Source organism: Triticum urartu, chromosome 2A, assembly GCF_056163025.1.
Source record: "Triticum urartu cultivar PI428250 chromosome 2A, HENAU_Tu73, whole genome shotgun sequence".
NCBI classification, from domain to species: Eukaryota; Viridiplantae; Streptophyta; class Magnoliopsida; order Poales; family Poaceae; genus Triticum; species Triticum urartu.
Window position 1 is genome coordinate 729,920,681 of NC_141874.1, and position 142,581 is coordinate 730,063,261.

General features: G+C 44.2%; 9 protein-coding genes, 3 long non-coding RNA genes and 1 pseudogene across 17 annotated transcripts; 7 read left to right on the forward strand and 6 right to left on the reverse strand.

The window, feature by feature from the left end:
• Nucleotides 1–20,910: 20,910 nt before the first annotated feature.
• On the reverse strand, nt 20,911–21,956 carry LOC125534380 (E3 ubiquitin-protein ligase RSL1-like). The gene is made up of 2 exons (XM_048697631.1): nt 21,073–21,956; nt 20,911–20,983 (listed from the first exon to the last, which is right to left on the reverse strand). The coding sequence occupies exons 1-2, from the start codon at nt 21,954–21,956 to the stop codon at nt 20,911–20,913; spliced, it is 957 nt and encodes a 318-aa protein (XP_048553588.1).
• A 9,685-nt stretch (nt 21,957–31,641) lies between these two features.
• Nucleotides 31,642–34,090, reverse strand: LOC125541711 (uncharacterized). The gene is made up of 3 exons (XM_048705055.2): nt 34,058–34,090; nt 32,226–33,961; nt 31,642–32,155 (listed from the first exon to the last, which is right to left on the reverse strand). The coding sequence occupies exons 2-3, from the start codon at nt 32,252–32,254 to the stop codon at nt 31,642–31,644; spliced, it is 543 nt and encodes a 180-aa protein (XP_048561012.2). The 5' UTR covers nt 32,255–33,961; nt 34,058–34,090.
• Nucleotides 34,091–37,026: 2,936 nt separating this feature from the next.
• LOC125538237 (uncharacterized) lies at nt 37,027–41,147 on the reverse strand (annotated as a pseudogene).
• Nucleotides 41,148–41,246: 99 nt separating this feature from the next.
• BFN1 (bifunctional nuclease i) lies at nt 41,247–43,427 on the reverse strand. Its single transcript, XM_087545213.1, has 8 exons — nt 43,242–43,427; nt 42,974–43,154; nt 42,773–42,880; nt 42,620–42,675; nt 42,438–42,521; nt 42,215–42,310; nt 41,953–42,088; nt 41,247–41,862 (listed from the first exon to the last, which is right to left on the reverse strand). Exons 1-8 carry the CDS (start codon nt 43,356–43,358, stop codon nt 41,699–41,701), a joined length of 942 nt encoding a protein of 313 aa, XP_087401339.1. The 5' UTR covers nt 43,359–43,427; the 3' UTR covers nt 41,247–41,698.
• Nucleotides 43,428–43,551: 124 nt separating this feature from the next.
• Nucleotides 43,552–47,118, forward strand: LOC125540153 (uncharacterized). Of its 2 annotated transcripts, none has more exons than XM_087545212.1 (12): nt 43,552–44,079; nt 44,171–44,281; nt 44,376–44,438; nt 44,533–44,646; nt 44,791–44,940; nt 45,057–45,134; nt 45,204–45,425; nt 45,507–45,593; nt 46,019–46,138; nt 46,323–46,415; nt 46,549–46,707; nt 46,801–47,118. In XM_087545212.1, exons 1-11 carry the CDS (start codon nt 43,855–43,857, stop codon nt 46,606–46,608), a joined length of 1,323 nt encoding a protein of 440 aa, XP_087401338.1. In that variant the 5' UTR covers nt 43,552–43,854; the 3' UTR covers nt 46,609–46,707; nt 46,801–47,118. The 2 variants fall into 2 exon arrangements, with proteins under 2 accessions (XP_087401338.1, XP_048559699.1); XM_048703742.2 differs by having other exon boundaries at nt 46,549–46,599.
• A 138-nt stretch (nt 47,119–47,256) lies between these two features.
• On the forward strand, nt 47,257–52,748 carry LOC125540152 (putative disease resistance protein RGA1). Of its 2 annotated transcripts, none has more exons than XM_087545208.1 (7): nt 47,257–48,066; nt 48,170–51,535; nt 51,663–51,737; nt 51,808–51,894; nt 52,248–52,364; nt 52,442–52,578; nt 52,671–52,748. In XM_087545208.1, the coding sequence occupies exons 1-3, from the start codon at nt 47,785–47,787 to the stop codon at nt 51,678–51,680; spliced, it is 3,666 nt and encodes a 1,221-aa protein (XP_087401334.1). In that variant the 5' UTR covers nt 47,257–47,784; the 3' UTR covers nt 51,681–51,737; nt 51,808–51,894; nt 52,248–52,364; nt 52,442–52,578; nt 52,671–52,748. The 2 variants fall into 2 exon arrangements, with proteins under 2 accessions (XP_087401334.1, XP_087401333.1); XM_087545207.1 differs by having other exon boundaries at nt 52,448–52,578.
• A 544-nt stretch (nt 52,749–53,292) lies between these two features.
• Nucleotides 53,293–54,120, forward strand: LOC125540156 (uncharacterized). Its single transcript, XR_007297223.2, has 3 exons — nt 53,293–53,386; nt 53,524–53,675; nt 53,776–54,120. It is a non-coding gene; the product is annotated as an uncharacterized LOC125540156 (long non-coding RNA).
• A 398-nt stretch (nt 54,121–54,518) lies between these two features.
• Nucleotides 54,519–55,688, forward strand: LOC147987289 (uncharacterized). The gene is made up of 3 exons (XR_015617618.1): nt 54,519–54,781; nt 54,876–55,144; nt 55,224–55,688. It is a non-coding gene; the product is annotated as an uncharacterized LOC147987289 (long non-coding RNA).
• Nucleotides 55,689–57,541: 1,853 nt separating this feature from the next.
• Nucleotides 57,542–62,878, forward strand: LOC125530105 (putative disease resistance protein RGA4). 4 transcript variants are annotated; one of them, XR_015617616.1, is made up of 8 exons: nt 57,542–57,927; nt 58,031–61,516; nt 61,652–61,699; nt 61,820–61,903; nt 62,051–62,122; nt 62,478–62,546; nt 62,625–62,765; nt 62,858–62,878. XR_015617616.1 is itself a non-coding variant. In XM_048694496.2 (4 exons), the coding sequence occupies exons 1-3, from the start codon at nt 57,646–57,648 to the stop codon at nt 61,655–61,657; spliced, it is 3,774 nt and encodes a 1,257-aa protein (XP_048550453.1). In that variant the 5' UTR covers nt 57,542–57,645; the 3' UTR covers nt 61,658–61,699; nt 61,820–61,978. The 4 variants fall into 4 exon arrangements, 2 of the variants coding, with proteins under 2 accessions (XP_048550453.1, XP_048550457.1); XR_015617615.1 differs by having other exon boundaries at nt 62,631–62,765; XM_048694496.2 differs by lacking the exons at nt 62,051–62,122; nt 62,478–62,546; nt 62,625–62,765; nt 62,858–62,878 and having other exon boundaries at nt 61,820–61,978.
• Nucleotides 62,879–64,358: 1,480 nt separating this feature from the next.
• Nucleotides 64,359–65,470, forward strand: LOC125541613 (uncharacterized). Its single transcript, XR_015617617.1, has 4 exons — nt 64,359–64,432; nt 64,583–64,660; nt 64,833–64,910; nt 64,983–65,470. It is a non-coding gene; the product is annotated as an uncharacterized LOC125541613 (long non-coding RNA).
• Nucleotides 65,471–71,209: 5,739 nt separating this feature from the next.
• Nucleotides 71,210–77,537, reverse strand: LOC147987290 (uncharacterized). Its single transcript, XM_087545209.1, has 6 exons — nt 72,459–77,537; nt 72,194–72,367; nt 71,992–72,101; nt 71,841–71,907; nt 71,632–71,737; nt 71,210–71,534 (listed from the first exon to the last, which is right to left on the reverse strand). Exons 1-3 carry the CDS (start codon nt 74,444–74,446, stop codon nt 72,008–72,010), a joined length of 2,256 nt encoding a protein of 751 aa, XP_087401335.1. The 5' UTR covers nt 74,447–77,537; the 3' UTR covers nt 71,210–71,534; nt 71,632–71,737; nt 71,841–71,907; nt 71,992–72,007.
• A 1,956-nt stretch (nt 77,538–79,493) lies between these two features.
• On the forward strand, nt 79,494–82,508 carry LOC147987291 (uncharacterized). The gene is made up of 2 exons (XM_087545210.1): nt 79,494–79,790; nt 80,644–82,508. Exons 1-2 carry the CDS (start codon nt 79,494–79,496, stop codon nt 82,270–82,272), a joined length of 1,926 nt encoding a protein of 641 aa, XP_087401336.1. The 3' UTR covers nt 82,273–82,508.
• A 444-nt stretch (nt 82,509–82,952) lies between these two features.
• On the reverse strand, nt 82,953–85,557 carry GAUT10 (galacturonosyltransferase 10). Its single transcript, XM_087545211.1, has 2 exons — nt 85,045–85,557; nt 82,953–84,795 (listed from the first exon to the last, which is right to left on the reverse strand). Exons 1-2 carry the CDS (start codon nt 85,309–85,311, stop codon nt 83,347–83,349), a joined length of 1,716 nt encoding a protein of 571 aa, XP_087401337.1. The 5' UTR covers nt 85,312–85,557; the 3' UTR covers nt 82,953–83,346.
• Between the last annotated feature and the right edge of the window lie 57,024 nt (nt 85,558–142,581).

The window sequence follows — 142,581 nt, forward strand, 5'->3', positions numbered from 1 at the left end:
TATGATATTATTATTGCTGGGGACATGCATATCCCCGTTGAGGTAACCTAGTGTTATTCGAAAATTCTCCGGTTTCATGTTATTCGAAAAGAGTTTGTTAACAAGACTTGATCAACCTTGTTAGTGGATTCCTTTTGATGAGCATGAGATGGATGAATTTAGAAAACACAACTCTCTGTACCCTCTTTTTACTTTCTGTTATTTATATTAAATAAAGCAAAAATAGTATTTTCTGTCTGTTTTCTGAATTATCCATGCAATAAAAAATACCCCGAAAATAAAAATTCTCCAAATGCCCTGAAATTTAAATATGATTTTTTCTAGAATATTTGAGAATATCTGGCACTAAGAACACACCAGCGGGAGCAAGCACCTGGCCACAAGGGTCCAGGGCGCGCCCCCTGCCTCGTGGGCCCATGGTGGCTCCCCTCCACTTATTCCAGCCACCACACACTCCTTCTTCCTCCCAAAAATATCACTAGCCAGCTCAAACCCGAGTTCTTGCTCAAAGGTCCATTCACAAAACTGCTTTGGGGGATTGTTCTTTGGTATGTGACTCCTCCAATGGTCCAATTAGTTATTGTTCTGGTGCTTTATTCATTGCAAATTTTTGCTGCTTAGATGACCCTGTTCTTGAGCTTGCATGTCAAATTTATATGGTCAAAAGTAGTTTTATTGCATGATGTTGCGTCTAGGCACTTGTAGGAGTAGTTGCTATCAATATTGTTGAGTTTGGTTCACTTTTATTTTGAAGTTACTAAAAATTTCAGAAATTTTCGGAAAATGACGAAGAGATTTTTTAGGGGCTCGTCGAGCCGAAGCTCGAAGGACAAGCAAAGTGTGGAGGATAAGAGGCCCAAATATAATCTCCCTCGCACCGCGGAAGTTCGGCCGTGTGAATGGCCTTGTGATGATTTCTTGAGAGCAGCCGGGATTTATGATGATTTTTTATGAGTTGGCTGAGAATGCAGGCCTCACCGACTTCCTCCACGACCAACGCGAACAGTATCTCTTACTCACTAATATTTTTGTGCAAAATTTTCATTTCCATGCTAGGAGGTCACCACGTTCGGTGGATTTCTATTTATATGATGAGTATAAGGAGATGTCCCTTTTTGATTTCTGTCGGGTCTGTAAGATACCCTTTACAGGCAGCATAGAAGAACCACATCGTAGTGATGTGGAAGAGTTTATTGATATGATTGCTGTAGGGGAAACTAGGAAGGTTTACGATGCAAGATTTACTAGCATACATTTTCCGTTCTACGTTACTTTGCAATATTTGCTAGTCGATGCTTGATTGGTCGCGGAAACTGTGGCAACCTTAGTGCCCCTGATATTGTTATTTTGTGCCATGCCTTGTTCCATGATGACACATTTAGTATGGGCTCTATTGTTGCAAAGCGGTTAAATCTTAACCGTACTAAGGGCCCCATCTTGGGAGGTATCTTCGCCTCGCGCCTTGCTGTACATTCTAACATACGTATTAGACATTATGAGAAAGAAGAAAAGTTTCTGCCTCCTATTTTTCTCGACTATAAGAGTCTGGTAGCACATGATTTTATCATTAAGAATAAGGAAAAGATGCTTAAATACAAGCTGATTTTTGATTAAAAAATGATGACCCACAAGTATAGGGAATCTATTGTAGTCCTTTCGATAAGTAAGAGTGTCAAACCCAATGAGGAGCAGATGGGAATGATAAGCGGTTTTCAGCAAGGTATTCTCCGCAAGCACTGAAATTATAGGTAATAGATAGTTTTGTGATAAGATAATTTGTAACGAGCAACAAGTAACAAAAGTAAATAAAGTGCAGCAAGATGGCCCAATCCTTTTTGTAGCAAAGGACAAGCCTGGACAAAACTCTTATATAGAAGAAAGCGCTCCCGAGGACACATGGGAATTATCGTCAAGCTAGGTTTCATCACATTCATATGATTCGCGTTCGGTACTTTGATAATTTGGTATGTGGGTGGACCGGTGCTTGGGTGATGTCCTTACTTGGACAAGCATCCCACTTATGATTAACCTCTATTGCAAGCATCCGCAACTACAACAAAAGTATTAAGGTAAACCTAACCATAGCATGAAACATGTGGATCCAAATCAGCCCCTTACGAAGCAACATATAAAATAGGGTTTAAGCTTCTGTCACTCTAGCAACCCATCATCTACTTATTACTTCCCAATGCCTTCCTCTAGGCCCAAATAATGGTGAAGTGTCATGTAGTCGACGTTCACATAACACCACTAGAGGAGAGACAACATAATCTCATCAAACTATCAAACGAATACCAAATTCACATGACTACTAATAGCAAGACTTCTCCCATGTCCTCAGGAACAAGCGTAACTACTCACAAAGCATATTCATGTTCGTAATCAGAGGGGTATTAATATGCATATAGGATCTGAACATATGATCTTCCACCAAATAAACCAACTAGCATCAACTACAAGGAGTAATTAATACTACTAGCAACCCACATGTACCAGTCTCAGACTTGGAGACAAGAATTGGATACAAGAGATGAACTAGGGTTTGAGAGGAGATGGTGCTGGTGAAGATGTTGATGGAGATTGGCCCCTCCCGATGAGAGGAGCGCTGGTGATGACGATGGTGATGATTTCCCCCTCCAGGAGGGAAGTTTCCCCGGCAGAACAGCTCCGCCAGAGCCCTAGATTGGTTCCGCCTCGTGGCGGCGGAGTCTCGTCCCGAAAGCTTGCTTATGATTTTTTCCTCAACGAAGGACTCCATATAGTAGAAGATGGGCATCGGAGGGCCACCAGGGGGCCCACGAGGCAGGGGGCGCGCCCAGGGGGGTAGGGCGCGCCCCCACCCTCTGGAACTTCTTGCGCTCAGTATTTTTTATATATTCTGAAAATGACTTCCGTGAAGTTTCAGGACTTTTGGAGCTATGCAGAATAGGTCTCTAATATTTGCTCCTTTTCCAGTCCAGAATCCCAGCTGCCGGCATTCTCCCTCTTTATGTAAATCTTATAAAATAAGAGAGAATAGGCATAAGTATTGTGACACAATGTGTAATAACATCCCATAATGCGATAAATATCGATATAAAAGCATGATGAAAAATGGACATATCAACTCCCCCAAGCTTAGACCTCGCCTGTCCTCAAGCGAAAGCCGAAATCGAAAAATATGTCCACATGTTTAGAGATAGAGGTGTCGATAAAAATAAAATATGGACATGAGGGCATCATGATCATTCTTAGAACAACAAGTTATATAGTTCTTGTCATATGATCTCTTATGCTAGAGTAACAATTCAATCGCAATTTCAAGTATGAATCATAAACTTCATTGAAAGCTGACAAACTATAATCTCATTCATTGGAGCAATTGCAATTTATCATAACATAGGAAAGAGTCAATATAAGAGCTTTTCAGCAAGTCCACATACTCACTATCATATAGTCTTTCACAATTGCTAACACTCACGCAATACTTATGGGTATGGAGTTTTAATCGGACACAGAGAAAGATAGGGGTTTATAGTTTTGCCTCCCAACGTTTTACCTCAAGGGTAATGTCAACAATAATGGTTCATGAAAACTCACATCCAATTAGCCATATATACCGGGATCTTTCCAACATGTTGTGCTTGCCAAAGGATAAAATGTAAAAAGGAAGGGTGAAGATCACCATGACTCTTATGCAAGGTAGGAGATAAAAGTAAAAGATAGGCCCTTCGCAGAGGGAAGCAGAGGTTGTCATGCGCTTTTATGGTTGGATGCACAAAATCTTAATGCGAAAGAACGTCACTTTATATTGCCACTTGTGATATGGACCTTTATTATGCAGTCTGTCGCTTTTATTTCTTCCGTATCACACGATCGTATAAAGCTTATTTTATCCCACACTAATAAGTCATACATATTTAGAGGGCAATTTTTATTGCTTGCACCTATGACAACTTACTTGAGGGATCTTACTCAATCCATATGTAGGTATGGTGGACTCTCATGGCAAAACTGGTTTAAGGGTGTTTGGAAGCACAAGTAGTATCTCTACTTGGTGCAAGGAATTTGGCTAGCATGAGGGGGAAAGGAAAGCTCAATCATGTTGGATGATCCATGAAAATATAATTTATCTCAGATGTAAGAAAACATAACCCATTACATTGTCTTCCTTGTCCAACGTCAACTCTTTAGCATGTCATATTTTAATGAGTGCTCACAATCATAAAAGATGTCCAAGATAGTGTATTTATATGTGAAGACCTCTCTTTCTTTATTACTTCCTATTAATTGCAACGATGACCAAAACTATGTTTGTCAACTCTCAACAAATTTTATTAATCATACTCTTTCTATGTGAGCTCATCACTCTCCATAAGATCCATATGATCTCTTTGTTTCTTTTTATTTCTTTCTCTTTTCTTTTATTCACTCAAGATTATGGCAAAATAATCAAGCCCTTGACTCAACACTAATCTTTATTATGTATAGCTCACGGACTTGATTACATAGAAGGATCATAAAGCAAAACTCACAACTAGATCATACTAAAACTTTATGCTACTAGATCAAGATATTACCAAAAGGATCAAACTAAGAAAAACGGTAAAGATAAGAGTGTGATGGTGATACGATACCAGGGCACTCCCCCAAGCTTGGCAGTTGCCAAGGGGAGTGCCCATACGCATGTGATTATGTCTCCTTTGTTGGTGAAGAAGATGGTGGTGATGATGGTTAATCACACATCGAGCATAGGAGGTCCTTTAACTTGCGGATAATGCCCTTGAGTGCGATGATATGCTCCTTCAGCAAAATATTTTCACGTGTGAGATACTTATTTTGTATATGAGCTAACTCAATCATCTTGAAGGCTTCGATCTCAGTTGGGGTAAGAAGATTATTATCAAGTTGAAGGATGTCTTCTGTTGCCGGAACTTGGTCCTCCGCGGCCTTCTTGATCCCTTCATCCTTGTTGATCTCCATGGGTTCTTCTCTCTTCAGCTCTATCTTCATTAGCCAAGCATCATTGCCCTCATTGTTGGAGGAAGAGGGAGACGGCATGATGCTTGGCTTTGACAACCCTGGCAGAAAACAGCTCGAAACAAGAACATGAGATTTTTGCGTGATACGGGAGTCAAAACCTTCGGGAGATTATATAATGAATTTTTACCGACCAAAAGACGTAACGTGCAAGAAAACGGAGTCCGGAGAGCGCACGAGGTGCCCACGAGGCAGGGCGCGCGCCCAGGGGGTAGGGCGCCCCTCCACCCTCGTGGAGCCCTCGTGTCCTTCCCGGACTGCTACTTATTTTTGTATTTTTCTAAATATTCCAAAACGGAGAAAAATTGCCATTAGAACTGTTTTGGAGTCGGTTTACTTACCGTACCACGTACCTATCCCTTTTCGGAGTCTGAAACATTCCGGAATGTGTCCCTTATGTATTCCTCCAGGGTTACGGTTTCAATAACATTGGTTTCAACATTTATAGGATTACCTGAGATATAATGTTTGATTCTTTGACCGTTCACCACCTTCGGGTTTGTGCCTTCAAAGTTGTTTATTTTTATTGCACCGGGACGATAGACCTCCTCGATAACGTAAGGACCTTCCCATTTAGAGAGAAGTTTTCCTGCAAAAAATCTTAAACGAGAGTTGTATAGCAATACATAATCACCTACATTAAACTCACGCTTTTGTATTCTTTTGTCATGCCATCTTTTAACTTTTTCTTTAAACAATTTGGCATTCTCATAGGCTTGGGTTCTCCATTCATCAAGTGAGCTAATGTCAAATAACCTCTTCTCACCGACAAGTTTGAAATCATAATTGAGCTCTTTAATAGCCCAATAAGCCTTATGTTCTAGTTCGAGAGGTAAGTGACATGCTTTTCCATAAACCATTTTATACGGAGACATACCCATAAGATTTTTATATGCAGTTCTATAGGCCCATAATGCATCATCAAGTTTCTTGGACAAATTCTTTCTAGATCTATTAACAGTCTTTTGCAAAATTAATTTGAGTTCTCTATTACTCAATTCTACTTGACCACTAGACTGTGGGTGATAAGGAGATGCAATTCTATGATTAACATCATACTTAGCAAGCATTTTACGGAAAGAACCATGAATAAAATGTGAACCACCATCAGTCATTAGATATCTAGGGACCCCAAACCTTGGAAAAATAACTTATTTAAGCATCTTAATAGAGGTGTTATGATCAGCACTACTAGTTGGAATAGCTTCTACCCACTTAGTAACGTAATCAACAACAACTAAAATATGTGTATATCCATTAGAGGCGGGAAAATGTCCCATATAATCAAAGCCCCAAACATCAAATGGTTCAATAACAAGTGAATAATTCATAGGCATTTCTTGACGTCTACTAATATTACCAATTCTTTGACATTCATCACAAGATAAGACAAACTTACGGGCATCCTTGAAGAGAGTAGGCCAACTGGATTGCAATACCACATGTGCATTTCTATCTCCACCGTGGTGTCCTCCATAAGCTTCGGAGTGACACTTGCGTAGGATCTATTCCTGTTCATGCTCAGGTACACAATGTCTAATAACACCATCTACTCCTTCTTTATAAAGATGTGGGTCATCCCAAAAGTAATGTCTTAAATCATAGAAAAACTTTTTCTTTTGCTGGTATGTGAAGCTAGGTGGTATAAATTTAGCAACAATGTAATTAGCATAATCAGCATACCATGGAGCAGTATGAGAAGCATTTATGACATTTATTTGTTCATCAGGAAAGCTATCATCAATAGGTAGTGGGTCATCAAGAACATTTTCTAACCTAGACAAGTTCTTTGCAACGGGGTTCTCAGCTCCCTTTCTATCAATAATATGCAAATCAAATTCTTGTAGCAAGAGAACCCATCTAATAAGTCTAGGTTTAGCATCTTTCTTTTCCATAAGATATTTAATAGTAGCATGATCAGTATGAATAGTTACTTTAGAATCAACAATATAAGGTCTGAACTTATCACAAGCAAATACACCTGCTAAGAATTCTTTTTCGGTTGTAGCATAATTTCTCTGGGCATTGTCTAGAGTTTTACTAGCATATTGAATAAAATTTAATTTCTTATCAACTCTTTGCCCTAGAACAACACCTACAGCATAATCACTAGCATCACACATAATTTCAAAAAGGTAAATTCCAATCAGGTGGCTGAACAATAGGTGCAGACATTAATGCTTTCTTAAGTATTTCAAAGGCTTCTACACAATCATCATCAAATACGAATGATATATCCTTTTGTAATAAATTAGTCAGAGGCCGAGAAATTTTTGAGAAGTCCTTAATGAACCTCCTATAAAATCCGGCATGACCAAGGAAGCTTCTTATACCTTTGATGTCCTTGGCACACGGCATCTTTTCAATAGCATCAACTTTAGCTTTATCAACTTCAATGCCTCTTTCAGAAATTTTGTGCCCCAAGACAATACCTTCATTAACCATAAAGTGGCATTTCTCCCAATTCAAGACAAGGTTAGTTTCTTCACATCTCTGCAAAACTCGATCAAGGTTGCTTAAGCAATCATCAAAAGAGGATCCATAAACGGAGAAATCATCCATGAATACCTCACATATCTTTTCACAAAAATCAGAAAATATAGCCATCATGCATCTTTGAAAGGTAGCAGGTGCATTACATAAACCAAAAGGAATATGTCTATAAGCAAAAGTACCGAAAGGGCAAGTAAAAGTGGTCTTAGATTGATCATCAGCTGACACGGGTATTTGGGAGAAACCAGAATAACCATCTAGAAAGCAAAAATGTGTATGTTTGGATAATATTTCTAGCATTTGATCAATAAAAGGTAAGGGGTAATGATCTTTTTTAGTAGCCTTATTTAATTTGCGGAAATCAATTACCATCCTATAACCTATGATAATTCTTTGAGGAATCAATTCACCTTTATCATTAGGAACGATAGTAATACCTCCCTTCTTAGGAACACAATGGACAGGACTTACCCACTGACTATCAGCAACGGGATAAATTATACCTGCCTCAAGGAGCTTTAGTATTTCTTTTCTTACCATTCTTTCATCTTAGGATTCAGTCGTCGTTGGTGATCAATAACTGGTTTGGCACCTTTTTCCAAATTTATTTTGTGTTGACATAGAGTGGGACTAATGCCCTTAAGATCATCAAGAGTATATCCAATAGCAGCACGGTGCTTCTTCAGAGTTTTCAATATTTTTTCTTCCTCCTTCTCTGAAAGGTCAGCACTAATAATAACAGGATATATCTTCTTTTTCATCAAGATAAGCATATTTAAGAGTATCAGGCAATGGTTTAAGCTCAAACACGGGATCACCCTTGGGTGGAGGAGGATCCCCTAAGATTTCAACAGGCAAGTTGTGTTTCAGAAGAGGTCCCTGTTTAAAGAACACTTCATCTATTTCCCTTCTTTCATTCATATACATATCATTTTCATGGTCTAGCAAATATTGTTCTAAAGGATCACTAGGAGGTACGGCAATAGAAGCAAGGCCAATAATTTCATCTTTACTAGGCAATTCTTCTTCACGGTGTTGTCTACGAAATTTAGAAAAGTTGAACTCATGAGACATATCACCTAAACCAATAGTAATAACATCCTTTTTGCAGTCTATCCTATTAACAGTGTTCAAGAAGGGTCTACCAAATATAATGGGATAAAAGCTATCTTGTGGGGAACCAAGAACAAGAAAATCAGCAGGATATTTAGTTTTCCCACACAAGACTTCAACATCTCTAACAATTCCCATTGGTGAAATAGTATCTCTATTGGCAAGTTTAATGGTGACATCAATTTATTCTAACTCAGCAGGTGCAATATCATGCATAATTTCTTTGTATAGGTCAATAGGTATTGCACTAGCACTAGCACCCATATCACACAAGCCATGATAACAATGATCTCCTATTTTAACATAAATAACACACATGCCTACCACATGTCTATGTTTATCTTTAGCACAAGGTTTAGCAATTCTAGCAGTTTCATCATAGAAATAAATAACATGCCCATCAATATTATCAGCCAAGAGATCCTTAACAATAGCAATATTAGGTTCAACTTTAACTTGCTCAGGAGGTGTATAGGTTCTAATATTGCTTTTACGAACCACAGTTGAAGCTTTAGCATGATCTTTTATCCTAACAGGAAAAGGTGGTTTCTCAACATAAGCAGTAGGAATAATAGGATCATTATAAGTGACAGTCTTTTCTTCAACTTTAATAGGTGCAACTACTTTTACTTCGAGGGGGGGATGATATTTAAACCACTTCTCCTTAGGGAGGTCAACATGAGTAGCAAAAGATTCATAGAAAGAAGCTACTATCTCAGATTCAAGTCCATATTTAGTGCTAAATTTACGGAAAACATCAATATCCATAAAAGATTTAACAGAATCAAACTTCAGTGTCATACCTGACTTCTTACCTTCGTCGAGATCCCAATCTTCAGAGTTGCGTTTAATTCTTTCCAATAAATCCCATTTGAATTCAATAGTCTTCATCATAAAAGAGCCAGCACAATAAGTATCGAGCATGGTGCGATTGCTATCAGAAAGCCGAGCATAAATTTTTGGATAATAATTTCTCTTGAGAGCTCATGATTGGGGCATGAATATAACATTGATTTAAGCCTCCCCCAAGCTTGAGTGATGCTTTCTCCTTCGCGGGGCCAAAAATTATATATATAATTACGATCACAATGAACAAGATGCATAGGATAAAACTTCTGATGAAATTCCAATTTCAATCGTTTGTAGTTTCATGATCCCATATCATCACATAGCCTATACCATGTCAATGTGTCTCCCTCCAAAGATAAAGGGAAGACTTTCTTCTTGATAACATCATCGGGCATACCTGCAAGCTTAAATAATCCACAAACTTCATCCACATATATTAGGTGCTCGTCAGGATGTAATGTTCCATCTCCTGCATAAGGATGGCAATGGGTCGGGTTTGGATCGGGTTGAACAATATCAAATCCATATCCATATCCATGAAGACAGTCTTCTCCCACCCATGAAAAAATCCATGGGTGAAAAATTGTGTCCATGTCCAAATACGATGGATATTCATATCCACTGGATATCCATTGGGTCCTCTCGAGACATGTAAATAAAACTTAACACAATATTAACATAAACTCTTCCATTCTTCACCTCGTGGCAGGCTAGGCTTCACTTATGGTAAATCAACATCCAGTAACAACCTAAGATCATTTAGTATTTTTCTAACAGATGAGAATGACGAGTCATTTAAGAAGGAGATAAAAATAAGGGAGGGGTGTTGGAGTATGTTGCAGAGGGGATTGACTGTCAACTTATAAAATTTACAATGGGGATTGTGTGATTTCTTATGCATGGTTTAGATAAAAAAAGTGTAAAATTGTCGTGGGACATGTGAACGTGGGGCAGGGATGGAAGATTTTTTCCCATTAAGTCATACTATCGGGTCGGGTTTGGGTATATCCATGGGTACAAGATTATATCCATGCCCTACCCACGAACAATCAGGTCGGGTTTGGGCGCCGCCCATGGACACAAAAGCATATCCAAACCCTATCCATTCGGGTCGGATATCCATGGATATCCATGTCCATGGATAAAATTGCCATCCTTACTCCTGCAAAAGGATTAGCTAGTAGTTTTTCTATCATACCCGAAGGAATTTCAAAGAACACATTTTTAGTAGGTTCAGTAGGTTGAGGAGCAACTCTTTGCTCTACTAGTCGGGGTGAAGATACCCCGAACAAGCCCCTCAGAGGATTACTTTCCATAGTAACAAGTGACAGTAAATTTCAGCACACTATATAAATTTTTCCTTACCAAAGGCGCTTCACTCCCAGGCAACGGCACCAGAAAAGAGTCTTGATGACCCACAAGTATAGGGGATCTATCATAGTCCTTTCGATAAGTAAGAGTGTCAAACCCAACGAGGAGCAGAAGGAAATGATAAGCGGTTTTCAGCAAGGTATTCTCTGCAAGCACTGAAATTATAGGTAATAGATAGTTTTGTGATAAGATAATTTGTAACGAGCAACAAGTAACAAAAGTAAATAAAGTGCAGCAAGATGGCCCAAACCTTTTTGTAGCAAAGGACAAGCCTGGAAAAACTCTTATACAGAAGAAAGCGCTCCTGAGGACACATGGGAATTATCGTCAAGCTAGGTTTCATCACGTTCATATGATTCGCGTTCGGTACTTTGATAATTTGGTATGTGGGTGGACCGGTGCTTGGGTGTTGTACTTACTTGGACAAGCATCCCACTTATGATTAACCTCTATTGCAAGCATCCGCAACTACAACAAAAGTATTAAGGTAAACCTTACCATAGCATGAAACATGTGGATCCAAATCAGCCCCTTACGAAGCAACATATAAACTAGGGTTTAAGATTCTGTCACTCTAGCAACACATCATCTACTTATTACTTCCCAATGCCTTCCTCTAGGACCAAATAATGGTGAAGTGTCATGTAGTCAACGTTCACATAACACCACTAGAGGAGAGACAACATACATCTCATCAAAATATCGAACGGATACCAAATTCACATGACTACTAATAGCAAGACTTCTCCCATGTCCTCAGGAACAAGCGTAACTACTCACAAAGCATATTCATGTTCATAATCAGAGGGGTATTAATATGCATATAGGATCTGAACATATGATCTTCCACCAAATAAACCAACTAGCATCAACTACAAGGAGTAATTAACACTACTAGCAACCCACAGGTACCAATCCCAGACTTGGAGACAAGAACTGGATACAAGAGATGAGCTAGGGTTTGAGAGGAGATGGTGCTGGTGAAGATGTTGATGGAGATTGGCCCCCTCCCGATGAGAGGAGCGTTGGTGATGATGATGGTGATGATTTCCCCCTCCGGGAGGGAAGTTTCCCCGAAAGAACAGCTCCGCCAGAGCCCTAGATTGGTTCCGCCTCATGGCGGCGGAGTCTCGTCCCGAAAGTTTGCTTATGATTTTTTCCTCAACGAAGGACTCCATATAGTAGAAGATGGGAATCGGAGGGCCACCAGGGGGCCCACGAGGCAGGGGGCGCGCCCCCACCCTCGTGGCTAGGGTGCGGCCCCCCTCTGGAACTTCTTGCGCTCAGTATTTTTTATATATTCTGAAAATGACTTCCGTGAAGTTTCAGGACTTTTGGAGATGTGCAGAATAGGTCTCTAATATTTGCTCCTTTTCCAGCCCAGAATCCCAGCTGCCGGCATTCTCCCTCTTTATGTAAATCTTGTAAAATAAGAGAGAATAGGCATAAGTATTGTGACACAATGTGTAATAACAGCCCATAATGCGATAAATATCGATATAAAAGTATGATGCAAAATGGACGTATCAAAAATCACCCTGAGACTATCACTTTGCCTGCTCCTTCCTTGTTTGACTTATTTGCAGGCAAGTACCTTGTTCCGCCAGAGGCCATTCACGCCTACCGAAACCCCACATCAACTAAAGAGCCAGAGCCAGAACCACAATTTGATCCTTCACGACAGTCTGTTTACCAGTGGGATCCGGAGGAGATTGCCAACCAGTGGAAACCCGAGGCACCTTCTCCGTACGACCCCAGTTACAACTTCGGATATCCACCAGGTCATCCATGGGCATAAACCAACTTAGGCCAAAAGCCTAAGCTTGGGGGAGTACGTATTTCTCACCAACATTACATTTATGTTCACACACTCATACTACTTGTCGGTGCTCATACTTTTTCATTGTAATATCCCTGCTAGTTTATTTCCCTATTTATGCTTTCTTCTTGTGTGTTTGAAGAACCTTAAGAAAAAACAAAAAAATAGTTGTAGCTTTTAGTTAGTTTACTTTCCATGCCTATAGTAGTAATTAAAAGAAAACCCAAAAAGATTTCTCGTTCTTCTTTTGCTTGTTGGGAGTTTTCCCGTGTAAATAGTTTTGTTTCTTTTCTTTCCTTTGGAGGTCAAGAGGAGAAGACCATAATGAAAATGTTGAGTGGCTCTCATATGCATTATTGTTGATCTAACAAAGAGCCCATATTACCTTGGCTTCTCTCTTGAATTGACTGCTTGCAGATTCTAGCTTAGTCCAATGCACGTTCACTATTATTATTATTTTCCACACTATTCAGTCGTGCAAGTGAAAGGCAATAATGATGATTATATGATGAACTTATTGAGATGAGAAAAGCTGGTATGAACTCGACCTCTCTTGTTTTTGTAAATATGATTAGTCCATCCTTCCTGATCCAGCCTATTATGAAAGAAACATGTTTGCAATGACAATTGGAGATTATAGTTGCTTATGCCATGCTTAATTAGCTAGGAGCCTATAATGGTTTACCTTGCGTGCCAACATGCTATTAAAATGGTTGTGATGTGGTATGATAGGGTGGTATCCTCTTTTGAATGATTCGAATGGCTTGACTTGGCACATGTTCACGCATGTAGTTGAAACAAAATCAACATGGCCTCTATGGTATTTATGTTCATGGTGCATTAAATCCTAATCATGCTTGCATTCGGTGTTGATTAATTTTAATGCATGTTCATGACTGTTGTCGCTCTCTAGCTGGTCGCTTCCCAGTCTTTTTCTAGCCTTCACTTGTACTAAGCGGGAATACTGCTTGTGCATCCAGCTCCATAAACCCCCAAGTTGTTCCATATGAGTCCACCATACCTACCTATATACGGTATCTACCTGCCGTTCCAAGTAAATTTGTATGTGCCAAAATCTAAACCTTCAAATAAACATTCTGTTTTGTATGCTCGAATAGCTCATGTATCAACTAGGGCTGTCTGTATCTTCCATGCTAGGCGGGTTATTCTCAAGAGGAGTGGACTCCGCTCCTCACTCACGAGAAAATGGCTGGTCACCGGTATGCCCAGTCCCATGCTTTATGCAAATCAAATCAAAAGAACTGCAAACAAAACTCCCCCAGGACTCTTGTTAGTTGGAGGCACTCGTTGTTTCGAGCAAGCCATGGATTGATGCTTGTTGGTGGAGAGGGGGGGTATAAAATTTACCATTCTATTTGGGAACCGCCTATAATGTGTGTAGCATGGAAGATATCGAGATCTCTCGGTTGTTATGTTGACAATGAAAGTATACCGCTCAAAATTTATTCATATCTATTTCAAAACCGAGTTTTGGCACCTCTACAAATCCCTGCTTCCCTCTGCGAAGGGCCTATCTATTTACTTTTATGTTGAGTCATCATCATCTTCTTAAAAAGCACCAGTTGGAGAGCACCACTGTCATTTGCATTCATTACTGTTAGTTTACATTGAGTATGACTTGACTGGATCTCTTTTACCATGAATTACAATGTCTAGTTAGTCCTTGATCTTCAAAGGTGCTCTGCATTTATGTTTTGCGGACTCAGAAAGGGCTAGCGAGATACCATCTTGTTATATCATATTACGATTGTTTTGAGAAAGTGTTTTCATCCGAGATTTGTTATTATTGCTCGCTAGCTGATTATGCCATTGATATGAGTAAACATGAGACCTAAATGTTATTGTGAATATGGTTAGTTCATAATCTTTGCTGAAAACTTGAATGCAGGCTTTACATATTTACAACAACAAGAGCAAACAGAGTTTGTAAAAGTTTTTCTTTATCACTTTCAGTTTATCAACTGAATTGCTTGAGGACAAGCAAAGGTTTAAGCTTGGGGGAGTTGATACGTCTCCAACGTATCTACTTTTCCAAACACTTTTGTCCTTGTTTTGGACTCTAACTTGCATGATTTGAATGGAACTAACCCGGACTGACGCTGTTTTCAGCAGAATTGCCATCGTGTTATTCTTGTGCAGAAATAAAAGTTCTCGGAATGACCTGAAAATCAATGGAGATTATTTTTGGAATATATTAAAAATACTAGAAGAAGAATCCATGCCAGGGGGCCAACACCCTGTCCACGAGGGTGGGGGCACGCCTACCCCCTGGGCGCGCCCCCCTGCCTCGTGGGCCACCTGACGCTCCACCGACCTCAACTCCAACTCCATATATTCGTGTTCGGGGAGAAAAAAATTAGAGAGAAGGATTCATCGCGTTTTACGATACGGAGCCGCCACCAAGCCCTAAACTCTCTCGGGAGGGCTGATCTGGAGTCCGTTCGGGGCTCCGGAGAGGGGAATCCGTCGCCATCATCATCATCAACCTTCCTCAATCACCAATTTCATGATGCTCACCGCCGTGCGTGAGTAATTCCATCGTAGGCTTGCTGGACGGTGATGGGCTGGATGAGATTTATCATGTAATCGAGTTAGTTTTGTTAGGGTTTGATCCCTAGTATCCACTATGTTCTGAGATTGATGTTTCTATGACTTTGATATGCTTAATGCTTGTCACTAGGGCCCGAGTGCCATGATTTCAGATCTGAACCTATTGTGTTTTCATCAATATATGAGAGTTCTTGATCCTATCTTGCAAGTCTATAGTCACCTACTATGTGTTATGATCCGTTAACCCCGAAGTGACAATAATCGGGGTACTTACCGGTGATGACCATAGTTTGAGGAGTTCATGTATTCACTATGTGTTAATGCTTTGGTCCGGTACTCTATTAAAAGGAGGCCTGAATATCCCTTAGTTTCCAATAGGACCCCGCTTCCACGGGAGGGTAGGACAAAAGATGTCATGCAAGTTCTTTTCCATAAGCACGTATGACTATATTTGGAATACATGCCTACATTACATTGATGAATTGGAGCTAGTTCCGTGTCACCCTATGTTATAATTGTTGCATGAATGATCGCATCCGACATAGTTCTCCATCACCGATCCAATGCCTATGAGCTTTCCACATATTGTTCTTCGCTCATTTACTTTTCCGTTGCTATTGTTACAATCACTATAAAACCCAAAAATATTACTTTTTGCCACCGTTACCACTACTATCATATTACTTTGCTACTAAACACTTTGCTGCAGATATTAAGTTATCCAGGTGTGGTTGAATTGACAACTCAGCTGCAAATACTTGATAATATTCTTTGGCTCCCCATGTGTCGAATCAATAAATTTGGGTTGAATACTCTACCCTCGAAAACTGTTACGATCCCCTATACTTGTGGGTTATCAATCGGTATTACGAGTTTATGTGTTTTGATGTACTGAAGGTAGTTCAGAGTCCCGGATTTGATCACGGACATAATGAGGAGTCTTGAAATGGTCGAGACGTAAAGATCGATATATTGGAAGCCTATGATTGGACATCGGAATGGTTGCAGGTGAAATCGGGAGTATATTGGAGCACCGGGAGGTTACCGGAACCGCCCAGGAGGTATATGGGCCTTATTGGGCCTTAGTGGAGGAGAGGGAAAAGAAGCAAAGGAGCCCCCCCCCCCAAGCCCAATCCGAATTGGGAGGGGGGCGGCCCCCCTTTCCTTCCTTCTCCCTCCTCCTTTCCTTCTCTCCTAGAACCAACAAAGGGAAGGAGGGGAATCCTACTCTGGGTGGGAGTAGGACTCCCTTGGGGAGCGCCTAGAGAGGCCGCCCCCCTCCCCCTCCTCCACTCCTTTATATATGGGTGAGGGGGCACCCCATAGACACACAAGTTGATCATTGATCTTTAGCCGTGTGCGGTGCCCCCCCCCCACCATAATCCACCTCGGTAATATCGTAGCGGTGCTTAGGCGAATCCCTGTTCCGGTAGCAACATCATCATCGTCATCACGCCGTCATGCTGACGAAGCTCTCCCTCGAAGCTCTACTGGATCATGAGTTCGCGGTACGTCAACGAGACAAACTTGTGCAGATCGCGGAGGTGCCGTACCTTCGGTGCTAGATCGGTCGATCGTGAAGACGTACAACTACATCAACCGCGTTGTCATAACGCTTCCGCTTACGGTCTACGAGGGTACATAGACAATACTCTCCCCTCTCATTGCTATGCATCACCATGATCTTGCGTGTGCGTAGGATTTTTTTTTTTTGAAATTACTGCGTTCCCCAAAATTGGGATACTTCCACGAAAGTGCTACAGACCCTGTGTGTCTTGTAGGCCTTCACTTTCCTTCAGTGTCACTGTTGTTATAGTGAAAGCTTTGTCCTAGTATATCCGTATGTTTATTCGTTCTTTCATCAAAAGTTTAACTTCAATTATCACTACTCCGGTTTTTTTGTGATCTTCTTGCCCCTATTATCTGTCGGTGCACTTTTTCTTTGTTAATTCCGCCTTGCTGATTGGAGCTGGTTCGAATTTTCAAAAGAAAAATTGAATCTCCACTTCACCCCTCTGGTCAATATACTCTCGGTTCTAACAATTGGTATAAGAGCAAGATCTTCTTGTCTCTGTTTATCAAAGGTCTAACTGCCTTATATTTTTTAGTATGTCACTTGCAGGTAGATCCATGCACTCTAAAAGTTTTCCCATCTTTGATAGAAGTGACTATCTCTATTGGAAGGGACGAATGACTATTCTTCTAAAAGCTATCAGTGAGGAGTTATGGAAAATCGTGGAAAAAGGCTATACCATTTTGCATCCGGGGTCTCCAACTCTTGAAGATGAAGTAAACATTCGACTGGATGCATAAGCAAAGGATGTCATATGTAACTGCATCTCCAAAAATGTCTTTGTTCGATTAGAAGGCTTGAAACAATCGAGCAAATCTAGGATGCGATCAAGAATGTTCATGAAGAATTTCTTGCACAAACTAACACACACAATGACATGCTTCGAGCGATGTTCACACACTTCAGAAGTCTCATAAGGAAGAGTGTCATGGAGCTCATTGGTCGTCTAAGCAATCTAGTCGAAAGGCTACATTAGAGAGGAGTTGAGGACATCACTGATCAAGATGTAGCTAAAAAATTGCTAAACTCGCTCGATGATTCCTTCGATCCAATTGTTGCCAAGATCAAAGAAATACCTGACTGAAATGGTTTGAGCTTTTAAAAAACTGGGCAAATGGTTTTTACTCTGACTGAATCTTGAACAATTCCAAGATCAAATAAAATATCAACTACTATTTGCACACTCTGACTGAAATATCTATAGTTGGAGAACTATATATATGTGTCTTTCCCTATGTTTAATCATCTTTGATGCTGCCCTTACAAGCAAGTACTGCTATAATCTATTACGTAAAAGAATTGATCAAATAGTAAATAAATTTTATTATTGAATACAAATTTCACACAATTATAGGAATATGTTAACTATGATTCTAATTTTCTCAACCATTAAAATAATTATGAATACAAATAGAAAAAAATAAGAGGCACAACATAGAAAAGTGTATATCTAATGCATTACTACAAAATATCATGAGATATATCCATTTTTATAATTAAATTTAATTAAGAATAAAAATCCTAAAATGGAATAAAACTATGGTTTTCTAAAAAAGAGATAAACAAGTAAATATTTCGCTCACTTTAACTCCTCACAAAGGTTTCACTTGTATAAACGGAGTTAAAAGAGAAAATTAGTTATGCCCATATGAGAATGTAAAAAACTGAATTTACTAGCCTGATCTAATATGGCATGTCATATTTTATTCATGACCATATGTATAGAAAAAATAAATATGAAAAATTATTTGTAATGTAGATGAAAAGGTTAATTACATGTTCTAACACTATAAATTGAAAAATAATAACTATGCAAGAAAATATGTAATTACACGATTTAACACAATAAATTAAAAGTATGCTTCCAATTTTATGATGTTGTGTATACAACGGCTCAACTATCTAAAAAACATGTTGTGGAGAACAAAGACCATTTGAATATACATGGTAACTTCCCCTAAAAATAAGTACATGATCAATTCTATAAAATATAAAAATCTGATGATTTGAAAAGCTAATATAATTTTGTGTTTTACTACATAGAAAACACGTAGCATGTGAGATCACCTAATAAATGATCATAGTACCATTGAAACAAGTTAAAAATAAGAAATAATATATTATAAGAAAATTTGAAGAAAAAAAAGTTTTATACCCATGGTGTCACGAACAACCATAGAAGTGAGTGCATTGTTTTTTGAGAGGTGGCCGCACACTTCCATACCATAGTTTTTTAGAGCCGAAGAAGATCAATTAATCACTACAAGTCAACAACAACCGATGATGATTAATTGATCATTACAAGTCAACAATCTTTAACATGTCAAGAGATGTACAATTGATCAATTAATCATCCAACCCATTGTAAACAATGACTGCATCAACTTTATCAATTTATGCTACAATAAGTTCATATTCGCATAATTGAGCAGAGTGAATACGAGCATGATCATATCACATGATGAAGCGCTAGTGTTTGTGTCACAGATTAAAAATTAAGTTTGGGATTTTTGTCTTGTTTTCACCTCCTGCCTTTTTTCTTTAGATCTTCCTGAGACTTAAGAAGATGGATGATAAGATCGATTGTGTCATCTTTACTTTTCGCTCCTATGAATATTCTCATTTCCCCTAGATACCCTTAACCTCATCAACCTTGATTTTAACATTCCAATAATATTAAACCATGACTTCCATTTTAGAAAGTAACCTTCAGTTCCTTCACTTCAAATATTCTACAAAGTTTCTGAGAGATTCTTTCTTGCATATTAACTTTGTAAGCAAAAAATATTGCTATGTAGAATGCAATATTTTCCATTTAGAAACAACTTCTTTCCCTGCCCATTTGAGATATTTAATCCTTATAAATATCTAGGAACCTAATAAATTTGTATATGGAGATGCTTTATACCGCAATTATGTAAACCCTCTATCCATTTGAATGGTGAATCATGTCGATCCAATTATCCCACCATATTTGAGCTCTATATGTTTTTGAAGCTCAACTTATATTCTTGGACTCCAACGGAGGCCTAGGAATGTACAATATCTAACATGAGCATTCGCCATATCTGGATTCATTTCCTATATCTATTATGTGATAGTCCATCACATAATTTTTGTAAGATCTATATGTCTAGAGATCCTCATATACATATGGAAAGTCGTATGCTTTGGAAGAAACTTGTACGATTTGGGAAGGGGGTATTGAAACACAAGAAGAATATACTTCAACCGACATGCCCATAGACACAACTATGTATAACATAGAAATCACACATGAAAGGGGTGGGCAGTTAATTTAAGCAGTATGTGATGAGGAGTTTGGTATGAGCCGAGTTATCTTCTTGACTGGCTACCTATCCAACTGGTTATGGAATCAAATGGTGGGGATCACGCATAGTTAGGCATCCTTTTTTCACGAATCAAAGTATCTATTGCAGATGAGCCTCATAGAGTACAAGTTTGATTTCTGTCATTTAGAATGTATTACAACCGCTCATGTCCTGGCTAGTCATGGTGTTAGGGTGGTTCCTGGTAGCCAGGGTGTTTGGCTCTCTGATTCCCCCCTAATGTAAATAATGTTGTGGCACGCGATTTAGCCAAGTCCACTAGTTAAAGGAATGCACGGTGTTCAATGTAGAAAAACATATTAACCTTTGTGGAGTCAACCCATGGGGACGATGAAGGGAAAGCTTCCATGGGTAGAAAAATCCCACAACCTTTTGGGGTTATCCTGGATTGGAAGAAAAACTAGGAAAAAGAGAAAATATATTGACGGTGTGAAACATAAATAGTGTGGAAGTAGGTCTGTTGGTTGAGTGCCTCGATACAAATGCCCAAGCAGAAACATGATTTTTAGTCCGAAATCGGGTAAAAGAGAGAGTTGGTGTCAAATCCAGCTTCCTACATCTCATCAGCAATCCAAGAACACTAAAGATTATTGTTCAAAACGATAATTTTGCGTAACTAGATTTCACACGAAAACAATTTCAAGTCCCTAGAAATCAGAAATGTGTCCGCATTCCAAACAAATTCAACCTCCCAAGATGCAAACTCTGCAGGTGCACGGGCCGCCCATCCATCATCCTCTTACATCTCACTCTCACGATGTGCTGCAGCTAGCATGCGTCACGCCCCACTGGCCACCACACCCATAGCAGAACTGGAAGGTGCACCTGCACATGAAACAACCATAAGAAGCCTTAGCAACAGAGGAAACACAAGCATGCAACAGACATGAAGAGTAATGCTAGCAGCAGTGTACCTGCAGGTGATGTGCAGGCAGCCGTCGGTTTTCTCCACGAAGAACTCGCACTTGGGGCACCGCTTCCACTTCTTCCCCTTGGCCATCTCCAGCAGCAGCATGTCCTCCTTGCCCCTGTCGCCCCTGCCGAGCTTCCGGTAGGCAGCGCAGTCGGCACTGGCGTGCCACGGCACGGCGCACCGGGCGCAGAACAGCCGCCTGCACACCTGGCACTCGGACTGCGTGACTTCCTCACCGTCGTCGTCGTCCGCCACCATCATCGCCGAGCAGTCCTTGAAGGGGCAGTAGGTCCTCTTGGCGCCGAGCATCATGGACTCGCACAGCGCGGCGCCCCAGCGCTCGAACACCTCCCGCGGGAGCATGCCCTGGCAGAGAGCCGGGTCGAGCACGCCGGTGCAGCGCTCCTCCGGGCACTTGACGTCGGCGATTCTGTCCTGGATCTTGGCGCCGATGTAGCCCGCGAGGCAGGCGCTGCAGAAGGCGTGCGCGCAGCCGCGGCTCGCGCGGTGCGCGTCCGACTCCGGCACGGCGTCCATGCAGATCTTGCAGAACACGAGCGTCGCCGTCGCCGAGGCGCTGGGCTGCGCAGAGCACGAAGATGAAGAGGCGACGGCGGAGGAGGAGCACTCACCGTATATGATAACTGCGCTGCTGCTGGCGGTGGCAGTGCTGCGACGTGCCGGGAACGACGAGCGCGCCGACGTGGCGGCAGCAGCGATTGCGGAGGACATGATCACCTCCTGGAGCTGGAGCTCGGCGGCATACTTCTCGTCGGATATCGGGAACAGCTCATCGTCCTCGGCGGCGTCGGCGTCGTTCTGGGCGTGGGTGAGGGCTGAGAAGTAGAAGTCGTCGACGAGGCCGGTGAGGTCCGCTTCGGCCATTTCTCGGTGCGAGGCGAAGGTGAGGAGGTCGACGGCCTCTTCGGGTTGTCGCAGTGTTTAAGTAGCCACTACAGCAGCTCGATGGTTAATGTCGAAGCCAATGGGTCGTCTTGGTGGTGATTGGTATCCGGTGATGGTGGCAAGAATTTCGAAGGGCTCTCGCTGGTTGATTGATTGATTTGTGGCTCATGATATTCCCCACGCGCCTTCAACAATCCAATGCTTTCCTCCATTTATGGAATGGAGTACTACTTTTCCATATTGAACTATGGTCCTGTGAGATAAAATGTTGAGCAAACAGATAAAATCTATGCAAACTACTACCTCCTTTCTGGTTTACAGGCTTATCTCAAAAATTTGTTTTTCCATTTTACAATTCTCATTTCTGTTGCTTCACATCACACGCTCAGATATTGAGGTGCATTAAATCACTGCAAATTAAAAGAAAACTCATCAATAATGCATGTAAAAGTTTTTGGTTATTTATTGGTCAAGCATGCATGCATTGCAACTAATGCATTAGTAAACACAATTGTTTCAGGAAAACCAACATACTAATTGAGTACTTTTGCAAACTATCCAAGTTATTACATCACTCATCACCTATCTTGGTTGGTGAGTTTTTTGAGCCGAGCCCTATAAACCGGAAATAAGGGAGTACATCATGTGGGCAATCAAGGAAACGTCTCATGTGCTTGCTCCTCCCCAGGGGACACGGCGAGCGTGAATGAGACCGTGCCCCAGGCATTGGTGTTTGGAAAGCTTTTCAAGGCCATAAAAGCTCAGATTCGGCATGTAGAACTCAGGCGAGAACTGCACAATCCCAACCCCATCGTCCTACATCAAAAATTCCCCAATTTGAGTTCAAAGCCTAATGCGAAATCTACAAATCAGAGATGATAACTTACCTCATTGGCTACCGAAGAGCTCGCGGATGACATGCGTGAAGTGCACATCCACGCACCTAATGTGCGGCCTCACTCACCGAGCTCCCAGAATGATGCAGTTCGCCGCCGATGAATCGCCTCACTCACGTACGGGCACCACCACGAGGGAGAAGAAACAGAGTGAGCAAGTGGATACCGTTTTGATGCAGGCCCACATGTAAGAACCAAGGGCAACAATGTCGAAAAGACACCCAGTTACTGATCAAAGACCATTGACCTGACGAAAACGGGCCTAAAGGGGATTTCTGTAAGGGCCATAGACAGGAGAGGGGCATTTTTTACAACAACAACAAAGCCTTTAGTCCCAAACAAGTTGGGGTAGGCTAGAGGTGAAACCCATAAGATCTCGCAACCAACTCATGGCTCTGGCACATGGATAGCAAGCTTCCACGCACCCCTGTCCATAGCTAGCTCTTTGGTGATACTCCAATCCTTCAGGTCTCTCTTAACGGACTCCTCCCATGTCAAATTCGGTCTACCCCGCCCTCTCTTGACATTCTCTGCACGCTTTAGCCGTCCACTATGCACCGGAGCTTCTGGAGGCCTGCGTTGAATATGCCCAAACCATCTCAGACGATGTTGGACAAGCTTCTCTTCAATTGGTGCTACCCCAACTCTTCAGACAGGAGAGGGGCATTTTTTAGCATACCCAAATTTTAGGGGCAAATGACAGGTGGTGGTTCAAGTTAGAGGGAGAAATGAAATTGTCCCTATATGCAATTAACTCCCACCAACTCACTCTCAGTTGGATACTGACCACGCATCGCGCGGCTCGTCGTCATCGTCAAGTTCAGTTGCGCATTGTCCTCGTCTTCTAGGTTAGTGCACCAGACACCGCCACCCAACGACATCATAGAAACGGTGAACCTAATGGATTTTCCCCGCCCAATAAAAAGTCTATAATAACCCCCCACCGAATAATGCGAGGGGGGGGGGCATTCGCCCCCAACCTTGGGTTAGATTTTTTTTGGCGAGCTTATATTGGAAATTTCTAGCAAACTCCGCCATTGCACACAATATTTACTTCATACTCAAATGCTTAGCGAACCCATTAGCAAAATTTACTGGCTCCGCCCCTGCCGCCATCGTGACAGATCAACCTGGTGCCGGCGATAGTGACCGTGGTGGAAGCCCTCGAGCACATCGAGCATGTTAGCCATGGTACGTAAGACAATGCATCTTTTTTTTCCTTTTTTTCCTCTTGTCGTTTTTGACCCTGTTTATCACGTCGTCAAAGGAGAGAAGTAGTATTGGACGTCCCCGAAGGTGCCATTTAATAATTAATTTAAGAACCTATGTACTATTTGTGTATCGAAGCTTAAGAGGGTGCTTGGATACGTTTTAGTCTCATGACTAAAAGTAGTGTGACTAAAACTTGTTAGCCTCACCCATGCTTGGATCCAATACTAAAGAGACTAAAATCAAGTTAATGAGAGTATTTATTATCCTCCAAACCCTCCAATTCAGAACTTGCCTGTGTTAAAAGATAGGAGTTAAATGAGGAGAGAGAGGACTAATCCATATTTTAGTAAGAGTACCTCTGACTAAAATATTTTAGTCTCAAGACTAGTTTTAGTCCCTCTTTAGTCAGAGGTGCTTGAAACTTTAGCCTCTTAAAGAGACTATTTTTAGTCCCTTGGATTCAAGCACCCTCTTAGTCCTTTGTGTGGTTGTTGCAAGATTGGTGGCTGTAATAAATTACTGAATTTTCTCTATCTCTACTACTATAGTAGTCGAGTTTTGAAAGAGGGATTTACCACCTTCTACAGTGTTCCCGCCAAAGCAAGCGAGAGCAACCATTGATTTTCAGAATCCAATAGACCAAGCAGCATTGAAACCAGAGGAAGGCAGCCGTTGATTTGATTATATCTGACGGCTCACATTGTTATTTGATTCTGGATGCTTGTCAGAGGAACCGTACTCAGGTAAGCCAGACAGTTATGAGAATCTAGATGCTTCTTGGATAAACGGCTGAGCATGCATCCGGCGCTCACCCTGCCATTGTTTGCCTATTCCCAGTTGACCACGGATGTAACAACTCCGTGATCCTCATCCCCAAGCATTTGTCCTCTCACCCATGGCTCCACATGCTGATCACATATGTTCCCGCTTTCCGGCGTACACAACAGCTGCGGGGTGACGGCCGAACTCGCAGTAGCTTGTGCGCAGAGAGGAGCCGAGGAGGTCTTCTTGGGCCAGTCTGTCACTTGATTGAGGCATCCTCATGCTCTACAGATGCTGATTTTTGCTAATCAGCAACCACGTTCCACACTCTAACCACAACAACACATCAATTTATAAAAGGGCAGTGATTTATTTTGAGGAGATAGAAAATCTCTGAATTTCTGCGAAACGGCTTTCTACTTCTTCTTTTTTTGCGGGATAATGTGGGTTTTATTCCTCAGAAACAGAATTACAGTCTGCTAGTACATCATGAGTAACTATGTCTGGCACACGGCGCAACCAACAAGCGGTGCTACCACCAGATCTTCCAATACTAGCTAAACTATGAGCAACTCTATTTTGATGACGCTCAATTTTCAACGGAATAAACCCACACGAGTCCAGAGTTTTCTTGATCTCCAACATGAGATGACCATATGTAGAACGGTCCAACGAGTCATCAGTCAATGCAACAACAAGGGCCGCGTTATCGGATTGGATCACAATTGACAATTCTAACCGCTGTATACTCATTGACAATCCTTCAAGAATAGCGCTAATCTCTGCTTCAAGGGCATCTTTGCAGTTGAACAGGTACCGATAAGCCGAGAAGATAACCTCCCCCTTGGAATCCCTAAGCACCATGCTGGACCCAGCTAGTCCTGTCTCCTTCACAAATGATCCATCCGTAGATAGTGCTACCCATCCCAGGGGAGGTTTTGGCCAGGGTGCACGTTTAGCACTAATAGGAGCCGGGATGGCCACCTGTTCATCGACGGTCATTTTTCCTTTAATGATATCCTCAATGCTGTGCTTCTGGGCCTGATTGAAAGAAGATAAATAGCTGCATAAAAAGTCTTTTGTGATGTCAAGCGGTGGAGTGGCTTTATGGTGCAACTGGTCATTCCGTACAGACCATATACGCCAAAGCAACATGATAATCATTGCACATATCTTCTCTGTCCTATCCGCAAGCAGTGACATTAACCATTCCGGCCCCATGTAGATTAACTCATCATTAGTCGGGAGTGGCCAAACCTGCCTCATTGTATTCCATATGGCGACAGAGCTTGGACATGTTATTAATGCATGAAATGAGTCATCCTTTGAATCTCCGCACAGCCGACAAACTTCAGATTCGCTAATGTGACGCTTTACTTTGCATGCTGCAGTAGCTAACACGCCAACCGAGACCTTCCATGCAAATGTTCTCATTTTATGTGGTACTTGGGCCTTCCACACCCAGTTCCAACATGCGCGATCCCCCTCAGGTCTTGAGCTGCTAGCACCTGGGTTGTGACGTCGTATGTGCTCCTGCATCGCCCAATGGTAGGCCGATTTGACTGAGAATTGCCCAAACTTGCCCGGAAACCATGCAAGAAAATCATCATCCTGGCTCGGTGATGTTCGAATGCTCTGGATCACTTGCACGTCTACCGGCCAAAAATGTTCATTTAGAAGATCAATATTCCAATTACCTCTATGATCAAGAAACTCAGAAACTCTGTTCAGTCGACATCTTCTTTTTGGGGTAATTGGTTTTAGCACATGCCCTCTTGGGATCCATGGATCTCGCCAAGTTCTGATACTATTGCCGTTACCCACTCTCCATATCATGCCTTTTTTCACCAGCTCTAGCCCATGTTCTATACCTGTCCAGACAGCAGAAGCATTGCCAGTAAACACAGTGTCCACCAAGCTGCCAGAAGGGTAATATTTGGCACACAACAGTCTCGTGACTAAACTTTCGGGGTGTTCAATTAATCTCCATGCCTGCTTGGTTAGGAGAGCTTGGTTAAAAGCTCTCATGTCCCTGAATCCCATTCCACCCATAGCTTTGGGTAGTATCATTTTATCCCAAGCAAGCCATGCCATTTTCCTCTTCCCATTCTCCACACCCCACCAGTATTGCCTTATCATGCGGGTCAAGTCATCACAAACTGACATGGGCAATTTAAAAACACTCATAACATATGTAGGTATTGCTTGTGCAACCGCCTTAATAAGAACTTCTTTACTTGCCATGGACATATACCTCTCGCTCCAATCCACTAGCCTCTTGCTCAACTTGGCTTGAAGTGGTTCTAATTTACCTTTGTTCATTCTCCCCTCTGGGACCGGAAGACCCAGGTATTTTGGTTCAAATACTTCCTGAGCAACTCCCAGTATATTTTTAACTTCATTTGAGGTCGTCACTGGGCAATTGTCTGCAAACAAGATGGAACACTTCGCCGGGTTAATGAGTTGTCCCGTAGCCTCCGCATATGTGTTCAACACCCCCTTGACAATTGTTGCTTGTTCAGAACTCGCATGAAAGAAGAGCAATGTATCATCCGCAAACAGAAGATGAGAAATTTCCGGAGCTCTTCTACAAATTTTTAATGCTTCTAGGCCATCATCTCGTATTGCTTTATGTAACAAGGCGGACAAAGCATCAGCCACAAAAAGAAATAAGAAAGGTGATAAAGGATCACCTTGTCGAAGTCCCCTTGTCGGTGTAAACTGGGCCAACAACTTCCCATTGAACTTGACTGAATACTTCACTGATTTAACACATTCCATGATCCGGCTCACCCATGTACCTGAGAAGCCCCACTTCAGAAGTGCCTTCTCCAAGAAATCCCAATCGACGCGATCGTAAGCCTTCGAAAGATCCAACTTGTACGCACAATAACTCTGACTTTGAAGAGCATATTGGATATGATGTATACACTCAAAGGCAATAATTGTATTATCAGTGATAAGTCTCCCTGGTATGAATGCACTTTGGTTCTCCGAAATAAGATCCGAGAGGAGAGGCCGCGGTCGGTTTACCAAACATTTGGAAACAATCTTATATATGACATTACATAGACTAATAGGTCTAAAATCCTTCAGGTCAGCTGGTGAATTTACCTTAGGGATAAGAACTATAGCCGTGTCATTGACTCCTGCTGGCATCTTTCCGGTTGCAAAAAATTCCAATACGGCTGCTGTAATCTCCTCCTTCAATATGTTCCAGTTCCGCTGAAAAAACCTCGCTGGGAAACCATCTGGTCCCGGCGCCTTAATGGGGCCAATTTGGAATAGCGCATCCGCCACTTCCTTCTCCGTGAATGGCGCATCAAGTAACTCATTCATATGGGGTGTAACCTTTGTATCGATACACCCTAAAAGAGCCTCATATGTCAAGGTAGGATCCTTAGTGTACAACTCCTGAAAATAAGAGCTAGCCATCAGCTCCATGTCATTAGGAACAGAACTCCATGTACCATCACTTTTGCGCAGTTGCCTGATAAGATTCTTCCTAGCACGCCACACTGCCTTTCTATGGAAATACTGTGTGTTCTTGTCCCCCTCCTTTAACCAAGTGATACGTGACCGTTGAAGCCACAACATCTTCTCACGGTACAAAAGTTCATCCAAAACAAACATCTTTTCTTTAATCACCACTCTCTCTTCATTATTTAATTGCAAATCCTCTAGTTCTGTACGCAAGCGTTCAATCTGTTTAGAGACATGACCAAAATGTTCTCGACTCCATTCCTTCAGTTCTGTCATAACTGTTTTGAGATTTGCAGCAACATCTCCTAAGTTGCTAGCTTTCTTTTTAGACCAAGCATTAGCTATTACACCGGGGAGAGCAGAATGCCTCTCCCACATAATTTCGTATCTTGCACCACTTCTCCATCGTGAGTACGGTTCCTGCGATTCCATCTGGATCAACAACGGTGCATGGTCTGAAACTGGCGACACAAGATGTCGCACCCGAGCGGCTGGGAACAAATCTCTCCATGCCTCATCCGAGCACCCTCGGTCTAATCGTACTTGGACGTTCCTATTACCAAACTGATTGTTATTGTATGTAAAAGGGACTCCCACAAATCCCATATCCATCAACTCGCAGACTTCCAAGCAATCCCGAAAAGCCTCCATCTGAGCCAGACTACGCTGTGTGCTTGATAGATGTTCATGTTGCCACATACATTCATTGAAGTCTCCGCATACGAGCCACGGATCATTTGAGACCCCTCGCAACCTAGTAAGGTGATTCCACATGTTTCTTCTGTTCTCGACCCTAGGTTCTCCATAAACAAATGTAACCCGCCATTGTTTATCTATCCCCGGATCAAATACCTGTACATCTATGAATCTAGCACAAGCCTCCAGAACTGTCACCTGCAGCGTCTCATCCCAAAACAGACCAAGTCCACCTCCTTTCCCAACTGAATCAACACCTCGGAAGCCACGGAGCCCAAGTCTCCATCGCAGTTTCTCTACTTTTACCGCAGCCTGTCTCGTCTCACAGAGAAAGACGAATCGGGGTGAATTAGCCCTAACCAGGGCTAGTAAGTCACGAACTGTCCGGCGGTTTCCCACGCCCCGACAGTTCCAAACAAGATAGTTCATTGCTCCCAGCAGTATTTGCACATACCAAATCTGATAACCAAAGCCAACCACTCCCGTGAGGCCACACACCAGCACAAGGCTATGGCAATCCCAGGATCAGAACAATACTAGACAGCTTGATGGAACAAGCCGACTAGGAAACAAGACGACACCTTGGTCATGAAGCAACGTTCACGCAGGAGTCGGAGAAAAAAAACAGCCGAACTGACGAACAGACCGGCTGGAGATGATGACGATCCACCTGCCGCACAGCGGAGGGGTCGGACTGGGCAGCGGCGACGCTGCCGCCGAAGTGGCGGCCGGCGGCGGCCGCAAGACCTAGATCGCCTTTTCTATCGCCAGACCTTCACGAAAATAACGCTTCAGATACGTCTTGAACCGAGATACGTCTACTGCCAGCGTGGCAAGCAGAACTCCTGGATGGGTCCACAACGGCTTTCTACTTCAGCGGTAGGGTTGGCCTAAAGCCAGCCCATAGAATATATACAGGCTATGTTGATACAGTTTCTTATTCACGCACTCTATCTGTTTGTGTTTTTGTCAAACCAGCATCTGTCATGGTTCAAACATAGAGTGTTAGACTACATAAGTTATTGAATCTTGGTGATCACGAATTTACATACAAAAGACCTGGGGTCCTAGACAGTGATCGCTTCTTTTTTTTTAGTTTTTTTTTTTGCAGGATAGTTGCTATTTTATTTGACTATGCTGATTTCATATGGTGTCACATCCTCATGGCAAATGACTGTTTAATGGCGTCGTATCTAATGCATCCGGGATGCTTCGTGAATCCCTGTATCCGCCGACTCCTCGACCGGCCGATTGCCATCCCACGCACGCGATCAAAATCTCCAGGGATTTGCAAAGAAACGTCCGCAGCAACTCTTAGTTAAGCCTGCCATTTTGCTAATAACCCCTCAGCCGGAATACCTCTGCTAATCCCCGCTCGTCTCCCTCCCAATCCCTAATCACGGCTCAATCCCTCCATGGCGGCACATACATCGGACCCATGAATCCTTGGACGGCAGCAGCGCATGCCCACCTCTGCGTTTGTCCGCCTCAAACGGCTCCATGGCCTGGTGATCCCAACAATGATGGCCGCCCTTGGCTTGCCTCCACGTTTGTTCGCCTCAAATTGCTGAACGCCCTCGGTGATCCGTTCGGCGGCCGTGGCGGGATCCACCACGTTTGGCGTACCACCGCGCTCGTCCACCTTCTTGCTGGTCCGCCGCCGGCCGCAACCTGCACGCCATCTACCGCACTGCACCTGCATCCAGTCGGTTGCTGCTCCACCTGACGACCTCCGCCTGCTGCACGACTCGTGTGGGAAGCGAGCACAGCTCGTTGGATAGCAAACAAGGACCACGTTCTAAATTTTATTGTTCCTGTTTAATGTTTCCAGTACATGCGGATTGTAGCTTGTGAGTTTATCCATTGCAGACTGCTTGTGAGTTCAAAGACAAGAGAATGTACCTTGGTGTGAATGCACAATTCAGAAATAAACAAATTTCGTATTGCCCTGATGATTTTGTGGTGTTCTGTGATATGTGATGCAACACAGTTAAACGACGGCATAGTATAACTAGGTGCTTATCATTCCTTGTGATTCTGCATTCTTATTTGTCCTTTACGTATGCACAAACAAGAAGATGTTGCTTCTGCTGCAACCTTCCCAAGCACTGTCAAAATTCTGAACACCTACCATTGTTTAATTTCTTTTGTTGAATGCTATTGTGGAGGTGGACGTGGGTTTGCCAACTGAGTTGTTCCCTGCCTGATTCATATGCTACTGTTAAGCTTTCAAACTTGAAACATACTGTTGCTGGTAAAGACATCTGGTAATAATTGACGACTCAATGAACTCGATGCCTATACTGTTATACAACTGAATAAAGGGATGTACGCTCACAGTCTCGCAAAGTTTCTTGTACATTTATATTCTCCTGGGTGATAGCTGCTGATTGTTTGCATAAAAGAATAGAGCATGCTTCAGGTAAATGTGAACATGATGTAAGCTGGTGCTCTTGCAGATTGCTACACTCCATTCAATACACATCAAGCCAGAGTAAATAAAAGGAAGACAGTTTGACAAAACACATAATTCCATCGATTACAATAATCCAGTGCATGGAGAAATAAACAGTAATAAGTCATATAAATTCATGTTTTGTAATAGACTAAGGCCATCATAGAATGCCATTTGGCTTCATCTGTTGCACAATCTCGGTTCCTTTGCCTTGAACTTTTTTGCTAGGGCAATTGCGACTATCATGAAATACTATTTGTTTGCACGTCTTGCACATACGTGCGACCTTTACCTTGGCTTTCTTCTTCTTCTTTTTTTGTTTGTCCTCATTTGTTTCCTTTCCACTCTTTATTCGTTTGCATCTTCCCACCGTACGAACATCAGTCGGTGGGTGTATGTCAATTTCAGTAGGAATATCACAACCAATGAAAGCCTCATATTCCTGTTGTCTAGTGTGCTTCACACCTGATGTAGGAACCATTTTGTCTAGAGGAGCTTCAATATTCAATACACTTGATGTTAAAAAGTCCATGCCTTCATCCGACTGTTTCGCCTTCTGAATTAGATCCTCCAACTTGTTGCGCACAATCGCAATCTTCTTCCTAGTAGCCGAATTCAAGGAGTCAGTTGCCTTCTCTTCTAGTAAATGCCCATGCTCATCATACACATTTTCCCTGTCAATTAAAAAAATGATGTCAGTCATTTGATTTCCAATTAGAATATCAATTGTATACATTTTTATACCTTTTGCACCGTTTCTCCCATCTTTTCATAATGTAGTAGGATGGAAGTTCATTTTGATTTTTCAACCCTCAACACCTGGATGATATGTCGGCACGGGACTCCAATTTTCTCAAATAACTTGCATGAACAATTAGCTATCATGGTTGTGGTGTCGCACCGAACTTCCCTAATCCTATGGGATCGACCTCTCAAGCTCACAATTTTTATTGCTTCATCTTGTGCAATGCCTTGGATGCAACAATGATCTCTTGCTGCAATAATCTCTTTCTGAAATATCTCAAACACCTCATATGTAAACACTTCTCTGCCTTGTTTTTCTATTTCCCATGGTGTCAGTAGTTGTGGGGTCGTATGAATGCTTGAGTTGTCGGCAATCAACTCCTCTTCTCGCTGGCATTCTAATGCCGTGTCAAATCTAAGCCAAAACTCAACAAGAGCAAGCTTATGATGAATAAAACGGTTAAAAAAGGAATTTGCACTTTCAGACCTTGATTTTGTTCGGAGAATGCCTGCCAATGGTATATCCATAAAGTAAGCTGGTATCCATGACTCACGAATGCTAAACCTTTTAGTCAACCACTCATTCTCCTCCAAGCCAAAGTCCTTAATGACTGAATTCCACTGCAACTCAAACTCAGCTGGAGTTTCGGAACCCCATACACACGAATTCATCCTATCCCAAAAATCAGAGTCTTCTCTAATTAATGGTCCAATCTTCTCCGGAAGTTTCTCCATTATGTGCCACATACATAACCTATGCACAGTGGTCGGAAAAACTTTGTCAATCGCATTCTTCATGCTAACAGCTTCATCGGTTATAATGAGTCTAGGTGCTACCCCCTCCCATTGCTGTAAGGAAGGTCTCAAATAACCAAACATATGACTGAGTCTGCTCATTTATCAAGAATGCCGCGCCAAAACACACACTTTGTAAGTGATGATTGACCCCCGTAAATGGTGCAAAGATCATGTTGTATTGATTAGTAGTGTAAGTAGAATCAAAGGATACCACACCATCACCACCGAAGTGATTGTAGTTTTTCCTACTCATGGCATCTGTCCAAAACACATACATCAACTTCCCCTCACGGCTGACAACAAAATCTTAGAAAAAAGCTGGATTGACTTCTTGCTTTCTAGCTAGCTGAGCGACAAACATTTGAGCATCTGCGTCCCTGATTTTTAGCCTGAGGTCACGGTAGTATTTTCGTAGGTCCCTCTTTGAGCATCCAACATTAGGAATCCCACCTTCGCTGACTTGAAGGAGCCTATATGCCTGACATGTGCCTATGCTTGCTTTGTGGCATGTGTACAATGTATTTTTTTGCCCTCTCGCTAACTCTGCGATTTGATATGATCAAATGGCATTTATCAGGCGATACAAGGCCATGAGTGTGGCGCTCAATCCATGAGTGTATCTTGTAGGTGTTATCGCCACATAACTTGACGAAGATATGTGCATCACAACCACATCGTGTGGTTGTATTCTTACGGAATTTCTTTGCTGGATCTTTAATCTCCTTGCTCTTCTCAGACCTGAATCCTTCCCTATTGCACATGAAATGTTTTCTCTGAACCACATTATTGTCCAACTTTTTCTGTTGTCCGACACGAACTCCAAAACCCACATGATGTGCATATGACTTGTAGAACTCCTCCATGGCATCAAGGCCTTCAAATTCCATCCCTACTTTAGGCTTCAACTTCTCGTCACATCTCGGCGTGAAAGAGGAGCACTAAAAAGTAAATAATGAATGACAATAATCATCATCATCATGCATAACTCTCAAAACTGAATAGGGACATGGCAAACAAAAATTTAATAAACTCACAAATAGAGGAATGCTTTCTTTCTTTTTCGGCGTAGAAAATTCTCCCTCCTTCACTTGAGTTTCCAAGCTTTTACCTAATTCTGTAGCTGCACATGCATCAACATGATTAGTCTCCAGATAACAAGTAGTACGTACAACATACACAAATAGTCTGGGTCATACATAAAATGGCTAGGCTTTACCAATGTTACCTGAAGCTCCATGCACAGTACTGACATCTGATTTGCATTCTGCAGTACTAATATTTTCTACAGCCATAGCAGTTTCTACACCGAGATGGGCCTCCAACTGGCTAGACGCAGAGGCATACACAGGATCAGCACTTGAACTATGGATCACTGCTGATGCATATCGGACATCCATAACAGCAGGAGCCGCCACGATCACTTCCGGAGATTTTTCCATCATGCTGATGGGGCGTTCAGAATCAGAGATGCATCCCATCATGGTCGTCGTGGAGATCGTCAGGGCAGATGAATGCCGTCCTGGCGATTGTCCGTCCGGATGCATGCCGTCCCGGCCGTGGCTGTCGTCGGGATGCATGTTGCGGCCGTGATTAGGGATTGGGAGGGAGACGAGCGGGGATTAGGAGAGGTATTTCGGCTGAGGGGTTATTAGCAAAATAGCAGGCTTAACTAAGAGTTGCTGCGGGCGTTTCTTTGCAAATCCCTGGAGATTTTGATTGCGTGCGTGGGATGGCAATCGGCCGGTCGAGGAGTTGGCGGATACAGGGATTCACGAAGCATCCCTGATGCATTAGATACGACGCCCTGTTTAATTGCAATAATGAAATGCTACTTATAGAGAAAATTGACGATTGGCTATAAATAGAATTAACTTCTGCTTGGCATACGTTTTTTTTTCTTATCTTTGTACGTACTCCCTCCGTTCCAAAATAATTTGTCATGATTTTTGTTCAAATTTGATAAGCTCTGAATATTAACACAAGTGAAAATGTCATTGCGTACACGATTATCACACCATGAGAAGTGAGTAGTTCAAGATTGCCTTTAACAGTCGAAAAGTACAAGCCCCTCTAACCAGGCTAACAAAATTCATTTTCTCTATAAAAAGGGAGTAAGTGAGTAAGTACAAAGCGGTCTAATGTTTGTCAAACCACACTTTCTGCATTACATACGTGCATGGCACGTGCCTTTCATCTAAAATACAGTACTGACTAATTGACCATACGTTGCAACACCAATCGTGTCCGACAGATACCTTACGCCCACCATATTCTAGTTTTTGGTAGAATTCGACTTGATTTGAGTATGGGTAGGGAAGGCAACGAATGTGTTGATTTTCTTGAGGTTTTGGTAAAATTTTGATTTGATTTGGGTATGAGCAGGTGGAGCAATGAATGTTTATTTAGTTGAGATTTTAATCAAATTTGATTTGATTTGATTTGATTGAGTTAATGAATGACACGAACATACAAACACCAAATCTAGCATCACGGTCGCACACTCAACTTAAATGGTAAAGAAAAAACTACATAAACATCTAAAGAGGTAATAGCACCAGGAGTCCTGGAACTTGTCCTGGATGTGATGATCTAGTTCAAAATTTGAGAAAGCAAACTATTGCATCCTACAACTTGCACCCAATGTGCAAATTTGGTCCTAGCCAATCAGACAACGACAAGTGGAGCCAAGTCAACACAGCCCACTCCATCCGGTCAGCGCCGCACTTTTTGCAATTACCCCTAGCCTTAGCGCAAATTTTCTGCATCAGCTGCAGTAAAAGCACAAACTTTTTGCTCGCAAGACACGTGCTCCCTCGATATATTTTACTTCGCATATATGATTTGTTTGAAGTCAAACTTCTAAAGTTTGACCAACTTTATAAAAAAAATCAATATTCACAATACAAAAATAATATCAATAGATGTGTCATGAATTTAATTTTCATATTGCATAACTTTAGTATTATAGATGTTGAAATTTGTCATATAAATATGGAAGTTTGACTCTAGACAAATCTTATATGAGTAGTGAAAAGGACCGGAGGGAGTACGTGCACATATTTTTTCTCATGAAACGCACACATATATTCTTCTCATGAAAAATAAAATATATATTTAATGTATAATTTTTTATTCATTAGCGCTTAAAATAAATGGTGTTTTCCTTTTTGCAAAATCTTTACTATGCAACTCTGTTTGTACTTATTTTATTACACGCAAGTCCTAATAAAAAAGTTATATCACTAAACAAGTATTTTTAATAACACGGGTTGTTTTACCTGAACCATTGTTTGTGCACTTTATAATGTCTGTCTTGGTGATGGTTGTGTGCATGGTCCGTTGCACAAGCTTGGGGGGAGGGGGGGAGGGGGTGTTGTACCCTCTTTTTGGGAAAAATATAGCGTCCATTTTGGTAATAGTTTTAACATGGTCCCACTTACCTCATGTTTTCACATGAGAGGTAACAGTATATAACAGATCTGGGCCGTTGATTTAATTAAGTAGCGGGTCTGAGTAACTTTTACCTTCTACCTCTCATGTGAAAAGAGAAGGTAAAAGGGACCATGCTAAATTTAGCCTTTGTCCAATGAGCACTCAGTACGTAAAATATGGGGAACCAATTAAAAACGAACTATTACATTTTTTAGCTTCTTAACAAATTGTTAAAGCACCGATTAAAATCAGGCCATTTTGCTTCTCCAACGCTTCAAAATAATGATGTTTTTCTTTTGTAAAGTCTTTGATATAATTTTGATTGTTACTTCTTTGAATATATATACGTGAATTATTAAAATTTTCAACCATGAAATATTTTTAAACATTGGTGAATATATATGCGTGAATTATTAAAATTTTCAACCATAATATACCACTCCTAGTGTTATGTGCATCAGATGTTAATAATTGATTGTGCACCTTGTAACATCTATTTTGGTCAAACAAGCATTGTATAGGCACCCGCAAAAACAAGCATTGTATAGGCACGACGTAGGTGATTCATCGATCAACCCTGGCTTCCTGAGTGAAGAAAGCTTCTCCCCGAGCTCAGCGAGAGCTGGCCTTGCGAATCGTCGAGGTTGTCTACGGGGAACTGATGATCGGAGGCGACGTCTTTCATGGCGAAGCCGCCCTCGGGCGTGTAGAAGACGAACTGAGACACCGGGGCCAAGGACAGCAGCGACGGGAACGGCAAGCCGTGGTGAGGCACCACATGAGGTGAAGAGCGATGGCCGCCCAGCTGCTCGTGGGCATTGTTGGCGGATGCGGATTTTTTGAGCGCCTGCACCCCGGCCGCGTTATCCTTGCCGTTGAGTTATGGCGCTGTACCTCGAGATACCTGTCACAGATTCCAGTTTTAGTGTATCCGTTAACATGGCAGGTAGCACCTGTACCTCGAGATACCTGTCACAGATTCCAGTTCCAGTTTTAGTGTATCCGTTAACATGGCGGAATCTTGTCTTACAGCGCCCCAGCATACAGACGCGCACCCGTGACTACCAATGGATGGAAATAACACAAATCTTTCCATGCATCTCTCTCATTCTCATGAGTTGGGCGCTCGTCCGCCATGAATAAAAGATGGAGCTAATGCAAGTGAAGAAAGAGAGGGAAGGCCGAGCTAGCCAGCTCTAGTTGGAGCGCATGAATACTCTCTCTCTCTCTCTCTCTCTCTCTCACTCCCAACCTTCGCTCAATAGATGGAGAGAACACAAATCTTTGCATGCATCTCTCATTCTCATGAGTTGGGCGCTCGTCCGCCATGAATACAAGATGGAGCTCATGCAAACTGAGGGAAGAGAGAGAAGACAGAGCTAGCCAGCTCTGGTTGGAGCTCATGGATACTCTCTCTCTCTCTCTCTACTTCTGCATGCATGCATGATGCATCTCTCTCTCACTCTCATTTTCACTCTTTCAGTTCCTAACATGGGCAACCGAAAATTGGACAGGCCGTCTAGGCTCTTCTTCATTTTTATAAAACAGAAGCAATGGAAATAGCAGGAGGCAAGAAGTGCACGCAGTGACTCTCCATGTGTTCCAAGAAAATTGTCTGACCCGGTTGTCTTCTTGTACTGCATGCGGTGTGAACAGTTGTGGGTTGAACAGTACCATATACTCCAAACCTAGACTGATCACATGCATAGGCATGTACAACCCAAAAAGGTTAGGACCAAAACGTGCCCGTGACTTTGTTTTGCCCCTGTGAATGACGCGGATCCCTGAGGAAACAAACGGCTGAGATAACCGGACCGGGGTGCAGATGCTCTAATATATATTTTCGTATTGTTGGCGCTATTGCTCCAAGCCTCATGAGGGCATCTCCAGCCGCACCTCAGAAAGGCTTCCCCGGACCGGGGTGCAGATGCTCTAATATATATTTTCGCATTGTTGGCGCCATTGCTCCAAGCCTCATGAGGGCATCTCCAGCCGCACCTCCAGAAAGGCTTCCCCGAACGTTTTTTTTTTGCCCAGTCGCGTCCCAGGAGCCCGATTTTCGCCGGCTTGGGCCGAAAACAGCGCCGGCGGACCCAGGCCAAACCCGGCGTGCTGGGGGGCGCCCGGGGGCGCCGGGGCGAACTGTTTCGACGCGAAACAGCCGCGGGGCCCGTCGCGTCAGCGACTCTACCCTCTTTTCGGCCCTTCGTCGTCCTCATCGCTTCGTTTCTCGCGGCGAATCAATGCCAAAGCTGCCGCGCTGCCGCGCCGGTCAGCCTGCGCCATTGATGCATCACGGGCGGCGCAGTGAAGACCGGATGACGCGCGTCCCTCGCCCGCCACGCGTACTCACGGCGGCTCGCGCACGGGCGGCGCCTCGGCCTATATAAGACGCGCCCCAGAGCACTCGGCGACTCGTACTCTCTCGCCGTCGTCGTTCCTCCCTCGCCTCTCTCTCGCCGTCGTCGTTCCTCCCTCTCCTCTCTCTCGCCGTCTCCAGCACCCATGGCCGAGCGCTTCCCAGGCGATGGCGCGGCGGCGAACGGCTTCGACCGCCGCCATCTTCACGAGAACGAGGCTCGCCTCCTTTTCGAGGCCGAGTACCCGGTCCCGCCGGATATGCAGGTACCCGGGGCGTGGAGGATCAGCGTCGGCGGCGTGCCGGTGCCCCCGATACCCACCGGCGCGACGCGGCATGCGGAGATCGCACGCATCCGCTCGTCCCTGCCGCGTGCGGCGAGGGAGGGGCCACGGTACGTCCCCGACAGCCCGCTCTGGGAGCCCTACTTCCGCCGCCGTCACGCCGAGCAGCTCGAGGCCACCAACGGCGTCGAGCCCTCCGGCAGGCTCAACGCCGTCGGCCGGTGTCGGTGGTGGGGCGTGCCCGGGCGCACGTTGGAGGCCGTCCTCGAGTACATCGAGGGCAGCAACACGCCGCGCCTCGAGTACCCCTCTCCCCCGTCCTTCACACGCCGCCGGGGAAGCTCCTGGACCCCGAGGCGCATGGAGACCGGGGGGTCCTCCTCCTCGTCCGGCGGCTCCCCCAGCCTCCACCTCCGCCCCGTCAAGCCGGAGCCCCAGGACGCGCCTGTTAGCGCGCGCACCCGCAGCTCCAACGTCCGCATCGGCGACAACGCCTCCCCCACCGGCCGCTTCGTCCTCGTCGAGTCCAAGCCGGAGCCCGGCCTCCCCGTGGAGTACGAGAAGATAGCCCGGCGTGGCTTCTCCGACGAGGACGCCCTGCGGTGGGCGCGGGACGACTACCTCCACGACGAGATGGTCCGGCAGCGCCGGGTCCTGGAGGAGATCGCCGCCCGCAAGCGTGGGCGCGAGAACGAGCACGGCGTCGTGGTCCTCAGCGACGACGACGACGACGCCCCTGGACCGTCCAACCTGCCGCGCCAACCGGGGGAGGGATGCAGCAGGGACGGCGGAGGCGTCGGCGGGGGCGACGACGACGACGACGACGACGGTGGTGACTACACGCGGTTCTACCGCCTCCTCGACATGTAGAACCGCGTGGGCGAGCGGCGAGGCGGGCGGCGAGGGAGACGGCGGGGGTAGCCCGCGGTAGTTTTTCCCTTTTTTTATAAAGTATGTTTAAATTTGAACGAACTCACTGATGTTTGCGTTAAATTTGAGTCGTGTTTGCGCCGTATTTGACTTTTTAAAAATCCTGTGGGAGGGCGCGACTAGGGGGCATCACACCTCCAGTGCGTGGTTTAGCGCCGGTGCGCCTTCAGGGGACGATTTTTTGCCCCTCATGAAAGGCCAACGGCTGAAGATGCCCTGAGGGGCGTAATGGTGGTGGTACGACCTGGCTTGAGCCGCAGCCAGCGTCGGCATGGCGGCTCCAGCATCGTTGACCAAGCCGAGCGAGTTGCTCAGGCTCATGAACCCCTTGAGATCGCCGCCCCCGTCGTGGGCGTGCGCCGCCTTGTCGCTGTCGACGACCATCATGGACGCCGCGGCTGCGGTGGCAGTGGCGTGCGAGAACGGCGGTGCCATGGCCATGGACGTCATGGAGGAGGTAGGCTGCAGGTGATGGTGGTGGTGGTGGGCGGAGAACAGGAGATCGTCGTCGTGCGGCGGGAATTGGAGTGGCGGAAGCTTGTCGATCTCGTGCTGAGCGGCGTTGAGGAGCCAGTCGACGACCTTGCTGGGCTGGCTGAGGCCGGGCGGTCCTGGAGGTCGTAGAGCTGGATGGCCGTGGGCACGGAGAGGCGCACCCGGCGGTCGCGCAGCCCCTTGACGGTCCTCACCTTGCTGTGCCGGTCCTTGCCCCCGAACACGCGGGACACGCGCACGATCCGCGACTCCGTGGACGACGACCAGTGCCGCGAGGCCGCCGCCGCCGCCTGCAGGGCCTTGTTGCCGGCCGCCGCCGGTTCGAACTTCCGGCGGTCGTCCCCATGGTCGCCGGCACTGGTCGCGTCTAAAACTCACTCCATCCTAAAACTCAGGTGGTGTAATGCGGGTTTATTTGTGCTAAGGCCAGGGAGGTAATTGCAAGAAGTGCGGCGCTGACCGGATGGAGTGGGGGCAATGGGCTGTGCTGACTTGGCTCTAGTTGTCGTTGTCTGATTGGCTAGGACCAAATTTGCACATTGAATGCAAGTTGTAAGATGCAATAATTTGCTTTCTCAAGTTTTGGACTAGCTCATCACATTCAGGACAAGTTTCAGAACTCATGATGCTGTTACCTCACATTTAAATGTATAGACAAAACTGCAAGGAGTCATGCCACGACAAATGGTACTGATGTGTACAGAGTGTGGACACGATCCTGCCTTGCCGTGACAAATGTGTCAACGTTGATTCATTCAGGCAACTAAAATAACAGCAAACATGAAAACAAAAGGACAACAGAATTTGGGGTACATCCAAATAAATGTCTACATCTTTCATCTTTGGACATGACATGTACTCCCTCCGTTTCTAAATATTTGTCTTTCTAGACATTTTAAATGACTACTACATACGGATGTATGTAGACATATTTTAGAGTGTAGATTCACTCATTTTGCTCCGTATGTGGTCACTTGTTGAAATGCCTAGAAAGACAAGTATTTAGGAACAGAGGGAATACACGCTAGCTGTTGGCGTCGCAAACAATTATTCAGTGGTCATTTGTATCATTTCCATGCAAGTTAGCAGCAGTCTCCTACAGTAGTAGGCATCATCGTGTCCCATGTCTTCAGGTCAGCATGGATGCAATACAGCGACTGTCACTTGACGCTGAGCTAGAGCTCATCGTCATGAGCCGCGACCAAGTTCACCGGCGCAGCGACGTCGCGGCTGTGGGCCTTGTGGTCTCCCAAGGCCCGGTTGAGGAACATGGCCAGCCTCACTCCGCCCTGCGCGATCCGCCGCGTCACGATCGGGAGCCTCGACCCGAAGTAGTCCTCTGCAGTTCACGAAGCATCACGGTCAGGACTAATGGCATGGCAATGGCTTGATGAACAGGAAGCTAGGCGGAGCCCGGCCGGTGGCTTACCGGACAGTGTGTCTCCGTCGTGGACGCCGTCGTAACCCCACTTGCACGCCAGGCCTATGCTCTCCGTGGCGTACTTGGTTGGGCAGGACATGAGGTCCGCGCAATCTTTCCACGACGACTCGTCGGACCACGAGCCCTGGAGGAAGAAGACAGACATTATGACATTATATATCTAGCTAGTCTGTAAGTTTCAGACATGTTCCTGGCCTTGGAGAGCACATTTGTGATTGAGACTGCCGGTTGATTTTGATTTTCAGCTTACCTTGGTGATGTTGTGCTGGAGGTCCTTGCGGAACGCGGCCATGTCCTTGCCGTAGCGCTCGGCGAGCACCGTGAGTATTATCTCCCTGTCCCATACCTGAAGAGAGAAAGAGATCACAGATGCAATTTTCATGCAGATGAAGAGTTAAGCTCTGTTTTTGTGACATGCCATTGTGTGTAGTGTGTTACAGGTAAGGATCATGAGTGGGAGCTGGTTTATTTACATGATGGAGGTTGGATTTGTGCTTGAACCAGCGTAGGTTCACCGAGTTGCCCCCCATGTCGCTCGTGAACCCCACATGCATGGGCTGCACATACATACCATGGACAAAATTAAAAAAATCATGTCAGAGACTGGTCTGTGCAGTAATCACAGGATTACTAGATATCAGAAGGAAGAAAATACCTGGTGAATATCTCCCATGAAGTGTGACAGGAATAGCAGGGCTTCCGTCAGGTTATCTGCATTTGCAACAGATGCAGTCAAGAACTCTGAACAGTGATTACTCATTCAGAAACGCTGGGTACAAGATATCAACACCCTCGCGTAGACGCTTACACTTGCGGTCGGCGCTGCCCTGCTTGTAGTGCATGAGCTGGGACGTGAAGTTGGCGACGGCGCCGGCGACGCACATGTCCTTGGCGCCGCTGGGGTCATGGCAGTCCCCTGCCGATCGGACACGACGATCATCTCAATTCAACAGATCCAAACAGAGTTTATCTACGCTGCTGCTCGCTCGGTGTTAGGAAAGAAACGTACTGGCGTAGTCGAAGGTGCAGGCCTTGTCGGGGGTGTCGATGAAGTGCAGCGGGCTGGTCCACCGGTACTTGTACCAGTGCCTCACCTGGTCCGGCCACACGCACATCGCCGACAGGTCGCCGCCCGCCTCCTCCGGCAGAAGGTTCTTCACCGCCTGCGCCGCCGCAGGCTCCAGCAGATCCTGCCACGCAACAGAATCAATCACCCATTTACAGTTTCAGTGACGCCAATGCAGGATGCCAAAAACAGAATGCCAAGTTGTTTTTACCTGTGCGATCTGGCATGTGAGCATGTGACCCTCCGTGCTCCACGCCCGCGCCGCCGGCGCCGACGCGAGGACCAGCCCGAGCACCGCCGCTACCATGAACGCTCCTGAGGACGCCATTGACAATGTTCGTCTCGCTGCTCAGGGCACCTGGACTTGATGCCGGCCTGATGGATGGGAGGTTCAGAGGACGGGATGGCGATTTATATGCAGGGGAGCTGGATGGGGAAGGCGGCGAGGTTTCTTTGAGTGCACGCATGGCATTGGTGGTTCCTTGCTCGTGACCATGCTTCGCTTAGCTACATTAATCTAGTGGTTGTGGTTCAGTGGAAGCTCCCTTTTGCTTCCTGTTATCGTGGAAACTGACGAGGTTGCTGGTTTTGCATACGTTTCCGATGCTTGAAGCATCACCTTTTTTTTTTTGAGGGAAGCTTGAAGCATCACCCTAAATGCCAGAACTGAGCCGGGCCTATGTGGAATGCGTTTGGGCCGGGCCTAGGTGGAATGCGTTGGGCCGGGCCTGGGAGACGAGAACTGCAGTGGTGAAGCGGCCGACGACCGTGGATAAACTTTCAGTTTGACATCCGAAGCGGGTGGGTTGCTGTCACCGGCGGCGATGTCGACGGCTGCAGCCACCGCCACCCTGACCTCCTCCCCCTTCGCGCGGCGGCCTCGCGCCCCGCGGGGCGGCAGGCGGACGGTGCGGCCGTGCGCGTTCCACCCGGAGGTGGCCCGCGCGGTGGAGTCGCTGCAGGCAGAGTTCCGGGAGGTGGACCGCGCCCTCGCCCTCAACTCCTCCCGCGTCTCCGCCGCATTCCGCGCCGCCCGCGTCGCTCCCCACGTAACCCGAGACCTCCGCCCCGCTCTTTCTGTACCCCCGCTGCCTCCTGCTCCTGCTCCCTGACGCGCGTGCGCCTGTGTGTGAACTGCAGCACTTTGGTGGTTCGACGGGGTACGGCCACGACGACGCCGGCGGCCGGGAGGCGCTCGACTCCGTCTTCGCCCACGTCGTCGGCGCCGAGGCCGCCATCGTGCGCCCCCAGGTTCCCCCGCTACTCCACATTCCATTGCGGCGCTTGACTGAGCTGAGCTCCTAGTGACGAACTGAACTCTTCTTCTTGCTCTTTGGTTTGCCAGTTCTTCTCCGGCACGCATGCCATCGCCTGCGCTCTGTTCGCGCTGCTGCGTCCCGGACACGAGGTAATCAATATGGACACGACTGAACCGAAATGCCAAATTTTGGCGTTGTTTCTGCTGGACTGTGAGAACTCATGACAGACAACTCCTACTGCAGCTCTTGGCGGTCGCCGGGCCTCCATATGACACCCTGGAGGAGGTCATTGGGATCAGAGGTTCGGCCAATGTAGGATCGCTTAAGGACTTTGGAGTTACATACCGAGAAGTTCCGGTGAGCCAATTATTCCCCTCCAGATATCTGTTACTCTGTGTTACATTCAAGTTACATTGTGCTACTCTGTGTTACTTTGCCTCTGCTGTTCTGGTGTGTTACATTGTGCTTTTGGATGGCTTGCTAATGTGGATTCAGTTGTAGCTCGCAGCAGATGGTGGCCTTGACTGGGATGCTCTTGCGTGTGCCGTCGGACCAGAGACCGGGTGCGCGCTCATACAGAGGTCCTGCGGTTACTCGTGGCGCAAGAGCCTGGGCGTAGCTGATATCCGTAGAGCCATTGATTTGATCAAGGCAAGATTATATCATGTGTATTTTGAGGGGAGCAGAGTATTCTCTATCTATACTTAACTCATGTATGTACTGTGTAGTACGTACTGAAATTCTTCATGTTTTGGGTTTCCCTTCAGATGCAAAATCCAAACTGCAAGGTCATGGTTGACAACTGCTACGGTGAATTTGTTGAGACATCAGAGCCTCCAATGGTGGTATGTTCACGATGCTCATCATCATATGAGTAACAGAGCAGTCTTACCTAATTGCGCATTTCATATCAGGGAGCAGATCTGATTGCCGGTAGCTTGATAAAGAACCCCGGTGGTACCATCGCGCCTTGTGGTGGCTACGTTGCTGGGAAGAAAGATTTGGTTGCCGCAGCTGCAGCTCGCCTATCCGCACCGGGCCTTGGGGTGGAGTTTGGGTCCGCACCTGGACATGTTATGCGAGCAATGTTTCAGGGCTTGTTTCTTGCTCCGCAGATGGTTGGAGAGGCAGTAAAAGTAGGTTGCTTCCTAGTTCTTGAATTTTCTAGGAGATTATGCATATACTAATTGCAAGTAACAGTCTTATACTATCCACAGGGTGGTTTGCTAATTGCAGAAGTCATGTCAGCCAAGGGCTATAGAGTTCAACCACTTCCAAGGGCGCCACGCCATGATATTGTGCAGGTTGCTTTTAAGTTTAACTTTGATTAGTCTGAAAAGGCTTTAACATTAATTCACTAGCACATGAGTGTCCACACAAGCAAATATGACAGTATCCATGCATGATACAACATTACAACTTATTTTTGGATAAATCAGCATAGCTACTGTGATGTGTCACAAATTCAGAAAGCTGATGTAGTGAAAACAAATTGCAGAAAAATAAACATCAATTGAGTAGAGTAAGATAACTGATGAATGATGGTACTCTTCCAATGTTTAAATTTTGCGGAGAACACATGGCTGGAGAATCCCTCAAATTAAAAGTTTGATCTTTACAGATGGTCAAGCAATCTCTTTAAATCATTAGACTCTGTGCCTGTCAGTGTTACCATGTCACGGCATTTTTAAGACCAAGGAAACAACAATATTTTTTGTTATACTCGCAGGCAGTAGAGCTTGGCAACAGGGAGAGACTCATAGCATTCTGTGAAGTTGTCCAACAAACCTGCCCAGTAGGATCATTTATTAAGCCAACCGCTGGGGAAACTCCTGGTTATGCTTCAGAGGTGTGTTTGTATACCCTCCTCTATAAATATGTGCTTATTGTTTAAGCTATTTTTTGAACAATATATTTGACGGCAGTTTATTCCATGTATTTACTATTTTTCTCTAACTGATGCTATGTTATTGCTATCTGCGTAGTTTCCTTTTTGTACTTTGATACAACAGTGATTAGTTCACTTGAATCAGGTCATTTTTGCTGATGGGACATTCATGGATGGAAGCACAAGCGAGCTATCATGTGACGGGCCCTTAAGAGATCCATACGCTGTCTTCTGTCAGGTAAGCTGAGAATTGGCATCCTCATTACTTGTGCTAATGCACGACAGACTCTGGGTGGGGAGCCTGGGGCATCAAATACGCCTTCTCGTCCCTTGCACTGATGGTTCTTCTCCCTTGAAACGTATCGATGCAGGGAGGAACGCATTGGACACAATGGGCTCTTGTCCTGGGTGAAGTTCTCAAGGTCATATAGCTGTTGTTACCATAACTATATCCCATTTCTGGAATGGAGGTCACGTAGCCATTTGTTATGTTACCAAAAGACTTCCATTTATAGAAGTATAATTGACTAGTGAGTACTTAATCATTGGGTAATCTTTTCTCATTGATGCTGCTAGATCTGACACGGTGCTGACTAACAAAAGGAATTCTTTACTTAATGCAGGAACCATCATGGCCACAAAATTCTTTTGGTTGAACCTATCGGCGATTTAAGGCAACAGGTTTCAAGGCTGTGAATAATTCAGCAGGCTGCATTGTGCATCAATAGATTGCCAGAGTAAGTTGAAGCCGGAGCATCATTGATTTTGGATAGCTTATGTGATCAACTCGGCAGTTGATTAGGATTCCACACCCTAAACTGTAGTGGGTTAGTTAGAAATGCTTTGAAAGTGGTGTGTGCCATGTACTACCATTTGTATGGGTTTGCCCATTCATTCAACAAGAGATAGATGACCGTCACAGCACTTCATTTTGGAGGTTTCATTTGCGTACAGTGGATCTGCATTGCTGAATTGTTAGGGCGATTCTTTTTTATGCTTTTATATTTCAAATTTTGTTGCTTGATAGTTCAGATCTTGATAGTGCAGAGCGTGAACATGGTGCCGTGTTTATATGGCAACTAGGCCTGAACATCTGCTCTATGAACAAATTTGTGATGTATCACCCTGTCATAGTGGATTGTTGCTCCTTCCCCATCATGCTCATAGTGGTAACCTCTTGCCCCGGACACCTTCACGTGGTGTTCTTGCACACAGTCACGATGGTGTAAATTTCCTGACGTGGGTGCCATTTTTACATTTTACAAGCACGTACTGTCTGACTTTTGACTATCGGGTGCCCTTAATTACCTGACCCACACTAATGTCCCGACCACCGCACGTCCCGTTTGCTCAAGTTATGCTACTACAGTAATTTGCTGCCGTATGAGGGTGCGTATCTCTACATTTCTTGCCATAACTTAAGCATTTTCTTGCCATAACTTAAGCATGGAGTCACATAATTTACTCCGCGCTTCATTGGATGCTTCCTCTTGGATCTTTTACTGTTTTTATATTGTATGTGTATTGGAGCTTTCCAAGGTTTGCAGACATAAAACGACCCACCAAGTCTTCTACTGACCGAAAGCCGGAGCACCCTGCTGAGCTCCATGGAGATGAAGATGGCCGTCAGCGCGGCCAACTGGCTCGTCGGCAAGGTGCTCAGCAAGCTGTCCGACGGGCTGGTGTCCACCTACATGGCCAGCTCCGAGCTCGGCAGCAATTTCCTGAACGCCAAGAACCAGCTGATGTACACACAGGGGCTGCTGTCCGCATCCGTGGGCAGGGACGTGGGCGACGATCCTGGCCTGCGCGGACTTCTGGGGACGCTGAGCAAGAAGGCCGACGAAGCCGAGGACGTGCTTGATGAGCTCCACTACTTCATGATCCAGGTGAGTTGCTATGTAGAGATCGAGGTGCTGAAACAGTAATATAATCTGTGATGTAGAGATCTAGGCGCCGTTGTCTAAAATGCTTCATGATTCACCCACCCAGGACGAGATCGATGGCACCAAGGAGGCTGCTGCGGAGGTGGGCGGCGGCATCAAGGGCCATTCGGTCCATGGACGCCATGTTGCTCGCTACACCCTCGGCAACTACCTTCCGTGCTTTTCATCTCCGCGCACTCTAGGTGACGAGCCTCCTGCATTTTCTGATGCTGCTGCCACCAGTGAGCTACATAGTGAACATATTAAGTTGCCATTTAACAGAGTAGCCATGTCCAAGAAAATCAAGTCTGTCATAGAGGAGATGAACTCCATATGCCTGCTTGTCTCTGACCTGCTCAAAGTCAAAACTGCAAACCACAGTAGCATTGCATTAAGCACACATGTCACCATTGAAAGGCCTCCAACTGGTTCCATAGTTCCACAAGATAGAAAACTGTATGGAAGGAATGACATTTTTGAGCAAACTGTAAATGCACTCACCGGTGGCACCTACCATGATAAAACCCTCTATGTTCTGCCTTCCGTTGGCCCTGGGGGCATCGGAAAGACGACCTTCACACAGCACCTGTATAATGATGAAAGAATCAAGGGGCACTTCCCTGTCAGGGTCTGGGTATGTGTTTCAACTAATTTTGATGTGATTAGGCTCACCAGGGAGATACTTGGCTGCATACCTGGAACTAACACAAGCACAATTGAACCAACAAACTTAGACCAACTTCAGACAGCCATTGCAGAGAGACTGGACTCCAGAAGGTTCTTAATTGTGTTGGATGATATGTGGACTTGCAAGAGTGTACGCGATTGGGAAAACCTATTGGCCCCATTCACAACAGTGGGAACCAAGGGCAGCATGATTCTTGTTACAACTCGATTGCCATCTGTAGCACAAATGGTCAAAACAACTGATCCAATAGAGTTGCATGGTTTAGAGCCTGATGACTTCTTTGCACTGTTTGAATCATGTATATTTGGTCATAACAAACCCAGGCTTTATGATGATGACTTGGTCAATGTTGCAAGAGATATTGCAAAGAAGCTAAAGGGTTCGCCACTGGCAGCAAATACAGTTGGTCGACTGTTGGAGAAAAACATCTCTTGGGAATATTGGATGGGAATTCTTGAAAAGAATGAATGGCAAAGTGCAAAAAATGATGATGATATTTTGCCATCCCTAGAAATCAGCTATAATTACCTTCATTTCCATCTGCAGAAATGCTTTTTCTATTGTGCCCTCTTCCCAGAAGATTACAAGTTTTATGATTTAGAAAAAATCACTAATTTCTGGATTGCAATGGGCATTGTAGATTCAAGTTGCCGAAATGATAAGAATTACTTAGACGAACTAGTGGACAATGGTTTTCTCATAAAAAATTGTGATAGGAATGGTGAATACTATGTGATGCATGATTTATTGCATGAACTGTCTCGGAATGTTTCGTCACAAGAGTGTGTGAACATAAGTAGTTTAAGTTTCAGAGTCAACAACATACCACAATCTATTCGGCACTTATCAATCACCGTAGAAGATAAATATGATCAAAGTTTTGGTCGAGAAATATGTAAACTGAGGAGTGTAATAGACATTGGAAATTTGCGTACTTTGATGGTTTTTGGACCACATGATGCAGAAACAGGTGATATTCTGAGAGATGCATTTGAAGGAATAAAGAGTCTTCGAGTTCTATTTATACCTAGTCTCCCAGGCAGTTTGCCAAAAAGCTTTTCAAATCTTATCCACCTCCAATACCTTACAATCATGCCACCTAGTGATGCGCTCCTTTGCCTGTATCCACCTAGGACATTACCAAGATTTTACCACTTGAAATTCTTGGACCTCGATGGTTGGCTTGGTTGGGAATGTAATGTAATTTTGCCTAAAAACATTAGCTGCCTCATGAGTTTGCGCCATATTTATTCTTCCAAAGAATTCCATTCCGGTATTCCTGAGGTCGGAAAGATGAAATGGTTGCAGGAGCTAAGAGAATTTGATGTTAAGAAAAAAAGTGTTGGATTTGAATTGAGCCAGCTGGGGGAACTGACAGAGCTTGGGCAGCTTGGTATATGCAATCTTGAAACCGTGGCATCCAAAAAAGAAGCTAATGATGCTAAACTGAAGGATAAAAGAAATCTGAAAGAATTGGAATTAGTTTGGGGTCGAGGGGAACAGACTATAGATGGTGATGTTCTTGAGGGTCTTCAACCACCCCCTAATCTTAGCAAGCTTAGCATTATAAATTATGGTTTTGCTGCTGGTCCTTGCTGGTTGTGCAGTGACATTAGCATAAAAAGGTTGGAGTCCCTACATCTGGAGGGTATATCTTGGGACACTCTTCCATCTTTTGAGCAGTTACCACATCTCACCAACCTCAAACTGAAGAATATTGCTGGGATGCATGTGTTTGGGCCTGGATTTTGTGGTCTTACAGAAAGAAGTTTTATGCACTTAAAGAGAATAGAGATCTGGAATATGCGAGAGCTTGAGGAATGGGTCGAGGGACCCAATGGCCCTTTGTTTTCAAGGCTTGAAAGCATCGTATGCCTCCATTGCCCCCTTATATCCTCGTTTTTCTTCTTGGAGTGTTGTACCAACCTTTGTCGACTCCGTATTGTTGATTGCCCAAAGTTGTCTCAATTACCCCCTCTGCCTCGTAGTTCTACACTAACAGACTGTTCTGTGAACAAAGAGTTTTCCAGAGGTTTGACGTATGATGGAAAGTATTTGTCTGCTAAAGACTATGAGGGCCCGTTGGCCTTCCAAAATATGGATAGAGTAGAGGCTATATATATTCGTGGGTCACCACACGTTTCATTGTCAGTGTCGTACCTCCAAAAGATGAAGTCCCTGAGAAGACTAGTTGCCACAGTTTGCGGCAGCATGTTCTCTGCAGAATGGTTCAATCCAGTCGTCCTTGAGGAATTGGCAGTCCATGACAAATCTTTGGACGAAGAAAATATCTCTGTAGCAGCAGGTCTGATCCCAGAGGTGGCAATGAGCAACTCACTGCATCCAGGTTCATTCCAACTGGAAGAAATGGTGGCGGAGAGCATCTCAGCGGTGCTTATTGCTCCCATTTGCAGACGCCTTGCCGCTATCCTTCACAAATTAGAGTTCTGTGATGATCAGGTGACTGAAACTTTCACGGAAGAGCAAGAGCAAGCACTTAATCTTCTCACCTCCCTCCAAAGTCTAGATTTTACAAGCTGCAAACTGCGGTCTCTCCCTCGGCTATATGGCCTTTCTTCTCTCACGGAACTTTCGATCTTCAAATGTGATGGAATCCAGTCACTGCCGTCCAAGGAGGACCTCCCCGCTTCACTGCTGTTACTAGACGTAAGTGGCTGCAGTCGTGAGATAAAAGAGCAAGCCCAGAAACTTAAAGAAGCAAACCCTTGTTTATTTGTTCGTCAGGTACGTAACACTCATTTTTTGAATCTAGCAAATTGTTGGAAAGGCAGTAAAAATAGTCTGCTTATCAGTTCTTGGCTCTCCTAAGAAATTATGCATCCAATTGCAAGTGACAGTCTTATACTGTCAGGTCGGTTACTTGTACTAAAATGCACAACAAAGCAGGTGGAGAAACTAAAAGAATCAAACCCTGGTTTATCTTGAGGTAAGTAACACTCACTTTTTGACACCTAGCTGTTTTCTGAAATCTCATGATTTACTCGTGTCAACTGCAGAAGTAGGCAATGGAAGAAGTAGGCTATCCAAGGCGTTGTACAATAAACTGCATGAGGGTCACACATGTATTTAGTCGGTATCTACAGGTGACGGCATGCAAAATCAACTTCTGCCCCTCAATTCATCCTCTCATTCAGAGTATATGAAAGCCACATGATTGCTTGATTTAATTTGCATTGCACACATTTAGTACATTCCCATGTTTCTGCGTTTGCACATGTAACTATTACACGGCTTTGTTTCTTTTTCGTAGTCACAACTGTTAATTTCATTTGATTGTTAGCTTTTGTTCTCCCTAATATTAGACAGCACCTATTTTTGAAATGGCACATGCCAGTTTGCATGTAGCAGCTGCATGATTTCACCTTTTAAATCTCGTCAAGTAAAAAGTTTGCTGTCAGGAATACTAAGACTACATTTTCGGCCATCTTATTTTCAGAACTACTAGAAGACGGCAACCAGGTCGAATACGGGGCAGCAGGTGCGACTTACTCTGTTTTGTGCAAGTTGTTCCTCATCTTGGATAACTGTCTGAGATCCAGAGCTAGCCAAGCCGGTGAGTCGATTTTCCCCCCTCCAGTCACCCACTACTCTTGAGTTACATGGTGCTTTAGGTTGCTGATGTGGATTCAGTTGTAGCTCGCAGCAGATGATGGCCTTGACTGGGATTCAGTTGTGCTGTCAGACCGGAGATTGGATGCATGCTCGTACAGAGGTCGTACAGTTACCTGGGCATAGCTGACACTCGTAGAGCCATCGATTTGATCAAGGTAAGATTATATTCTGAATTTTGGGGCAAGTATATAGCATACCTAGTTAGTGCACGTTGCTGACATTTTTCATGGTTTGGATCTCCTTTTAGATGCAAAGTCTAAACTGCAAGGCCATGGTGGACAACTGCTATGGTGAAATTGTTTAGGCATCAGCACGTCCAATGGTGGTATGTTGTTCATGATGGTCATCATCATTCATTCATAGACAGAGAGGTTTTACCTAATCTGGCATTTGCATGGCAGGGAGAGGATCTGATTGCCGGTTGCTTGATAAAGAACCGTGGCGGTTATGTTGCCAGGAAGGAAGATTTGGTTGCTGCAGCCTGCGGCTCGCCTATCTGCACCTGACCATGTTAGGCTCGCAGTGTTTCAAGGCTTGATTCTTGCTCCGCAAATGGTTGGAGAGGCAGTAAAAGTAGGTTGCTTATCAGTTCTTGCCGTTTCTAGTAAAGGTCATGTCAGCTAAGGCCTATAGAGTTCAACCGCTTCCGCGGGTTCTACGCCATGAAATTGTGCAGGTTGGCTTAAGTTTAACATTAAAAAAATGACTTAGAAGTTCAACCGCTTCCGAGGGTTCCACACCATGATAATATGCAGGTTACCTTAACTTTTAACATTTCGTGCAAAATATTATTTTTGCTATGTTTTATTATCTTCATATTTTCCCTTTTTTGTTTTGATGAGATTGATTAGTTCATTCACTTGAATTAGGTCAATTTCGCTGACGGGACATTCATGGATGGAAGCACAAGCGCGATATCATGTGATGGGCCCTTAAGAGATCAAAATGCTGCTCCTCTGTCAGGTCAGTTACTTGTACTAAAATGCACAACAGTCTCTGATCGGCACCAGGTTTAAGGTTGAGACTTGAGAGCTTGGGCCATCAAGTATGCCTTCTCCAATGCACTGACAGCTCTTCTCCTTGAAATGTATCGATGCAAGGAGGAACACACAGGAGACAGTGGGCCCTTGTCCTGGGTGAAGTTCCGAATGTCATATAGCCGTTTGTTACCAGAAGACTTCCCATTTCTCGAATGGGTAGGCTCTTCCTTAACTATCTATTAGTGTGTGTGTTGATTGATGGGAATCATCAGGTAATCTTCATAATTTGCTTGTTACTGATGCTCTGATGCTGTCAGATCTGACACGGTGCTAGCTAGTTAACTGACTGACATAAGGATTTCCTTGATGCAGGGACCATCATGCTCACAAAATGTTTTGGTTGAATCGATGAGTGATCTAAAATCAGCAGAGATAATTTAAAGTTTGTGAGGAGTTCAGCAGGCTTGTACTGATTGATTAGCAGGGTAACTTCAAGCCAGAGCATCGTCCATATATACTGGATAGCTTCTGCCACCGAATTGCTAGTGCATTAGCCATTAGGATACCGGTTTGAACTGAATGGATTAGTTAGAAATGCTTTCAAACCGATGTACCTGTTGTATGAGTTTGCCAATTCAAGAAGAGATAGATGACTGTCACAGCACAGCACTTTACTTTGGGGGATTCTTTTGTGTACAATGAATCCATGTTGCTAAAGTGTTAGTGTGATTTTTTTATGTTATGTTTCAATTTTGTCACTTAATGGCCCAAATCAGTTTGTAGAGTCTGCTCATAAACATTCACAGAAAAAGAATTGTACTTTTTATGAAGATTATTGTATCCTGGTTTAATAACATTCATGAAGCCAGTCTTCTTGTAACGAGTCAGTTTCTGGTCATGAACTACTTGATTTTCCTGGTCAAAGATAATTACCTCTGTCTATTCTTGTCACTATGATTAGTTTCGCCGCCCGCCTCCTCCGGCACAAGCTTCTTCACCGGCTGCTCCTGCAACGACAACAGAATCATAGCCCAGTTACAGTTCAGTGGTGCGAATGCACAGGATGCCAAAGGTGTTACGATAAACTGAATGCCAAGTTGTTTGTTTCACCTGTGCGATCTAACCGAGGAAGGATAAAACTTTGAGTTTGACATCCGAAGCTGTCGACGGCTGCAGCCACCACCACCCTGACCTCCTCCCCCTTCGCGCGGCGGCCTCGCGTCAGGCGGACTGTGCGGCCGCGCGCGTGCGCGTTCCACGCGGAGGTGGCCCGCGCGGCGAGTCGCTGCAGGCGGTGTTCCGGGAGGTGGACTAAGCCCTCGCCCTCAACTCCTCCCGCGTCTCCGCCGCCTCCCGCGCCGCCCGCGTCGCACCCCACGTAACCCCTCGTACTTCCACTCCGCATACTACCCCCTTTGCCTTCTGCTCCTGCTCGCTGACGCATGGCGCGGTTACCTGTATGTGAACTGCAGCACTTCGGTGGATCGACGGGGTACGGCCACGACGACGCCGGCGGCCGGGAGGCGCTCGAGTCCGTCTTCGCCCACGTCGTCGGCGCCGAGGCCGCGGAGGTTTGTCCCCATTCCCCCACCCCGCTCGGTTGCTGAACTGAACTCTGAACTCAGCTCTTATATTCTACTCTTTGTTTCTGCTGGACCGAGAGAGCTGATGACAGACAACCGGTACTCTGCTACTCTGTACAAGGAAGCCGATTCCTTGGAGTCCAGTCATCTGCTACTCTGTACTTTTTTGCCTCTGCTACTCTGGTGTGTTACATTGCCCCTGGATAGGTTGCTGATGTAAATTCAGTTGTACTGTAGCTTGCAGCAGATGGTGGCCTCGACTGGGATGCGCTTGCACATGCCGTCAGACCGGAGACAGGGTGCGCGCTCATACAGAGGTCCTGTGGGTACTCGTGGAGCAAGAGCCTCGGCATAGACGATATCCGTAGAGCCTTCGATTTGATCAAGGCAAGATTAAATGTACACCATGTATCTGGGGTGGGGAGGCAGAGTATTCCACATCTATACTTAACCCATGTGTGTAGTATGTGCTGACATTGTTCATAATTTGGGTCTCACTTCGGATGCAAAATCCTAACTGCGAATATTTCGTATTAATTCGCTAGGAACACGACAGTCTGAAAACGCTTTAGCATTAAATCGATTTTTGGCTAAATCAGCATAGCTACTGCACTGTGTCACATATTCTGAAAGCTAATGCAGGGAAACAGATTTCAGAAAATAAACATTATTAATAGAGTAGAATAAGAGACTGATGAAATGGTGCCGCTCTTCCAATGTATTAATTTTGTGGAGAACGCGTGGCTGCAGAAACCATCTAATTCAAAGTTTGATCTTGACAGAAGGTCAAGCGGTCTCTTTAAATCATTTGACTCTGTGCCTGTCAGTATTATTACCGTGTCACGAAATTTTTAAGACAAAGGAAATAACAATATTGTTTGTTTTATTTACTCGCAGGCGGTAGAGCTTGGCAACAGGGAGAGGCTCATTGCATTTTGTGAAGTTGTTCAACAAACCTGCCCAGTAGGATCATTTATTAAGCCAACCGCTGGGGAAACTCCGGGTTATGCTTCAGAGGTGTGTTTGTATACCCTCTATAAATATGTGCTTACTGTTTAAGCTATTTTTTGAATAATATATTTGAGGGTAGTTTATTCCATGTATTTACTATTTTGCTCTAACTGGTGCTATGTTATCGCTATCTGCATAGTGTTTCTTTTTTGCTTTGATACAAGAACGATTAGTTCACCTGAATCAGGTCATTTTTGCTGACGGGACATTCAGTGGCAGTGGCGGAGCTTGGAAGAAAAAGCTAGGCGGGCCAAGCTAAGGAAGAGCCGAATTTTTGTAGGCATTAGTCACTAGTTGGTCCCTTTTGTTCTGTTTCAATTTTCACCCTGTATGTTAGCAAACAAGTTACTACTAAGAGACTCATCTTCTACCTTATTATGCATTGTTTCAATGATCTTCCTACACTAAAATGCACTTATTAAAAAATATTACGCGTCAGGCACAAAGGAAAATATCTCTTTATCGTGCAATTCTACATATGAATTAATAATAAAATGCATTAATGCTGCTCAATTCATAACAAAAGCACGCTGCTCTAGAAATAATTAGAAACTACTCCCTCCGTTCCAAATTACTCGTCGTGCACGACAAGTAATTTGGAATGGAGGAAGTACCTAGCAGCAGCGTCATCAGGAGGTGAACATAGAGTTGAGTTCTACTCGGCGTCTGGTACTCGACAGCAGACCGGCGAACCTAGTTGGTTGGTAGCATGGTGTACTGCAGTGGTCTGAGGAGGCAAGGGTCGGAGGCATCTGGGCGGCACAGCGGCAGCATCCGGACGGCCGAGGTCAGAACTGGCCGGTGTGGAGACCGGAGCCTGGAAAGAAGGGCCAAAGGGAGGATGCCGCCATGATGAGGTCGCGAGAAGGCGAGCGGAGCCGTGGAGCAGGCAGCAGGAAGCGCATATTTAGCGGCGAGGAGGCTGTGCGATCTGTGCCGCCGGGAAAGGGCCAAAGGTAGAACTTGGGAGCCTAGAAGGGGATGGGCGCTGGCTCTCCACGCGAGATTTGAGCTGCGCGAGTTGCAGGTGCGGCATAGCCGACCGGCAGCTGCTGCTCCTACTATGTGCGCTCATGCCAAACCTCGACCCTCGAGACTTCTTGGATCGATCATAACTAGGCTGAGTGGGCTAGGAAGCAAAGCATAGGTATAAAAAATAATCACAAGATTCGTGGGCGGCCCCAACGAAGCTCCGCCCCTGCCCACGAGGAACCATAGCTAGCTAGGACCCTATGAGCATGAGGGTGTGTACTATTTCTACATTTCTGTTCACAAAATCGCCTCCTACTCCTAATTTGCTACCGTATGAGGGTGTGTACTATTTCTACATTTCTTGCCATAACTTAATCACAGAGCATGTGTGTGTACGCAATGAAGCAAGAGTGGTTGGATTCAGAGCGAAGCGCGTTGGCTCACATAATTTACTCGCTTCATTGGATGCTTCCTCCTGGAGCAGGTGCACCAGTATGTCTTTAACCGTTTTATATTGTATGTATTGGAGCTTTCCAAGGTCGAGATATTGGATCCTGCAGACATAAAACGACCCACCTAGGCCAAGTCTTCTTTGCAAACACTACCACCACCACCAGCTCCCACTAACCCAAAGAGATTAATTTCAGTCAACGGAGGACCCCGCTGAGCGACTGCCATGGAGATGAAGATGGCCGTCGGCGCGGCCAACTGGCTCGTCGGTAAGGTGCTCACCAAGCTGTTCGACCCGCTGGTGTCCACCTACATGGCCAGCTCTGAGCTCGGCAGCAACTTCCTGACCGCCAAGAACCAGCTGCAGTACACACAGGGGCTGCTGTCCGCATCCGTGGGCAGGGACGTGGGCGACGATCCTGGCCTGCGCGGACTGCTGGGGACGCTGAGCAAAAAGGCCGACGAGGCTGAAGACGTGCTCGATGAGCTCCACTACTTCATGATCCAGGTGAGTTGCTATGTAGAGATCGAGGTGCCAGAACAATAATAGAATCCGTGATGTAGAGATCTAGACACCGTTGTCTAAAATACTTGGTGATGCATCCATCCAGGACGAGGTCGATGGCACCAAGGAGGCTGCTGCGGAGGTGGGCGGCGGCATCCAGGGCCATTCGGTCCATGGACGCCATGTTGCTCGCTACACCCTCGGCAACTGCCTTCCGTGCTTTTCATCTCCGCGCACTCTAGCTGATGGTCCTCCTCCTGCAGTTGCTGCTGCGGAGGTGGGCGGCAGCAGCCATGTTTCTCGCTACACCCTCGGTAACTGCCTCCCGTGCTTCTCATCACCGCGCACTCAAGGTGATGATCCTCCTCCAGCAGTTGTTGTTGCTGCTGCTACCAGTAGTGAAGACATGCCTGGTGCTAGTAATGATGATGGCGATGTTGATATTAAGTTTCCATTCAACAGAGTAGCCATGTCCAAGAAAATCAAGTCCGTAATAGAGGAGATGAACTCCATATGCATACTTGTCTCTGACCTGCTCAAAACTGCAAACCACAACAGCACTCCATTAAGCACACATGTCACCATTGAAAGGCCTCCCACTGGTTCAATAGTTCCACAACACAGAAAACTGTATGGAAGGAATGACATTTTTGAGCAAACTGTAAATGCACTCACCAGTGGCACACACCGTGATAAAATCCTCTCTGTCCTGCCTTTCGTTGGCCCTGGGGGCATCGGAAAGACCACCTTCACACAGCACCTGTATAATGATGAAAAGATCAAGGGGCACTTCCCTGTCAGGGTCTGGGTATGTGTCTCAACTAATTTTGATGTGATTAGGCTCACACGCGAGATACTTGGCTGCATATCTGGAATTAATGCCAGCACATATGAAACAACAAACTTAGACCAACTTCAAAGAGCCATTGCAGAGAAACTGGACTCCAAAAGGTTCTTAATTGTGTTGGATGATGTGTGGACATGCAAGAGTGAGCGCGATTGGGGAAACCTATTAGCCCCATTCACAATGGGGGAAACCAAGGGCAGCATGGTTCTTGTCACAACTCGATTGCCATCTGTAGCACAGATGGTCAAAACAACTGATCCAGTTGAACTGCATGGTTTAAAGCCTGATGAATTCTTTGCACTGTTCGAAGCATGTATATTTGGTCAAAACAAACCTAGGCTTTATGATGATGACTTAGTTAATGTTGCAAGAGATATTGCAAAGAAACTGAAGGGTTCACCGCTGGCAGCAAATACAGTTGGTCGGTTGTTGAAGAAAAATATCTCTTGGGAATGTTGGATGGGAATTCTTGAAAATAATGAATGGCACAGTGCAAAATATGATGATGATATTTTGCCATCTCTGCAAATCAGCTATAATTACCTTCCTTTCCATCTACAGAAATGCTTTTTCTATTATGCCCTCTTCCCAGAAGATTACAAGTTTTATGATTTAGAAAAAAATACTAATTTCTGGATCGCAATGGGTATTGTAGACTCGAATAGCCAAACTGATAAGAATTACTTAGACGAACTAGTGGAAAATGGTTTTCTCATAAAAAACCGTGATTGGGATGGTGACTACTATGTGATGCATGATTTATTGCATGAACTGTCTCGGAATGTTTCATCACAAGAGTGTCTGAATATAAGTAGTTTAAGTTTCAGAGTCAATGACATCCCACAATCTATTCGGCACTTATCAATCACCGTAGATGATAAATATGTTGAAAGTTTTGGAGAAGAAATAGGTAAATTGAAGAGTGTAATAGACTTTGGAAATCTGCGTACTTTGATGATTTTTGGACATGATTCAAAAATATGTAAGGCTCTGCAAGATGCATTTGAATGTATAAAGAGTCTCCGTGTTCTATTTATACCTAGCTTACCAGAAGATTTGCCAAAGAGCTTTTCAAATCTTATCCACCTCCAATACCTTAAACTCACGCAACCTCATGGGATGTATTATCATCGTTCACCTAGAACATTACCAAGATTTTACCACTTGAAATTCTTGGACGTCTATAGTTGGCACATTATTATAAATTTTTTCCCTAAAAGCATTAGCCGCCTCGTGAGTTTACACCATATTTATTCTTCCAAAGAATTCCATTCCAGCATCCCTGAGATCGGAAAGATGAAGTGGTTACAAGAGCTAAGAGAATTTCATGTTAAGAAGGAAAATGTTGGATTTGAATTGAGCCAGCTGGGGGAATTGACAGGGCTTGGACAGCTTGCTATATGCAATCTTGAAACCGTGGCATCTAAAAAAGAAGCTAATGATGCTAAATTGAAGGATAAAAGAAATCTGAAAGAATTGGCATTAGTTTGGGGTGCAGGGCAACATATTACAGATGGTGATATTCTCGAGGGTCTTCAACCACCCCCAAATCTTAGAGAGCTTGGCATTAAAAATTATGGTTTTGCCGTTGGTCCTAGCTGGTTGTGCAGTGACATTAGCATAAAAAGGCTGGAGTCTCTACATCTGAAGGGTATATCTTGGGACACTCTTCCACCTTTTGAACAGTTACCACACCTCACCAACCTCAAACTGAATAATATTGCTGGGATGCGTGTGTTTGGGCCTGGATTTGGTGGTCTTACAGAGAGAAGTTTTATGCACCTGAAGACAGTTATCATTGTGAAAATGCGAGAACTTGAGGAATGGGTTGGGGGACCCAACAGCCCTTTGTTTTCAAGGCTTGAAAGCATTGTATGCAAATATTGCCCCCTTCTGTCCTCGTTTTCCTTCTTGGAGTGCTGTACCAAACTTTGTCAACTTTATATTTCTAACTGCCCAAAGTTGTCTCAGTTGCCCCCTCTGCCTCATACTTCTACACTAACATACTTTTCGGTGAACGAAGGGTATTACAGAGGTTTGATGTATGATGGAAAGCGTTTGTCTGCTCAAAATTATAAAGGTGCTTTGGCCTTCGAAAATATGGATAAAGTAGAGGCTATAAAAATTACTAAGTTACCACACGTCTCATTGTCAATATCAGACCTCCAAAAGATGAAGTCCCTGAGAAAACTAGCTGCCACAGGTTGCCGTAGAATGTTCTCTGCAGAATGGTTCAATCCAGTCGTCGTCGAGGAATTGGCAGCCCATGACAAGTCTTTGGACGAAGAAAGTATCTCTGCAGCAGCAGGTCTGATCCCAGAGGTGGCAATGAGCAAATCTTTGCACCCAGGTTCATTCCAACTGGAAGAAATGGAGGTAGAGGGCATCTCGGCAGTGCTTATTGCTCCCATTTGCAGACGCCTTGCTGCTACTCTTCACACATTAAGGTTCTGTAATGATCAGGTGACTGAAACTATCACGGAAGAGCAAGAGCAAGCGCTTAATCTTCTCACCTCCCTCCAAAGTCTATATTTTGCAGGCTGCAGACTGCGGTCTCTCCCTCGGCTATATGGCCTTTCTTCTCTCGAGGTATTTTCGATCAGAAACTGTAATGAAATCCAGTCACTGCCGTCCAAGGAGGACCTCCCCGCTTCACTGCTGGTACTAAACGTAGATGGCTGCAGTCGTGAGATAAAAGAGCAAGCCGAGAAATTTAAAGAAGCAAACCCTTGTTTATCTGTTCAGGTACGAAACACTCATTTTTTTGAATCTAGCAAATTGTTGGAAAGGCAGTAAAAATAGGCTGCTTATCAGTTCTTGGCTCTTCTAAGAAATTATGCATCCAATTGCAAGTGACAGTCTTATACTTTCCACATGTAGGTTTGAGCTCAACCACTTCCGAAGGTTCCACGGCATGATATTGTGCAGGTTGCCTTCCGTTTAACATTCAATTGTCCCAAAGACTTTTTTTTTTGCTATGTTTTGTTATGTGCATAGTTTCCTTTTTTGCTTTGATACAAGACTAATTAGACCGCTCACTTGAATTAGATCAGTTTTGCTGGCGGGGCATTCATGGATGGAAGCACAAGTGTGCTATCATGTGATGGAGATCCATATGTTGTCCTCTGTCAGGTCGGTTACTTGTACTAAAATGCACAACAGAGCATGCTGAGAAATTAAAAGAATCAAACCCTTGTTTATCTGTTGAGGTAAGTAACACTCACTTTTGACACCCTAGCTAGTTTCTGAAATCTCATGATTTACTCGTGTCAATTGCAGAGCAGGCTATCGAAGGCGTTGTACAACAAACTGCATGAGGGTCACAGATGTATTTCAAGTCGGCATCCGCAGGTGAGGGCACGCAAAATCAACTTCTGCTCCTCAATTCATCCTCAAGTATATGAAGCCACATGATTCCTTGATTTAATTTGCATTGCACACATTTAGTACATTCCCATGCTTCTGCATTTGCACATGTAACTATTACATGGCTTCTTTTTTTCGTAATCAGATCTGTTAATTTCATTTGCAGTATTGTTAGCTTTTGTTCTCCCTAATATTAGACAACAACTACTTTTAAATGGCACATGCCAGTTTGCATGTAGCAGCTGCATGATTTCACTTTTGTAAACCTCGTCAACTAAAAAGTTTGCTGTCAGGAATACTAAGACTACTAAAACTACATTTTCGCCCATCTCATTTTCAGAACTACTAGAAGACGGCAAGTTGTTCCTTGTCTTGGATAACCGTCTGAGATCCAGAGCTACCCAAGCCGGTGAGTTGATTTCTCCCCCCTCCAGTCACCCACTACTCTTGAGTTACATGGTGCTTTAGGTTGCTGATGTGGATTCAGTTGTAGCTCGCAGCAGATGGTGGCCTTGACTGGGATGCGCTTGCACATACCGTCAGACCGGAGACTGGATGCGCGCTCATAAAGAGGTCGTGTAGTTACCTGGGCATACCTGATACTCGTAGAGCCATCGATTCGATCAAGGCAAGATTATATTCTGAAATTTGGGGCAAGTATATAGCATACCTAGTTAGCGCACGTTGCTGACATTTTTCATGGTTTGGATCTCCTTTTAGATGCAAAGTCTAAACTGCAAGGCCATGGTGGACAACTGCTATGGTGAAATTGTTTCGGCATCAGATGTCTACAGGTGAGGGCATGCAAAATCAACTTCTATGCTGTTGTATGAAGCCTCTATCGATGCTGTTGGAGTCTAGCTTCCGACCAATCCATTTCACTTCGGAGGACATAACAGTTTTCTTTTTGGAAATGAGGGAATGCCTTAGATTGATTGATTTAATTTGCATGACACTCCCGTGTACCAATTATACGCTTCCTTTTTCGTAGTAAGAACTGTTAATTTCATATGCAGTATTGTTAGCCTTTGCTCACCCTTTTTTTTTGACGCGTCAACGGCGGGCTTACGCCGGCCTGAACCATATATTATTTCATAAAACAGTTTACACAGAAGAGAATTACAGTGGGAGAGATAGGAGAGGGGGGGGGGGGGGAGGGGGGTGCCGAAGATTACATAAGGTTACAATCTCTCGGCCAGGCTTGACAACATAGCGCCCCAATCTAGGAGCAGCGACTTTCGCAGGGCATTCTTGCATCTTTGAGACCAAAGCTTCAGATCGTCCGCCGCTACCCTAGCAATGTGATGGATGTGAAGGGTTTCGTGTCGAAAGACCTTGGCGTTCCGGCGCTTCCAGGTGTTCCAGAAGATTGCGATGAGGACGGTGGAACGAACTTTGTCCCGCGGGGCCTGATGCCAGATATCCGCGATGTTGCACGGCGACCCCCTATAAAGGGTGTGGAGCTCGTCCCAGAGCAGCCGAAGAGTAGAGCAGCGGAGAAGGAGGTGAGTGATATCCTCGCAGGTGCCGCAGAACGGGCAGGCATCAGAGGAAGCGATTGAGCGACGCAACCTACGCTCATTGGTGTATACTCGATCTTTGTGAGCCAACCACATGAAGATGCGACACTTGTTTGGCGCATAATTTTTCCAGATAGCAGCCGCCATCGGGTCCGGCGGATGCTCGTGCCATATTGCATTATAAGCCAAACTGGTGGTAAGGGCCTTGCCCTCTCGCCTGCAGACCCTGGTGTCGTGCACCTGTGAATCCAAGTTAACTGAAGCCATAATATTACGCAAAGCAACCAATTCATTCTCAGCTACAAGGGATAATCGAGGAGCAAGATCGAGGTTCAGATGGGACAGTACCTATTAGACAGTACCTATTTTTCAAATGGGACATTCCAGTTTGCATGTAGCAGCTGCATGATTTCGCCTTTGTAAACCTCGCCAAGTAAAAAGTTTGCTGTCAGGAATACTAAGACTATATTCGACCGTCTTATTTTCAGAACTAGAAGACAGGCAGCCAGGTCGAATACGGGACAGCAGGTGCAACTTACTCTGTTCTGTGCATGTGCAAATTGTGCCTCATCTTGGATAACCGTCTGACATCCAGAGCTAGCCAAGCCGGTGAGACGAGTGCTCCCCCACCCAGTCACCCACTACTCTGTGTTACATGGTGTTTTAGATGGGTTGCTGATGTGAGTTCAGTTATAGCTCGCAGCAGATGGTGCCCTTGACTGGGATGCGCTTGCACATGCCGTCAGACCGAGACTGGATGCGCGCTCATTCAGAGGTAGTGCAGTTACTTGGGCATAGCTGATACTCGTAGAGCCATCAATTTGATCAAGGCGAGACCATATTCTGAATTTTGGGGCAAGTATATTGTGTACCAAGTTAACTAACGTATTTGCTGACATTGTTCATGGTTTGGACCTCGTTTTAGATGCAGAATCCGAACTGCAAGGCCATGGTGGGCAACTGCTATGATGAATTCATAAAGACATCAGAGCCTCCAATAGTGGTATGTTCATGTTGGTCATCGTATATTCATATGAATGACCGATAAGTTTCACCTAATTGGGCATTTGCATGGCAGGGAGAAGATCTGATTGCCAGTAGCTTGATAAAGTGTTGAGTTTAGTGGTAAATTTGTATTTGGTATGATGTACTAATGTGTAAATTATAAATGTCAGGAGGACAAGAGTGTAAAGAAGGAAGATAGAGATAAGGAAAGGAATGGACGGCAGCTCATGAAGTTGCTCCAGTTCTCTGTATTGTGAACTCCTCTCTCAAATCCCCTCTCAAATCCCTAGTTGATTCACACCAAAATTCGTTTTTTTTAGGGATTCAACATGGCACCAGAGCAATCGGTCCTGGACCCGGATTTGATCTGATTAAGTTTGCTGCTCGTCGTGGTCGTAAGCGGCTGTTCGCCTTTGTGCGTGGCAGCCAAACTTCGCCAAGGTTGCCGTCGTCCTCGTGCGGGGCCGCATCTTCCGGCTGCGCCGCAGTGCCTTTGTGCCGCTGTCCTCCTGGCAGGCGGCATCCTCCTGCTGTTCCGCTCCACGTTGCCTTTGTGCTGCTCCGCTGCCGTCGTCGTGGTGTACAGGTCTGAACTCTAAAGTGTTCCTGTGCTGCACTAAGTAGGAACTGCCACGGACCAGCTGGTATTGCCTTTTCTCTCAATAAGGTAGAAGTGTTTTTAGTCCAGCAGCTTGTGGTGGATTGAATCTTCCTGCTTTGTGGTAACTCCGTGTAGAGAGGATTGAACTGTGTGAAGGATTGTAGCTGTTCGTTTTTTTCCAGAAATACACTAATTGTTCAGTGGTCATGGGAGATACCAGTAGGGATTCCGGTATTGAGAAATTGTGTGAAAGTATGCAGCGTATGATTTCACAGCTGATGGAGCAGGCACAAATAAAGACAAGCAGTACTTCTGAAATTTTGAAGACCCTAGAACCCAATCCTGTCAGGTTAACTGGTCCGGGTGATTTTTTTTAGCTGGTCTCGGAACGCCACATTGATTCTGGAGTCACATGGACTTCAGAAATTTTTGAAGGACGATGAAAAAAAACCAACGGATGTCACACAAGAGCAATGGGATCAAAATCAAAAGCGAGTTATGGTATGGCTGTTGGGGTCGATGGAGAAGACTGTTAGGGAACAAGTTGAAGGGTTTCAGTCTGCAGCTGAGGTGTGGACAAGCATTGAGAAACAGTTCTCAGGAAAATCGAACAAGATGCAAGTCAGTAGGATTTTCCATGAATTGAGGCAGATCAAGCAAGAGCAGAAGACAGTGACTGAATTTGCGGGAGAAATCAAGAAACTCTATAGAGACCTGGAGTATTTTAGACCATTTAAGGCACATGATCCCAGGGACGTACCCCTCCTTCGAGAGTGGTTTGAACCATTGTTGGTTCAGACTTTTCTTGATGGTCTGAACTCAGAGTTCAATCTCCGTTCCCAACTCATACAAGCCACAGCAGATTGGCCTACATTGGATCAAGCCATCTCAAGTATACTTGAGGAAGAAACACGGCTGGCCAATCAGATCACATCTTCACAAACAAATGTTGATAGCAGAGCTGCACTATCTTCAGTTAAGCAAATTCAGTCTCCTGGTACTTCAAGAAATGAGCAAGCAAATGCTACTAGATTCGACTACACGAGAAAGCCTAAGATGGTGTGTGACCACTGTAAAAAAACCAGGCCATTTGAAGAAGAGTTGTTTTGATATAGTTGGTTATCCTCCTGGATGGCAACCGAAACAATTTAACAGATTCACTAGTGGCGGTAGTAATGCAAGAAGACCAGATCGAGCTCATCTTACTTTATTTGGGGGAGAACGGTCTGCTGTAACAGCCCAAGCACTTGAAGAATTTAAAGGCAAACTTATGGCAAATACTTCAGAAGGCCCTGCTGAAGCTACATCTGATGCTCATTCTGGGAAAGGTACGAAGAATTTTTTAACATCTTGGATAATTGATTCAGGGGCCACAAATCACATGACAGGCTCATCTAAGAACTTTTCATCATATACCCCTTGTTCTGGAAGGGATAGGGTACGCATAGCTGATGGATCCTTAGCTCCGATAATGGGTTATGGGAACGTTAATTGTACTCCATCTCTGTCCTTAAGCCCAGTCTTGCATGTCCCTAATTTGCCAGTGGACCTCTTGTCAGTTAGTTCAATTACAAACTCACGTAATTGCAAGGCATCCTTCGACCCTCACTCATGTACATTTCAGGATCTGAAGACAAGAAGAAATCTTGGGACTGGAATTGAGCACGACGGCCTCTACTACCTTACCAATGCCTCGTCTCCATCTCCATATGCCCTCAGTATGATGAATAGCTTGACCACTGATGAATTTCTACTGATGCATTATAGACTAGGGCATCTGTCATTCCAAGCCCTTGGTCGCATGTTTCCATCTCAAGTTAAAAATTATTGTAAGGAGAAGCTTTTGTGTGATGTGTGTGAACTGGCTAAACACACTAGAACCAATTATCCTAGTAGTAATGAGAGAAGTAAGATACCTTTTGATGTGGTGCATTCGGATGTATGGGGTCCATCAGTTGTAACTGCCCTCACAGGGGATAGATATTATGTGACCTTCATTGATGGTTTTAGTAGGTGCACATGGCTGTACCTCCTAAAGCATAAATCTGAAGTTCTCCTTGCATTCAAAGATTTTTTTTAATATGGTGCGTAACCAGTTTGGCATGAATGTGAAAATATTACGCTCCGATAATGGTACCGAATATATCAATGGTAAATTTAGTAATTTCTTGTCTTCTTATGGTATTATACATCAAACAACTTGTGTGAATACTGCAGAACAAAATGGGGTGGCAGAGAGAAAGAATAGACATCTACTGGAAGTTGCTCGAGCTCTCATGTTTATGATGAATGTGCCAAAATTCCTTTGGGGAGAAGCGGTCAAAACTGTTGCCTATCTAATAAACCGTATGCCTTCTAGAGTTCTGGGCCATAAGACTCCTATTGAATGTTTGTATGGCTCTAACTCATTTATTGTGCCACCAAAAATATTTGGATGTACCTGTTTTGTTCATGATTACAGGAGTTCAGCAGGAAAACTTGATCCAAGAGCCGTCAAATGTATCTTTGTGGGCTATTCTTCCACAAAAAAGGGATATCGGTGTTGGTCGCCTACTGAAAGGAGATTCTTTGTGAGTATGGATGTTACCTTTCACGAAAAAGAACCATTCTATTCCTTAAAAGGGAATGACAATGGTACAGGCAACAAGGGGGAGAATATCATAGGAGAAAGCAATGATAGGGGAACTGTAATAATACCTATTGGGGATATCATACGCTCAGAAGATGAAATCGAGGGGGAGGAAACTACCAATACAAATGTAGAAGGTGATAATACATTAATATCTGAAGCGTATGAAAATCTTTCAGGTCAAGAGGAGATGGAAACAGAAGATGGGGAAGGTGTACCTCAGGAAGTTGATGAAGAAGTTGTGAATCAATCACAAGTACTAGAGGAGGCACCAACAAGTGAAGAAATGGCCCATGATGAGGGTGATGTTGAAGGTACTGAAACCCATATACCATCCTCTAGTACTCAAATAAATGATGAGCCAATTGCCTTACGAAAGAAAAAAAGAAAAGTAGATGTACCCGCGCGTCTGAAGGATTGTGTTGGATATAAACATGATCTTGCAAAATTTGTTTCGTATGACAGGTGTACTTCCTTTTTTAGGAGCTTTATTGCATCCTTGGATTCCATATCAGTACCTAAAGATTGGAAGGATGCAGTGAATGATCCTAAATGGAAAGCAGCAATGTTGGAGGAAATGTATGCTCTAGAAAAGAATAATACATGGCAATTGGTAGAATGGCCGAAGGGCAAGGAACCAGTCGGATGCAAATGGGTTTATAGCATTAAGTGTAACCCTGAAGGTAAAATAGAAAGGTATAAAGCTCGGTTGGTGGCCAAAGGCTACACACAGACTCGCGGTGTTGATTATGAGGAAAAATTTGCCCCTGTAGCAAAAATGAATACAGTAAGAACTTTGATATCTTGTGCAGCTAATCTTGGATGGAATTTGTTTCAGATGGATGTAAAAAATGCATTCTTACATGGAGACCTTCAGGAGGAAATTTATATGCATATACCACCAGGTTTCAACACGGTACAAACTGAAGGAAAGGTCTTGAAACTCCGCCGTTCACTGTATGGCCTAAAACAATCTCCTCGTGCGTGGTTCGGTCGGTTTAGAAAAGCTATGCTGAAATTGGGTTTCAGCCAGAGCAATGCCGACCATACTTTATTTTATAAAAGATGTGGTGGAAAATTGACGATATTAATTGTCTATGTTGATGATATTGTTATTATAGGAGATGATGATCAAGGTATTGAAAGAGTGAAGCAACATTTGAGGAACGAGTTCGAAGTCAAGGATCTAGGAGAAATGAGGTACTTTCTTGGAATTGAAGTCTCACGAAGCTCAAGAGGTATCTATCTATCTCAAAGAAAATATGTGCTAGATCTGTTGTCAGAAACTGGTATGTCTGGGTGTCGTCCAGCATTAACACCAATTGAACAAAACCACCGATTGACTAGTGAGTCAGGGGAACCTGTTGACCGGGAACAATATCAGAGACTTGTTGGCCGTTTGATCTATTTATCGCATACTCGTCCTGATATAGCTTTTGCCGTAAGCGTGGCGAGCCAGTTTATGCATAGTCCTAAAACTCACCACATGGATGCAGTAAATCGAATCATTCGGTATTTAAAGGGGTGCCCAGGTCGAGGTTTATTGTATAAGTCAAGTGGCAATTTACAAATAGAATGTTATACTGATGCTGATTGGGCCGGTTCATTAGATGATAGAAGGTCTACGTCAGGATACTGTACGTTTGTTGGAGGAAACATAGTTACTTGGCGTAGTAAGAAACAAAATGTTGTTGCAAGGTCCACTGCAGAAGCAGAATTCAGAGCTATGGCTCATGGAGTATGTGAAGTCTTATGGCTAAAAATCATACTGATGGAGTTGGGTCTATTCCAGGCAAGACCATTGATGATGTATTGTGATAATAAGGCTGCGCTAGATATAGCACATAACCCGGTTCAACATTGTAGAACAAAGCACATAGAAATTGACCAACACTTTATCAAAGAGAAACTTGACCAAGGAATAATATGTATGCATTATGTGAGCTCTTCAAACCAACTAGCGGATATTTTGACCAAAGGTCTCGTTGAAAAAGTGTTTTCTAGCTTATGTAGCAAGATGGGGTTATATGATGTGTTTGCCCCATCTTGAGGGGGAGTGTTGAGTTTAGTGGTAAATTTGTATTTGGTATGATGTACTAATGTGTAAATTATAAATGTCAGGAGGACAAGAGTGTAAAGAAGGAAGATAGAGATAAGGAAAGGAATGGACGGCAGCTCATGAAGTTGCTCCAGTTCTCTGTATTGTGAACTCCTCTCTCAAATCCCCTCTCAAATCCCTAGTTGATTCACACCAAAATTCGTTTCTTTTTGAGGGATTCAACATAAAGAACCCCGGCAGTACCATTGTGCCTTGTGGTGGTTACATTGCCAAGAAGGAAGATTCGGTTGCCGCAGCTGCAGCTCGCCAATCTGCACCTGGCCTTAGGGCTTAGGGTGGAGTTTGGATCAGCACCTGACCATGTTATGCGAGCACTGTTTCAAGGTTTGGTTCTTGCTCTGCGAATTGTTGGAGAGGCAGTAAAACTAGATTGCACTAGTAGATAAATCACCATTAGCCCCGGTTGGTAAGGGCCTTTTGTCCCGGTTCCTGAACCGGGACTAAAGGGTCGTTACTAATGCCCTAGCCCTTTAGTCCGGTTCAGTCCAGAACCGGGTCGTTACTAATGCCCTAGCCCTTTAATCCGGTTCAGTCCAGAATCGGGACAGATGGGCCTCCACGTGGCCAGTGCGTCGAGCCCAGGCAGGAGGGCCTTTGGTCCCGGTTGGTGGCACCAACCGGGATCAATAGGCATCCACGCGTCAGCATTTCAGGGGCTAGGGTTTTTGTTTTTTTTGAAAGGGGGGTTGGGGGTTTTGGGGGGTTAATTTAGGTGTTATATATATATATAGTTACTATTCATCACTCAGGGTGCAGGATAAGTTATTCTTCACCCGAGGTAATCTTAAGATCATTTCATAATTAAATTACGTTTTGAATTCAAATAGTTACATTCCTATTGATTCATTACATAAAATTTGACATAAGAAAATAAAAATATAGGTCATAAGACAAGAAAATTTACAGTTTATGTGTATTTTAGACTATATTTTTATGTTTGTAATTTTACATAACATAAAATATTTTTTATGGCGATTATATATCTTCTTACGGTCCTTTTTGCGTTGGAATAAGACAAAACTTACGGAACATAAAATTACGGTGCATTGATGGTAAAATAGAGGGGGTGAAGAATAACTATTCCTCACCCAGGGTGACGAATATTGTGTTAGCTAGTTAATTAATAGAGAGAAGTGTCCTCTCTTATGTCCGTGCTTGGTCGACGCCACGTACTATACATACGTATAGAGAAGACTAGACACGCTAGCTAGCTAGTAAGCAAACGAAGGAAATAGAAGATTGTCATGCACACATATGCATATAGAGAGAAGTGATATCGACCACCTCTCCTTCTCCGAGAGATTGGTCGAACAACAAGTTCTCGTATATCTATCCAACACTACCGGCTATATATATACAATAATGATCTCTTACAATATAATCTCCTAATTATATACGAACACAGGGTCCACATGGTATTCTCCGTCTTCAGCGATCACGTGGTCAAGGAAGAATGCCGCCAATTCCTCTTGAATTGCTCGCATACGATCTGGTGGTAGGAGTTCATCCCGCATCCGAAAGATCTAATTTGAATAAGGGGGTCAATAAATATATATATGAATAAATGAAACTCAACACAAATGATGGTAATAAAATAAAATTGTGAATATTATTGCTTACACATTTCATATTGTTCTTCAGTGTACCCCCGTTCACAGGTCGTGTAGCGGATGGACTCGCAAACGTAGTATCCACAGAAATCATTCCCTTGATCCTGCCACAACCACTTTACAAGAAATAGAGGTCAATCAAACTGATAAGCAAGCATGCCAAGTGGTATTGATGAAACTAGCGCTTGAATCACTACGAGAATGCCAAATGGTACTTACTTTCAGGTATCTAAATTGCAGCTTCTTCGGCAGTCCCGGAGCTTTTCTGGTGAATTTTCTCCAAACCCTGCCAGAGAAAAGAAAACAATTACTTGATATCAAGAAATGAACAAAGTTGCTGATATGGTGGATAATGATCGATTTAACTTACTTCTCGAGGATTTCAGTCATGTCCGCATACTCCTGGGGATCTTTTCGTCTCGAGTCAAGACGGTTACTAGTCCCTGCTCAAGCTTAATCTCTAGGAAAATATAGTGGAAACTGCGCACGCATGCATAACTCATCAATTACATTACTATAACCTGGACTAATATATAAGGGAAACCGAATATGCACAAGACAGTAACACTCACTTGAAGTTGTAAGGAAAGAGTATTATATCTTTGTTTTCATTTATTTTGAACGATCGTAGCAAGTTGGCCTCGGTATCTTCGTCATAAAATTTAACCTTAGTTGCATCTATAAGATTTGTGTTAATGAACCCAATATCACCAACTTGTCTTTTCTTCAATTCGGCGATCTTCAATCTGCATAATATAGTGAGGATAATTATAAATACATGCAATGAAAGAGCTGACCTATATAGAGAGACTTAATGACAGAAGTAGTAGTACTTACAGACAGTAGCAGGTGACCGTTGCTTTATCGAGGGCCCTTTGATTGAAAAACTGGAAGAACTCCTCAAATGGATAATTCAACAGTTCAATTCCAACGAGGTCATGCTCCTCTCTAACTCTCAGCGTCAAAGTATTCCTCCTCCCAGACTCTCTGCAGGTTTTCATGTACCAATCATGCAATCTTCGCATCATCGTTGATAGAGATCTTTCATCATTGACGAGAGGCTTCCCGTACTCGAATCTGTGTACCGCCTCCACCTCCAAGAAATCATAAACAACATCGTCGGGCAGGTAATCTCCAAGATTGCTATAACCGGGCACCATCCTCGGATCATTAGCGACGATGTTGCTAGGCACCTTGAGCGGGGGGCACGATTGGTTCGCTTGTTCGCCGAGCTGGGCAATTTGTTTCCCAGCTCGTCGTTCTTTCATCCTTTGATCACTGACAGTACTTCCCGACCGCTCCGCTTCGACAAATGTCTTTCCAATAATGCGCTCGTAGTTGCCTTTCGGCGGAGACTTTGGTGGTTTTCTCAGGGCAGCCAGAGTGCGCTTCGCTTTCACCGGATCTACCTTCTCCTTCGGAGGTGGATGTCTCTGTGCTTTCAACCCTTGAAACCAGTCCTTCACTTCGGTTCGCGCGATCTTCGTGTTCTCCTCCGGGGTCATCTCGTATGATAACTTCTCTGGAGTCTTCAGAGAAGGACCGGATCTGTATTTCCTCCCGCCTCTGGTTGTACTGCTAGACGCCGGCAGAGCAGACGGAGCGGCTGTCTTCTTTGCTTGCTTAGGCAGAGGAGAAGGACTACGACGCGCCAGAGCAGCCGGAGCGGTGGCGGGTCTCTTCCGCCCTTGCTGACGAGGCAGAGAAGGAGGAGGCTGCTGGCTGCTCGGGCGCGCCGGCGTAGGCGGAGAAGGAGGCGGAGTGCCGCCACGCGCCGGAGAAGGAGCCGGCCGAGTGCCCTGATCGTCACTCGCCGGAGGAGGAGGCGGTGGAGGAGGCAGAGTGCCCTGACTCGCCGGAGGAGGAGGAGGAGGCGGAGGCATCCAGTTCGAAAGGTTGATGAGCTCCTTCCGCCATAGGCATGAAGTCTTTAGAGCAGAACCCAACCTAGTCTCCCCTTCACCGGTAGGGTGGTCAAGCTGGAGGTCCTCAAATCCCTCCGTTATTTCATCCACCATCACCCTAGCATATCCTTCTGGAATCGGCCGGCAGTGAAAAGTTGCGTCGGGTTCAGTAGGATAAACAGAGCCAACAACCGCCTTGACCTTCAAATTCATCCATTGCGTCATAAGGTGGCAATTTTGAGATTCCATGATAGCATCCACGGGATAGTTGGCAGGAACCGTCAAGACATGCTCCGGCTGAAGCAGCTCGATGGAAGCCACGCTGCTTCTCCGCTGAGATGGCGGGATAGCTTCGGGGGAAGCTTCGGCAGTTCGTTTGCTACGATTTGCTTCTCGTTCCTCTATCGCTTGTACCCTTGCGTGCAGTGCCTGCAGTTGAGTCTGTTGTACTTTCTTCCTCCTCTCCTGGCATTTGTAACCGCCTGCGTCCGGAAAACTAGCCTTCCACGGAATGGAGCTTGGCGTGCCTCGTGTTCGTCTAGGGTGCTCAGGATTCCCGAGGGCCATTGTGAGCTCGTCATTCTCTCTGTCTGGAACGAACGTCCCTTGCTGCGCTGCATCGATATAGTGATGAAGCCTCTTGACTGGTATTTCCATTTGCTCGTCCGTCCAAATGCACTTCCCTGATATAGGGTCCAAGGTTCCGCCAGCCCCGAAGAACCAAGTCCGACAACGGTATGGCCAGTTCATTGTCTCTGGTTCGATCCCATTATTAAGCAGATCATTCTCAGCCTTGGCCCACTTAGGTCGGGCTTTGAGGTAGCCACCTGACCCCGTGCGATGGTGATGCTTCTTCTTTGCAGCATTTTTCTTGTTTGTCGCCGACATCTTCTTACTCTTTTCCGATGTCTTGTGGGCCATAAATGCGGGCTAGTGATCTCTGATCTTCTCATATTTGCCCTTGAATTCTGGTGTCTCTTCTTTGTCGACAAACCTATTCGGGTCTTTCTTCCACCTCCTGAATAGGTCTCCCATCTTCTTAAGAGCAAAAGACTTGATTAATTGTTCTTTAACTGGCTTCTCCGGATCATCCTCTGGCGGTAGGGTGAAATTTGACTTCAGCTCAGTCCAAAGATCATTTTTCTGCATATCATTGACATAAGACACCTCAGGGTCTTCTTTAGCCAGCTTTAACCATTGCTGGATGCTGATCGGGATCTTGTCCCTAACCAGAACCCCGCACTGAGCAACAAATGTGTTCTTTGTCCGGATGGGTTCAATCGGTTGGCCGTCGCGCGCGATTGCTATGATCTCAAACCTTTCATCCGAGCTCAACTTTTTCTTCGGGCCTCGTCTCTTTACCGAAGTTGTGCTCGATCTGGAGGGCTAGAAAAAAGAAGAAAGACGAGAGTTAATTAATATGTGTACATACCAAAACAATGAATGCATCAATTAGCTAGTCAGCACAGGCTTAACTAATATATCACGGTCTCCTTCTTGCACCGTCATTGGGTCACCGGAGCCGTCCTCACGGTCTCCTTCTTGCACCGGTATTGGGTCACCGGAGCCATCATAATCATAGACAGCTGCTTCTTCACCCTCTCCTTCCAGACCATCGGTCTCGTTGAGAAACAACGAGCAGACGACATCACTTCCTTGTGCGATTATGTCCCCCAACAACGCTTCTTGTGCTTCGTCTCGGGGGTGTCCATAGTTTCGACAAATATTTACAAAATGGCAATTATTATTCAAACATGACAGATAGATATATTAGTGGCAAACGTAGAACTAGCTAGCTAATCACAGTAAGGAATCATATTAATTAGTGGCATCGACGCTACTTCTCTAGGGTTTTGGGTGGCCTCGACAACGCTTCAAGGGTTTGGGGTGACCTCGAGAATGCTTCAAGGAGGGGGTAATATCGACAACGACAACATACATACACGGGAAAATAATGTTATCGGGGAGGGGGTATATCGACCCCCCCCCGTGTTGAAGCTATCGGGAGGGGGTATATCGACAACAACGACATACGTACATGGGAAAATAATATTATCGGGAAGGGGGTATATTGACCCCCCCCCCCACGTGTTGAAGTTATCGGGAGGGGGTATATCGACCCCCCCACGTGTTGAAGTTATCGAGAGGGGTTTATATCGACAACAACGACATACGTACATGGGAAAATAATATTATCGAGGAGGGGGTATATCGACCCCCCCCCCACGTGTTGAAGTTATCGGGAGGGGTTTATATCGACAACAACGACATACGTACATGGGAAAATAATATTATCGAGGAGGGGGTATGTCGACCCCCCCCCCACGTGTTGAAGTTATCGGGAGGGGGTATATCGACCCCCCCTCGTGTTGAAGTTATCGGGAGGGGGTATATCGACCCCCCCTCGTTTATAAGCGCTGTTGCGCCTTCCCTCTCGAGCTCCTTTCAATTGCAGGCTTTCGGGCCTAACCGTGCGCTGTATGCCTGTGGGCCTACTAGGCCTCCTACGGGCCTGAATCCTGGCCCATGGTAGGGTTTCTAGTCGTATTCAGGCCGTGGGGGCCCAGTAGGTGGCACTTTTTTTTTCTTTGTTGCTTTATTTATTTTATTTTGTTTCTACTTACAACAAAATACTTATTGTTGCTATTTTTATTTTTTTCCAGTTTTTTTGTTTTGTTTTCTGCATTATTTATTTTCTTTTGTTTTTTGCTTTATTTTTTAATTCTTTTTTCTTTTAGTTTTAGAAAAATTATAAACTTTCTGTTAGTGCCATTAGTTTCCAAATTTGAAAACACTTTTTTGTTTTTTTTGTTTTCTTTGTTGCTTTATTTATTTTATTTTGTTTCTACTTATAACAAAATACTTATTGTTGCTATTTTTATTTTTTCAGTTTTTTTGTTTTATTTTCTGCATTATTTATTTTCTTTTGTTTTTTGCTTTATTTTTTAATTATTTTTTCTTTTAGGTCAGCAAAATTATAAACTTTCTGTTAATGCCATTATTTTTCAAATTTGAAAACACTTTTGTTTTCTTTGTTGCTTTATTTATTTTATTTTATTTCTACTTACAACAAAATACTTATTGTTGCTATTTTTATTTTTTCTAGTTTTTTTGTTTTGTTTTCTGCATTATTTATTTTCTTTTGTTTTTGCTTTATTTTTTAATTCTTTTTGCTTTTAGGTCAGCAAAATTATAAACTTTCTGTTAGTGTCATTAGTTTCAGAAAAATTATAAACTTTCTGTTAGTGCCATTAGTTTTCAAATTTGAATAGTTAAAATTTGAATTCTTTAAAATTTGTGTGAATCACAAGTTTGTGATTAACTTTACTAAAAAATGAACATAGATGCGCCTATAGAGAAAATTTAACCTAAATTCATAATAAATTTCTATGAATTTCAGAGAAATTCACTATGAATTTAGGTCAAATTCCCTATATAGGGGCATCTATTTTCACTTTAAGAGGAGCTCAACAAGGCAGAGAGGGACGAGCTTATAAACCGGTGTGAGCGTCCTTCGGTTGGCGAGGTGGGACTAAACTCTGACCGCAACGAGGACCAACCCTTTAGTCCCGGTTTGTGGCACAAACCGGGACTAATGGTCATGGGCCAGGGGCGAGGTGGTTGGAATTTCTGGCTCACATACCTCCTAGATAAATAAAATCTATGTCACGTTGGTCGGCATAATTTTCATAAACAATAAATGAACCAATAGTTATAAAGATAATATATACCACATCCGAATCATAGACAGGACGAGGGCTGACGGGGGCGGATACCAAAACCATCGCACTATATAAGATGCAATAATAAAAGTAAGAAAATAATACAAGTATCTATCTAAACATACAAGTAAGAATATTTTTCCTTTCAGAAAGAAGATAAGAACAAGAGGCTCACCACGGTGGTGCCGGCGATGAGCTTGGCGCGGGTGATCGACGGCGGTGAAGACGGAGACGGGGCGTGACGGACCGCTAAACCTAGACAAATATTGAGGAAAATGAAGTTTGGAGGTCGAGCTTGAAGAGGAGAAAGCTTAAGTAGTGTGGCTCGGGCATTCCATCGAACACCTTGTGTGCATAGGAGGTGAGCTAGAGCACCACCAAGCCCTCTCCCCCTCGGCGGCCAGAAAAAACAGAGCAGTGTGCTCTGCTCTTACGCGAGGGGGTATATATAGGCACATCATTGGTCCCAGTTGGTGGCATGAACCGGGACTAAAGGGGAGCCTTTAGTCCCGGTTCAAGGGGAGCCTTTAGTCCCGGTTCATGCCACCAACCGGGACCCTTTAGTCCCGGTTCATGCCACCAACCGGGACCAATGATGGTGGGCCAGGAGCGAGGCCCATTGGTTCCGGTTCGTCCCACCGACCGGGACCAAAAGGTCCAGACAAACCGGGACCAATGGCCCACGTGGCCCGGCCGGCACCCTGGGCTCACGAACCGGGTCCAATGCCCCCATGGGTCCCGGTTCTGAACTGAACCGGGACTAATGGGCTGACCCGGCCTGGACCTTTGCTTCCTTTTCTACTAGTGTTGCTTATCAGTTCTTCCCGTTTCTAGTAAAGGTCATGTCAGCCAAGGGCTATTAGAGTTCAACCACTTCCGAGGGTTCCACACCATGAAATTGTGCAGGTTGCCTTAACTTCAACATTAAATTGTCCTAAATACTTTTTTTGGCCATGTTTTGTTATCTGCATAGTTTCCCTCTTTGCTTTGATACAAGACTGATTAGTCCGTTCACTTGATTCAGGAGCTATCATGTGATGGGCCCTTTATGCCGTTTTCTGTCAGGTCAGTTACTTGTCCTAAAATGCACAACAGATTCTGATGGGCACCAGGTTTAAGGTTGAGACTTGAGAGCCTTGGCCATTAATTATGGCTTCTCCCATGCTCTGACGGCTCTTCTCCTCGAAATGTATCCATGTAGGGAGGACACACCTGGGCACAGTGGGCTCTTTTCCTGGGTCAAGTTCTGAAGGGCACCAGAAGACTTGCCGTTTCTCGAATGGGTAGGCTCTTCGTTAACTATTGATTAGTGCGAGTGTTGATTTATGGGCGTCATCAGGTAATCTTCATAATTTTCTTGTTATTGATGCTGTCAGATCTGAGACGGTGCTAGCTAGCTAACTAACTGACACAAGGAACTCCTTAATGCAGGAACCATCATGCTCACCAAATCTTTTGATTGAATCGATGAGTGATTTAAAGCAGTAGAGATATTTCAAGGTTGTGAAGAGTTCAGCTGATTGATTAGCAGGGCAACTTCTGCCACCGACTTGCCAGTTCAGGAAGAGATAGAGAATTAGAGATGACTGTCACATCACTTCATTTTGGGGGATTCTTTTGTGTACAATGAATCCACTTTGCTAAAGTGTTAGGATGATTCTTTTTCACATTGTTATAAAAAAATCCACTTAAAAATAGTCCAGGTCAGTTTGTAGTTTGCTCATAAACACTTATAGGAATTTTTGTTATTTTTTATGAAGATTATTATAATTTCCTGATTTCATATTATTCATGTAGCCAGTCTTCTTGTAACGAATATATTTCTGGCCATGAATTAATTGATTTTCCCGGTCAAAAGATAAGCATCTTTGCCTATCTTTTGTCATTATGGTTAGTTTCGCAGCTTTCTCTTAAGAGATTAATGTACCCATCTGTGCATATACAAGTATAAAACTAAGAATGTAAACATGGTACCGCGTGTATGGCAGCTGTGGCTCTCCGGTCTACGAGCAAACTTCTGATCAAAGATATCTTCATCATGAGATCAGATGCGAATGCAAGCAACATAGTTACTGCTAAGCAGAAGTCAAAGTGAGAGAGACAAACCTCACACCCCTAAGAGCATGTGCCTCACCTTGAGGCAAGAGAAGCATCCTGCATTCCTAAGCAAGTAAGCAGCTTTTCCTTTCCAGAATCCAAGCAACCGAAAAGAAGGCCAAGTTTCTTCACACTGCGGCCAGCCACAGATGTCGTCCCGGTCCGCAATAAACAGAGCCAAGGCTGGAGAGCCTGGGAGGATGCTAGTGAGAGGGTGCACTGCACACAAAATGGAGATGGATGGAGGTAGTAAGTACAGATCAAGAGGCCACACAATAGGCGGCAACAACTACAAGAGGCTTCCCTACCTGCTGCTCCTGCTGCTGGCCATCGGCGCCGCCACGCTGAGCGTCAGCGTCCTGCACAAGATGAGGGAGCGGCGCCTCCTCTCCGTCCTCGTCCAGGAACGCGAGCAGCAGCTCATGTCCCTCCAGGTCCGCCTCGAGGTATGAATACGGTTTCTGGCATGCCATGCATCTGAATTGTTTTGCTACTTCTCTGTGCTTGCACCTCTTTGCACTGCTGCCAGTAGATTATTATTGCCCCACTTTGGTGATTTATCACCTGAACTCTGAAGTGCTCTACGCCTCTAACCAGTAAGCTGAGTTTAGTTCTCTTATTCACTGAATGACGTCACATAAATGTAGCCCTAGGACCTCGAGCAAAAAATCCTCAGGTGCCAATATTAGCAGTTCCAAATAATAAATATTCCTGGGCAGGCTATGAATATCTTCTTATCTTCAGTGGATGAAAGAGTCTTACATGAGCAATCATGCAGGCTGTAGCTGAAAGATTCTAACCTCGATTTTCAATCAACATCATGGTCACAGATTACAAGTACCAAAAGTAATCCCAGCCTCCCCATAGGGCATATACGCTTGGCATGTGGCTTGTGCAAATACTCATAGCACCAATTAACAGAAGTACAGATAGAACACAACTGCACTAATGCACTCACAAAATATCTATAGTCCAACAATGAGCATAATGTCAAATATGGAATCATGCATTCATAGCATTCAATATCGTAAAAGAATTCCATTCCATACGAACACAGAAATCTTGGGCTGGAAATATCAAAATATAAACATATAATATTCACTGAACATATTTTTGATTTACAACCTAAGGATAGCTATGACAATGATATTCTCGTAGCACTACCACATGCAGAGCTTAAACTATCTGCCTATTCCATTAGTGTGCTTTATAGATATATTTTATTTGGTTCGTTCACAAACCTGTTTTTCAAAGTAAATGACATCTCATTAACCAAATATTGCTATTTCACTTGGCCAGAATGAAAAGGAAATCAGTAAAGAGATGAGGAGAAAAGTGGATGAACTGGAAGCTAAAACGTCTATCCTGAGTATTGAGAGGACAGAACTGAAGAACAAGGTCATGAATTCAGAAACAACCACCACCTATCTTACCAACACCCAGAAAGAACTGGAGGCAGCTCTTGTGGAGAAAGAGAGCCATATCAACCAAATGAAAGAGATTGTAGCTGCTTCAGGCCCTGACCAGATGTCCGCTATAAAAGAACTCCTGAAACAAAAGGAAGCTGAGCTTGAAGAGATCAAGACCAAGTTCAGCAGCAATGCTGTGTTAGCCACAAACAATGAAAATGCAACTTCTGGCACTGTAGCACCCGAGAATTCTGCAAGCTCTGATGATACCATACCTGCTCCAACAGAAGAAGATCATTCCTATAACACCACTGCATCAGAGAGCAACCACCAAGACGAGAGAATTTTAGAGAGCACAAACAACAAAGATGTAAATCCTGATGCTGTGATACCTGAGGAAAAAATAAATTCCAGTGATTCCATGCCTGTTACAGGAGAAGAACTGCATTCCGACGACACCACTGCATCCGAGAGCAACCACCAAGATGAGAGAACTGTAGTGGGCACAAACAACAAAGATGTTGTAACTCCTGACACTGTCATAGCTGAGGAAAAAGCAAACTCCAGTGGTTCCGCACCTGATCAAGCAGAAGAACTGCAATCCTACAACACCACCGCATCCGAGAGCAACCACCAAGAAGATGGTTCATCAGAAGGTCAGTTTGTAAAGTTCACAACTAACTTCGAAGATGATGCCTTACAAGAGAAAACAGACAATGCCAATCAAAGTTCAGACGACCCCCCTCCAAAGGGAACGCATTCAGAGGAATCTGAACTTCGTCAATCGGCAGACAGTCAAGAAATCAGCAAAGAAGAAGTAGATGGGAGAAAACAATTGGAGGACACCCAAGGCGAGGTCAGCTACCACAGCAGAGAGAGTAAGCTGCTTGAGAAGGAAGACGGCAAAGAAGTTGCTAGAGAACCAGAGAAGGAAATCAACCTTGATGGTGAGATGAAGATCTCAAAAGACAGTCAAGAAATCAACAAAGAAGAACTTGATGGGAAAAAGCAATTGGAGGACCCCCAAGGCGAGGTCAGCTACCACAGCAAAGAGAGTAAGCTGCTTGAGAAGGAAGATGGCAATGAAGTTGCTAGAGAACCAGAGAAGGAAATCAGCCCTGATGGTGAGATGAAGATCTCAAAAGACAGTCAAGAAATCAGCAAAGAAGAACTAGATGGGAGAAAACAATTGGAGGACCCCCAAGGCGACCACAGCAGAGAGAGTAAGCTCCTTGAGCAGGAAGATGGAAAAGAAGTTGCTAGAGAACCAGAGAAGAAAATCAACCCTGATGGCCAGATGAAGATCTCAAGCAGCTTGACTGAAGCCAACCAAGAGATAATGCAAGTCGTGGAACCTGTTGCCAGCCCTGCAGATGCAAACCTCAGCTTGTCCACAAATAACAGGGAATCAAAAGAAACAAGCAAGAGGCGTAGGAAGAGGAAGTCCAGATCCAAAAGGAGGAAGAGGACTGATGTTGCTGCCAGCAATGTTGATGGAGAAGTCATCAAAGGGAGGTAGATGCCACAGCGAATCCGTAAGGAACTGTTTGGATATGAAGAATCACTGCAATACAATGATGGAAGGTACAGGAAGGAAAATTTGCAAAAGCATATCACAAGAGGCAAAACCTAGATCACTGGCATATGCTGAATAGCTCTGAAGACAGCAATGGGAAATAATATAGCTACACAGCTTGTATAATTAGTTATCAGTTTGTAGCTGATGGCAGCATAAATAATTATTTATTTCCTGAATACTGGAAATTGATTCTTCGGTGAACCTAGTAGTAAGCCATGTTGCACTTTACTTCCTGTGAACACCTAGCTGCATGGTAGCTTTCACTAGAAAGTTCTTTCAATGATAAAATTCTCTCTGAGGTTACAACATAAGAATATTATGTACAATTATTACTACAAGCACATGTGCCGAAGACATGTTTGCCAAGCATACAAGTACAGCAGATATATGAAACAAATTACCAGCAAACAATTTTCTCACAGCAGGCATAAATATGCACCCTCTGAATAAGCTTTATTGGCCTCATGCAGAAAAGGTACAAATAAAATTGAGCAACTATCAATAGAAATTAACTTCTGAACCAGTGAATCTGGAAATGATATAAGATAATTCTTCTTCTGAAGATGTATAAATAATAACCAGACAAAAAAAGGTTGACCTGTCTGAATATCCAATAAATATGTATCTCAAAACTTGTTGTAGCACCTCAATAATTTAAATCAATTCTACAATTATGCCCTTCCTCCAGTCTCACCAAAAAATCAAAATGGAAAAAATTACATTGGTGGTTGCAAGTTATGAAGCCATGTACTTGATGCTGTTCACGTAGCAGCCTACTGAATGCCAATCTTAGCTCTTCTGCTATTACCTGTATGGCTGGTCATATCTGTAGTCGATGTACCTTATCAACTACACATGCCAGCATAAACAACTGTCCATGTTTAATCTGAGGGTGTAACTTGTGAACGAAGCCTATCGAATTCACAAGAATGTTCGTGTGTGCCTGTTCAAGCTATGCATTTGAAGCATGTCCATCAGAAGGTCACAAAAAGTTCTAATATTGATACACATTAATCAGCGCATGAAGCACCGTTGAAGCAGAGGGTGTGAATAATCCACATAGTTGTCCCAGAAGCCCTTGTACTTCTCCATCCCAATTTTCAGCCATGGCTTCAAGTTTCCATTGTAATGCAATACTGCACCTTCCTTGATAGTATCAGGATCGACAGTTGTATAGCCCAGCCCCAAGACATGCCATTTTGGGTCCAGTGCTTCAACCAAGCCATAGAAAGCAAGAAGCCCAGGTGGTAAAGATCCAAGCTTCCACAGGGTATGATCAGCATTGCGCTCCTGCCAATAATGATATATACCTGTAACATTCTTGTTCCTCCATTCAACAAGATCAAGCACATTCATACCAAACGCCCAGCCACAAGCATCAGGATCAAAATGAGCACGAATCAGAGGATGAGAATGATTGAGATACTTATGAAATCTGTGGAACGTCTCCATGCAAGTCTCAACTGCCCCCATAACATTACCGTTGAGGTTGATTGTAAACAAATCTGACAGGTCTTTCTGAACAACAATGTCATCATCAAGAAACACCACCTTGTGCAGTTCTGGATAAATTTCTGGGATGTAAAACCTCAGGTGGTTGAGCATCGATAAGTACTTTGGATTTCTGAACTTGATTGGTGTTCCGCGATTACCACTTCCAGAGAAGTAGAAATTCTGTGTAGCAGCATCCTGGAGCTGTTTAAGAACAGGAACATACGAAGCATTTAGCCAAGTGAAGTCCTCCACCTTTTGTATCTCCACAATGGCCCCTCTGTAGTCATTCAAGGCAAACCACGCCCTCATTGGATCATAGTTCACCTCGTCCGTCACCAAATGGAAAACAATCTTTTCAGGGTGCTTTGAATTCAGAGTTGTAGAATTGACGACAACAGAGACAGCAATGATGTTGTCCGAGAAAACACAGTAGTGATAGAGGCTGTTATCCCTCAGATTGCTCTGCACTGCTGGGCTCCTATCCAAGAACTTCCTCTGAAGCTCGGCGCTCTTGAACCATTCCATGGTTAACCGCACACCAAGGCAATAAAGCCCCTTTGGGAGCTCCTCGGCAGCAATCTGGCCATACTTTGTGCTCTTGTCCGCCTCGGCCTTTGACTTCTCCTCCAGGGACAGAATCTGGCCCTTCAGCTTCAAGATGGTGACCGCACTATCGTACCGGAACTGCTGAGCCTGGTAGAACAGCACGGCCATGTCCCTGATCGCCTTCTCCGCATCCTCCTTGACCACCGAGCAACCATGGGCCGCAGCACGGGCGAGGATGCTCTGCTCCCGCCGCACCAGCGCACCAAGCTCCGCCACGAACTGCAGGTTGCTGGCTTCTTTCGCGACCGTGATGTAGGTCTTTGCGAGAGAAATCTGGTCCATGAGCTGGCGAGAAAGCGAGTGAGCGCTCATCATTTCGTCCGTCATGTTGTGCGTGTCCGTGATAACCTCGAGGTAAGATCTCTGCGCATCAAAAGTTCAGGACATTCAGACGCTAGTCCAGCATTCATGATTGATGTTCTCTAAACAAACAGTTAGCGTGTAGAGTACTAGTCAAGTAGTACCACTACAGAACTAGCAAATTCAGCAGTTATAATGACTTAACACCTAGTAGTAGAATCTGATGGTTCCGAGCCAGACTAGGCAATATGATTTACGAAATGCGGAACGGCAGATGCGGTGCGGCTTAATCGGTTGTATAGTTATTATTACCTGGTGGAGGAGAGGGGAGGAGACGGCATCGGCGTCGGCGTCGGCGGATCCGGAGGAGGAGGCGTCGGTGGCGGGCGGGGAGGAGGGGTCGGGGGAGCCGGCGAGGCCGAGGAGGAGGAGGGCGCAGGCGAGGGCGAGGAGGAGCGAGAGCAGGAGGCGGGCCCAGAGCGGGCGCTGCTGCCAGCGGCGCCGGAAGGACGGGCGGCGCTGGTCGAGGAAGGGGCGCCGCCTCGTCGCCGGGTCGAGGAGGCCCGCCGGCCGCACCATCGCCGCGCCGGCCCCGTCGGCGCCCGACGAGATCTCGCGGGAGTGGTTTCCCTTCTCCTTCCGCGCGGCCCTCAGATCTCGCACGGCGCGGCGCGGCGCGGCAGGGAGGCAGCTTCGTGTGTGCCCCTTTGCTTGACTGCGGCCGCGACTGCGACTGGTTTGATTCCTTCCCCACCCCTTGCCGATCTGTTGGCAGCGGCGGCAGCTGGGAATGGGATCCACGCGGTAAGTTTTGAGTTCACGCTGGCGGAGCACCTTTTCCCGATTCACCGCGGTGCTCTGTCGACAACAACTGCCCTGCGCCGCGCCGTGGATGGATGCAAGCAAGGCCGGCCGGCAACAACCCAATAACGCTGGACTAATGGCATCTCCAACCTTTTTTTTCAGACCACCTAACGACGACCACCTAACGACGACCACCAGCACTGAAGCAAGCCGAAGGCGCGCCGCCGTCATCGCCCCTCCATCGCCGAAGTCGGGCATAACTTGTTATAGTAAACAGTCAGGAAGTCGTCGTGTTAAGTCCCTCCACACGCCCACCAACCCAATAACGTTGGACTAATGGCATCTCCAACCTGACCCACAAAATTTGCTCACTGGGCCGCCGCGGACACAGATGTGGGAGCTGGCCAAACAACGCTACCCGCAAGCACTTTAAACACGGTTCAATTAAACCAGACAAAATTCATGTAAAAACGGCAGATTTCGTTAAAATTCGGACATGATTTACATAAAGGGTTAATATTTCGACCATTTAACTAAGAACTGTAAAAAAAGACCTAAACCCTATACCGAAAGACCACCTCGTATGCATGGTCGCCCTGCCCTGCCGCATCGTCGTCGCCATTCATGTCGTCGTCGTCGTTGTCCCTCCAACGACGGAAGGGCGTCGGAGCGACGCGGCAGCCTTGTCCGGCGGCTGCCTGGCTCTCGCAGAGTGGCTACGATAATTCCTTACGGTTGGGGATTATCAAGAATTTGATAGGGTTCGATTTTGGGGGAGATCAGTGATTAGGTATAAATTGTGTAATATGGTCATGTGTAGTATGTTATATGCATGTCTTTTTGGAAGTGTGTTGACCTTCATGATCTTTATTGATGTGCAGTCCATGTATTAAGGTGATTGTTGGTATGAGGGTTGGTTGTACACATTGTAGTTCTGATCCTTGTACCAGCACTCCCCTTCTACATGAAAGCATGCAGTGAAAATCATTCAAACTTTACCCAATGATGCATGCTCATTGTTGTTTGTCTCGATGCTTACTTGTGTAGTGATGCATTGTTCTTGCTCGCATTGCTAGTCCAGATGCATGTTTCTTCATTGTTGCGTAGTCCATGTGCAATATGCTAGAAATGCGGTAGTGTGTTTAGCTTCATGATCTTCATTGCATTGCTCTACCGACAAGCTGGTCCTCAGCAATGCTGCGCAAGGCAGACACTCCAAGGATGTAGGGAAAGGCAGTGCCTCCAAAAGGTGGATGGGGAAGCCGACGAATGTTGGCCACTTCCATGAGGAAGTATCTCCAACCCACTTTTGCCAGGTGCTCTTAGCAACTGAGGTGGATTTACTACACATTCCCGATGCCTTCCATCACTAGATGGGCACCATCCCATGGTCTATCGTTCCGAAGACAAACACAGATGCAACTGGATGTTGAGGCTGAACAATGTCAATGGGAGGGTTGCCATGGATCAAGGATGGCTATGCTTCGCCATTGCTCACAAGCTGCAGATCGACTACTGTTGAATTATATATGGGCTTTGGCCCATCTAATACAATAATCCCTGGTTAATCTCTAAGGCCCATTTAGGTGCATGGCAAGTGATGGGAAGTTTAGTATCATCCTGCTACAGTAGTGAGAGTGAGACCCCTTTATAAGGGTTGCTCTACCACATGTCATTGGGAGATTGAGAAGAGGAGTTGTACACACGCGCTCCTCCTTCTCCGCCGCCCGCCCCGCCTCGTCACGACGCGTGCGTGCGCCGCGGGTTGCGGGAATGAGCCGAACCGGGCCTTATTTTTGCCGGTCAGGAATGTTTAATTAATTGTGGATTAATTAACGAGTAGGTAACGGAAGTGCCACTGTCCGAGACGGCCTATATAGGGAGGCACTGGCCAGTGGAGTGAACCATAACTCACTCACTCCCCTCCTGCACAAAGCCTAGCCGTCATCTACTGTTCCGCTCTCTGCTAATTGGTTGGGTACAAATGTGAGACGGTCTATATATTTTAATTCATTTTTGTGTAATGAGAATCATCGGAACTAAATTGCATTAGTTACTTGAGATGATTACTTGTGCATGCTAAGTGGATCTTCTGTCATTTTATTGATTGTAGGAAAAAATCATTTAAGTTGTGCTTGTCTAAATTGGCCAGATGTTCTACACTCTACACAACCATTCTTCTATGTCTCTTCTGTATACATTTTTGTCTTGCTCGTTGTCCTTCCTTGCTTTATTCTGTTGCATATAAAGGATGTGTTGTAGAATTGGGTGAGTTGTGTTAGAAGGGAGAGAGAGGTTTGGTGGAATTGTTCGTTGTATTGCTTGAGCCTCGTGGGCATATATATAGGAGTACAATGATCTACTTGGAGTACAAGACAAGCCAGAACAAATCCTAGTCTATCTCGTCTTTCCTAATAATCACGATACTCAACATCCCCCCCGCAGTCACAACGGTAGCGATGCAAACGGTGAGACTGGAGAAGAATCGGAAGGCAATCCGACGGACACCCCCCCCCAGTCGTAACGGTCGACGCATCGCGGAGTCGTGGCTGGAGTGACAACTGACGAGGTTGCTCAAGCATGGCGGTAGCCCTTTATGCCGTTTGTCGATGGAGCCGAGAGCCGAGGGTGGTGTAGCCGTGGTCGAGGTAGCCGCATGAAGAATGTCGTGGTCGATGTCGAGTCTGGGAGCCGGTGTCGAGGATGTCGCCCTGGAGCCGCGGGCGCAAGGAGGCAACGAGTTAGCATGGGCGCATTGGTGTCGAAGTAGTGGTGCGCCGGGAAGAAGATGTTGTTGATGACGCATCACGGCCGGTTTGCCAAACCCGGGGACACATCATAGACGAAGGCATGCACCGGTGTTGCCAGCACCGGACATGCGTAGACGGACGAAGACGAAGTTGACGAAGCGCCGCACCAGGCTTGCCAGGCCCGGGGACACGTCGTGGACGAAGGCACACATCGGTGTTGCCAGCACCGGGCATGCATAGACGAGGACCTGCATAAGTTGTACGCCATGTCGGAGGAGTCGGAGAGGCCAGCAGAGAAGGACTCGACGACGGTTGCGGCGTCAATCAGCACAGGGCCGATGTCGCCTGCGATTGTCGGAGTAGACGAAGTGGTCGGGGTAGATGACAGCGACGCTGGCAACGGGCCGGTGCTGGGCGAAGACAAAGGAGGTGGACGGGCGGCGGCAGCGGCTACGTGGGTAGCGGTGGCGGCGGCCAAAGGAGAGCAGCGGCGGCTAGGTTAGGAGCGCGGCGGCGGGGCTCGAAGTAGGCTAAGAACCCGACAGCATGACGAAGACCGGCGCGGACAGTGGCGTTCCCGCGCCAAGGGAGGCGGCGCGACGCATACCACGGGAAGTCAACGCGCGTGGATGATGAAGTGGACCGTGGGCCGCCGCGCTACGGCCCGAAGGGGCGATGCAGCGGCGGCGGGCAGGTCGGGGTGACGGCGGGAAGACCTCGGGGCGGCGACAGGGACCGCGGGCCGCGGCGTGACAACCCGAAGGGGCGGCGCGACGGAGGAGCGCGGTTCGATGCAACCGTGGGGACAGCCTCTCGACGGCGGCGTGGACCGCGTGCCACGCTCGCTACGGCCCGATGGGGCGACGCAGTGGCGACGCGAGGGTCGGTGCTGCCACGGGGACGACCTGGAGCGGACGGCCTCTGGGTGGCGGTGGACCGCGGGCCGCGGTACTACGACCTGAAGGGGCGACGCAGCGGTGACACGGGTCGGTGCAGCTGGGAGAAGAACCACGGGGTGGCGGCGCTGCGGCCCGATAGGGCGACGCAGCGGCATCCCATTGCTTGATCGGTAGAGGGGCGCGCTGAACTCGGGACGGTCTTCACGGGGCCTGCGGAGGCGCGCGCAACCGACGGGCCAGGTCGGTCGCACGGCGTAGATGAGGCGGATCGCGACGGCGGGCGGATGATCAATCCGATCGCGCGCGAGGTCGGGGACGCCGCTCGGTGGAGGCGGAGTCCGAGATGAAGCTGGCGGCGGCGGGCGACAGGACGGCTATGATTGGCCGCAGCATGACGCGAGGCCACCGGGTCGGGGTGATGCAGGAGTCCCGATCGAAGCAGGGCGGTGACGGTCGGCGTAGATCGACGGACGGGCCGTCGCGCAAACGGCGGCGGTGAAGGACCGTCGCATGACGCGAGGCCGTCGGGTCGGGGCGACTGGCGGGCCGCCGCGCAAGGCCGCCGGGTCGAGGCGACCGACGGGCAGACGCTGGGTCGGTGAAGAAGCCGGCCAATCACGCGGGTGTTGGAGTAAAGGCGCACGTGATCGACGATCAAAGCGGCCGGCGAGAGAGAGAAAATCCGAATCAAAGGATCGGGAAAAAAGACTCTCTAGGGCAGCCGGCCAACACGACCGACGGACGAACCCTAGATACGGGCGACGCGGCCCCCGGCGGCGGTCATGAAGGCCAATCATCCCGGAGGTGGGTGCGGGTGCGGAAGCGGCGGCGGCTAGGGTTTAGGATCAACTTGCGATAGATACTATGTTAGAAGGGAAAGAGGTTTGATGGAATTGTTCGTTTTATTGCTTGAGTCTCGTGGGCATATATATAGAAGTACAATGATTTACTTAAAATATAAGACAAGCCAGAAAAAATCCTAGTCTATCTTATTTTTTCTAATAATCACGATACTCAACAAGTTGAATCCCTTTTGTGTATCTGTGGTGTGTCACAAGTTTGTCTCTGATGCATCTGTCTTTCCTACTACAGATCTAAGAAACTAATCAAAGAAGACCTTCCTGGCCCTCTTGAGTCACTTGAGTATGCTCTCTCGAAGAAACACTGTGCAATATTAATGTATGAGATCCGTCTATGTTATATCTAGATGTGAGATAATATCTTATATCTAAGTTTTTTTTGTTTGTTCTGTTTATTTGATTTTAATTTGTCAAAGCCCAAAACTAAAAACTACCTTATCGTGTGTCCGCCTTGGTGACCGGCCTATACACAAATCTGGTCACTAGCTTCCCTCATAAAAAAATCTGGTTGCTAGCTACCCGTACAAAGAGCCTTTGTTTTAGGGAACATGATCGCTAGCTTTATCTGAAAAACAAAATGATCGCTAGTGCTAAATCGACTTGTTAGCTTTTGCCTCTGATCACATAGCTAGCTTCTAGGCCGCGAATGATTTATTTTATTTTTTGCCCTTTGGTTTTTGCGTTTTTCACTATTATATTTTATAATTAATTTTAAGTAAAGAACAAAATTTCATCAACACATATTTCAAAAACATATTCACGAATTTACATAAGTTTTTTCAAATTATAAAAAATGTTAACGAATACCAAAAATGTTCTAATATATGGTGAACAATACTTTAATATATGATAATCATTTTTTGAATACACACTAATTTTTTTTCCAATACACACTGGACATTGTTTTTGATATGCATGAACTTATTTATATACGATGCTAAAAGCAAACTTTTTTAATATACATTGAACTAAAAGCGAACGGGAAAAAATTAGGGAAAATAGATAATAAGAAGAGAACAAAAAATAAACACATTTTGATTTGATTTAAAAAAATTGATCAACATGATCAATTTTAGAAAAATGAACTAATTTACAAATTTTGAAACTTGTGAATTTATGAACAAACAAAAAATTATCAGAATATGAAAAAAATGAGATCAACTTTTGAAAAATAGAGAAATAAAAAATAGATGGAAAACAATGAAGAAAACTGGTAAATAAAAAAGCAAAAATAACATGAAGAAAATGAAACAAAAAAAAGTATTATAGCTACTTGGGCCAGCTCATCTGCAGTTTGTTCGCTGACTAGGGTGGACTCGAAACTAGGGAAAAAATGTTTGACCCCCAATGACAAGCCGAAGGTGGACTCTCAATTGGGAATAAAAAAGGTCGGGCCCTAGTTGCGGGTCAAGTTTGGACTTGCAACTAGGGACAAAAATTGTTGGACCCTAATTGCGAGTCAACGGTGGACTTGCAGCTGGGACTAGAAAGGGTCCAGGTCCAGTTGCGAGTCGATGGTGGACTTGCAACTGGGGAAAAAGGCCGGCCCCAGTTGTGAATCGAGGGTGGACTTGCAATTGGGACTAAAAAATGTCGGGCACCAGTTGCGAGTCGATGATGAACTTGCAACTCAGACAAAAATGGTTGAGCTCTACTTGTGAGCCAAGGGTGGACTTGCAACACGGACAAAAAATGTTGGACCCTAGTTGCGAGTCGAGGACGAACTTGCAACTTTGACAAAAAAGGTTGGACACTAGTTGCGAGTCGAGGGTGGACTTGCAACTCGGACAAAAAAGGTTGGGCCCCAGTTGTGAGTCGAGGACGAACTTGCAACTCAGACAAAAAATGTTGGACCCTAGTTGCGAGTCGATGGTGGACTTGCAACTCGGACAAAAAAAGGTTGGTCCCTAGTTGCGAGTCGAGGATGAACTTGCGCGACTCAGACAAAAAAGGTTGGGCCCCAGTTGCGAGTCGTGGACGAACTTGCAACTCGGACAAAAAAGGTTGGACCCTAGTTGCGAGTCGACGGTGGACTTGCAACTCGGATAAAAAGGTTGGGCCCCAGTCACGAGCCAAGGACGCACTTGCAACTCATATAAAAAAAGGTTGTGCCCTAGTTATGAGTCGAGGGTGGACTTGCAACTCGGACAAAAAGTGTTGGGCCCCAGTTGCGAGTCGATGGTGGACTTGCAACATGAAAAAAAAATCTAGCCCCATTTGCATCGAGAGTGGACTTGCAACTAGGACAAAAATGGTTTGGCCACAATTGGACTTTCAACTGGAAAGAAAAGGCCGAACCCCAGTTGTGTGTCGAGGGTGGACTCACTAGTGCAGAACCGGGCAATAGCACCGGTTCATAAGGCCCTTTAGTGCCGGTTCGGTAACCGGCACTAAAGTGTGGGCACTAAAGGGCTCCCCCCCTTTAGTACCGCCGGTTCAGCACGAACCGGTGCTAAAGGGCAACCACGTGGCACGAGCCAGCTCCGTGGGCACGTAGGACATTAGTACCGGTTGGTAACACCAACCGGTACTAAATGTTTGGGTGTGTTTTGGTTTTATTTTTTATTTTTACTTTAATTTTGTGTTTTCAATTTAATTTAGTGATTGTTTTACATTATAATGAGTTGTTAAATCATTAGGTGAATGTACCGCAGATTAGTTTGACTGGATGCATGTGGATCCTAGCTAAGTCATCAAGTATATGTCATATCCATATTATATATACTTGATCACCTAATTAAGTGATCGAGGTAATATGGATATGGCATATACTTGATCACTTAGCTAGAATCCATCCAGTTGAAACTAATCTGCGGTTTCTTTCATAAATGATATAATAACTCATCATCATCATCATCATATTAATATAAAAACTCTTGCATCATATATATCATCACCAACAACAGTTTTCATAGCTAGCTAAAAATCATCATATAATAGTCGTCTCATTACCACTACTTAATCATCATATAGTCATTACCGCTATCTAATCACCACCAACACTAGCTTAAAGAAGAAACATTCACTTGTACCAGAAGCAAAGATATCATCGAGTTCAACATGGTAATGACATTATAAGCGTTCATAACACCACAAAAGCAAATCACTCTTTGAGATTAAGTTCAGGACGAAGAACACAGACATGAGAGGACAAGTAATAAGAGCATGAACTAGCTAATTAATCACTCCTGCTGCTCTCTCTCTCTCTTAGGTAAAATAGCATAGAACATGTATAGCTTTCCTGATTCATCATATTGGAGCATGCAGATGAACCTGTCTCCTAATCGTGGGTTGCACTTCTGATTGCTGCCCCCTAGTACTTCTCTGCGATCATTCACAATTTTGCTCCAGTCTTTTACTATTAAGCATTCCTCGCTATTAGAAATCCTGAATGCACTAAAGTGCATTGTAGGATATCTTAGCCGTAAGCTAATAATATTCATGGTACCTATAGTCTCGATCCAATCAGACACAACATTCATCGGGAGTCCCTGTTGAAAAACATCGTATAGTAACATACTTAGCAATGAAGTTTAGCTTAAAAAAATAATGTATGCAAAAGATGCACTGAGGAGAAATAGTAGAAATCTTACCATCTTTCCTAAATATATGTGACCGTAGTTCAATACGAACACTATTGGTTGCACGTTTTGAGTACTAACATTTCTAAGTGCAGGAATTGTTTTGTCTTGATAGCATCAAGATCCTCAAGCCATGAAACATAATGACTTGTCTCCTCGCAGTTTAGTTCAGCCCCGGGACAGTGGACGGTCCTGTCTACCAAGCGCCAGACATGTTTGCTTGATTGGAAATAAGCTGTCAATATAAATTGAGATCTGTTAATTCAACTGGTTCAAATAATCTCATATCGAAGACATAAATATGGTTGAGAAACTCACATAATGGTAGAACTGGAGGCGTCTGCACATCGACCCAGATGTCTCTATTACCTTCAATATCATCTTCCAAACGAATATCAAAGGTGATAACCATATCAGGCTCAAATGCATAAGCCTTGCATAGTGCTTGCCAAATTTTGCATTCAAAATAGGTGTATGCGTCTGCATTGTATAATTTGACGTTGAAGTTATAACCATGCTCGGTCTTCAAGTAAACTCTTTTTACCTCCATAGTTTCATTAGGACTGAAACCTATCTTATCCAAGACAAAAATTCTTGCATGACAGGGGATACTCTAGTAGAATAGTGAAAAATTAAAATTAAAAGTTGAAGCAAATGAAGCATAAGTCATGCTTAATTACGAAAAAAGACTTGTTGTTGTGACTTACTGTATCCACTTCGAAGTTATCATCCAGCTTGATGCTGAAGCGTCTATCATCAACTAGAAAATTTCTGCCGCACAGGCCGCGCTGGTCTTCGCAGTATTCACACATAATGAAATCGTGTTCGTTGTCAGACAACATTCTTATGTTCATAGGTGAAACATTAAACACTTATTAGTTCTATTAATTAAATTAATTCTGTTAATTCAACTAGTTCAACTAATTAATTCAACTAATTTAACTAAGCACTTACGAAAAATATACCTAAATAAAGTAGCTCAACTAATTCAACTAACTAGTTCAACTAATTAATTCAACTAAACTAGTTCTATTAATTTTCTTACTAAAAATAAGGTAGCTAGTTCTATATAATAAAATGTTAATTAGATAATCAAATCTCATATAACTAAATTAAATATATATCTAACATATAATTTATATCTAATTCATCTAACATTTGACATTAATATCTAACATATGTTCATATATAGGTGGAACATATGTTCTTACTAAAATAAAGTAGGTAGTTCTATATAGTAATATTTTGATTAGATCATCAAATCTCATATACCTAAATTTTCTTACTAAAAATAACTAGTTCTATTAATTCAACTAAGAATTTACTAAAAATAAACTAGTTCTATTAATTTTCTTACTAAAATATATAAAGGAGCTATATATAGTAATATTTTAATTAGATCATCAAATCTCATATACCTAAATTTTCTTACTAAAAATAAACTAGTACTAATTCAACTAGCTAGTTCAACTAAGCATTTACTAAAAATAAACTAGTTATATTAATTCAACTAGTTCAAATAATCTCATATACCTAAATTTTCTTACTAAAAATAAACTTGTTCTATTAATTTTCATACTAAAAATAAACTAGTTATATTAATTCAACTAGTTCAAATCTCATATATATACCTAATTAATATCTAGCTAATTCATCTAAAATTGACATTAATATTTAACATCTTTTCCATATAATTCATCTAACATTAACATTATAACAATCTTATCTACGTAATTTATCTAACATTAATCTAAACAACAGAAAACAGAAAATAAGTAAAAACAATGTGTGTGTGTGTACGAGCGGGGGGCGGCGGCGCACGGGCGGCGGCACGAGACGGTGATGCGACGGGGACGGCGCGACGACGAGCGGCGGGCCGGGGGCGACGGTGCGAACGAGACGCGCGACGACGTAGTACGGGGCGGCGGCGACGGGCGGCGGGGGCGACGGCGGTGACGGCGACGACGGGTTACGGGTGCGACGGCGGTGACGGCGACGACGGGCGGCGGGGCCTGCGAGGGCGGCGGGCGATGGGCGACGGCGCGGCGACGGCGGCGATGTCGCGCGAAGAAGTTGGAGAAGAAGTGGTGGTCGATGAGACTGAATTTTTCGTAAGTGTCTTACATATAGGAGGGGCCTTTAGTACCGGTTGGAGCCATCAACCGGTACTAAAGGCCAATTTTCGCCAGGCCAAGGGGCGGGAAACGGCCCCTTTAGTACCGGTTCATGCCACGAACCGGTACTAAAGGCCTAATCATCAGTACCGGCTGGAGCCACCAACCGGTACTAATGGTTGTGCGCTGCCACTGGCGGTGCACAATGTTTAGTCCCACCTCGCCGAGCGAAGGGCAGCCGCACTGGTTTATAAACCCAGCCGCGGCTGCTCCTTCGAACTTCTCTATATAGCAGACTTCTGGGCCTAACTATGGCGCGTTGCCATGTGAGCCTGCTGGCCCTTTTGGGCCTGCATTTGCACACCCTATGTCTGGCAGGCCCACTGGGCAGCGCCCCAACAAATTTTTTATATAGTTTTTTCTTTTCTCCATTATTTATTTTCTTCTATTTATTTTTGAGTAATTTTTATATAATTTTTTTCTTTTTTGCATTATTTATTTTCTTCTATTTATTTTTTAGTAATTTTTATTTTCTGCATTATTTTTTTCTATTTATTTCAATTTCACGGTCATTTAGCTCTCTAAACAATTAGGTAAGTGACTAAAAACAACAAATGATGTCAGAACATGTTGGAAATTGATGACGTCGCTTTGAATGCTGCATACTGAACACAAAAGAAGTCCGGAGTTCAAATAAGTTTAAAAACATTGAAGTGCCCGTGTAACAGATGAGTTCTCGTCTGAAACCAAGAGATGAGTTCTCGTTTGAAACCCTGATACCCCGAAAGAGATTGTCCAGTTTGTATACGAAGTGCGTCCAGTTTTTGCCGTGACCCTCTCTACTCTTTTGCACATGCTATACGGGTGAAATGATGATACCATTGCAAGTTTCAACATTTTTAGAGTTCATTTTGTAGTGATTTTCAATTTCATGGCCATTTAGCTCTCTAAACAATTAGGTAAATGACTGAAAAACAACAAATGATGTCAGAACATGTTGGAAATTGATGACGTCGCTTTGAATGCTGCATACTGAACACAAAAAAAGTCCGGAGTTCAAATAAGTTTAAAAAACATTGAAGTGCCCGTGTAACAGATGAGTTCTCGTCCGAAACCCTGATACTCCGAAAGAGATTGTCCAGTTTGTACATGAAGTGCGTCCAATTTTTGCCGTGACCCTCTCTACTCTTTTGCAGATGCTATACGGGTGAAATGATGATACCATGCCAAGTTTCAACATTTTCACAGTTCATTTTTTAGTGATTTTCAATTTCACGGTCATTTAGCTCTCTAAACAATTAGGTAAATGACTGAAAAACAACAAATGATGTCATAACATGTTGGAAATTGATGACGTCGCTTTGAATGTTGCATACTGGATACAAAAGAAGTCCGAAATTCAAATAAGTTTAAAAAACATTGAAGTCCCCGTGTAATAGATGAGTTCTCGTCCGAAACCCTGATACTCCGAAAGAGATTGTCCAGTTTGTACACGAAGTGCGTCCAGTTTTTGCCGTGACCCTCTCTACTATTTCGCACATGCTATGCGGGTGAAATGATGATACCATGCCAAGTTTCAACATTTTCACAGTTCATTTTGTAGTGATTTTCAATTTCACGGTCATTTAGCTCTCTAAACAATTAGGTAAATGACTGAAAAACAACAAATGATGTCAGAACATGTTGGAAATTGATGACGTCGCTTTGAATGTTGCATACTGGATACAAAAGAAGTCCGAAACTCAAATAAGTTTAAAAACATTGAAGTCCCCGTGTAACAGATGAGTTCTCGTCCGAAACCCTGATACTCCGAAAGAGATTGTCCAGTTTGTACATGAAGTGCGTCCAGTTTTTGCCGTGACCCTCTCTACTATTTCGCACATGCTATGCGGGTGAAATAATGATACCATGCCAAGTTTCAACATTTTCACAGTTCATTTTGTAGTGATTTTCAATTTCACGGTCATTTAGCTCTCTAAACAATTAGGTAAATGACTGAAAAACAACAAATGATGTCAGAACATGTTAGAAATTGATGACGTCGCTTTGAATGCTGCATACTGAACACAAAAGAAGTCCGGAGTTCAAATAAGTTTAAAAAATATTGAAGTGCCCGTGTAACAGATGAGTTCTCGTCCGAAACCCTGATACTTCGAAATAGATTGTCTAGTTTGTACACGAAGTGCGTCCAGTTTTGCCGTGACCCTCTCTACTCTTTCGCACATGCTATGCGAGTGAAATGATGATACCATGCCAAGTTTCAACATTTTCACAGTTCAGTTTGTAGTGATTTTTCAATTTCACGGTCATTTAGCTCTCTAAACAATTAGGTAAATGACTGAAAAACAACAAATGATGTCAGAACATGTTGGAAATTGATGACGTCGCTTTGAATGCTGCATACTAAAGACAAAAGAAGTCCGGAGTTCAAATAAGTTTAAAAAACATTGAAGTGACCGTGTAACAGATGAGTTCTCGTCCGAAACCCTGATACTCCGAAAGAGATTGTCCAGTTTGTACACGAAGTGCGTCCAGTTTCTGCCGTGACCCTCTCTAATCTTTCGCACATGCTATGCGGGTGAAATGATGATACCATGCCAAGTTTCAATATTTTCACAGTTCATTTTGTAGTGATTTTCAATTTCACGGTCATTTAGCTCTCTAAACAATTAGGTAAATGACTGAAAAACAACAAATGATGTCAGAACATGTTGGAAATTGATGACGTCGCTTAGAATGTTGCATACTGAACACAAGAAGTCCGGAGTTCAAATAAGTTATTAAAAATAAAAAAGAGGTGCAATGCTGGTTAATTTGCTTCAAGCCTTTCGGAATAGTGTAGACTGCACTGCACATAGCTCGGTGCAATCTATGCTATTCCGAAAGGCTTGAAGCTAATCAACGTGCAGGTGAGCATTGCGCCTCTTTGTCATTGTCTCAGCACTCACGGCTTATAAACCGCTCATACTGCCTCTCTCTTGACGAGGTGGGACTAAAAATCAACTTACTAAGAAACTCTAGTACCGGTTCATGCCATGAACCGGTACTAAAGGTCTTCGTGGGGGCCCCAGCCTGACCACAGCCGCACTGGCCTCATTAGTACCGGTTCGTGGCATGAACCGGTACTAAAGGTTGCCCACGAACCGATACTAATGATGCCCGCCCGCCTAGCCGTTGGAACCGGCACTAATGGTCACATTAGTGTCGGCTCAAATTCAAACTGGCACTAATGTGCTTCACATTTGACCATTTTTCTACTAGTGACTTGCAATTAGGACAAAAAAATATTGAGACCTAGTTGCGCGTTAAGAGTGCAATTGCAATCAGGAAAAAAAGGTCAGGCCTAGTTGCGACTCATGGGTGGATTGCAACTGGGACAAAAAAGGGCCAGGTTCGAGTTACAAGTCAAGGGGGTATTGCAACTCGGACAAAAAGGTTCGGTCCCTAACTGTGAGTCGAGGGTGGACTTGGAAATAGAAAAAAAGTCGGGCCCCGTTGCGAGTTGACGATGGACTTGCAACCAAGACAAACAAAGTTCGGGTCCCAAAGTCGAGAGCAGACTTGCAATTTGAAGGAAAAAACGTCGGGCCCGAGTTGCGAGTCGAGGACGGACTTGCAACTAGGACAAAAGAAAAGACCGGGTCACAGTTGCAAGTCGATTGTGGACTTGCAACTAGGACAAAAAAATATCAGACCCCAGTTGCGAGTCAAGGGCAGACTTGCAAATGGGACAAAAAAAGAACGGGTTGAAGTTGCGAGTCGAGGGTGGACTTCCAATTAGGACAAAAAAGGCCAGACCTCAGTTATGAGTTGTGGGCCAACAAAAGCGGAGTCAAACAGACCTAGGCCAACAACAAGATACACAATAAACAAACAACAACAAGGAAGGCGGAAGGTAGAGGTTGTAGGAAAATGACGGAAGAATAAATCAAATGGTGAATTAAAAAAAGTACTTATAAAATTTTAAAAATTATGGATTTAAAAGACTAAAAAAGAGAAAAAACAAAAGTTTAAAAAGATGGGACCTCTGTTGCATGTCAGTGTGTGGTTGGACTTGCATTTAGAACAAAAGTTAGGGACAAGTAGACAAAACATAACAAGGAGACACAGGAATACATCATCCAACGCCAGGAGATCAAAAGTTACGCGAAATTTACAACAACAAGATGCAACGGTGGCAGTGACTAGTTGCATGACAAGGGTGCACTTGCAACATAATCTAAAAATATGTTGGGCCAAGTTGCATCTTGGTGGTTTACTTGCAACTGCCACAATAAAAATAAAAGAGACGAGCTCCAGTTTGCATGTCGGTGGTCGACTTGCAACTAGAATAAAAAAAATAAAAAGGCGAACCCAATTAGGAGTACACTTGCAGGGAAGACCAAGACGGTTTGGACCCAGATACATGTCGGTGATCGACTTGCAACTGGAACAACAATAATAAAAAGACACAAGGTTTTTACATATTAGGGTTAGACATGAGAACAAAAATAAAAACAAGAAATTGGTCGTTGCCCATCATTGTACTGTTTAGAAACTTGGCCGGGTCGCCTCTTCTCCTTAGACAAAGAGCAATGGGATAGAGAGAGCGAAGAAATAGCCGACGAGCCAGCGTTCAACTCTTCTCTTCAACTTATACAGACAACACTTATGTTCAACTACAACAAAGAAAAAAAAAGACACAAAAACGGCCCAAAAAAGAAAGACGCATGGTGTGATGGGCTGTAAAATGAACAACAGACGAGCGACACCGGATGCGCGGGACAAAACAACCCCGATCAAAGAATTGCACAAAATTTATAGAGATAGATCAAATGGACTGAAACTTAGATGAGACATCACACTCATTTATATGAGTTTTAACATTTAACAATTTCGGTACATGATTTACTATTCCGTGGACACATTGCAGAGATGAATACAAATCAAAACAACGAAAAAATGCATGAATAATCATACGGTATATACACGCACAAAGGAGATGCATGCACACGCCATCTGATATATACACATACCATAGTATCACAAAGAGGAGAAAAAAGAAATTAAAAAAAGACAAAAAAATACCTCACAAACTGCAACAGCTGCAGTGTATCGAGACAATACAACAATAGACAAAAAAACAGAAAGGAAAGGCAGCCCACACTAGCACACATGGGCTACCCACGCTGGCACGCTGTAGGCGGGCTGCGCGAGCGCACACAACAAATCGGCAGATCGTACAAACAAACACGAACAAATCGGCAGATCATTAGTGCACGAATTTTAAAGACAAAACAAATCCAACAATTAGGGACTTAGATATGAGATCGTTATTTCACATCTAGATGTGAAATAGCAAATCCGTAATGTATGACGCATAGGAGAACATCACCTTGCTAAAGGAGGAGCTGGTGTACGGAGACGGGGTGAACCTTACACCTGCTAGAAGAGAAGGACCGCCTACCGGCTTCCAGGGCCCTTATCAGAAGGATACGTGAGGCCAATGGCCCAGTTTACTCGATTCCAGACATCTTCTTGAAGTGAACCGTCAGCGGTACTGTTTGGATGCCAAGACTACACAATTCACCCTTCAAAAAAAAAGACTACACAATTCAGATGACAATAGGATAGTCCCGATGTCAACATTTGAGTTGACCGATATGTTTTTCTTTTCTTAAGGTAGATCATATGCTGTTGTGCCTGTTGCCCCACCAGGCACCTGCTACCTGTTTACTGTTGTATGAACCGCTGCCTGAATCTTTTGGTTTTGATGCATGGGCATCATTAGTTGTTTGTAAGCCCTGCCGTCATGGCAAACTACTAATCCCCCGCCACCATTGAGTCTGCTATTGGCTGTGAGGGATCCATATAAAACTGCATGCAAAACGTCAAAAGTACACGAGAAAATAGAGCTTAAATATGGAGAGATTCTGTTGTAGCATTTGTTAGATCTTATATATGGTCAGTTATTAGTATTAGGGCCTTGAGAGATTGTGTTGCAGCACTGTTGCTGGAGTTGGAGAGCAACATGGTTCTCTCATAAATAGACCTTGTAAGAGCATCTACTGCCGTACTTGGTAAATTTGCCTCGAAACCTCTATCAAAACCCTCAAATCCATGTACGTTGATCATACACACGAATATCATATGTAAATAACATTTGTTTGTAGCGAAACTACTTAGTTTGAACATAAAATTTATTTGAACTGCACAATTCAAACATTAAACTCATTGGTATTCACTATGGGTTCACATATGCTTCACAAGATCATTGAGTAGCTGCATGTGCACCTATTGATATTGAAGTTTTTGATGCATCTCCAAAAAATTCAAAATATGATCTGCATCTTGTTCCGGGATGTGGACATGTAGTTCGGACTTCTCAAAATCATGGGTTCGGGCTGCCCCTTCACTTTGTCCTCGACAATCATATTGTGCAAAATGACACAACATGTCATCACCTGCCACAAAATCACTGATTCCCACATCATTGCAGCTCCACAAACAATACCCGACGAGCTTGGAGCACTTCGAATGCCCTCTCTACATTCTTCCTAACTACTTCTTACATTGTTACAAAGTAGCTTTGTTTGTTGCCATGACGATCGAATATGGTCTTCACAACGCTGCTCACTAAGGATAAATACCATCGGCAAGGTAGTACCTCATGTTGTAGTTGTGCCCGTTGATGGTGTAGCTGCACGATGGCTCTGCCCTATTACAAAGTCTTTTGAATAATGGAGATCGCTGAAGCATATTGATGCCCTTGTGAGAGTCAGGCATGCCAAAGAAAGCATGCCAAATCCACAACCCCTTGATGTCACTGCTTCTAGTATGATGGTGACATCTTTGATGTGTTCTTGGTACATCCCGCGTAAATCTTTGGGGCAGTTCTTCCATTGCCAATCCATGCAATCAACTGAACCGAGTATACCTGGAAAACCTCTTGCCACTCCAATAGACATCAACCTTTCTGTATCTTGCACAGTTGGTTTTCTCAGATACTCCGGTCCAAACACCTTCACCATGACGCGGAGAAATTTCATAGTGGTATAAAGGCATGTGCTCTCCACCATCCGGACCATCTCACCAGCGACATTAGCAATAATACCTAATGCAAGTGACACATCGCATATGTGTCGTTTGTCGCCATTAGAGAGTTTTGGTGAATTTTCTATCCCACACGTGAGAGATGGGATGTTGATTGTGTATGATTTTTTCTTCATATACCATGCGTCCAATTACAAACCTTTTTCATAGTTGCATTCCTTGCACCGAGATCTTAAAACTAGAACCAATGTAAGTAGGTTTTGACGAATTATTTGCTCCCAAAATTATACCCCCAAAGTAAACTAACATGTGCTCCAAACTGTACTAATTAACTTGTGCTCATCAAGCTAATTTGTGCCCCACAAGGCTAAGGACAGCTGTACTAACCTGTGGTCCAAAATATAGGTCCCAAACTGTACAAACATGTGGTCCCAAGTGTACTAACCAATGCTCCCAAACTGTTTTAACCTGTGCTCCCAAAATTCTACTAACATATGCCCCCAAATGTACTATGTGCTCCCAAACTGCACTAACATGTGCTTTCCAACTAACTAATTTGCACATAGAAAAAAAGAGAAAATCTAAAGCGCCAAAAAATCTCAAAATTTGGAAACCTAGAAAAGATTCACAAAAAAAGGAAAACCTGAAAATATATTTTTTACAAAAAATATGTCCTAGTCGGGAAACAACCGGCGTGCGACACGTGGTGGCGCCACATTCCACGCCCTTGAACATGTTCGCGGAATTTCATAGTTGCCCCCGCACAAGTTGTGTGAGAGAATCCTTTGCCAAGGTGGCCCAATACCTGGTTAATCATTTTTTTTCAAAAGGTTAGCATCATTTTCGGCTACAACAATAGGTTGGGCATGTCTTTATCTTGCTTATAGCGAGACCACTAGTAGAAAAAGGACCTAATGTGAGACACATTAGTCCCGGTTCGATTTTGGCCCGGTATTAATGGCACCATTAGTGCCGGTTCGAACGGTTATGCATTAATGTCGGTTCGTGTTGAACCTTTAGTACCGGTTCGTGCCAGGACGGGCCGTCGCGCAAACGGCGGCGGTGAAGGACCACCGCATGACGCGAGGTCGCCGGGTCGGGGCGACCGACGGGCAGACGCTGGGTCGGTGAAGAAGCCGACCGATCGCACCAGTGTTGGATTAGAGGCGCACGGGGTCGACGGCGGTGGTGGGCGACGCAAACTGGATCACATAGACCGGAAAACCAAAAAGAGACGCCGATCAAAGCGACCGGTGAGAAAGAGAAAACCCGGATCAAAGGATCAGGAAAAAAGACTCTCTAGGGCAGCCGGCCAACACGGCCGGCAGACGAACCCTAGATACGGACGGCGCGGCCCCCGGCGGCGGTCATGGAGGCCGACCACCCCGGGGACGGCGCGCGGGTGCGGAAGCGGCGGCGGCTAGGGTTTAGGATCGACTTGCGATAGATACCATGTTAGAAGGGAGAGAGAGGTTTGGTGGAATTGTTCATTTTATTGCTTGAGCCTCGTGGGCATATATATAGCAGTACTAATGTGAGACACATTAGTCCCGGTTCGATTTTGGCCCGGTACTAATGGCACCATTAGTGCCGGTTCGAACGGCTATGCATTAATGCCGGTTCGTGTTGAACCTTTAGTACCGGTTCGTGCCAGGAACCGGTGCTAAAGGGGTGATGGCAGGCTGGCGTCAGGCGGGGGCCCCATGATCACCTTTAGTACCGGTTCGTGCCATGAACCGGGACTAAAGGGGTCTGACCTATAGTCCCGGTTGGAGACACAAACCGGGACTATAGGGCAATTTTCAAACTCTACCCCCCCCGGTGTATCGCCATTTCAGTTTTGAAAAAATCAAAAGAAAATGATAAAAACTTCAGAAAATAAAATCCTTCGAGAGGTAGTTATATTACTACACCTACTAGTTATGAAAATTTGAAAACTTAAATTTGGACATGTTTTGCAAAAAGTGTAGGGAAAATGTAAAACGGCTATAACTTTTGTATACGATGTCGGAAAAAACGTATAGTATATCAAAAAATTTAGCACAAAAATCCGCATCCGATGGAGACCGCCTACGGCCTGTTTGCAATTTTTTAGAATCCTCAAATTCCAAAAGAAAAAAAAGATATGCTCAAATTTTAGTTTTTTAAATTTTGGTCAAACTATGGTCAAACTACTTATTCAAGAAGTATTAATGTTACTACATAATTATTCAAGAATATTAGTGTTACTAAATAATTATTTCAATTTTTTGAATTTTGGTTAAATCTGTTCAAACTATGGTCAAACTGTGGTCAAACTATGGTCAAACTTATTCAAGAAATATTAGTGTTACTAAATAATTACTGTTTTTTAGAATAATAGTTTCAAACTCAAATGGTGAAACGAGTGACCTAATGCTCAAGCTAAATTGCTGAGGGTTAATAGGATTGACAGCTTACATTTGTCAGGAAAACAACTGCAGACTTGGAAAGTAGGGGGAATAGAACTCCAAAGTTAAGCGTGCTCAGGCTGGGGGAGTGAGAGGATGGGTGACCGACCGGGAAGTTAGACGATTTAGAATGAGTGATCCACACTTGAGCAGTTAAGAGGGGTGATTAGAGACTAAATCATCAAATAATTAAATTCAGAAAATTGAAAATTGAAAAAAAATCAATTTTTTTTTCAAAATTTTCAAAAAGAAAATTCAAAAAAAACCTTCTCCATGCCACGACGCGAGCTCACGCCACGTGGTGGGCCTTTAGTGGCGGTTCGTGCCGAACCGGTACTAAGGGGAGGAGGGCTTTAGTGCCCACACTTTAGTACCGGTTACAGAACCGGCACTAAAGACCTTACGAACCGGTTTTAAAGCTCCGTTTTCTACTAATGGACTGAGGTACGCCTCACGTTAGTAGTGTAAGGTGGCGCGGGCTACTAGTGTTAGTTCGCCAATTTCATTGTCTTTTGGCTTTGGTTAATATTTTGAAACATTCTAAATATTTTTAAAAAATTACTACATTTAAAAAAAGTGAGTGTGAATATGAAAAACTTCAACACGGTGCAAAAAGTTTTTAAGCGTAATCTTTGAAAAATGTTCATAGCATTTAAGACAAATATTTGTGGAAGTCAAAAAAATGTTTATGCATTTCAAAAATGTATGTGACATAAAATATGTATAAAATATAAAACATTGTTTGTGTAATTCAAAAAGAATGTTTCATACCATTTAAAAAATATATACATTACATTTTAAAAATATTCGTGACATTTAGAAAAAATACACAACACCATTTTTTAGCCTAGTTTAAAATAATATTTTTTACAATTCAAAAAAAATATATGTATTTGGGTTTTATTAACAGGTATTAAAGAAAATGTTTAAAAATGTATTTAACAAAATGTTAATCTTGTTATTTAAAATGTTAAACTTGCATCACAATATTTGAGATGTATACCGAAAAATGTATAATTCTAAGAAAAAAATAGACATCAAAACATATATTTGAACAAATATTATTTTGTATTTATAAAATGTTAAATGCGAATTAAAACGTATTTATGATGTATACAAAAAGTGTGTAACCTGTATGAAAAATGCAAATTCGAGTTAAAAGGGGGAATAATAATGAAAAAAACCTTAGAAACCCGATGGAACCAAAGTAAGAAACCAAGAAAAAAGGGGAAAAGGACCAAAGAAACCAGAGAAAACCTAGCAAATCTGGAAAAACCATTGCAAATGGTGAAAATAGAATAAGAAAACCACAAAGGAAAAAAAATTGTGGCAACTACAGTACTAGATCGGGCAGTAGCACCTCGGGAGAGGCAAGCCGGAGGTACCTCTCGCACGAGTCAGCCTGGGCGTTTGGGTTTATCCGAAAATTCGGACTAGGTAATCTATATCTATATCTATACCTACTAATAAAAGAAATAAACATTTTTAGTCTGTCATGCTATTTTGTAGAATCCCTGATATTTCTGATATTAAACCCGCAGTACATATCAAATGTTTTTTAAAATACTCATATATCTTCTAAACCGTAACTCTAAATTTAATACTCCCTTCGTTCATTTTTGTAAGTCATTTCAGACAGCTCAAAATAGGCTGTTTTACATATTGTCTGAAATATCTTCACGGTCTTATAAAAGTGAACAGAGGAAGTATGTTATATATGAAATTTGATTAGAAAAATATGTACAATCTGAATATGATGTTATTTTACCTGTTAACAATTTAAAAAATACTATCTAAGCTGCAATGTTAATCAATAATGCACTATTCGTCTTTTTTCCATACCGGTACTGATTCAGATTGGGGTTGAACACATCAGCAAAATCGGGATTGGACATGAAATTGAAGATAAATAGTCACCCAATAAATAAGGACATGCATGAAAAAAAATAAAAGAAGGACCCAATAAAGATGGGATGTCCGCTATAAAATAAATAAAAGAGAAAATGCTGAAGAGATCCGATAAAGATGAGATGTTGCGCTATTCTTTTATATATAAGAAGAAAAAAAACAGGATATGCATGAAAAAAAGGTAAAAAGGAGGCATGCATGCCAAAAAATAAAACAAAAGACAAATTTGATAAGATATAAATAGTGATGAAAGAGGGACTAATACCTATGATATGTACGACAAGAAATAGTGATGAAATATGGGCGCAAGTACTTGCATCAACAGGAGACCATACAAAAATGTTCTTTTCGAGACAAAAAAAATCTCTTTTTATGATTAAAAAATCATTTATCTTTTTAACAACTCTTCATGTATTTAAAAACTAGCTACAAATTCTCAGATTATAGAGTTTTTTTTTCTGAATTAAGAGTGTGTGATATTTTTTTTCTCACGTTGCAACGCACGGACCTTTTTGCTAGTTTAGGTAAAAAATATTTGAGGTTTGCAAAATTCACACCCAAGAGAAAAAATAGCTACCCGGCAATTCAGGTTCCGGTAGTCCCGAATTGCCCGAAATACGGCATGGTGAACAAAAGTTGGCACTAGATGTGGAACTACTAAAGGAGAAGGAGGCTACGGGTCGGTTGTGCCGTCGCATAGAAGATGGAGGCTTCTGTTGTCGCTGGAGCTCGTCACCGTAGTGCAAGATGGGCTAGGATGATGCAAGCAACGCCTGGTTGTTGGCAGCGCCGACATGTTGCGGTTGGCGCGGTGGCTAGCTAGGTAGAGCGACAGTGCGCAGGGGGCTACGAGCGTGGCTGGCTTCGCGTTGCAGGGCGTTGTGGCAGCGAGCGACGACTGCTAGCGGGCGGCGTGGATGTGGTAGTTACGTGGTGGAATGGTGGTGGTGTTGCCCGTGGCATCTGGGAGATGAAGACGGGTTAGGGTGGGGAACGACCGAGAACATGGTAGGAAGCAGGAAAGTAGGTTTTTTATGTGAGGGAATTTTGGCGTCTGTTTGGGCCTTTGAAAGATTTATTTACTGGGATCATATTACTTCGGATAGTTCGGATCCCGTGAAGAGATTTTTTATTATCAGGCTGGTTGTAATAGGGAGTATCATATACTAGTTCTAGTATCATGCATATGATACTAGTGTATGATACTACCTCATTAATGCTTAGTATCATATATTAGTATCATGTAGTACTTTATTTATTGTCATGCATGACACAAAGTAGCATAGCATTTAATATGATACGGTATCATGATATAATACTACACCCTCTCTTTCTTCATTTAATGCCATGACACGTCATCAAAATTGCCTAGTTGGCATGCATGATACTAGTTATGATATTACCATTACGACCAGCATCAATACAGACACAAGCGCTCATATACACGCGCATACACTCATCCCTATGAACGCACACACGCACACCCTACCCCTACGAACATCTCCGAAAGACTGAGTCGGCATATCATCTTGAGATTTACGAAGTCACCGTAGGCACCTCGTCGTTGACGGAAACGTCTCTTTCCACTGAATGTGCATCGCCGTAAATCCTGAAATAAATCCAGGAACAAATGCGAGCATCAGGATTTGAACCCTGATGGGCTACGGATACCACAGTCCCTCTATAACCATCCAATAAATGCTAGGGATACCACAATCCCTCTAACCATCCAATAAATGCTATGGAACTCGATCTGAATCTTCGAACATAGCAACTCATCATCATAGAAACATCATAAATAACCAATCCTTGATATGGATACCACAGTCCCTCTAACTCCACTCTGGTTCGCGAGATTGTGGATTTTTTGAACTGACGCTATATTAATTCGGACTTGGGGTATAGGGGTTTATGCCCAGCCTGACACGGGACATAGCTTGTTCTATAATTGAGCAGGTTCGTCACGGACTTCTTCTATAATTGAGACCGCACCAGCGTCTCCAGCACCTTGTCATACACGTGAACCTGTCCATCTCTAAGCTCGATTACTCGCAGAGCAAAGTAAACACCATGTCTCTCCTTGTCTGTCAAGTCCTTCCCTCTTTGATTGCCATGTGCATCAGCTTCTTTCACTTCTGCATCTTCTTGTGCATCTTGAGCTTCTTCTAATTCTGCATCTTCTTGTGCCTCTTGAGCTTCTTCCAATTCTGCATCTTCTTGTGCCTCTTGAGCTTCTTCCTCTTCAGGAAACCAATTCAATTCAATGTCTTCATCCTCATCTTCTGGCATCAAGTTCAAATCAATAGCGTCACCCTGTTGAGCTTGTTCTTCTTCTTGAGCTTCGTTCTCCTCTTCCGTCATCAAGTTCAAATCAATAGCGTCACCCTGCTGAGCTTGTTCTTCTTCTTGAGCTTCGTCCTCCTCTTCCGGCATCAAATTCAAATCCATAGTTGTGTGCTCTTGTCTGATCTCATAACAAGAGTATACAAAATATGAATGGTGAGCATATAATCATAACAAGAAAACCATGAAGAATCCTAGACAAAAAGCAAATAAACCAAGAAAGGGAAAAGTAGATATTAAAAGTACTCCTTGTTCATAAGCAACTACAGGTCCTAGAAAACTAGAACCTGGCATGGCTACATAAGGGCATTTCCACTATTCATTTGATGGAAATAATCTTAAGCAAATGTTGAACTATTGGTCATTTCCACTATTCATATGATGGGAAAAAATACAGCCAGTAGATGCTTGAGTCAAGGCAAGAAATTCAGTTAACTTAATCTGAATAATTCAGAGATATGTTCATTCAGAGAATTGTTTAGATATGTTCATTCAGAGAATTTGTTGGTACTCTTTGCTTGTGTTGAATAACAAGAAGATTTTTCCCTATTGGATGATCTACACACTGAATGCATCAATTTAGAGTAAGATGAACATGACATTAACATTTGGTGTTTATTTTGAACCTGACATTTCACACCCGGTTCATCCTCCGGCTGTTACCGGCCGCAAAGTACAGGTGAAGGCGCAGGCATGCCCTTATTGTTCACCTCCAATTCACTAAATCTTGTCCAATTTTTTCTACTCAGTCTATAACATTCAGTTTGATTTAGCTTGTCCAGTTAACTGAAGAACATGTTTATCCAGACTAAGAACATTCAGTTAACTTCTTTGACATTGGAGTTGAACACATTCAGTTAACTTTTTGCAACATTTCTGCAGAGTAGATGATCAATTGTGTTTCAAATTAATGAACAAGCACAATGTACAGAAATTGGAGCTCAGGTTCTTCTTCTCACCGGCAGAAGAACGAGCAGGGGAGCTCCGGGCGGCAGCACGAGCAGGCCCGTCGGGGAAGAGCAGCAACTTGCAGACGAGCAGCAGAAGAAGCTCGAGGTTGAGGAGCTTGAGTTCCAGGCCCGCCTGGAGCTCCAGGTCCAGGCACTCGAGACCCAGGCGCGCGCAGGTCCTGTGCGGCACCGGCGCAGGCCCTGGGCGGCGGGAGGGATAGCAGCGCAGCCCTGGGCGGTGGGAGGGGATCGCGGCGCAGCCCTAGGCGGCGGGAGGGATCACGACTGGAGAGGATGGCGGCGAAGCAGCGCCCTTCAGCAGTGGAGCCGCCGCCCGTCGAGGTGGTCGCCGCGGAGGAGCAGGTGGACGGCGTGGCGCAGCTCGCCTCGGGCGGCGCAGCTGGGCAGGGGCGGCGGTGGTTCACAGCGGTGGCGCAGGCCCTGGCCATCGTCACCTGCTTGGCCTTATGGTGGGTGCCGATGGTGGCGCGGGCGACCACGGTGTGCGCCGGCGACGAAGAAAGGATGAAGAAGCAGCGGGGTCTGATTAGCAAGAGATTTGAAGCTAGAAGGGGTTTTCTGCAAAATTATAAATGAACTAAGCAGTGGACAACTATTCCTGGACGGAGGGAGTACATGGCAAACTGCCCTAGCGTGCACGTAAGCAGATGACAACTCTTTCTTTTTAAATGGCAACTGCCCTAGCGTGCTTGTGAGTACATGGCAACTCTCTCTTTTACCCGAACATATTTTTTGCCATGCCTTTTTTTGTAGCGCTACATGACAACTGCCTAGTGTTGGTAGGTGGCAACTCCTAAAGTTTTGAAATCATGGCAACTGCAGTAGACTAGACCACACATGGCAACAGCTGTAGTTGTATAAAAAATGGCAATCTGGAACTTTGACCTGAGATGGCAACTGCAGTTGAGCAAACATGGCAACTGTAGTTGTCCGACATGGCAACCGTAGTTCAGCGACATGACAACTGCACTTAAATGAACATGGACGAGGGTCCGGCCCATGGCAACTGCGGGGCGCGCGGTAAAGTGTCACGTGGGGCATGCGGGACCACGAGGTACGAGGCCTGACGTACCGGGCGTGTGGGCGTTATCTATTTCGCCCACACGCACGCGTGTAAGAGGGACCGGGAGGAAAAAAAGGCGTGTGAGCGCTAATTTTTTTCCCCACACACAGACGTGTGGGCTGGTCCTCTCAGGCACCACACAGAACGTGTGGGCAGATTCCTTAACGCCCACACGTGTGGCAGTTATCGGCGTCCAACAAAAAAAGCAATTCCGACCTAAGCACGTTCATCGTTCATGACTTTTTTTTATCGTTTTGGATGGGTAACCAAGGGACTTTTAGAACCCTTTAATGGTAATCAAGTTCGTGCAGGTGAATTAGTAGTAGTAGCCTTCCTCTAGTTCAATTGCAGTCTCTTTACTAAAGTCTCGACAATATTTCAAATATTAATACCACAGAGAGATGTCTCCAAGATATTTCATTGTAAATTTCAATTTTGAGAGTTACTTTACAATTTTTTGGATCTTGAATCCAAAACAATATAGTTGTAATGGTTTTGAGAAAGAATAAAGTTCCCATTGTTTCTGAAAAATAAGATAGCAATGGATTTCCTCACAAAAGATACAATAGAAGCGAAATCAATTGCGTAATTTAAAAACTTATTGTTTTACATGCACTAAAATTGTCCATGGATATAAAAATTGTTCTTATGTATTTAAAAAAATTATCCTTTTACGTGCACTAAAAATATGTTCATAGTGTAGTACAATGCTCATTAGGCATTTAAAAAAATATTGATCATATATTCCAATTTTTTCATCATATATTTTAAAAAATCATTGTGCTTACAAAAAAATCTCATCTTGTATTTGAGAAAAGTTTACCAGATGATACAGACTTTTTATTCTTCTTGTCAGCTAAATATTTCTTGCAGTTGGTCTTCCAGTGACCCTTGCCCTTGTAGAAGAAGAACACTCGGTCATACCGGTGCCCCTGCCTTTCTTGGATTTATCTTTTTTCTTGAAACTGGTGGTTTTGTTCACCAGCATCACATGCTTGGTATTCTTCTGTATTCCATCCTCCATAGTTTTCTGCATAGCAAACAACTCATTGGCACTCTTGTCCATCCCATTCATGTTGTAATTCATGATAAAGCCATCGTAAGACACGGGGTGAAGCAAGGACAATATCAATTCTGAGCGTCTCCGGGATTGGAAATCCCTAGGCATTAAACCTCTCTATGTAGCCAACAACTTTGACTACGTGCTCGCCAATCGAGCTACGTTCTACTATCTTGCATTCCCACAAGACTTTTTTTATCTCACAATGCTCGACTGTTGCTTGTTTCTTATACAGAGCATCCATCGCTCCGACAATCCCAAAGGCATTGAACCTTTCAAACTCTTGTAGCTCTAGATCCATGCAAGTTAGTATAAGGCATTGAACTAAGGTGATGTCATCTAACTTGGTCACATATGTTGGGAAACATAGTAGAAAACAAAAAAACGCCCTCGATCAAGGTCCCAATCTATAATAAAAGGTTAGATCGGATCTTTACCAACTTCGAGATGGAGCGAAAAAAGAGTTGGTGTAGATCGTTCTTGAAGTCCTTCAAACCATTCAAGAATGATTCCTCGAACCGAAGACTGAAAGCACAACCTCTCTATAGATTGCAAGTGTACATGCTTCACGATCCGGCAATGCTTCACCGTCGAGAGCTAATCATCATCGGAGAATTAGAGGGATAAGAAGAGAACCACATTTTGTTTCTCTATTATGAGGAACTAGAGAACCAGAACTAGATCAAGTCTAGAACAAGATTAGAACTAGAGAGGGGGAGAAAGGGCGCTCGACACAACGAGAGAAACTTGTGTCTCTAGGGGCGCCCCCTAATGTATATATAGGTGGACGGTAGAGGGGGCAGCCGACTTGGGGAGGAATCCTCCCTTGCTGCGTCCCAAGGGGAGAAGGAGTCCCTCTCCCATTAGGACCCCCCAAAGCTTGTCCAAGAAGCAAAGGGGCACCATATCCCCATTGGGCCCAATAAGCCCATTAACTCTCCCCTATAAGGCCTTTAGCAATTTCTGTTAGCCCATAGTATATAAATAAATCCTAAGAGTCTCCTAATCATTACTAGAGCTCTTTATTATTTGTATTATGTCTTCGGAAACAATTTTCGCCTATATATCATTTTTCGGTATTACCTGGTATTCCCCGAAACACTTCCGGTAACCCCGGAACGGTTTCGGTTTCTCTTGAAACTATTTCTAATATTCACGAAACTATTTCTTGAATATTTTCTCATAACTCTTACTCCACCAACGCTCAACAGATTGTGATTACCTTAATCTTGTGACCCTATAGGTTCGGTAAACATAGACAGGAACAAAAACCCCTCCGTTCAATGACCAATAGCGAAACCGTGGACATCCATATTGATCCATATGAATAGATGAATGATATTTGAGTGAACCTTTGGTTATCATGTCCTATTCACTTTGCTACATGATAATTTACAAAACCCGAGGTGAGATATATGAGTATCCTCTCGAGTCATTCTCATGCTCACTATACCGGTCTCCTCTTACTGGTTTTGTTCTTTTGTTGTTGACATGCGCGCCATCCCTATGACCTAGTCAACTGTGTTTGGACAGACGATGACAGATATCGTCACAACGAGAGGGGCCTAAGAATATCTCTCCATCGTCCAAATTCCACTCTTGAGCTATCTAGCCCCTTGTCAAACTTTCTAATGAACCTGAAAGTTGTCGTTATGATCACCGTGTTACAGATGACATTTGAGCAACCCCAAAGTTCATAGTACAGTAAGAAGTGACTACGAGACTCTCATAGTCTAAGGAACTAAAGCATACATTAGCTCTCCGTGTTATATCGGTTGACTTGTGACGATAGTATCTCAAAGTATAACAAACAAGTTGGGTCAATTCAATATGATCATTCTTCTAACGTAATACTCTCAATGTTGTTTTGGGACTATCGTTACACTTAGAGACATCCCAAAATACGGAAAACATGATCAACATACACTAGTAGAAAACAGGGCTTTGGTCCAGGCCGGGTCAGCCCATTAGTCCCGGTTCAGTCCAGAACCAGGACCAATGTGGGCATTGGTCCCGGTTCGTCAGCCCAGGGGGTCGGCCGGGCCATGTGGGCCATTGGTCCCGGTTCATCTGGACCTTTTGGTCCCGGTTGGTGGGATGAACCGGGACCAATGGGCCTCGCTCCTGGCCCACCACCATTGGTCCCGGTTGGTGGCTTGAACCGGGACCAAAGGCTCCCCTTTAGTCCCGGCTCATGTCACCAACCGGGACCAATGAGGTGCCTATATATACCTGTCGGTGTCAAAACCGGCGGATCTCGGGTAGGGGGTCCCGAACTGTGCATCTGGGATCGATGGTAAAAGGAGGCACGGGACACGATGTTTACCCAGGTTCGGGCCCTCTTGATGGAGGTAATGAAGGAAATATTCCCTAGAGGCAATAATAAAGTTATTATTTATTTCCTTATATCATGATAAATGTTTATTATTCATGCTAGAATTGTATTAACCGGAAACATAATACATGTGTGAATACATAGACAAACAAAGTGTCACTAGTATGCCTCTACTTGACTAGCTCGTTAATCAAAGATGGTTATGTTTCCTAACCATGAACAAAGAGTTGTTATTTGATTAACAGGATCACATCATTAAGTGAATGATCTGATTGACATGACCCATTCCATTAGCTTAGCACCCGATCGTTTAGTATGTTGCTATTTGCTTTCTTCATAACTTATACATGTTCCTATAACTATGAGATTATGCAACTCCCGTTTACCAGAGGAACACTTTGTGTGCTACCAAACGTCACAACGTAACTGGGTGATTATAAAGGAGCTCTACAGGTGTCTCCAAAGGTATATGTTGGGTTGGCGTATTTCAAGATTAGGATTTGTCACTCCGATTGTCGGAGAGGTATCTCTGGGCCCTCTCAGTAATGCACATCACTTAAGCCTTGCAAGCATTGCAACTAATGAGTTAGTTGCGGGATGATGTATTACAGAACGAGTAAAGAGACTTGCCGGTAACGAGATTGAACTAGGTATTGGAATACCGACGATCGAATCTCGGGCAAGTAACATACCGATGACAAAGGGAACAACGTATGTCGTTATGCGGTCTGACCGATAAAGATCTTCGTAGAATATGTAGGAGCCAATATGAGCATCCAGGTTCCGCTATTGGTTATTGACCGGAGACATGTCTCGGTCATGTCTACATTGTTCTTGAACCCGTAGGGTCCGCACGCTTAAGGTTACGATGACAATTATATTATGAGTTTATGCATTTTGATGTACCAAAGTTTGTTCGGAGTCCCGGATGTGATCACGGACATGATGAGGAGTCTCGAAATGGTCGAGACATAAAGATTGATATATTGGAAGCCTATGTTTGGATATCGGAAGTATTCCGGGTGAAATCGGGATTTTACCGGAGTACCGAGAGGTTACCGGAACCCCCCCGGGAGCTATATGGGCCATAATGGGCCTTAGTGGAAAAGAGAAGAGGCAGCCCAAGATGGGCCGCGCACCCCTCCCCTCCCTTGGTCCGAATAGGACAAGGAGAGGGGGCAGGCCACCCTCTCTCTTTTCCCCCCTCCGCGAATCCTATTCCAACTAGGATTGGGGGGGGGGGGAATCCTACTCCCAGAGGGAGTAGGACTCTCCTGGCGCGCCTCTCCTAGGACGGCCGCACCCCCCCTTTGGTCCTTTATATACGGAGGCAGGGGCACCCCAGAGACACACAAGTTGATCCACGTGATCTTGCTCTTAGCCGTGTGCGGCGCCCCCAGCCACCATAGTCCTCGATAATATTGTAGCGGTGCTTAGGCGAAGCCCTGCGGCAGTAGTACATCAAGATCGTCACCACGCCGTCGTGTTGACGGAACTCTTCCCCGACACTTTGCTGGATCGGAGTCCGGGGATCGTCATCGAGCTGAAGTGTGCTAAAACTCGGAGGTGCCGTAGTTTCGGTGCTTGATCGGTCGGGCCGTGAAGACGTACGACTACATCAACCAAATGCTTCCGTTGTCGATCTACAAGGGTACGTAGATCACACTCTCCCCTCGTTGCTATGCATCACCATGATCTTGCGTGTGCGTAGGAATGTTTTTGGAATTACTACGTTCCCCAGCAGTGGCATCCGAGCCTAGGTTTTATATGTTGATGTTATATGCACGACTAGAACACAAGTGAGTTGTGGGCGATATAAGTCATACTGCTTACCAGCATGTCATACTTTGGTTCGGCGGTATTGTTGGACGAAGCGGCCCGGACCAACATTACGCGTACGCTTGCGCGAGACCAGTTCTCCCGACGTGCTTTGCACATAGGTGGCTTGCGGGTGACAGTTTCTCCAACTTTAGTTGAATCGAGTGTGGCTACGCCCGGTCCTTGCGAAGGTTAAAACAACACCAACTTGACAAACTATCGTTGTGGTTTTGATGCGTAGGTAAGATTGGTTCTTGCTTAAGCCCGTAGCAGCCACGTAAAACTTGCAACAACAAAGTAGAAGACGTCTAACTTGTTTTTGCAGGGCATGTTGTGATGTGATATGGTCAAGACATGATGCTAAATTTTATTGTATGAGATGATCATGTTTTGTAACCGAGTTATCGGCAACTGGCAGGAGCCATATAGTTGTCGCTTTATTGTATGCAATGCAATCACGCTGTAATGCTTTACTTTATCACTAAACGGTAGCGATAGTCGTGGAAGCACAAGCTTGGCGAGACGACAACGATGCTACGATGGAGATCAAGGTGTCGCGCCGGTGACGATGGTGATCACGACGGTGCTTCGGAGATGGAGATCACAAGCACAAGATGATGATGGCCATATCATATCACTTATATTGATTGCATGTGATGTTTATCTTTATGCATCTTATCTTGCTTTGATTGATGGTAGCATTATAAGATGATCTCTCACTAATTATCAAGTAGTGTTCTCCCTGAGTATGCACTGTTGCGAAAGTTCTTCGTGCTGAGACACCACGTGATGATCGGGTGTGATAGGCTCTACGTTCAAATACAACGGGTGCAAAACAGTTGCACACACGGAATACTCAGGTTATACTTGACGAGCCAAGCATGTACAGATATGGCCTCAGAACACAGAGACCGAAAGGTCGAGCATGAATCATATAGTAGATATGATCAACATAGTGATGTTCACCAATGAAACTACTCCATCTCACGTGATGATCGGACATGGTTTAGTTGATTTGGATCACGTAATCACTTAGAGGATTAGAGGGATGTCTATCTAAGTGGGAGTTCTTTAAGTAAATTAACTGAACTTAAATTTATCATGAAACTTAGTACCTGAAAAGTATCTTACTTGTTTATGTTTGATTGTAGATAGATGGCTCGTGCTGTTGTTCCGTTGAATTTTAATGCGTTCCTAGAGAAAGCATAGTTGAAAGATGATGGTAGCAATTACACGGACTGGGTCCGTAACTTGAGGATTATCCTCATTTCTGCACAGAAGAATTACGTCCTGGAAGCACCGCTGGGTGCCAGGCCTGCTGCAGGAGCAACGCCGGATGTTATGAACGTCTGGCAGAGCAAAGCTGATGACTACTCAATAGTTCAGTGTGCCATGCTTTACGGCTTAGAATCGGGACTTCAACGATGTTTTGAACGTCATGGAGCATATGAGATGTTCCAGGAGTTGAAGTTAATATTTCAAGCAAATGCCCGGATTGAGAGATATGAAGTCTCCAATAAGTTCTATAGCTGCAAGATGGAGGAGAACAGTTCTGTCAGTGAGCATATACTCAAAATGTCTGGGTATAATAATCACTTGATTCAATTGGGAGTTAATCTTCCAGATGATTGCGTCATTGACAGAATTCTCCAATCACTGCCACCAAGCTACAAGAGCTTCGTGATGAACTATAATATGCAAGGGATGAATAAGACTATTCCCGAGCTCTTCGCAATGCTGAAGGCAGCGGAGGTAGAAATCAAGAAGGAGCATCAAGTGTTGATGGTCAACAAGACCACTAGTTTCAAGAAAAAGGGCAAAGGGAAGAAGAAGGGGAACTTCAAAAAGAACGGCAAGCAAGTTGCTACTCAAGAGAAGAAACCCAAACCTGGACCTAAGCCTGAAACTGAGTGCTTCTATTGCAAGCAGACTGGTCACTGGAAGCGGAACTGCCCCAAGTATTTGGCGGATAAGAAGGATGGCAAGGTGAACAAAGGTATATGTGATATACATGTTATTGATGTGTACCTTACTAATGCTCGCAGTAGCACCTGGGTATTTGATACTGGTTCTGTTGCTAATATTTGCAACTCGAAACAGGGACTACGGATTAAGCGAAGATTGGCTAAGGACGAGGTGACGATGCGCGTGGGAAATGGTTCCAAAGTCGATGTGATCGCAGTCGGCACGCTACCTCTACATCTACCTTCGGGATTAATATTAGACCTAAATAATTGTTATTTGGTGCCAGCGTTAAGCATGAACATTATATCTGGATCTTGTTTGATGCGAGACGGTTATTCATTTAAATCAGAGAATAATGGTTGTTCTATTTATATGAGTAATATCTTTTATGGTCATGCACCCTTGAAGAGTGGTCTATTCTTGTTGAATCTCGATAGTAGTAACACACATATTCATAATGTTGAAGCCAAAAGATACAGAGTTGATAATGATAGTGCAACATATTTGTGGCACTGCCGTTTAGGTCATATCGGTGTAACGCGCATGAAGAAACTCCATACTGATGGACTTTTGGAACCACTTGATTATGAATCACTTGGTACTTGCGAACCGTGCCTCATGGGCAAGATGACCAAAACACCATTCTCCGGTACTATGGAGAGAGCAACAGATTTGTTGGAAATCATACATACAGATGTATGTGGTCCGATGAATATTGAGGCTCGTGGCGGATATCGTTATTTTCTGACCTTCACAGATGGCTTAAGCAGATATGGGTATATCTACTTAATGAAACATAAGTCTGAAACGTTTGAAAAGTTCAAAGAATTTCAGAGTGAAGTTGAAAATCATCGAACAAGAAAATAAAGTTTCTACGATCTGATCGTGGAGGAGAATATTTGAGTTATGAGTTTGGTGTACATTTGAAAAATTGTGGAATAGTTTCGCAACTCACGCCACCCGGAACACCACAGCGTAATGGTGTGTCCGAACGTCGTAATCGTACTTTACTAGATATGGTGCGATCTATGATGTCTCTTACTGATTTACCGCTATCGTTTTGGGGATACGCTCTAGAGACGGCCGCATTCATGTTAAATAGGGCACCATCAAAATCCGTTGAGACGACGCCTTATGAACTGTGGTTTGGCAAGAAACCAAAGTTGTCGTTTCTGAAAGTTTGGGGCTGCGACACTTATGTGAAAAAACTTCAACCTGATAAGCTCGAACCCAAATTGGAGAAATGTGTCTTCATAGGATATCCAAAGGAGACTATTGGATACACCTTCTATCACAGATCCGAAGGCAAGACTTTTGTTGCTAAATTCGGAAACTTTCTGGAGAAGGAGTTTCTCTCGAAAGAAGTGAGTGGGAGGAAAGTAGAACTTGACGAGGTAACTGTACCTGCTCCCTTATTGGAAAGTAGTACATCACAGAAAACTGTTTCGGTGATACCTACACCAGTTAGTGAGGAAGCTAATGATGATGATCATGAAACTTCAGAACAAGATACTAATGAACCTCGTAGATCAACCAGAGTAAGATCCGCGCCAGAGTGGTACGGTAATCCCGTTCTGGAAGTCATGCTACTAGATCATGATGAACCTACGAACTATGAAGAAGCGATGGTGAGCCCAGATTCCGCAAAGTGGCTTGAAGCCATGAAATCTAAGATGGGATCCATGTATGAGAACAAAGTATGGACTTTGGTTGACTTGCCCGATGTTCGGCAAGCAATTGAGAATAAATGGATCTTCAAGAAGAAGACTGACGCTGACGGTAATATTACTGTCTACAAAGCTCGACTTATCGCAAAAGGTTTTCGGCAAGTTCAAGGGATTGACTACGATGAGACCTTCTCACCTGTAGCGATGCTTAAGTCTGTCCGAATCATGTTAGCAATTGCCGCATTTTATGATTATGAAATTTGGCAGATGGATGTCAAAACTGCATTCCTGAATGGATTTCTGGAAGAAGAATTGTATATGATGCAACCAGAAGGTTTTGTCGATCCAAAGGGAGCTAACAAAGTGTGCAAGCTCCAGCAATCCATTTATGGACTGGTGCAAGCCTCTCAGAGTTGGAATAAACGCTTTGATAGTGTGATCAAACCATTTGGTTTTATACAGACTTTTGGAGAAGCCTGTATTTACAAGAAAGTGAGTGGGAGCTCTATAGCATTTCTGATATTATATGTAGATGACATATTACTAATTGGAAATGATATAGAATTTCTGGATAGCATAAAGGGATACTTGAATAAGAGTTTTTCAATGAAAGACCTCGGTGAAGCTGCTTACATATTAGGCATTAAGATCTATAGAGATAGATCAAGACGCTTAATTGGACTTTCACAAAGCACATACCTTGACAAAGTTTTGAAGAAGTTCAAAATGGATCAAGCAAAGAAAGGGTTCTTGCCTGTGTTACAAGGTGTGAAGTTGAGTAAGACTCAATGCCCGACCACTGCAGAAGATAGAGAGAAAATGAAAGACGTTCCCTATGCTTCAGCCATAGGATCTATCATCTATGCAATGCTGTGTACCAGACTTGATGTGTGCCTTGCTATAAGTCTAGCAGGGAGGTACCAAAGTAATCCAGGAGTGGATCACTGGACAGCGGTCAAGAACATCCTGAAATACCTGAAAAGGACTAAGGATATGTTTCTCATATATGGAGGTGACAAAGAGCTCATCGTAAAAGGTTACGTTGATGCAAGCTTTGACACTGATCCGGACGATTCTAAATCGCAAACCGGATACGTGTTTACATTAAACGGTGGAGCTGTCAGTTGGTGCAGTTCTAAACAAAGCGTTGTAGCAGGATCTACATGTGAAGCGGAGTACATAGCTGCTTCGGAAGCAGCAAATGAAGGATTCTGGATGAAGGAGTTCATATCCGATCTAGGTGTCATACCTAGTGCATCGGGTCCAATGAAAATCTTTTGTGACAATACTGGTGCAATTGCCTTGGCAAAGGAATCCAGATTTCACAAGAGAACCAAGCACATCAAGAGACGCTTCAATTCCATCCGGGATCTAGGCCAGGTGGGAGACATAGAGATTTGCAAGATACATACGGATCTGAATGTTGCAGACCCGTTGAGTAAGCCTCTTCCACGAGCAAAACATGATCAGCACCAAGGCTCCATGGGTGTTAGAATCATTACTGTGTAATCTAGATTATTGACTCTAGTGCAAGTGGGAGACTGAAGGAAATATGCCCTAGAGGCAATAATAAAGTTATTATTTATTTCCTTATATCATGATAAATGTTTATTATTCATGCTAGAATTGTATTAACCGGAAACATAATACATGTGTGAATACATAGACAAACAAAGTGTCACTAGTATGCCTCTACTTGACTAGCTCGTTAATCAAAGATGGTTATGTTTCCTAACCATGAACAAAGAGTTGTTATTTGATTAACGGGATCACATCATTAAGTGTATGATCTGATTGACATGACCCATTCCATTAGCTTAGCACCCGATCGTTTAGTATGTTGCTATTTGCTTTCTTCATAACTTATACATGTTCCTATAACTATGAGATTATGCAACTCCCGTTTACCAGAGGAACACTTTGTGTGCTACCAAACGTCACAACGTAACTGGGTGATTATAAAGGAGCTCTACAGGTGTCTCCAAAGGTATATGTTGGGTTGGCGTATTTCGAGATTAGGATTTGTCACTCCGATTGTCGGAGAGGTATCTCTGGGCCCTCTCGGTAATGCACATCACTTAAGCCTTGCAAGCATTGCAACTTATGAGTTAGTTGTGGGATGATGTATTACAGAACGAGTAAAGAGACTTGCCGGTAACGAGATTGAACTAGGTATTGGAATACCGACGATCGAATCTCGGGCAAGTAACATACCGATGACGAAGGGAACAACGTATGTCGTTATGCGGTCTGACCGATAAAGATCTTCGTAGAATATGTAGGAGCCAATATGAGCATCCAGGTTCCGCTATTGGTTATTGACCGGAGACATGTCTCGGTCATGTCTACATTGTTCTCGAACCCGTAGGGTCCGCACGCTTAAGGTTACGATGACAGTTATATTATGAGTTTATGCATTTTGATGTACCGAAGTTTGTTCGGAGTCCCAGATGTGATCACGGACATGACGAGGAGTCTCGAAATGGTCGAGACATAAAGATTGATATATTGGAAGCCTATGTTTGGATATCGGAAGTGTTCCGGGTGAAATCGGGATTTTACCGGAGTACCGGGAGGTTACCGGAATCCCCCGGGAGCTATATGGGCCATAATGGGCCTTAGTGGAAAAGAGAAGAGGCAGCCCAAGATGGGCCGCGCGCCCCTCCCGTCCCTTGGTCTGAATAGGACAAGGAGAGGGGGCCGGCCACCCTCTCTCTTTTCCCTCCTCCGCGAATCCTATTCCAACTAGGATTGGGGGGGGGGGAATCCTACTCCCAGAGGGAGTAGGACTCTCCTGGCGCGCCTCTCCTAGGCCGGCCGCACCCCCCCCCTTTGGTCCTTTATATACGGAGGCAGGGGTACCCCAGAGACACACAAGTTGATCGACGTGATCTTGCTCTTAGCCGTGTGCGGCGCCCCCAGCCACCATAGTCCTCGATAATATTGTAGCGGTGCTTAGGCGAAGCCCTGCGGCAGTAGTACATCAAGATCGTCACCACGCCGTCGTGCTGACGGAACTCTTCCCCAACACTTTGCTGGATCGGAGTCCGGGGATCGTCATCGAGCTGAACGTGTGCTAAAACTCGGAGGTGCCGTAGTTTCGGTGCTTGATCGGTCGGGCCGTGAAGATGTACGACTACATCAACCAAACGCTTCCGTTGTCTATCTACAAGGGTACATAGATCACACTCTCCCCTCGTTGCTATGCATCACCATGATCTTGCGTGTGCGTAGGAATTTTTTTGAAATTACTACGTTCCCCAACAGGTAAAACCCTACGTCCTGCTTGATTAATATTGATGATATGGGTAGTACAAGAGTAGATCTACCACGAGATCGGAGAGGCTAAACCCTAGAAGCTAGCCTATGGTATGATTGTTGTTGTATATGTTGTCCTCTATCGACTAGCCTGGCCTTGGTTTATATAATGCACCGGAGGCCTAGGTTAACAAGAGTCCTAGCCGAATACGCCGGTGGGGAGAAGTCCTTGTCTTGATCGCCAAGTCTTGTGGAATCTTCCTTGTATGCGGCAGCTGTCCGAACTGGCCCATGAGTATACGGCCACGGGGGTCCTTGGCCCAATCTATCAGATCGGGAGATGAGGTGTTGAGTACCCCCTAGTCCAGGACACCGTCAGTAGCCCCCTGAACCGGTCTTCAAGTTAGGGACGCTCCTCGATTCTTCCGAACTGTTCTTCATCTTCAGTCGTCGGTCTTGAAAACTGGTTCAACAAGTCTTCTTTATCTTCGATCTTGAGGATCGCCAAAATGCATTCGACGGGTTTACATGTCGGGTATCCGAGGAGCTCCTTTAAGTTTCCGGCCTTTATCAATGCCTTGTTATTTTTATGCCACACCTCGGGTTTGAAGTTGTTCACGGGCGGCAGCGTCCTCTTGCGTCCGAGCTCCAACGCCGGAATGTATCCGAGCTCCAACACTGGACTATGTATCCGAGCTCCAACGCCGGACTGTATATCCGAGCTGCAACGTCGGACTATATCCGAGGTGTCGTAAATCACCTTGGTTCAAAGAAGTTTGAAGGAGTTTAGCCGAGCTTAATGCCGGAAATGCCCTCTATGGAGCCAGCCATTAGCGCCAGAGCTTTATGCCGGGCTGCTTCCGAGGTGGTGCACCACCCCGAATGTGGGCCAATTTTTGTGAATATTTTTTATTGGTGCAATTTATTCTCTGCCGAGATATATAGCCAGTAGCCCTCAAGGTGTGTATCGGTCTAAAACCCAAGATGCACCTGAAGGATGACGTAAGACCGCTGATCCCAGTAGCCGTTGAGACTCAGGTTGATTTGCAAAATCGGCCTGAGGATCAAGTCCAAGCTCGGCAGAATACTTCGGGACACTAAAAGCGGCGTGCTCAGTCCTCGAGACTCAGGTTGGGTGTGGCCGACCAACCTAAGGATCAAAATCTCCTCAGAAACTATATTGCACATAAAATTTTCTGCATTGGTCAAGCAATGCAGTAGCCCCCGAGATACTGGTCGGGTGGCAACACCAGATCAGGGGATCGATGTGCTCCTTTAATATTTGTAAATAATAAGCCCGAAGCCTAGTAGCCCCCGAGCCTTAATGCGGGCACGGGTGGCCGAATTAAGGACCAATATCCATAGTAAAATCATAAATTATGTGTAATGACTCTATGTATCCAAGTGCTTTACGTCATTAATGCTCAGATCCGCATTGTACAAAACTTTATTAACCGACCATCGGCTTCCACCTCCTCGGCCAGTAGCCGAGGAGTGTTTGTCCTACTTTATAAAACCTTTATGAGGGCAAAGATTTACAAGAAACAAGGCAATCTGGCCATACGGTTTTATAAACAAAGGTACGCAGAGAGTTATATTACTGTTTAACAGAAGAAATGTCTTCCAAAGAAAATAGTCCCGCTATCGGTTCCTTTCTTTGGGTTGTCATGCTAAGCATGATCATTAAACCTCAGCTCTAATGTAAGAGCAAAATATCGAGGATTTAGTTTGGGAGGCCAGTTAATAGCCCCCGGTAGTGTTTGGCGACAGTCGGGGTCAAGTCGTAAACACTTCGGCCAATGTTATGAACGGCCCATCATTTAACATAGTCATCGGATCGCTGACCAGTTTACGCTTATTGTGACAGTCAGTTTTCGGCTTTCTCCACTGAGGTGCTTAACCATGTGAGCTGGAAGCACAATCACAGTGGTTCTCCCTTTGCATGCCTAGCTGAACAAAACGGAACGTAGGAAGCAAGTGCAGGAGCTGGGCAACCCAACTATTGACCGAAGACACAATTCGAAACCGATGCATATATAGCAATATCTGAGAATGTTTTTGCCGAATCCCTAAAGGTGTCCGGCGTTGCACTGCGAGACTAATGCTGGAAAAGTACAAATAGTTTAAAAGTGCCAAAAAGCTTGGAAAACCAAGAAACGTCAGTAAAAACATGACGTCCGAACAAGATCAAGTGTTCGGTGTCAATCCGAAAATTGGTCTTAGAAAAAAGAAGTTCTTCTGTCGTGCTTTAACATGATACATCCTATCTCAAGACTTCGCGCGGGTCAGCCTACGGCTTCAACCTCCTATCCCGAGGGCGGAGTACTTCTCATTAGGCCAGTTTAGCAAACTAAACTCTAGCGGCTTTGAGAGAGAAATTAGGCTCCCCGGCTAGTGACCGCACACTCACGTCGAAAAAAGGAGTGATAAATAATAATAATAAAACTTTGCAACGACTAAGAAGAAGACCACTTATTATAAAACGACTCAAATAAACTTAAGAGCCCCCAAGTGACTTGAGTAAAAGAATGATTCCATGTACCGAAGTACTTATATCATATCTATGTTCAACCGAACTTTAAACACGTCTTAACCGACCGTCGGCTTCTCCCTCTTCGGTCAAGGACCGAAAAGTGTTATGTACTCCATCTGTCGAGAATATCGACGGTGTTTCCAATAACCAGGCAATCAGGCCATAAGGCTGTAACAGACAAAGCGCGCTCAGGGAACTTATGCTATATTACTGCAAAGTGTAAGAAGCATCTTCGAAGAAAATAGTACCCCCACCGATACCTTCCTTCGGCGCTCATTGTTATTATGAGACTTGTGCAATAGATTTTTTGTACTCATGAGTTCCGTTGTGTGCCGACCATCATTGAAAACAATAAGAGCGCTAGCTTTCGGCTTCACCTAGTCTGAGGTCCGGCTCGGGTGACCCGATCGTGACAATCGCAGAGGTGCTCCCTTTACTCCCTAGCCGAACAATCGGGAACGTAGGGGTAAACACAGGAGCGAGGCAACCCAGCTTGCAAATCGCTTAAGTCAATATGGTGCATATTGTGGCGTAATACACGAACAAGGAACGAAGCCGTACAAGTATAATCATATGCAAGAGGAAAAGCTTCATAAAGGAAGCCCCCAAGTAAACGGGGTATTTGAATTTATGCGTCACAAACAAAGTTTGGACAAGGAAATTTTTTTACAAGCAACTTTTTTCCAAAAAGGTATAATTCTTGGTCGAACCGAACACAAGTTAGAAATTAAAGCTTTGAGCATGAAAGCGACTTAGCTGGTTAATGTGTTCGGTATTGATGACGCGGTCTGAGCTTGATGCGGGGCAAGGTTCCATCCCCCAAGCTGGTACTGAGGTGGCGGAGCGGAGAGCTCGACACGCCGAAGTGGTGACATAGCACGGTCAATGCAGACCGGCAGAGTGACGCCGAAGTCCCCTGATCATTTTCCTGTGCACAAAAAATAGTGCAAACCGGAGATAATAGTAATAATGATAATTAAAAAAATGTTGCATAATAAATAATTTATGCAAAGTGAGGAATAGAAGAAATATGGCCTGGCGCCGAAGTCAATGTCGATGCAGGGCGTCGGCGTGATGTAGTAAAGGCGTGGCAAAGCCTGAATTCACAGGTCGGTCCGAGCTCCGGATGCGGCGTTCGCTGGACTATGTACGGAAACTGATCGAACCACCACACGACCGTCGTTAATGCGGTCACCATTTGATAGACCTGTGTACATATCATGGACAAACCAGAGTAGTAATTCCTTGGAAAAAATGAATCCAAACAAGCAAAAAATACTGGGATTAATAGCACCTGGTTTATTTGTTGTTGCAATCCGAAGGAAGATGATTCTGAAAATTGGGACTCGCTCCGCACACCCATTGCCTGATGGGCGATAAAACGGCGGCATGGCAATGCTGGTAAAGGTTGACTCGCCGAGGCAAAGCCCTCGGCCCAGCTAACGTGACGGAGCTGGTCAGCTAGTGACTCCGAGCGTCCGGAGTAGGTTGATGAAGAGATGGCGAAGCCCCCGGTCCAGCCGAGATGTCGAAGTAGGTCGGCGTGATGGACACCAGCTTGAAGAAGCAATAGTGCGGCCCTGTCGATGCAGGTCGTGACGTGGTCGATGCCGGCTTGATGAAGCGACCGTGCAGCGATGCCGGTATGCCCGCTCCGTGTAATCCGTGGGACGGCGATGTTGATGATGATTTATCCTTCGCGATGCCGGACTCTTGTTCGGCTTGCCGAGATGATGATCCGAAGAAGTTGAGCTCGGCTAAAGTGACGACGTGTCTAGCGCAGGTCGGCAGCCGTGGAGTAATATTGCCGGACTGGTTTGACACCAGCATGATGTTGAAGATCATGTTCAAAAGATCTTAAAGTTAGTGGGGTGTGTTCGGGAACAAAATACAATACCCCATACAAAACTTCCTTCAAAAGGGATGTCCGAAATCCTGTTCGTAAAAAAGATGAACTCGGGTCGGATTCGTTTTCGCGCAGAAAATAGATCCGAAAAGTGATGCACTAACCGGAAGGTTCCTGGAGTTTGGACGGTCGGATCGAGCTGAAATTTTGGGAGGTGGTAAATATAGGAATTCCGCAGCCGATCAACGGTTGGATCTTCCAAAGGACGTCCGAGCTAGAAGCTGGACACCACGCCCTCAACTCATCCAAATTCCCATCCAGATTTGACAGGGCTCCGGTATATCGTAGATTGCCAGAGATTCCTCCATCGGAACTCGACGAAATTTTCCAGGGTTGTTATAGACCCAATTCCGCACAATTCCACCAAAGCGATCGTCAAAGCGATACTCGAGGAGGTGGTGGCGACAGATACAAGTTCGCTGTCCAAAAAAACAGCACGATCGCTTGAGGGCAATGTTGACGTTGAGCCCCCGAGCTCCATACATAATTCTTCCGTGATCTTGATAGAGATCGGAGTTGATGTTTGATGAAGGCCCTTGTCCGAACATGGTGATCCGAACACGGGGCACAATTCTTGGTCGAACCAAGGTGACCAGTCGAACTGGTGACGAAGACGCCGAAGTCGCTGTTGATCTGTAGGCGAGCCATTGATCCTTTTGTCGATCACACAGCGGAACTCTCAATGAAAGCACCAATGTCGGTGTCAAAACCGGCGGATCTCGGGTAGGGGGTCCCGAACTATGCGTCTGGGATCAATGGTAACAGGAGGCATGGGACACGATGTTTGAAGGAAATATGCCCTAGAGGCAATAATAAAGTTATTATTTATTTCCTTATATCATGATAAATGTTTATTATTCATGCTAGAATTGTATTAACCAGAAACATAAAACATGTGTGAATACATAGACAAACAGAGTGTCACTAGTATGCCTCTACTTGACTAGTTCGTTAATCAAAGATGGTTATGTTTCCTAACCATGGACAAAGAGTTGTTATTTGATTAACGGTATCACATCATTAGGTGAATGATCTGATTGACATGAGCCATTCCTTTAGCTTAGCACCCGATCATTTAGTATGTTGCTATTGCTTTCTTCATGACTTATACATGTTCCTATGACTATGAGATTATGCAACTCCCGTTTGCCAGAGGAACACTTTGTGTGCTACCAAATGTCACAACGTAACTGGGTGATTATAAAGGTGCTCTACAGGTGTCTCCAAAGGTACATGTTGGGTTGGCGTATTTCGAGATTAGGATTTGTCACTCCGATTGTCGGAGAGGTATCTCTGGGCCCTCTCGATAATGCACATCACATAAGCCTTGCAAGCATTGCAACTAATGAGTTAGTTGTGAGATGATGTATTACGGAACGAGTAAAGAGACTTGCCGGTAATGAGATTGAACTAGGTATTGAGATACCGACGATCGAATCTCGGGCAAGTAACATACCGATGACAAAGGGAACAACGTATGTTGTTATGCGGTCTGACCGATAAAGATCTTCGTAGAATATGTAGGAGCCAATATGGGCATGCAGGTTCCGCTATTGGTTATTGACCGGAGACGTGTCTCGGTCATGTCTACATTGTTCTCGAACCCGTAGGGTCCGCACGCTTAAGGTTTCGATGACAGTTATATTATGAGTTTATGAGTTTTGATGTACCGAAGGAGTTCGGAGTCCCGGATGAGATCGGGGACATGACGAGGAGTCTCGAAATGGTTGAGACGTAAAGATCGATATATTGGACGACTATATTCGGACATCGGAAAGGTTCCGAGTGATTCGGGTATTTTTCGGAGTACCGGGGAGTTTCGGGAATACGGGGAAGAGTATTGGGCCTTAATGGGCTTTAGTGGGAAGGAGCCAGGAGGTGGTGCGCGCCCCTCCCAAGCCCAGTCTGAATTGGACAAGGGGTTTGGGGCGCGGGCCCCTCTCCCTTCCTTCTCTACTTCCCTCCTTTGCCCCCTTCTCCTAGTTGGACTAGGAAAGATGGAGTCCTACTCCCGGTGGGAGCAGGACTCCCCTTGGCGCGCCCTCCTCCTAGGGCCGGCCTCCTCCTCCCTTGCTCCTTTATATACGGGGGCAGGGGGGCACCCTAGAGACACAAGTTGATCCACGTGATCATATTCTTAGCCGTGTGCGGTGCCCCCTTCCACCATAGTCCTCGATAATATTGTAGCGGTGCTTAGGTGAAGCCTTCCGATGGTAGTACATCAAGATCGTCACCACGCCATCGTGCTGATGGAACTCTTCCCCGACACTTTGCTGGATCGGAGTCCGGGGATCGTCATCGAGCTGAACGTGTGCTAGAACTCGGAGGTGCCGTGGTTTCGGTGCTTGATCGGTCGGGCCGTGGAGACGTACGACTACATGAACCAAGTTAACGCTTCCGTTGTTGATCTACAAGGGTACGTAGATCACACTCTCCCCTCTCGTTGCTATGCATCACCATGATCTTGCGTGTGCGTAGGAATTTTTTTGAAATTACTATGTTCCCCAACAGTGGCATCCGAGCCTAGGTTTTATGTGTTGATGTTATATGCACGAGTAGAACACAAGTGAGTTGTGGGAAATATAAGTCATACTGCTTACCAGCATGTCATACTTTGATTCGGCGGTATTGTTGGACGAAGCGGCCCGGACCGACATTACGCGTACGCTTACGCGAGACCGGTTCTCCCGACGTGCTTTGCACAAAGGTGGCTAGCGGGCGATAGTTTCTCCAACTTTAGTTGAACCGAGTGTGGCTACGCCCGGTCCTTGCGAAGGTTAAAACAGCACCAACTTGACCAACTATCGTTGTGGTTTTGATGCGTAGGTAAGATTGGTTCTTGCTTAAGCCCGTAGCAGCCACGTAAAACTTGCAACAATAAAGTAGAGGACGTCTAACTTGTTTTTGCAGGGCATGTTGTGATGTGATATGGTCAAGACATGATGCTAAATTTTATTGTATGAGATGATCATGTTTTGTAACCGAGTTATCGGCAACTGGCACGAGCCATATGGTTGTCGCTTTATTGTATGCAATGCAATCGCGCTGTAATGCTTTACTTTATCACTAAGCGGTAGCGATAGTCGTGGAAGCATAAGATTGGCAAGATGACAACGATGCTACGATGGAGATCAAGGTGTCGCGCCGGTGATGATGGTGATCATGACGGTGCTTCGAAGATGGAGATCACAAGCACAAGATGATGGTGTCCATATCATATCACTTATATTGATTGCATGTGATGTTTATCTTTTATGCATCTTATCTTGCTTTGATTGACGGTAGCATTATAAGATGATCTCTCACTAATTATCAAGAAGTGTTCTCCCTGAGTATGCACCGTTGCGAAAGTTCTTCGTGCTGAGACACCACGTGATGATCGGGTGTGATAGGCTCTACGTTCAAATACAATGAGTGCAAAACAGTTGCACATGCAGAATACTCAGGTTATACTTGACGAGCCAAGCATATACAGATATGGCCTCGGAACATGGAGACCGAAAGGTCGAGCGTGAATCATATAGCAGATATGATCAACATAGCGATGTTCACCAATGAAACTACCTCATCTCACGTGATGATCGGACATGGTTTAGTTGATTTGGATCACGTAATCCCTTAGAGGATTAGAGGGATGTCTATCTAAGTGGGAGTTCTTAAGTAATATGATTAATTGAACTTAAATTTATCATGAACTTAGTCCTAGTAGTATTTTGCAATTTTTGTTGTAGATCAATAGCTCGCGTTGTTGCTTCCCTGTGTTTATTTTGATATGTTCCTAGAGAAAATTGTGTTGAAAAATGTTAGTAGCAATGATGCGGATTGGATCCATGATCTGAGGTTTATCCTCATTGCTGCACAGAAGAATTATGTCCTTGATGCACCGCTAGGTGACGGACCTATTGCAGGAGCAGATGCAGACATTATGAATGTTTGGCTAGCTCAATATGATGACTACTTGATAGTTTAGTGCACCATGCTTAATGGCTTAGAATCGGGACTTCAAAGACGTTTTGAACGTCATGGAGCATATGAGATGTTCTAGGAGTTGAAGTTAATATTTCAAGCAAATACCCGAGTTGAGAGATATGAAGTCTCCAACAAGTTCTATAGCTAAAAGATGGAGGAGAATCGCTCAACTAGTGAGCATGTGCCCAGATTGTCTGAGTACTACAATCGCTTGAATCAAGTGAGAGTTAATCTTCCAGATAAGATAGTGATTGACATAATTCTCTAGTCACCATCACCAAGTTAGTAGAACTTCATGATGAACTATGATATGCAAGGGATAACGGAAACGATTCCCAAGCTCAAGTGAAGAAGCCCAAGTCTGGTCCTAAGCCTGAGACTAAGTGTTTCTACTGCAAAGGGACTGGTCACTGGAAGCGGAACTACCCCAAGTGATTGGCAGATAAGAAGGATGGCAGAGTGAACATAAGTATATTTGATATACATGTTATTGATGTGTACTTTACTAGTGTTTATAGCAACCCCTCAGTATTTGATACTAGTTCAGTTGCTAAGATTAGTAACTCGAAACGGGAGTTGCAGAATAAACAGAGACCAGTTAAGGGTGAAGTGACGATGTGTGTTGGAAGTGGTTCCAAGATTGATATGATCATCATCGCACACTCCCTATACTTTCGGGATTAGTGTTGAACCTGAATAAGTGTTATTTGGTGTTTGCGTTGAGCATGAATGTGATTTGATCATGTTTATTGTAATACGGTTATTCATTTAAGTAAGAGAATAAATTGTTGTTCTATTTACATGAATAAAACCTTATATGGTTACACACCCAATGAAAATAGTTCGTTGGATCTCGATCGTAGTGATACACATAATCATAATATTGAAACCAAAAGATGCAAAGTTAATAATGATAGTGCAACTTATTTGTAGCACTGCCGTTTAGGTCATATTGGTGTAAAGCGCATGAAGAAACTCCATGCTGATGGGATTTTGGAATCACTTGATGCTTGCGAACCATGCCTCATGGGCAAGATGACTAAGACTCCGTTCTCCGGAGCGAGCAACTGACTTATTAGAAATAATACATATTGATGTATGCGGTCCGATGAGTGTTAAGGCTCACGGCAAGTATCGTTATTTTCTGAACTTCATAGATGATTTGAGCAGATATGGGTATATCTACTTGATGAAACATAAGTCTGAAACATTTGAACAGTTCAAAGAATTTCATAGTGAAGTGGAAAATCATCATGACAAGAAGATAAGGTTTCCACGATCTGATCGTGGAGACGAATATTTGAGTTACGAGTTTGGTCTTCAATTAAAACAATGTGGAATATTTTCACAAATTCATGCCACCTGGAACACCACAGCATAATGGTGTGTCCGAACGTCATAACCGTACTTTATTGGATATAGTGCAAACTATGATGTTTCTTACCGATTTACCACTATAGTTTTGGGGTTATGCATTAGAGACAGCTGCATTCACGTTAAAAAGGGAACCATCTAAATCCGTTGAGACGGCACCGTATGAACTGTGGTTTGGCAAGAAACCAAAGTTGTCGTTTCTTAAAGTTTGGGGTTGCGATGCTTATATGAAAAAGTTTCATCCTGATAAGCTCAAACCCAAATCGGAGAAATATGTCTTCATAGGATACCCAAAGGAGACAGTTGGGTACACCTTCTATCACAGATCCGAAGGCAAGACATTCGTTGCTAAGAATTGATCCTTTCTAGAGAAGGAGTTTATCTCGAAAGAAGTGAGTGGGAGGAAAGTAGAACTTGATGAGGTAACTGTACCTGCTCCATAATTGGAAAGTAGTTCATCACAGAAATCTGTTCCTGTGACTCCTGCACCAATTAGTGAGGAAGATAATGATGATGATCATGTAACTACGGATCAAGTTACTACCGAATCTCGTAGGTTAACCAGAGTGAGATCCGCACCAGAGTGATACGGTAATCCTGTTCTGGAAGTCATGTTACTAGACCATGACGAACTTGCGAACTATGAGGAAGCGATGATGAGCCCAGATTCCGCGAAATGGTTTGAGGCCATGAAATCTGAGATATGATCCATGTATGAGAACAAAGTATGGACTTTGATGGATTTGCCCGATGATCGGCAAGCCATAGAAAATAAATGGATCTTCAAGAGGAAGACGGACACCGATAGTAGTGTTACTATCGACAAAGCTAGAATTGTCGCAAAAGTTTTCGACAAGTTCAAGGTGTTGACTACGATGAGTGTATCTCACTCGTATCTATGCTTAAGTCTGTCCGAATCATGTTAGCAATTGCCGCATTTTATGAAATCTGGCAAATGGATAAACAAAACTGCATTCCTTAATGGATTTATTAAAGAAGAGTTGTATGTGATGCAACAAGAAGGTTTTGTCAATCCTAAAGGTGCTAACAAAATATGCAAGCTCCAGCGATCCATTTGTGGACTGGTGCAAGCATCTCAGAGTTGGAATATATGCTTTGATAAGTTGATCAAAGCATATAGTTTTATACAGACTTGCGGTGAAGCCTGTATTTACTAGAAAGTGAGTGGGAGCACTACATCATTTCTGATAAGTATATGTGAATGACATATTGTTGATTAGAGATAATGTAGAATTATTCTGCAAAGCATAAAGGAGTGTTTGAAAGGAGTTTTTCAAAGAAAGACCTCGGTGAAGCTGCTTACATATTGAGCATCAAGATCTATAGAGATAGATCAAGACGCTTGATAAGTTTTTTTTTTCAATAAGTACAAACCTTGACAAGATTTTGAAGTAGTTCAAAATGGAGCAGTCAAAGAAAGAGTTCTTGCCTGTGTTACAAGGTATGAAATTGAGTAAGACTCAAAGCCCGACCACAGCAGAAGATAGAAAGAGAATGAAAGTCATTCCCTATGCCTCAGCCATAGGTTCTATAAAGTATACCATGATGTGTACCAGATCTATTGTATACCCTACACTGTGTTAAGCAAGGGAATACAATAGTGATCTAGGAGTAGATCACTGGACAGCGGTCAAAATTATCCTTAGTGGAATAAGGAAATATTTCTTGATTATGGAGGTGACAAAAGGTTCGTCGTAAAAAGTTACATCGATGCAAGTTTTGACACAGATCTGGATGACTCAAAGTCTCGATCTAGATACATATTGAAAGTGGGAGCAATTAGCTAGAGTAGCTCCGTGCAGAGCATTGTAGACATAGAATTCGCAAAAATACTTACGGATCTGTATGTGACAGACCCGTTGACTAAAATTATCTCACAAGCAAAACATGATCACACCTTAGTACTCTTTGGGTGTTAATCACATAAATGATGTGAACTAGATTATTGACTCTAGTAAACCCTTTGGGTATAGGTCACATGACGACGTGAACTATGGGTGTTAATCACATGGTGATGTGAACTCTTAGTGTTGAATCACATGGCGATGTGAACTAGATTATTGACTCTAGTGCAAGTGGGAGACTGAAGGAAATATGCCCTAGAGGCAATAATAAAGTTACTATTTATTTCCTTATATCATGATAAATGTTTATTATTCATGCTGGAATTGTATTAACCGGAAACATAATACATGTGTGAATACATAGACAAACAGAGTGTCACTAGTATGCCTCTACTTGACTAGCTCGTTAATCAAAGATGGTTATGTTTCCTAACCATGGACAAAGAGTTGTTATTTGATTAACGGGATCACATCATTAGGTGAATGATCTAATTGACATGACCCATTCCTTTAGCTTAGCACCCGATCATTTAGTATGTTGCTATTGCTTTCTTCATGACTTATACATGTTCCTATGACTATGAGATTATGCAACTCCCGTTTTCCAGAGGAACACTTTGTGCGCTACCAAACGTCACAATGTAACTGAGTGATTATAAAGGTGCTCTACAGGTGTCTCCAAAGGTACATGTTGGGTTGGCGTATTTCGAGATTAGGATTTGTCACTCCGATTGTCGGAGAGGTATCTCTGGGCCCTCTCGGCAATGCACATCACATAAGCCTTGCAAGCATTGCAACTAATGAGTTAGTTGTGAGATGATGTATTACGAAACGAGTAAAGAGACTTGCCGGTAACGAGATTGAACTAGGTATTGAGATACCGACGATTGAATCTCGGGCAAGTAACATACCGATGACAAAGGGAACAACGTATGTTGTTATGCGGTCTGACCGATAAAGATCTTCGTAGAATATGTAGGAGCCAATATGGGCATCCAGGTCCCGCTATTGGTTATTGACCAGAGACGTGTCTCGGTCATGTCTACATTGTTCTCGAACCCGTAGGGTCCGCACGCTTAAGGTTTCAATGACAGTTATATTATGAGTTTATGAGTTTTGATGTACCGAAGGAGTTCGGAGTCCCGGATGAGATCGGGGACATGACGAGGAGTCTCGAAATGGTCGAGACGTAAAGATCGATATATTGGACGACTATATTTGGACATCGGAAAGGTTCCGAGTGATTCGGGTATTTTTCGGAGTACCGGGGAGTTACGGGAATACGGGGAAGAGTATTGGGCCTTAATGGGCTTTAGTGGGAAGGAGCCAGGAGGTGGCACGCGCCCCTCCCAAGCCCAGTCCGAATTGGACAAGGGGTTTGGGGCGCGGCCCCCCTCTCCCTTCCTTCTCCACTTCCCTCCTTCCCCCCTTCTCCTAGTTGGACTAGGAAAGAAGGAGTCCTACTCCCGGTGGGAGTAGGACTCCCCTTGGCGCGCCCTCCTCCTAGGGCCGGCCTCCTCCTCCCTTGCTCCTTTATATACGGGGGCAGGGGGGCACCCTAGAGACACAAGTTGATCCACGTGATCATATTCTTAGCCGTGTGCAGTGCCCCCTTCCACCATAGTCCTCGATAATATTGTAGCGGTGCTTAGGCGAAGCCCTGCGATGGTAGTACATCAAGATCGTCACCATGCCGTCGTGCTGACGGAACTCTTCCCCGACACTTTGCTGGATCGGAGTACGGGGATCGTCATCGAGCTGAAGGTGTGCTAGAACTCGGAGGTGCCGTGGTTTCGGTGCTTGATCGGTCGGGCCGTGGAGACGTACGACTACATCAACCAAGTTAACGCTTCCGTTGTTGATCTACAAGGGTACGTAGATCATACTCTCCCCACTCGTTGCTATGCATCACCATGATCTTGTATGTGCGTAGGAATTTTTTTTGAAATTACTACGTTCCACAACAATGTTTACCCAGGTTCGGGCCCTCTTGATGGAGGTAAAACCCTACGTCCTGCTTGATTAATATTGATGATATGGGTAGTACAAGAGTAGATCTACCACGAGATCGGAGAGGCTAAACCCTAGAAACTAGCCTGTGGTATGATTGTTGTTGTATATGTTGTCCTCTATCGACTAGCCTGGCCCTAGTTTATATAATGCACCGGAGGCGTAGGTTAACAAGAGTCCTAGCCGAATACGCCGGTGGGGAGAAGTCCTTGTCTTGGTCGTCAAGTCTTGTGGAATCTTCCTTGTATGTGGCAGCTGTCCGAACTGGCCCATGAGTATACGTCCACGGGGGTCCTCGGCCCAATCTATCAGATCGGGATATGACGTGTTGAGTACCCCCTAGTCCAGGACACCGTCAATACCCCTCGCTCGCGAGCAGAGCACCCTAGTGCTCTGTTTTTCTCTCGCCGAGGGGGAGAGGGCTTGGTGGTGCTCTAGCTCACCTCCTATGCACACAAGTTGTTTGATGGAATGCCCGAGCCACACTACTTAAGCTTTCTCCTCTCCAAGCTCGACCTCCAAGCTCCATTTTCCATAATATTTGTCTAGGTTTAGCGGTCCGTCACGCCCCGTCCCCGTCTTCACCGCCGTCGATCACCCGTGCCGAGCTCATCGCCGGAACCACCGTGGTGAGCCTCTTGTTCTTATCTTCTTTCTGAAAGGAAAAATATTCTTACTTGTATGTTTACATAGATACTTGTATTATTTTCTTACTTTTATTATTGCATCTTATATAGTGTGATGGTTTTGGTATCCTCCCCCGTCGGCCCTCGTCCTGTCTATGATTCGGATGTGGTATATACATTATCTTTATAACTATTGGTTCATTTATTGTTTATGAAAATTATGCCGACCAACATGACATAGATTTTATTTATGTAGGATGTATGTGAATCAGAAATGCCAACCGACCCTATTGTCGAGAGGTTAAATTTAGTTGAAGAAGAAAACAATTTGTTGAAGGAAAAAATAAAAAAAATTGAGGAGGAGAAGATGATATTGGAGTTGCATGTTGCGGATGTCGTCGATGATCACAAGATCAAGATGGATGCAATGCGCTTGAAGATTAGAAAGATTAGAAAATATGTCATTCATACCGAGGCTTGGTATCATTATGCCGTTGGATCAATTGTTACCTTGGTTGCGATTATGATCGCATTTGTTTTCGCATTGAAATGTTTTACATAGTTTCAATGTATGGTTTAATTAATTAGATGCTCTGGAGAGCTATATGTTGTTAGATGAGAACTATGTATGCACTTTGGTTTTAATGTGATGATGAACTTCTATTAATTTGGACACTTAATTATATATAATGCATGCAGATGAACCGGCAATGGATGTACGGTGACAGACACACCCGTGAGTACATTAAGGGCGTGCATGAGTTTCTCGATGCGGCTGAGGCAAACAAGCAGAATGGTTTTATGTGTTGTCCATGCACTCAATGTGGGAATACGAGGTCTTACTCTAACCGGAAAATCCTTCACTCCCACCTGCTTTACAAGGGTTTCATGCCACACTATAATGTTTGGACGAGGCACAGAGAAATAGGGGTTATGATGGAAGACGGCGAAGAAGAAGAGTACGATGACAACTATGTGCCCCCTGAATACGGTGATGCTGCAACGGGGGGAGCTGGTGAAGATCAAGAGGAACCAGACGATGTGCCCAATGATGCTGCAACGGGTGAAGCTGCTGAAGATCAAGAGGAACCAGACGATGTGCCCGATGATGATGATCTCCGCCGGGTCATTGTCGATGCAAGGACGCAATGCGAAAGTCAAAAGGAGAAGCTGAAGTTCGATCGCATGTTAGAGGATCACAAAAAAGGGTTATACCCCAATTGCGAAGATGGCAACACAAAGCTCGGTACCGTACTGGAATTGCTGCAGTGGAAGGCAGAGAATGCTGTGGCTGACAAAGGGTTTGAGAAGCTACTGAAAATATTGAAGAAGAAGCTTCCAAAGGACAACGAATTGCCCGACAGTACATATGCAGCAAAGAAGGTCGTATGACCTCTAGGATTGGAGGTGGAGAAGATACACGCATGCCCTAATGACTGCATCCTCTACCACGGTGCATACAAGGATCTGAACGCATGCCCGGTATGCGGTGCATTGCGGTATAAGATCAGACGAGATGACCCTGGTGATGTTGACGGCGAGCCCCTCAGGAAGAGGGTTCCTGCGAAGGTGATGTGGTATGCTCCTATAATACCACAGTTGAAACGTCTTTTCAGAAACGAAGAGCATGCCAAGTTGATGCGATGGCATAGTGAGAACCGAAATAAAGATGGGAAGTTGAGAGCACCCGCTGACGGGTCGCAGTGGAGAAAAATCGAGAGAAAGTACTGGGATGAGTTTGCAAAGGACCCAAGGAATGTATGGTTTGCTTTAAGCGCGGATGGCATTAATCCTTTCGGGGAGCAGAGCAGCAATCACAGCACCTGGCCCGTGACTCTATGTATGTATAACCTTCCTCCTTGGATGTGCATGAAGCAGAAGTTCATTATGATGCCAGTTCTCATCCAAGGCCCTAAGCAACCCGGCAACGAAATTGATGTGTACCTAAGGCCATTAGTTGAAGAACTTTTACAGCTGTGGAATGGAAACGGTGTACGTACGTGGGATGAGCACAGACAGGAGGAATTTAACCTTAAGGCGTTGCTGTTCGTGACCATCAACGATTGGCCCGCTCTCAGTAACCTTTCAGGACAGACAAACAAAGGATACCACGCATGCACGCACTGTTTAGATGACACTAAAAGTATATACCTGGACAAATGCAGGAAGAATGTGTACCTGGGCCATCGTCAATTTCTTTCGACCAACCATCAATGTCGAAAGAAAGGCAAGCATTTCAAAGGCGAGGCAGATCACCGGAAGAAGCCCGCCATGCGCACCGGTGATTACGTGCTTGCTATGGTCAATGATTTACACTACGTAATCTTTGGAAAGGGTCCCGGTGGACTAGCTGTTCCGAATGACGCTGAGGGACACGCACCCATGTGGAAGAAGAAATCTATATTTTGGGACCTACCCTACTGGAAAGACCTAGAGGTCCGCTCCTCAATCGACGTGATGCACGTGACGAAGAACCTTTGCGTGAACCTGCTAGGATTCTTGGGCGTGTATGGGAAGACAAAAGATACACCTGAGGCACGGGAGGACCTCCAACGTTTGCACGAAAAAGACGGCATGCCTCCGAAGCAGTATAAAGGTCCTGCTAGCTACGCTCTTACGAAAGAAGAGAAAGAAATCTTATTTGAATGCCTGCTCAGTATGAAGGTCACGACTGGCTTCTCGTCGAATATAAAGGGAATAATAAATATGCCAGAGAAAAAGTTTCAGAACCTAAAGTCTCATGACTGCCACGTGATTATGACGCAACTGCTTCCGGTTGCATTGAGGGGGCTTCTATCGGAAAACGTCCGATTAGCCATTGTGAAGCTATGCGCATTCCTCAATGCAATCTCTCAGAAGGTGATCGATCCAGAAATCGTACCAAGGCTAAGGAGTGATGTGGCGCAATGTCTTGTCAGTTTCGAGCTGGTGTTCCCACCATCCTTCTTCAATATCATGACGCACGTCCTAGTTCATCTAGTCGACGAGTTTGTCATCCTGGGGCCCATATTTCTACACAATATGTTCCCCTTTGAGAGGTTCATGGGAGTCCTAAAGAAATATGTCCGTAACCGCGCTAGGCCAGAAGGAAGCATCTGCATGGGCCATCAAACAAAGGATGTTATCGGGTTTTGTGTTGACTTCATTCCTGGCCTTAAGAAGATAGGTCTCCCTAAATCACGGTATGAGGGGAGACTGACTGGAAAAGGCACTCTTGGAAGAGACTCAATAATATGCAGGGACAGATATTCTTGGTCTCAAGCAAACTACACAGTTCTACAGAACTCTACCTTGGTGACCCCGTATGTCGATGAACACAAGAATAGTCTGCGCTCCAAACACCCGGAGCAGTGCAACGACTGGATTACATGTGAACACATCAGGACTTTCAGCAGTTGGTTGGAAACACGTCTCAGAGGTGACAACACTGTTTGTGATGAGCTGTACTTGTTGTCCAGGGGACCATCTTTGACTGTATTAACTTACAAAGGATACGAGATAAATGGGAATACATTTTACACGATCGCCCAAGATCAAAAGAGCACCAACCAAAACAGCGGTGTCCGCTTTGATGCAGCAACCGAGAGCGGAAAGGACACATATTATGGTTACATAGTGGACATATGGGAACTTGACTATGGACCTGATTTTAAGGTCCCTTTGTTTAAGTGCAAATGGGTCAATCTGTTAGGCGGCGGGGTACAGGTAGACCCACAGTACGGAATGACAACAGTGGAACTGAAAAATCTTGGGTACACTGACGAACCGTTCGTCCTAGCCAATGATGTGGCACAGGTTACTATGTGAAGGACATGTCTACCAAACCGAGAAAAAGAAAAGATAAGGAAGCGAATACATCATACGATGAGCCAAAGCGCCACATAGTTCTTTCAGGAAAAAGGGACATCCTGGGAGTGGACGGCAAGACAGACATGTCTGAAGATTATGAAAAGTTTCATGAAATTCCTCCCTTCAATGTCAAGGCTGACCCAAGCATCCTGATAAACAATGAAGATTATCCATGGTTACGGCGCAATAAGCAAATGACACAAGCGAAGAAAAAGCGAAGACTGTCTCCCGCAACTATTATGATGATACCATGCCAACTTTGTAACACACGAACATGCTACCATTGTCCGTTTTGTACATGCACATGCTATGTGGGTGAAATTATGATACCATCCCAACTTTCAACTTTTTCAGAGTTCATTTGAAATGCTTTCATGTCTTATGGTTTGCCCCTGGCCCATGACCATTAGTCCCGGTTTGTGCCACAAACCGGGACTAAAGGGTTGGTCCTCATTGTGGGCAGAGTTTAGTACCACCTCGCCAACCAAAGGGGGCTCACACCGGTTTATAAGCCCTTCCCTCTCTGCCTTGTTGAGCCCCTCTCGAAGTGAAAATAGATGCCCTAATAGAGAAAAGTTTAACCTAAATTCACATGAATTTCTCTGAACTTCATAGAAATTTACTAGGAATTTAGGTTGAATTTTCTCTATAAGCGCATCTATTCTCATTTTTTTAGTAAGTTAATCACAAACTTGTGATTCAAACAATTTTCAAAGAATTCAAATTTTAACTATTCAAATTTGAAAACTAATGGCACTAACAGAAAGTTTATAATTTTTCTAAAACTAATGGCACTAACAGAAAGTTTATAATTTTGCTAACCTAAAAGCAAACAAAATAAAAAATTAAAGCAAAAAACA

Coding starts and splice junctions, on each gene's coding strand:
- LOC125534380 (XM_048697631.1), bottom strand. CDS start 21,956: ATGGCCGAAGCGGACCTCACCGGCCTCGTCGACGACTTCTACTTCTCA. Junction 20,984..21,072: donor TGCCTGCACATCACCTGCAG/GTACACTGCTGC, acceptor TTTCATGTGCAG/GTGCACCTTCCAGTTCTGCT.
- LOC125541711 (XM_048705055.2), bottom strand. CDS start 32,254: ATGAAAAGATGGGAGAAACGGTGCAAAAG. Junction 32,156..32,225: donor TGGGAGAAACGGTGCAAAAG/GTATAAAAATGT, acceptor TTTAATTGACAG/GGAAAATGTGTATGATGAGC.
- BFN1 (XM_087545213.1), bottom strand. CDS start 43,358: ATGGCGTCCTCAGGAGCGTTCATGGTAGCGGCGGTGCTCGGGCTGGTC. Junction 43,155..43,241: donor TCACATGCCAGATCGCACAG/GTAAAAACAACT, acceptor GTTGCGTGGCAG/GATCTGCTGGAGCCTGCGGC. Junction 42,311..42,437: donor ACAAATCCAACCTCCATCAT/GTAAATAAACCA, acceptor TTCTCTCTTCAG/GTATGGGACAGGGAGATAAT.
- LOC125540153 (XM_048703742.2), top strand. CDS start 43,855: ATGTCGACGGCTGCAGCCACCGCCACCCTGACCTCCTCCCCCTTCGCG. Junction 44,647..44,790: donor TTACATACCGAGAAGTTCCG/GTGAGCCAATTA, acceptor ATTCAGTTGTAG/CTCGCAGCAGATGGTGGCCT. Junction 45,135..45,203: donor CATCAGAGCCTCCAATGGTG/GTATGTTCACGA, acceptor ATTTCATATCAG/GGAGCAGATCTGATTGCCGG.
- LOC125540152 (XM_087545208.1), top strand. CDS start 47,785: ATGGAGATGAAGATGGCCGTCAGCGCGGCCAACTGGCTCGTCGGCAAG. Junction 48,067..48,169: donor TCCACTACTTCATGATCCAG/GTGAGTTGCTAT, acceptor TCACCCACCCAG/GACGAGATCGATGGCACCAA.
- LOC125530105 (XM_048694496.2), top strand. CDS start 57,646: ATGGAGATGAAGATGGCCGTCGGCGCGGCCAACTGGCTCGTCGGTAAG. Junction 57,928..58,030: donor TCCACTACTTCATGATCCAG/GTGAGTTGCTAT, acceptor GCATCCATCCAG/GACGAGGTCGATGGCACCAA.
- LOC147987290 (XM_087545209.1), bottom strand. CDS start 74,446: ATGGCCCACAAGACATCGGAAAAGAGTAAGAAGATGTCGGCGACAAAC. Junction 72,368..72,458: donor ACGGTCACCTGCTACTGTCT/GTAAGTACTACT, acceptor TATATTATGCAG/ATTGAAGATCGCCGAATTGA. Junction 72,102..72,193: donor CTCTTTCCTTACAACTTCAA/GTGAGTGTTACT, acceptor ATGCGTGCGCAG/TTTCCACTATATTTTCCTAG.
- LOC147987291 (XM_087545210.1), top strand. CDS start 79,494: ATGTCGTCCCGGTCCGCAATAAACAGAGCCAAGGCTGGAGAGCCTGGG. Junction 79,791..80,643: donor CCCTCCAGGTCCGCCTCGAG/GTATGAATACGG, acceptor TCACTTGGCCAG/AATGAAAAGGAAATCAGTAA.
- GAUT10 (XM_087545211.1), bottom strand. CDS start 85,311: ATGGTGCGGCCGGCGGGCCTCCTCGACCCGGCGACGAGGCGGCGCCCC. Junction 84,796..85,044: donor CCTCCCCTCTCCTCCACCAG/GTAATAATAACT, acceptor TTTGATGCGCAG/AGATCTTACCTCGAGGTTAT.